The following is a 116,765-nucleotide window of genomic DNA, read 5'->3' on the forward strand; positions in this document are numbered from 1 at the left end:
ATATTTTAATCCATATTTAATACATACTACGTCATCAAATTCTTGGAATGGTATATTTAATATTTTGGTTCGGAAAACTCATTAAATAGCACAATTTGGCATCTAAAATTCCAAATTTTTCCGGGTGAGGGCCCCCGGACCCCCCACTCTAGGACAGAGGTACGTGTGATACATCTTCCCCCCCCCCCCCCCCCCCCCCCACTCATGAAAACGTTCCAACGTCCCTGCACCCGACTGTAGGGAGTATTTGGGCTGAGGGCAACACAACGTGTTTGAGCTTATATAGTTATGCACCGGTCCACGGGCCATATTCGCAGGAAAATGGTGTTCTTTCAAGTATGTATTATTTTTATTACTTGTGTAAATCAATATTGTTAAACAGTGGTATGAGTATTGTTTTAGCTATGTAACTAAAATAACTTTTGCTGTTATAATGCTCTTCAGTCTTTAGTTTGACATTGTTGATTATTTGTCACCGAATTATTATTTGATTAACTCAATCAACACATAATATTATAATTATGAGTCCACGAGCGTGTAAATATGTTAAGTCCAACTAAGAATATGCTAGTTAAAAAGTTTAAACAAATCCTGTGCATTGAATATTAATTATTTTTATTATCACTTTGTGACAATATGGTGATAATTTAAAGAATTACAGTGAAGTAGATCCGTGCTGTCTAGTTTCCGCATCGCGGAGCGGCGGACATGTTGTCATTGTTCAGTATTTTGACGGCAGAACATTATCAATGCCTATGAATGCATTGCAGTATGTCTACGAAGCCTATTGGCAGAATCTCCACCATATAATGTAAAAGTTTTTGTTCAACTTTCATAGTTCTCCTATATAGGGACATAAAGAGGTGATACCGGGTTAGAAACACCATAAAACATTGCACTTATCATTCCATCTCACTAGCACAAATATACCTATGGGTAGTTGGGTCTCTTAAAGCTGCTATGAGAGAGAGTATTGTTTGTGATAATTTAATAGTGCATGGAATTTACTAACAGTGGTACTTATGTTGTATGAAAGATGTAAAAAAAGAGCTATTTTTAAAGTAAATTTCCTAGCTTGAGCCTATTTTTTAATATCATATTCACACAACCTCCACATGCTGGTGCTCTGAATCTGTAATGCTTTGATCTATGATCCTATGGTCTCTTTTCTATGATACAGGATCTAAAAGCAAAGTAATTTTATGCATAATTCCCTATTGTTTATAAACTTGCTGGCACCAACCCTTCGCTTCATTGTTCTGCAAGTGCACAGTGGGCAAGAAAAATACTTCACCCTATTCGTCCTCCCTTACCAACCATTATGACTGTCAATGACACCGTCTTTATCTCTATTTCGTCACATAAAGAAATCCAAAAATATGTACAGACTGGATTTGGATAAGCAAGATTGTGCTACTTTCATACCATCTTATATGAAGGTACAAATTTATTTTCCAATATTTAATGACAAAATGCTGACTTTGTCTTATATGCAATGTTATTTTCCATGCCAGAATATATGATAATAATACCTAACATTATTTGCAGACTCATGTCATATTTCAAAACATTTTGTAATAATTTTATACCATTATTGAAAAAAAGCAGATAACTAATGGGAAAAATATGACTCATACTAATTTTTTATCTTCCTAAAGCATTTTTGTAGCTATTGTAAATTCATATTTCTTTATTTACTAAACATTGAATACTGTATTCCAAAACATTGCTGTTCTGAGGTGATGTATAGTTTCTCTGGTGTACATTTTTTCCAGTACATCTTGTCCACATTAGAGCGTCCACGTTTATTACTATGTATCTGTGTACCAGCACCTGCATACTGTGCCTATACAGAGTGTTTTCAGACCTACAGTGAAACCTCATTAATAAAAACCTTGTTAACACAAAACTCTCATTAATAAAGTGTTTTCACAGTCCTTAGAAATTATGTATGTGTTATATTAATTGATATGTAATGTGTTCCGTACCAAAGTATGGTTATTATGTAATACCACATTGTTTTTGTTCCTAAGTTAAATTATTACATGTATTGAAGCATGGTTAATACAAATATCTCGGAATAATGTAAAGAACAATGTGGAGTTTCAAATAAAGACATGCCATTCATTGCTTTGGTTTATTTGTTGGAGAAATAAGCTTAGAAAGTACATATTCTTCTGAAATGATGGTATGTCTTTTTGTGGGCAGTTTCTATACCTTTTCTTTATTCTTCTGTCTTAAATCATTTATTTAAAAAGTAGTACAGTACAAAATATTTTTTGACACATATAAACATGTGTAGCCACCCTAAAATTTTATTTTACAATCCCCAATCTCGTGCTGTATAAAATTGTGCAAGGTTCTTTGGAGTATGTTCTATTTTCTTAGGTGTGTTATGCATGTATGTACTATGTAAAAATATATTTAACTATATTTAAATTTAACTTAAAAATTATATAAAAAATGTCATTAAAATTTGTAATAACTGGGTCAATACAAACCTTGTTATAGAAAAGTGACAAGTTTATGGTCCCTTCAAATATGTACTATTGAGGTTCGATTGTATAGCCATAGTGCCACTGTAAAGGCCCACACATGAATAGGATTGAGTGAAATACCTGACAAGATATACAAACAATATAGAAAACTGGCTTTTTGTTATGTTCACTCAGCTTTGTCAATACTGTCAAAATATGTGTCATTAATTTCTACATCATTCCCATAAATAACATGAGAGGTTGACATTTACAAGTTCACACATTTCCCACAGTGAGAAGCATTTGGTTTCTGCAAAGCAAACCAAAATTACTGTTACATGTAGATGTATAAGCATCTTCCAGAAAAGTCATAAATGAAGAAAAAGCAATATAAATTGACAACACATCACACATTTATAAGAATTTTTTAATACTGATATAAATACATAGTTTTTAAAGAAAACAATAATTTAAAAAGAACAAAAAAAAATGAGGCATTAACAGGTAGTTTCTCAGGAAATATTTTTTTACGATAAAACATGTCATAATTCGACGTTGGAAAAATTCACAGTTTCATTTCATTTGAGACAGGCAAAAATTAAAACATTACCTTTGTCTTGCTTCTGTAAGGACTTCAAGCCAATGAGAAACCTTCAACAAAAGAAGTTCCAAATCAGAAGCAACCCATTTATAAATCTCTCAAGTGAGGAGCAGGGGGCATTTACTCAGTATTAAACACAGTGGCGGCCAACCTAGAGGTCAAAGAACGTAAAACTTTCCGGTCCCTAATTAGGAATTGTGCAGTGCAGTGGTGACCAACACATGCTCCAGCGGACTACTTTAGGCCCGCCACGCTACCAGAATGTCACTACCCAACAGCTACACACAGAAACATCAACGTTTCAGTTCGTAAATTGTACTTTTCAATGCTATGGATAACAACCGTGAGCGCCAGCAGTGTTGATAAGGTCTAAGGGCTCAGGACACAGCCAACTGTCTGGTTAGCTGAGTGAGGCAGGGGGCTAAGGCTCTAACACCTTCCCAATCAAGTGGGGGGTAGTAAATCCATGATAGTTTAGTCTCAATTTTACTTGCTCTCGAAGTTTTCAAACTGTTCTGTAAGCCGACTCCTGATCTACCCTTAAGGGCGCATATCTGGAAGGAGTGGTGGAAGTGCCCGCCTTGAGTCGGAAACAATTGTCAGTTTATTGCTTGTAATGATTTTCTAACACTAGCTAATTAAAATGGAATAACGTTATGAAATAAAGAAAAGAGGTGGCGTACTTGTCGCTGACACTAAGGAGACTAGCTAGGTTACCGTGACTGGCCGTCACCACCTAGAGGTGGCAGCGCGATCGTCCCGGGGTCGGAGGTGCGGACGCGAAGAGCGACGACAGGGCGGCCACGACGGTGGCGTCGTGCTCGCTCAGCCGCTCGGCCGGCTCCCGGAACTCGGCCCTGCGCGACAGCTGCGACCAGAACTGGTCCGTGGCGAGTCCCAGGGGCGTGCAGAGGAGCTGGCCCCAGTCCGGGGCCCACGTGCCGGCCAGCAGCTGTGGGCACGAGACCCCGGCTCGCACATCCCTGCCCTCTCTGGCTCTCCTCTACATATTTTAATTCAGATTTTGAAAAAAAATAACTTTCATTTATTTATTTATTTACCGATTTGTTACATGCCTACCGACGGCATAAGGCCATGGGTGGTAGGCACGATAAACATAAAAAATTACATAGACAAAACAACCACATGAAACAAAACGAATAGGACAATACTATAATAACACATACACAAGAAAACAAAGCAGGCAACTAACAGATAAACAAAAATAAGTTTCATAAATATGTAACAACAATAAAGATAATCATGTACATACCTGTTTATAAAAAAAAATTACAAATGGTAGCATCACTAACCTTTAACATATTAAATTTAAATTAAGATAAGAAAAATTGTTTTATACATATTTAAATTATTTTTTCATGAACTGGGATGTACATCTCGCAGACAGCGAGGTCATTCGAGAATGTTAACACTCAAAAATAAATTCAGATATGTTCGAGAAGGAGCTGACCGTGGTCTGGTGAGATTTAGGTGAAACTGTGGGAAACAAAAAATCAGGACGGCTGGACTGGCATTCACACCTCAGTCCTTCGAAATGAGAGTCCAGTGCCTTGCCACTGCACAATCTCTTTCAGTTCCACACTCTAATGTACATTCGGTAAAGATGGCAACATACCAAGTTGACTAGTTCCTCGACTTAACATCTTAACAATTGAAAATGGTTGTTTGTCGAATTGGTTTATTGTTTATATAAGGGTATTCACACAAATATGTAATTAAATTTCCCTGACATGTCTTAAAACAAAAATTTCAAATTTCCATGGCTAAAATTTTTATATATAATTGTCCTATTTTGCAATTTTCGGAAAAAATTTTAAAAAAATTCAGTCTCCACCATCCCCACAGCAGACCCAGTTTTCTCTCCAATTTCTGTATTTTCAACAGAATCTTGGACATGCCATTTTATAGTGTGAATGGCTATGCGCTAAAACACCATATGGAAATAAAATTCTTTCACAGTATGGGTCATGGCAGACTAAATCATGACATTTTCCCCTTCCAATTATTATCCCTAGGAAATTTCCATAACTTTTCCAGGATTTCAAGTAAATTCTTTGACTTTCCAGAATGGGAACACCCCAACATTAGAATAACATTAAGTATAATGGCAACATTTTTCATTTCTTAAAATACAAAAGTTTTGCTTTTTCCATAAATGTCTATTAGTCAAAAAACTATCCATGCAAGACTCCTGAAAATTGTCGGATAAGCATCGACCCCCTCTTATGTAGTCATAGAATCTCGTAACAGAGCACACATTAGTGCTGTTATAACTTACAAATAATATTTGTGAATGTTTCTCACGATAAATAACAATTACATACGATACATGCCATTTGGAAAAACCGTGCACAATCAGTAGAAAGAGGAAGCAAAAACTTGTAAAGGCAATTATTTCTTCAATAACTATTATGAATAATTGTAGACCTCCAATGAAGTTAAGTGTACAAAAACAAGGGAATTACAAACAAATTTTTTGTCTCATGTTATTTTAAAAATTGTTATCATATTTTGAATAATGTGGTAACATCTGTAATTTATTTACTGATTTTTTTTCTTCTATAAATAAAATGTTACCATAGTTAAAAAAAAATGGAGAGACTAGCTTTATGCTTGCAAACATTAACAAAAAATGATTTAAAATAAACAACAAAAAACTACCTACATACAATAATAACTACCATTATATTTCTTAAAGTGGAATTTCACTGACGTACAAATTTATAAATAAACTAAGTACCATAAATAATTTTGGATATAAGAGCGTTAAAGATACAAAACAAATATATAAAAAACATAATGTGAGGTAAACATGGTGACATGGCCCCATAGCAAATATTTTAAATAATGTATGTCATGATATTGGCCTGCCATGAGAATACTATACATAGGTACCAGTTTTGGTGCCTGAACTTGAACTGGCCTTAAGATGATTGATAATGTACATGTTGGGTTGTCTATTATCTAAACCATTTTTCTCAAAAACTATATGAGCTAGAAAAATAAACACAATGACATTCATAAGAGGCCCAATTACCCATGGGTATATTTGTGCTAGTGAGACTTCCATCCCGCTAAGCTCTCACGCTGAACGTGAGCTCGAATGGAAGACCCGACAGCACTGTGTGTAACGCCGCACCTGGTCGAAGCGCTGGCCGCCCACGTGGAAGGCCGTGTGCAGGAGAGGGCAGGAGGCGGGGCGGCAGGTGGCGGCGGGGATGGCCGGGGGGTGAGGGGCGGGGGCCTCCCCCTCCCCCAGCACCCTGAGCTGGCCCAGCACCCAGCGGCTGCTGTGCTGCAGGAACTGCCACAGCACCTGCGCACACAATGCACGCCCGATGTTAATGCCACGAGTTTGTGTTTATAAATGCTAGTCCAACACACAAGTCTTTGTTATAGTTATTACGCATAAGGCAGTAATTTCAGGCATAAAATATTTAAGTGCAATGTTATTCAAATGCATTGAAACTCAAAAATTAAAAATGCTATGTGATTTTAAAACCTCAACAAAGCATCAGATGCATCTCCTGGCGGCGGAAGTTAGAACTTTTGAGTGACATCATTCATCATGGCCGACACCTGCATTCGACACTAGCGATGCCTAGAAGCTAACATCGTAAGAATCAATATGGCAGCAATGGCGTTATACAAGATGGCTGTCCACAGCAGATGATCTCTACAGATGAAACTTGGATGATGAGGAGAGTGGAGGGGAAGTGATGGAAGGAGAGAGGGGAGGGGGAGAGGAGAGGTCTGAAGGGCCAGAAGGGTATACCATAAATTTTACTTTTAACAAATATTTATTGAAAATTTGGTCCTTTGATAAGAATTTACATTTTATGTGAATTTTAATGACCATCTCTTTAGCATTTATAGCAATTTCTATATTCATGTACCCCTAATAATTAGGGACATTTCTGTAAAACAGGCACATAAGCCCTTCTGTGTAAGTAAATCATTTTAAATAGTCTGCCATGTTCTGCCTAAAAACAAAAAGGTTTTGTGTTATTTTTATGAAAAACCCAATGAGATGCATTATTTTATTCAACTTTATATAGTTGTTAACATTATCTTATGTATCGTTAATGTTCATCACTGACTTAATGATCACATAATACTGTAGGCTCTATAATTTAACATTCCTCTTTGCTAACCTGTTCCTCCTAGCGTTGCTGCCGAGTCTGTGGCAAAGATAATATTGTGACTACATCTTGGTGTTGGGTAAGCCATTTTCCTGCACATCTTCAGTGAGTTAATTATCTTAAATGTAAGATTCTGTGTGTTAGTTGATTTGTATAATCCTGTGTGTGAATGGTTATGTGTTTGACCATTATCTTCCCATATACATGACCATTATCTTTCCAAATGTATGCCCATTATCTTCCCTTATATCATTCTGTGTTTGAATGACTAATGTCATAATGTAGATGAATGGTCTTGCCTTTATTGTTGGTATCAATGAAATTCATATTTCATTGCTAAATATATCTTCACACGACCAACTGTATGTGGCTTTGTCACGACCAAGAGTTGCAAGTCAAGTGGAAGTGTATATTGAATCAATCAACAGCAAGGAGGATTATTGAATCACCAGAGACAATTAATGCACAATTTAGTTTTTCAAGAGGTACTTCATTAAAAACAATTTTTTTTAAATATTTTTTATCATTGTATATTTTAAAGTGCAGTATATTAAAATAAATTGAATTTCTAATAAATATTTCATGCATATTAAATTAAAGTGTTTGTTATATTCATCATTTTTCAATGGGTGCCTTAGGCACCTTACAGGTACCTAACTATAAATACACAGGGAATTAAAAATTAAATTCTAATTTAATGAAATGTTATTTTTGAAGTTACACTTCTTTGGGCATGTTATGGAAAAATGATGAGAGTGAATTTTTATGATGCATGCGCAGCATGCAAAAAAATTGACAGATGAAAGCAGGCTACATACAAATTATACATAAGTGAGGTTATGTTATACTTCTTTAGGCACGTTATGAAGAAAAGGCAGTGAATTTATATGATGCATGCACAGCAAGCAAAGACTAATTGATAATATAAAAAAAGGCTACATACAAATAAAAAAAAATCTGTGCTATCATATACCTTGACATCGTCCAGTCCGATATGCCACCGCCCAAACACCACCCACCCTCCATTCAGACCTCCCGCCTACCCGTGCGTACGTGTGCGTGCGTGTGTGCTCGCCCGGCAAGAGGGCGCTGTCGAGCCAGTGCGCCGCACCCCTAAAACATAATTAAATGTAATTGTGTAATTTGTTTTAATGTTTCCCGAGTGCAACGTGACGGCAGATTGGCCGGGAGGGTTTTTATGTACTTTTAATTAAAATAGTGTATTGAAATATAATAGCTTTTCCGGACATTCCCGACGGAAGCCGAAGCCAGACAATATTTAAATGTAATTCTTAATAATTGTAATATGTATTATCCTTTTTTATTATTCAGAAAATGTCACATAATTTTTCAATCATCCTTTTCATGTTACTTTAGTTTCCCGTGGCACGTATTCAGAAATATCTTCAACGGCAATTGTTTCGGCGGGAGGACGCCAAGTTAGTCTAGCCGAGCCATGAGCTCACCCCAGTCTTCCGCCATCAACGACTGAGAGCAGACGCTTCAGCACTCCGGGGAACCTCACCGCTTGTTTTCACCGAAAAGTAATTCTGTTCCATGTTAATTCTTTTCCAAATCGTTTTCATTTAGTACTCGGAGCTCCTCTCGGCCGGGGTACTGTTTAATTAATTATCTTGCGACCAATATCAGTCTTTTTCCTAATGTAATACGTAATTCGAGATGTGACCACGTGGTGGGTCACTACACTAAACCGATTCGTGCTGCGGGCGTTTTATGCAGTTTAATCGTGTACGTGTGTGAGTGGAGTTGGCCGAATAAATCAGGTGTGTAAATCTAACCGTATTATTTCATCCTTTTAAATATGTGTGACCACGTGGAGTGTGACGACATGTGGGACGCCTGAGATCCCACTGCGTAGGGGATAGCGTGCCCGACGCTGAGAGCGGGCAGGAATTAGCTAGGTTGTTTTCAGGGGGGAATTAAAATCACGCCTCACATGGGCGACGTCACGACCCTGATAAAGAGTCTCACATAGGTCCGTGCACATGGCACGGTGGCGCCCATAAAACCCGAGCACGCATCAAAAACTCAGTTATTAAACATCAGAGACTACGGCCCCCGTAACAACCTGGTACCTATTTTAGTGAATGATATTGAATACTGGTCCATATAATTAAAAAAAAAAATTTATTGTAAATATTGGTGATATAAATTGTGTGTATAAATTATTTCAAGTCTATTTATATAAGTGAGGTTATGTTCCCACAAAAATTACTTATTTGCATTACTTACCTACAAATTATAAATTATTACATTATTATTTAAATACAGTGTGTTTATTGATTATTATCCTAAACATATATTTTTGCTTATCACTGACTCTGTAACACCAAAGAGATATGTATACCTTGGAGACCAGCGTATCATGAAGCACAAGTACTATTAGCCTACTCCACAGAAATGTGTATAAAATAGAAAATGGAAGTATAACAGTACAGTAACATTTGAAATACAGCTACCTAAGTGGAACATAACTTCTTATAAGATTAAAATGTTTGTTATTTTTATCATTTTCAATTACACCTTAGGCACCTTACAACCAACTATGATTATAATTACCAAAAAAAGTCTTATATCTCAGAAAGTTTAGTTTTACGTGGCGGGCAAACCAATTCACATTTGTATATTTTAGATGTCAAATACTTGGTAACAACATTTTACAACGTATTAAAGTACTCGAGGATAGCTGTTTAAATTAATCCGCCCATTTCAAAATCTTTCAAAATGCGTGAGTAACCAGGTAGCCTTTAAACTTGCAAAATACATAATTAAAAGGTGGAATCCTTTTATAACGTAGCAAATGTTAGCACCAGCACCACCAAAAAATATCAGATCAAAGTTTGGCGCCAAGAAATGTTTCAAATCCAGTCCCTGGTTCAGTTAATGAATACCTACACAAACAGTGTTTTCTGGAGTAGAACCTGTAAGCAATGCTGGACTACCTTCAGTGACGACTTGCCGTACGCAGTGAACAGCAACTTGCTGACGAGAACTTCCTCCATGTACGGGGCAGCCTCCATCACCGAGTAATCATCTCCCAGGTGTTGCTCGCTAGAAGGTGAATAAACACACAGCGTCACTTTGCTTCTGCCTCAGTGATGCCTATTCTGCGACACTGCTCAAGTAGAAACTCGACAGACTACAAAACACCACACTGTATCAATGTGCAGTTGTTCATTTTCACAACGGACAGATAAATTTTATTTTATGCCCAAGGACAGATTTAGCTAGTGATGTCGACCAGGGCTTTGCCCCTTTAAGCCTGGTCAGACTCCGCTCCCTTTGCGGTCCCATTGCATCCCTAACCACTCCTTCCTGGCATTTGCACCGCTGAACGTATGTGTGCGTGTGCTGTGTGACATGTGTTTGAACGGCGCACCACAGACTCCCGTAAGAGGGTGCCGTAACTTTAGTACTCCGTCCCCTTATATAATTATAAATTAAAATGTAAACCTTTATTTTTTATACTAAGCATTGTGCGGCATGGCAAATCGGCCGGGAGGGTTTTGTTTAATAAATCTTACATTTAATTTTACACAAAACAAAGTTGGCATTGGACATTCCCGAGATGGACCCGAGTTCGGCCGAAGCTAGACTTTGTTTAAATATTAATTTATAAATTACTACATGTTGTAATTATTCTAGCCGTGAGAAAGCACACAATAATTGTACTAGTGTGTTGTGTGTCTAGTTTTTAATAACCTTTGGCATGTAATCATAAAAAACGTAACGGTAGTTTGGTTCGGTGTGAGAGACGCCATGTAGCCCGGAGCACCCTGGAGACCTCACTGCTTGAATAAGTAGTTTTCTGTTCATGTTCTTAAGTCTTTAAATCTTTTTATGTTTCTCCTTGGGGCTACTCTCAGTAGGCCAGCTGTTTAAATAATTATTCTTATTACTCTACGTGAGTATTTAATCACCCTTACGAAATCTTGTGTGGACACGTGTGTGGGTGGACCACAACACAACATAAATGGAACTGATTTTTGCCTCTGACTTTTTAAATGTTTAAAGGACGATTTATAAGAGAGTGTGTAACTTCTTAATATTATAAGAGAGTGTGTAACTTCTTAATAGATATAGACATGTAATTTAAATGGCGTTCCTTTCTTCTTGTGCCCACGTGCATGGTGGCTTGTGGGACGCCCTGAGAGCCCACCGCGTGCCCAACGCCAAGAGCGGGCCAGGTCTTGGCAGTTAGTGTGCAAAATTTAGAGGGTCCGAATCTCGCTCTAACATGGGTGATGTCACGCCTCGAAAGTAGTCTCCGACAGGTCCGTGTGCCCTTCATACTGTGGCGCCCATACAGTAGTTTTCGTATCAAAGTAAATCAAGCCCTCTAGCTCTAGCCCTGACCTCACTAGGATGCCAGGAATCAGAATTAAGATAACTTCCAAGATACTTTCAAATGTTGGGGGTCAATGGGGATGAAATGCAGGGTGGTAAAAACAAGAATACCAACCAGCTGACCTAAATGTATGTACGCTATATTTTCCCTTGCGAAAAGTTCGGGTTCGAACCAGTCGTGACGGCCTCGGCAGAACGCGAGTATTCTGACCAGTTATCACCACGCCATCCTTCTTAATACTATAATCACACTGTGACTATACTTTAGTACTTAAGGCACAGAAAAGTTGCCTAAGAACCTTACATATTTTAAAAAAGGTTAAAGTTTAAAGAAGAAGAATGTTGTACTTAAACCCAACAAACATAACGTTACTACATCAAAAAATATTTTTTATACATGTATAGGCAATAATTCACACAGTACAAAAAGTCCAATGTTTAATTACTCTAAAAAAAAATGTGAAAGAGACTTTCAGTACTCCCTATTATGTGTAGACATCCAACCTCGGTAATGAGCAAATTCATGTGTTCTCATGTTGCAAATAACATATGATTCTTTAAAATAATGCCAAGAGTGATAAATATAAGAAAATTATTCATCTGAAGAGAAAACTGTAAAAATTTTTTTCCCTTTTTTAAAAAACCTAATTATAATTCTGTTTAACACGATGATACTATTAATTTCTCAAGTCTAGCGAACAACAGGAGTACCAAATGCATCACATATAAATGCCTCAATGATGTACATGTGACCGGAATTATCACTGCCTGCAATTTTTAAAGTTATACTACTTCTTTAGGTGCATTGACGGTAAAACTTCAGTATGCACCAGAATGAAATTAAATAAGTGTGCATTACATAACAGACATTTGACAGATTAAAAGTTCTATGCACATGCATGCAGAAACTGCTATAGCTACAAGTCAAAATCGTCCAAGATGGCGGACCTACATATGGCAACATGCACACATGCATGTTTCACAAACATCAGAGAATGTAATAAGCATATTGGTGTGCCAAAGTAAACTTTATGGTAGTGAAATAATCTTGGAATAAATTATGTAAACTTGAATAGTCATAACAAAATATAACTGCGACTTATAAATAACTATAATTTATTAGCTATGAAAATTGTGTTGGGACGAACATGACGTCAAAGTATTTAACATATTTTTGGCTCTCTAAAGTATTCTAACATGGATCTATCTTTGGTATTTTTCAAACTAAAAGTTGTAGTCCAATAGATACATTACAACAGAATAATATGAAAAATTTTAAAACACATTTAATAGTACTATTTGTTTTTGTTTAAATGACAGAAATAAGTATGTAGATACTTCCCACAAACAAACCTTATCCTTAATAAGCTGATTCAACATTTCAGATTACAAAGAAAAAATTCTTAAAGCCCGGATTTGGACTTGATTTTTGACAAGGAATTTTAATAAAATAATGCCCATATAAAAAAAAAATCACTAAATAGTTAATACTATAAAGTTTTCGTACACGTGTGAAGTTATACTTCTATGGCATTACTAATATATGAAACTGAAACATTTTAAACACATATCATAACACTAAGTATATGTTTATATATTTGTTTTTGCTTAAAGACTGAAAACAGTCTGAAAATACTTACTACAAACACATCTTAACCTTATTGAGTTGATTCAACATTGTTATTGTATAATATTATTATAATATAAAGTAATTAAATAAGTAAAAAAAAAAAAATATATCACCAGTGACAAGATTTTAACCACGTACGTACTTTGAGCTTACAAACCACACACTATACCACTGAGCTACCAAGCCTGACGAAGAGTTTACATGGAGATTATGTATTATAATATTATGTAATGCCAGTTTGGTTAGGTATTTTAAAACTTGGAAATACTTCTAACTATGACTATTTTAATTTACCAAATATATTCCAGGGTGGTTTCACGATCATAAAGCTTCACTTGGTCACCAAAACATTTGGTATGCCTCTTATGTTTATGAAAGTGACTTTATACAGGTTTATGTTGCTACACATGGGTATGCCATCTTCGAGTCACATTTCCAGTCATAAACTTCCGTTCCATTTTCACAAAATTACTCCTACCAAATGCCGTATACCGAGAGCTAAGATGTTAACACAAAAAAAAAAAATACTATTCATTGAAATCCATTCCTAAGTGCCTATCCCCAATCCCCTTCGCTTATTTGATAAATAAGTACAAGTGGAACTTGACAAAAGAATAAGCAGATCCAGCATATATAAAGAGGCCAATGGATGGCTGTCGGTGACAGTAATTATTTTAGTGCAGAGAGTGCAGAAGTAGTTCACCCAAGTGTGTAGAGTTTATAAAAATTCACATTAAAATATATAAAATAATTTTACGAAACTCATCTCTAAAAGACATTCTACATTCATTAATATGTCAGCAAAATTGAAAAGTACTTTAGAATATATATTTGAAGTTTTGCATAAAAAAATAAAAAATAAAAAAAAAACAGGTGTCTAGATTGATTTACAAGAGTTAAAAAATACATAAATAACTTTCAACATATTCTAAAATAATTGTGACCACTTGTACTTGATATAAGTGACAATTTAATGGAATTCCAGTTCTTTTCACCAACCTTTTATAGGGATCATTCCCGCTCAAAGGCTGTCAAGTTAAAAATGTCTCTGGATTTACATAGAAGAAAGTTAAGAATATTAAATAGGTATTGTGCGTCTGGACGGGAAGAGACCTGTCGGCAGCGGCCTCCAGGAAGTGGCGCAGGTGGGGCGCGTGACGGGAGCCCGGCCCCAGGTGGCACAGGGACTCGGCGAGGGCCGCGAGGTCTGGGCCGCCCGCCGCCAGCCGGGAGTACAGGGCTGCCAGCAGCAGCTGCAGCAGCACGGAGCCGCCCGCAGGGCTCACATCCGCCGGCAGCCAGTCCTCCAGGAGCGCTGCTGCCCGCGGCACCGAGGGGGGCAGGCAGTCCGCCAGCTGGGCCAGGCCCTGCACGCACTCGGCCGTGCTGTCATCCACCTGGCCGCCCGCCTGGGGCACCCCGCCCGTCACTGAAGCCCTCCTCACATTAGAGGTGGGTTGCAGAGTATCATTCTGCTACTTTGTAACTGATACACACCTGTATCAAGTACTGCAAACGAGTACACTATTCAAGTATCAAGTACTTTAGTATCAGTTAAGAATTCACCTGGAACACCACGGCCAATGTGCGCAGAACCCGATCGCAGACGACGGTCACTTGGGCGGAGCTTGTGAAAGGGGAGGGAGCGGCACGACGAATAAGGGACAAAGAAGGGAAAGAATATAGGGGAGGGGGAAGCCTAAGATGTACATCAAGTTCTGTCCCTGCCCGAAGACGCCCGAATATTCACCTTCGGCCAATCTCGGGTTTATTTTTATATATATATATATATTTCTCTGTTTATTTTAATGTAGCTATACTAACCTAACTAACCGTCCATAGTGTTCTAAAGTGTTTTAATGTAGCTAACCTAACCGACCACTTTTAATATTTGATTTCATTTTTCCTGCGCAAAAATAAAACAAATCCCGAGGCTGGCCAAAGGTGAACATTCGGGCGTGTTCGGGCAGGGACAGAGCTTGATGTACATCTTAGGCTTCTTATAAAAGTACGCTCAGTGCCCAGTGCGTGCTCCTTGCAAAGATTGAAGACTCCGATTACGAAAGGTGTGGAAAGAGAACACCGATACCTTTTTTCCGACTACGAAGAATGTAGAATGAGAAAACTAATACCTTTTATCGACTACGAAGAATGTAGAATGAGAAAACTGTTACCTTTTTACGAAGAACGTGGAAAGAGAAAATTGATACCTTTTTACGCTGGTGATGACGGGACGGAGGATGTGTAACCTGTAACGAGAATGCTGATACGTGATACCTTGTCGCTTCCTGGGACAGCTACTGCTCTAGCTGATACAGAAGTATCAGCTACTTGTAACCAGTACATTACTGTATCAGTAACTGGATGGAACTGATACCGAAAACTGCTGTAACAACCCACCTCTACCTCACATACCTTCTTTTATCGCACGCGCATAATCGTCACCCCTATATTTTATGGCGTCAAAATTTGGATAAAAAAACCTCTCGCACAATCGTTGCATGATGTTTTTGATCCCGCTATTAGATTCCAAGCGCTTTGTGTGGGTATTTTTTCCGTATAAAACAATGCATTTTACAGTATAATTCTAATATTTATTCAGACATTACCACTTACTTATTTACCAATATGAAGACTCACTAAAAAAAACTACTTTGAAAACATCTCGTTTCAGCATTTTATGTAAACGCTGTATTAACACCGGCCTTAAGTTTTAACAACGTATTTTATATGAATACTGTGTTTGCATTAACTCACATGCTGAAATTGGTTTTAAATAGCTGTTATTACTAGTATACGTAGGTACATTTGAGTGTCAGTGGTAAAATGTGATAAGAGTGTCTTCCAGTGAAAGGACTTCCAATTTTGCAGCTACAGGCTTAGGTTTTATTTATTGTTTTTATCATCATGATAATTACATTACCTATTTAAAAAATCTATCACAATTCTTAAAAAAATCTTAGAGTTACAGAGAAGAATTAATGTTTTTACCTATCTAATAAGCACATTGCGTACAAACTCATGATTCATGGTAGTGTCTCAACAACCACTACATGGATTATGATTGGTGATTGCCACCACTCAGGAGTTAGTTCTCATTCTGATAACCTTCAAATGGTTTCATAGTAGTAATCGTGATAGGTCATTTGATTACTGTATCAGGGTGAGACCGGGTCAAAAACGAATGCAGATCCACATTTTACATCATTCAAGGCTGAAGCCCGCACCCAACAGGATACAGCTTAAAAGCTCACAAACCTCTCATTTTCATTCATATTTTAACTTGCTTTCCTAACTGTTTCATGTTTGTTCTTTCCTTGAAAAAGTTTTCCTAGTGCTTCTCTGAAATACATTGTCTACCAATGACTAATGAGATAAGTTTTTCTGTCACAAACATAGACTTTATAAGATTCTCATGTCTCAGCTTTATGTTTTAAATCTGGAAGAGGTACTGCTGAGAAAATAATAAATAAATAAATTCTAAAAGCACCCAGGGCCAAGCCTGAACTCAGTCCGCGGCCTCAGGGCTAGAAGTCTGGTCCGCTGCCCAGGGACCACCGGGGACCTGAATATTACCTGACTGGGAAGGTTTACCCTTCAGGACTTTCTGGTGCTTCAAGTTTTTGCAAAACTATTGATGAGATATCCCACAGGATCTTAGCCTCTATATATTTTTAATAACTGACATTCTTGTAAACATTAAGACACCCCAAATTACCAAGGCTAGCTCACAGGTATTGAAGGAGCGTCAACAGCAGCATGACTTGGTGTATTGGCTCCCCACCATTTCAATATCCGAGGGTCTGTCTTCAACTTTGTACATGTGAGAAACAAGCACAAATTTCCAAATGCCAGACCGTTTCCTTAACCCCCTTCCACCCTTCCTTTACCATAAATTATTTCCTTTTCACCCTGCATTCTACCAATGATGAATGATTCCAAACTACACTCACTTTTCAAGCCACTGAAACACAAGTTTTTTGCGAGATTTTTCCTGAATAAAGGCTGCCTTCTCTTGGTTCCTAAGCATCTGAAGGTGATAAATTGTGATCGTGATGACTATTTATATTTGGTTAAGTTTAACTTCTTGTTGATGCAGACACTAAGGTCATTAGAGAAGGAAACCAAAAACACAAATCAGCATTATTGGGCAAGGCAGTGCTTTCTGCATAGAATGTATCTGAGTATTTGCTTCAAAAGATTTCCTTCAGCAAACCATAGAAACACAAACCCAGGATTTAACCCCGGTTCCTTGGAAATGCAAGTCCAGTGTCCTACCACTATGCCCAATGGTTTTTTGAATGATTGCTCTTACCAGAGAAGACTAACTGACGTGTGAGGTTACCTGCACAATGTCCAGCAAGGACAGTACGATGGGCGTCATGAGGGACTCCAAGGGCTTCAGCAACGCCTCCAGCCAGGGAGGTCGACACTGGTTCCACACCTGCACACAGGGCATATGCTCATATGCTCACTTGTTTCTGGTGGCAGCACGCACACCTGGCACCGCGTATGTATGGGGAGTCTGTGGGCACGTGTATGTTTCGGTGGTGCAAATGCCAGGAAGGAGTGGTTAGGGATACCATGGGACTGCAAAGGGAGCGGAGTATGACCAGGCTTAAAGGGGCAAGCACCGGTCGACGTCTATATAAATATGTGTGTGTGAGAAGACGTATATACATATATATTGGGCGATAGAGTTATAAATGTGTACCAACTTAAAATAAATTACAAAAAAAATTTACTAAGGCACTGCAACGCATGCTGGGCATTGGCTATAAATAAATAAAACTTTGTAAGTACCCTTACAGTATACCGAATAGGAAGACCTTCATGCTTAGCCAGCAACTGCCTGAAACTGGGTGTTTCTTACCACAAAGGGTAAATAATGGATGTATGTACACCAAACTGTGTATGGCCTACTCTAAACGTTTGCACCCAACTAGTTGCCTGCTTTCCACAGAGCATTTGAACGCCACTACGCTATGATCGTGGGCCTCTCAGTCAATGGAGCAGACTCCTAGAAGCCCACCAAATTAAAATTATTGTACTACTGTTCCCGTCTGTAATGTTGCTGGGTTTTGTTTCCTGACATATGTTACTTAAACCAAATTACTTCTTTCGGCATTCTCTGCCAACCATTAAATTTATGCCCCACAGTTTGCAAACACTCTATTATATATAATGCTATATTCTTTCAGATAGAAAATTAAATGTTCATGACATTTCACAGGACTTAAATTAAGATTAACTATCATAAGGTTGTGCTTAGCCACACTGGAATTTAAACCAATTTAAAAACCATCTTCAAATTTATTTAAAACAGTTTTTATTTATGGACTTCTTCAGTCAATGTAACCTTATATTCATTGTCGTCATATTCTAAATTTACTTACATAAAAGTTTGTATTGAAAGTTTCTTAACCTCCAGTGCCATAATAGAGGTATTGTTATAACCAAGGTTTCCATATGCAAAACAATCTTACATTTGAGGTTGGCTTATGTTCAAGGTAATTGTATGTTTGAGGTCAACTTTAAATTTTGTTCACCTTACATTCAAAACAAATTCAAAACTAAAATCACGAGTAACAAGAATAGAACTACCATAAGAATTTAGATTTAGTAATCACTGGCTGCAAACTGACAAATAAAATATGTATGTTCTTTGTACTTTTATGGTTGTACACTATTATACCACAATTAAATTAATAATTATCTTAACTTGCAAGTGAATTAGGCTAACAGAATATATATACTACGTACTCTTTAAAGAACAAAATATTTAAAATACCAAATGCCAAGCACAATCACATGATACTCTAGTGCAACAGAGTTGCGTCCCTAATCACTGGGTGAAAATAATTAACATACACATGTCATTTTTGGTACAAGCTGAGAAAAGGAAACAGATAATTATAGCATAACACTAATAGTATAAAAATTAGAACATCTGAATTCAAAGTCATTCTATATGACAGTGAATAAGATTCTTAAGATTAGAGAATTAAATTGAAATTGTTACTGTGCAGTTTCTTCCAGACACAAATCTGTTTGACATCTAGCCACAACAATACTCTGAAATCACCTTTGTTCAAATATCAAATATCCTTTCAGCTCAGTGATTTTCAGTTAGTTGAGTTTCACGAAATGAGTACTAGATGGGAATGAAGAGACCTGGCGGTGGTCGAGGCAGCTGCCCCACGCCCCGGGCCCGTCGCCCAGCACCGGCAGGAGCACGCTGGCCAGGTCGGCCGGCCCCCCGGCCCCCGCGACCACGTGCACCAGGGACGCCACCACGAGGCCGGGCGCCAGCGCCTGCGTCGAGGGCGGCCCCAGCACGCAAGCCCCCCCTCCGGGGCACAGGAACCCCCCGCACTGCCCCAGCTCGCCGCCGCGCCCCCTGCCGTCTGCGACACCAGCACGAGCACGTGCACACTGATCCTGTTATAGGAGGTGTGGACGGCATGGCTCTACTTCCAGCGAGCAGCGAACCTCCCTCCGTCGTACCTCCACTACTGTGAATCTGTGACGTGTACCAAGCTTGTAGATATCCTGCGCCCACTGTACTTTGAAAGTTATTACAGATTATGTAATAAGGAATTAATTAATAAGCAATAAGGACAAAATTATATGGTGAACTGCGATAAAACCATATAATACCAAAATTCAAGTTAATACACCACAAGGCACTGAAAAGCAATTAAAATCATGAAACTGATCATCAATTACAATAAAAAACCTAACACTAATGACAAATATGAACTCTTTTAAATATTTATTTTAATGAAAGTAATTGATTTGACATGAAAATTAAAAAAAAAAAAAACACTTCAATCAAAAAAATTCTAAATAGTTTACTTCTTTTTCAATTTTGCAACTGCTGTTAGCTAATCATTTTACATTATGACGTTAGTTCATTTTTCAAACACAAAAATACCTAAAAGATTTATTTTATTTGTTCTTAATAGTTAAGACATCTTATCAAAAATCATTATACTATAAAAGGACATCATGTATCAATCAAAATGACATTGTTTTGGAGAAATTAGTATGGAAAATTTAAGCATCTTATTTGTTCAGTAATATGCTATATTTTTTAATAAACATACTTAAAAAATAAAACCAAAATATAAAAATCTCCTATTTAAAAATGAATTCTGGTTGAAAATAAAACCCTAAAAACTTGTCTCCATTAATAAACCAATGGTCACAGGTAAATTTTTACTGAAAAACTTCTGACAAATCACTAAACATTGATTGTGTTTTAATTTGCTTACATATTATTTAAACTATTCATATAACATATTCCCTAAAATATAATAATTTAATTAATATTGGATTTAATGTAGTGTTGTAGGCCAAAATAACTAAATATATTTTGTTGAATAATTTGTTTTGTTGGGGTGCATTAGTTTAGGTGACAAAGGATTATGTAACATAAATAATACTTTAGTCAAAGAGTCTGTTTATAATGTTCATAGAAAAAACACTTTTATTTAATAGTATTGTGAATTACTAAAAAGAAAATTTTAACTATAGCAGACTTAATGGGTTAGGAAGATTGAATAAAATAACAAAAATCAGATATATTTGAGAAGTTCTTGTAAACGTGGGGCCACTATACTTGAGGGGTCAGATGACTTGCCTTCCACCAGGGCAATCTGGTTGGATTCCCAGTAGGGTCAACCCGGATTGTTTGCAAGCGGGAAACAAGGCAGAAATTTCTGTGGCCAGTGGGTATTCTCTGGATACTCCCGTTTAACATTCCGTTAATGCTCCATTCAAAACACATCACCCCACATCAGCTTCTATGACCTCTATGTTGACCAGACATTAACCCCATTCATTCAATTATTCATTTATTCATTGATAATATTTAAGATTATTCACTACTGAGAATCAAAATTGAAAATATAATTTTGTAATGTAAATTTTTTTGACATAATTTTAGTTTTCAGCAACAAATTTGCTAAACTTTCATTCAAATTGATAACATGAGATAAAATTACAATACAAACACTTAGATCCACACCAGAACACATACTGGTAAATGCACATTTACAGATAAACAGACAGGAAAGAGTGTAACACATTCTAACTTCATAAAATAGGCCAAAAATAGAAAGTATTATACGTTAAAACCCAGTTAAGAAAATCCCACCTAAGAAAATGTTCCGCATAATTATTTAAAAAAAATTCAGACCATCACCTATAAATATAAATAGCTAATAAATACAATTGTACCACTTGATCAGTTTTCCATGTTAATAAGTCTAAATTTTTAAGAACCTGGAGAGAAGCTAAGAACTCACCAGTGTTCTGTTGCTCAACTGGCAGCACTGATTTACTGGCAGGAGCTGTGTCACTTGCCACATGTGGTGCGTAATACTTCATCACAAGGTTGGCAACTTTGCAGTGACGCATCATGAGGACCTAGCCACAAACAAGTGCTGTGTATAACTGCATTTCGAAGAAAAAAGTTGGGTCAAGTTTCAAACCTTCTAGACAACGAGAATCACACTCATACACTCTCTCACTCCCACGCTCCCTCAGTAATAGGGAGGGGTGACAATCAACTCATACACTCTCTCACTCCCACGCTCCCTCAGTAATAGGGAGGGATGACAATCAACTCATACACTCTCTCACTCCCACGCTCCCTCAGTAATAGGGAGGTATGACAATCAACTCATACACTCTCTCACTCCCACGCTCCCTCAGTAATAGGGAAGTATGACAATCAACTCATACACTCTCTCACTCCCACGCTCCCTCAGTAATAGGGAGGTATGACAATCAACTCATACACTCTCTCACTTCCACGCTCCCTCAGTAATAGGGAGGGGTGACAATCAACTCATACACTCTCTCACTCCCACGCTCCCTCAGTAATAGGGAGGGGTGACAATCAACTCATACACTCTCTCACTCCCACGCTCCCTCAGTAATAGGGAGGGGTGACAATCAACTCATACACTCTCTCACTCCCACGCTCCCTCAGTAATAGGGAGGGGTGACAATCAACTCATACACTCTCTCACTCCCACGCTCCCTCAGTAATAGGGAGGGATGACAATCAACTCATACACTCTCTCACTCCCACGCTCCCTCAGTAATAGGGAGGGGTGACAATCAACTCATACACTCTCTCACTCCTACGCTCCCTCAGTAATAGGGAGGTATGACAATCAACTCATACACTCTCTCATTCCCACGCTCCCTCAGTAATAGGGAGGGATGACAATCAACTCATACACTCTCTCACTCCCACGCTCCCTCAGTAATAGGGAGGGATGACAATCAACTCATACACTCTCTCACTACCACGCTCCCTCAGTAATAGGGAGGTATGACAATCAACGCATTCACCATCTCACTTCCACGCTTCCTCAGTAATAGGGAGGGATGACAATCAACTCATACACCATCTCACTCCCACGCTCCCTCAGTAATAGGGAGGGATGACAATCAACTCATACACTCTCTCACTCCCACGCTCCCTCAGTAATAGGGAGGGATGACAATCAACTCATACACTCTCTCACTCCCACGCTCCCTCAGTAATAGGGAGGGATGACAATCAACTCATACACTCTCTCACTCCCATGCTCCCTCAGTAATAGGGAGGGGTGACAATCAACTCATACACTCTCTCACTCCCACGCTCCCTCAGTAATAGGGAGGGATGACAATCAACTCATACACACTCACACTCCCACGCTCCCTCTGTAATAGGGAGGGATGACAATCAACTCATACACTCTCACACTCCCACGCTCCCTCTGTAATAGGGAGGGATGACAATCAACTCATACGCTCTCACACTCCCACGCTCCCTCTGTAATAGGGAGGGATGACAATCAACTCATACGCTCTCACACTCCCACGCTCCCTCTGTAATAGGGAGGGATGACAATCAACTCATACGCTCTATCACTCCCAAGCTCCCTCAGTAATAGGGAGGGGTGACAATCAACTCATACACTCTCTCACTCCCACGCTCCCTCAGTAATAGGGAGGGGTGACAATCAACTCATACACTATCTCACTCCCACGCTCCCTCAGTAATAGGGAGGTATGATAATCAACTCATACACTCTCTCACTCCCACGCTCCCTCAGTAATAGGGAGGGGTGACAATCAACTCATACACTCTCTCACTCCCACGCTCCCTCAGTAATAGGGAGGTATGACAATCAACCCATACATTCTCTCACTCCCACGCTCCCTCAATAATAGGGAGGTATGACAATCAACCCATACACTCTCTCACTCCCACGCTCCCTCAGTAATAGGGAGGTATGACAATCAACTCATTAACTCTCTCACTCCCACGCTCCCTCAGTAATAGGGAGGGGTGACAATCAACTCATACACTCTCTCACTCCCACGCTCGCTCAGTAATAGGGAGGGGTGACAATCAACTCATACACTCTCTCACTCCCCGCTCGCTCAGTAATAGGAAGGTATGACAATCAACTCATACACTCTCTCACTCCCACGCTCCCTCAGTAATAGGGAGGTATGACAATCAACTCATACACTCTCTCACTCCCACGCTCCCTCAGTAATATGGAGGTATGACAATCAACTCATACACTCTCTAACTCCCACGCTCCCTCAGTAATAGGGAGGGGTGACAATCAACTCATACACTCTCTCACTCCCACGCTCCCTCAGTAATAGGGAGGGGCGACAATCAACTCATACACTATCTCACTCCCACGCTCCCTCAGTAATAGGGAGGTATGATAATCAACTCATACACTCTCTCACTCCCACGCTCCCTCAGTAATAGGGAGGGATGACAAACAACTCATACACTCTCTCACTCCCACGCTCCCTCAGTAATAGGGAGGGATGACAATCAACTCATACACTCTCTCACTCCCACGCTCCCTCAGTAATAGGGAGGGATGACAATCAACTCATACACTCTCTCACTCCCACGCTCCCTCAGTAATAGGGAAGTATGACAATCAACTCATACACTCTCTCACTCCCACGCTCCCTCAGTAATAGGGAGGGGTGACAATCAACTCATACACTCTCTCACTCCCACGCTCCCTCAGTAATAGGGAGGGGTGACAATCAACTCATACACTCTCTCACTCCCACGCTCCCTCAGTAATAGGGAGGGGTGACAATCAACTCATACACTCTCTCACTCCCACGCTCCCTCAGTAATAGGGAGGTATGACAATCAACTCATACACTCGCTCATTCCCACGCTCCCTCAGTAATAGGGAGGGATGACAATCAACTCATACACTCTCTCACTCCCACGCTCCCTCAGTAATAGGGAGGGATGACAATCAACTCATACACTCTCTCACTACCACGCTCCCTCAGTAATAGGGAGGTATGACAATCAACGCATACACCATCTCACTTCCACGCTTCCTCAGTAATAGGGAGGGATGACAATCAACTCATACACCATCTCACTCCCACGCTCCCTCAGTAATAGGGAGGGATGACAATCAACTCATACACTCTCTTACTCCCACGCTCCCTCAGTAATAGGGAGGGATGACAATCAACTCATACACTCTCTCACTCCCACGCTCCCTCAGTAATAGGGAGGGATGACAATCAACTCATACACTCTCTCACTCCCACGCTCCCTCAGTAATAGGGAGGGGTGACAATCAACTCATACACTCTCTCACTCCCACGCTCCCTCAGTAATAGGGAGGGATGACAATCAACTCATACACTCTCACACTCCCTCTGTAATAGGGAGGGATGACAATCAACTCATACACTCTCACACTCCCACGCTCCCTCTGTAATAGGGAGGGATGACAATCAACTCATACGCTCTCACACTCCCACGCTCCCTCTGTAATAGGGAGGGATGACAATCAACTCATACGCTCTCACACTCCCACGCTCCCTCTGTAATAGGGAGGGATGACAATCAACTCATACGCTCTCTCACTCCCAAGCTCCCTCAGTAATAGGGAGGGATGACAATCAACTCATACACTCTCTCACTCCCACGCTCCCTCAGTAATAGGGAGGGATGACAATCAACTCATACACTCTCTCACTCCCACGCTCCCTCAGTAGTAGGGAGGGATGACAATCAACTCATACACTCTCTCACTCCCACTCTCCCTCAGTAGTAGGGAGGGATGTCAATCAACTCATACAATCTCTCACTCCCACGCTCCCTCAGTAATAGGGAGGGATGATAATCAACTCATACACTCTCTCACTCCAACGCTCCATCAGTAATAGGGAGGTATGACAATCAACTCATACACTCTCTCACTCCCACGCTCCCTCAGTAATAGGGAGGGATGACAATCAACTCATACAATCTCTCACTCCCACGCTCCCTCAGTAATAGGGAGGGATGACAATCAACTCATACACTATCTCACTCCCACGCTCACTCAGTAATAGGGAGGGGTGACAATCAACTCATACACTCTCTCACTCCCACGCTCCCTCAGTAATAGGGAGGGATGACAATCAACTCATACACTCTCTCACTCCCACGCTCCCTCAGTAATAGGGAGGGATGACAATCAACTCATACACTCTCTCACTCCCACGCTCCCTCAGTAATAGGGAGGGATGACAATCAACTCATACACTCTCTCACTCCCACGCTCCCTCAGTAATAGGGAGGGATGACAATCAACTCATACACTCTCTCACTCCAACGCTCCCTCAGTAATAGGGAGGGATGACAATCAACTCATACACTCTCTCACTCCCACGCTCCCTCAGTAATAGGGAGGGATGACAATCAACTCATACACTCTCTCACTCCCACGCTCCATCAGTAATAGGGAGGGATGACAATCAACTCATACACTCTCTCACTCCCACGCTCCCTCAGTAATAGGGAGGGATGACAATCAACTCATACACTCTCTCACTCCCACGCTCCCTCAGTAATAGGGAGGGATGACAATCAACTCATACACTCTCTCACTCCCACGCTCCCTCAGTAATAGGGAGGGATGACAATCAACTCATACACTCTCTCACTCCCACGCTCCCTCAGTAATAGGGAGGGATGACAATCAACTCATACACTCTCTCACTCCCACGCTCCCTCAGTAATAGGGAGGGATGACAATCAACTCATACACTCTCTCACTCCCACGCTCCCTCAGTAATAGGGAGGGATGACAATCAACTCATACACTCTCTCACTCCCACGCTCCCTCAGTAATAGGGAGGGATGACAATCAACTCATACACTCTCTCACTCCCACGCTCCCTCAGTAATAGGGAGGGATGACAATCAACTCATACACTCTCTCACTCCCACGCTCCCTCAGTAATAGGGAGGGATGACAATCAACTCATACACTCTCTCACTCCCACGCTCCCTCAGTAATAGGGAGGGATGACAATCAACTCATACACTCTCTCACTCCCACGCTCCCTCAGTAATAGGGAGGGATGACAATCAACTCATACACTCTGTCACTCCTACGCTCCCTCAGTAATAGGGAGGGATGACAATCAACTCATACACTCTCTCACTCCCACGCTCCCTCAGTAATAGGGAGGGATGACAATCAACTCATACACACTCTCTCACTCCCACGCTTTCTCAGTAATAGGGACGGATGACAATGAACTCATACACTCTCTCACTCCCACGCTCCCTCAGTAATAGGGAGGGGTGACAATCAACTGACAGCAAAGATGGGAAGGTTTTCTCTTCTTCAGAAAAAAACATAACAATTCCTGTCTGTGAAAACCAGTTCCCCTTTTATCATTTCAAACAAGCATTTCTAGTAGCACATGTCAAATGAGTAAGCAGTTGCTCACTCATGTCTCGTGGCACAGGGCTCACCACAAATCCGGGTCAGGCAGCCACAGCTATTTGTTGCACACAGAGCACAGCTTGTAAGTTTGAAAACCTCTCGAAGTACAGATCTCTGGGTCTCGTCTGGCTGATCCGTTTTTAAGTGTTTATTGTGTCTCACCAACGGTAGGGTTTCTAATTAATATGACCTAACATTTAACAGGGTGAGAAATCTCTTTCCAATGCAACCATGACACCTTGACCCCTGCCAGTCCGCTATAAATGTCGCTCAGAGCTGGAAGCAGCCTTTGCACCTCATAGACTTCAACCTTGTTGCACCCACCATTCTTGTAAGTATTTTTTTAATGCTTTTCTTTTCCGTCAAGGCCTGCTCCGAGTGGTACACTGTTTTACAGAATGATTTTTATTCCACTGTGTGTATAATGAAATTAACGATGAATTATTTTTAGGCCAGGCCACAAGGTGCCCTGACCTCACATAAACCGATTCTCTGCTGTTGGCATTTTTAGCAACTTTTTTATCGTGTGTGTTTTTGGACAATTTACAAGCGGAAAAATTATGTTAATAAATCTGCTCATAACAAATCTCCGTATCTTTTACTCAACTACGTGTGTACACATCATAAGACTGAGGTGTCTGGGATGTCTTAAAAGTCCATCAGCGAATAACTGCTATCATTTGTAAGTAGAGTACTTGAGCTGATAGTGATAGTTTTCATGGTCAGATACTGGGGGAGGAACTGAGCTTAGCAACCACATGGATCATGTCATGGTCCTGTAGTACCGTATTTCAAATGGGTCCACATGCCCAGCCACGTGGGGTGTCCAAGTTTCAACTAACGCACATCTCCCCTGTCATCAAAAGTTTGAAATATAAAACCTGTCCAGAGGTGATTTCCACGTGATTTAAATGGACAGACTCCAACTACTTAAATATATTCAATGTGTGACTATTAACTGAAGAGAGGCATAAAAAAATGCAATTAAGTAAAAGGCTGCCGAAAATTGAAGTTTTGTGACTTCCAACAACATTAAAAATTACTTCAGGATTTTTTCGTGACTTTTGTGACCAATTATCCAGGTTCCTTACTTTTTGGTGATTTCCGTGACCAATCTTCCAGGTTTCTTACTTTTTTGTGACCATTACTCTAGGTTCCTAATATTTTCCTGACTTTTGGGACCTGTAAACACCCTGTTGAATGAAAATAAGTTAAGTTATACGCTGTAAAAAAAAATTCAATAACATGGATAATATTTGGTTTAAAGATGAAAAAAAAACAGCTTAGATTCATCTCATTACCATCTCAAAATACATACTCAATAAGCAGCAACACACTTCAAGCTGATCATAAAGTGTGAAGGGAGATAATATGTTGTCCTTGTATATATGTGTCGTGCCCACCGCTAAAGCCCTTGGCTGTTGGTGGGCATGTTACAATATTAATAAATAATAAAAAAATAATAAAATAAAAGAGAGAGGATTAAGTGCGGGAATGCACACTGTGCCACGGATACAAACACAACTAGCACTGTGTTAAGGGTATGTGTGTGGGAGCACCTTGAGCAGCACAGGCCAGCACGCCTGGGGCTGCGCGGCGAGCACAGACAGCTCGAGGGCCACGGCCGCCCCGTCGCGCAGCTCGGCGCGCGGGTCCGGGAAGAGGTCGGGCGAGGTGAGCGTGAACCAGGGCGCCACCGCAGTCGGGTCGCGCGCGCAGAACGCTGCCACCCCCGTCAGTCCCCGGCGCAGGAACTGTCACACGTCACAGTCCGGCTACAGGCCCGGCCGACCGGGCTTACCTTAGCTCAACGCTGAAATAAAACAATGTTAGTTTCCATGAGCAGCCATGTGCAACATGACTGCAAAACTGTCTTTGATTCTTCAGGGAATACAACCCTCACCATCCCCATCACCACGTGGTTAAACGTGCCTGATGAGGTACCCCAGAGTTCTTGGCTACCAAGCAGAGATATTTAAGTTTGTTGCCCTAAGTTAGTTTCTAGGCCCACGCCAAATCATTGCTGTAGCTGAGTTCACGCTTAAACCCGTGAACCAGGAATGAAAGAGAATCCAAACTCCCAATGATACATGAGTTTTGGTGGTCTCTCGTGGTACCAGTAATTGCGACTGGGCTATCAGCTGCAATGCGGTTTCTGGGGACAGCTGGAGTGACCACCTAGAAGGGTGGGAGAGAGATTTCATACTGCACGCCGGTGAATGGGAATATTGATGTCTCTGGGCCATCGACAATATTAAGAAATACAGTAGAACCCCGATTTAACGAAGTGCTATGGTTACCGAAAATGTTTACTCTAAATCGATGTTTCGTTAAATCCGATTTTCCGATTTTCAACGACCCCCGCACTCATAATCGCGTCCCTACCGTTTCCATATCGTAGACAGGGTCGACGCTGATATCTTGTGCTGCCGTGCTATCTCAGACTTCGTCAACTTTACATCTTCAACGTCTTTTAATCTCGCTCGTACGGCCCCCGGTTCGTACGTACACCTCGGTCGTACATACAGATTTTCAGAAACCATGAAAAATGAGGCATAAAATAAAAGTTTAAAAATATGTAAAGTGTAAGAAATACGTTAAAGTGTATTAAAATACAGTCGCAACCTGCAGCGTTTATAACAAATACGAGCTACATACACATTGCGTCACAGTAAAAAATAAAAAATAAAAAAATTGGCCGCAAATTGATGCAAAATTTCCGTCAATAGTGCGCCGTACGCGGAGAAAGGTCATTGTACTCGGTCAGCTGCTGTTACGGCGCGGCGTAGCCGCCGGCTGGCTCTCTTTGTTCGCTGAGCTGCGCAGCACTTATAAAAAACGTATTCCAAAAACTAAACACCGCGCACAACGCTCTTACTGAGAATAATAAAGCTGTAGCAAACCGTATGTATTCGGTACCGAGTAACAGGTGCGCCATCTAGTAACGAGTAACGAAACGTTACACACGGCTGCATCTCGTTACTCGCATTTTTCGTATGTTTTACGCATGCGCGCGCATATTCGATGAATTTGCGTTACAAAGAACGATGTTTGTTTATTAAGTAAATTATAATTTGGAAATTCGTCGTCAAAGTTTTTTACTGTTTATTAAAGGTATTGTGTGTGTAGACAAAGTTTGAGATTGGAACAGAAACAACGTAAGAAAGTATTGTTTACAAATTAGAAATATGTTTTTATTATCGCGTATTTTCACGGTTTTTTTTGTTCTTATCTTAAAAGAGATAGTATAAAAATGCCGCTCTAATGAGATTTAATTGTTTCTTGGTTAACAAAAACTGTTAATTATCAAATATTGTTAATTGTTTATATTCTATTTATTATTATTTACGCGACGTCATACTGTACGCGTACGCAATACGACTCGATTCGTTGCTGCAACATAACATAGCATGTTATGCGGTATCAGAAGTAACGAGTAATGTAACGTGATACGATAGTAACGAGTACTAATTGTTATAGTAACGAATACATACGGGGACGCTTTTTTTCGTTACTTTTACACCTCTAGAGAATAATGATAATGGCGTATTGGTGTGACGTGGTCACAAGTTGAAAAAACCTGGAGGATGGGAAAGGGAATATTTGGAAACGTGTGATTATTGCCTAGCACTGTTACTATGCGGGCGTGAGTGGAAGATAACGTGGTGAGTCAAGCCAGGCATAGAAGAGGGGGAGGGGGATGCAGACAAAGAAACCCTTCATAACGTCATGTGTCGCGGACAGTCTATCTATCCAGGCGCGCGCAATGGCACGCACCTACGCAATTCAGTTACAGCGCCCACAGTTTTTAAGCAATTTGAACAACTTTTTTAATTTTTTCGTATTTGTACAGATGATGCAAAGGCACATATTAATATATAGTACCTCCATTCTATTACTAACACCACAAAGTGTAATTTTTAATAAGATTCCATTACTATTTACTTTCATTTTTTGGAAATCTATATTATTATTTTAATAAATTGGTGTTTTTTTGATGGTTCCTGAAAACCTTTACGTTAAATCGCTGTTTTCGTTAAATCCGTGTTCGCAAAATCGGGGTTCTACTGTATGTTTTTTGTTTCATATTTTTGACGTGACAATGTCTAATAAATCGATGAACGCTAGCTGCACGCATGAAAAAGTGTCCAGTTAGTAGTTACGCACATTGTCCCGTTTCACTGTGTCCCGTTATGCTCATTTTATATTGCTCTTCGCTAACCTGAACCTCCTAGCATTGCGACTGAGTCCGTGGCGTAATTCTGTTTTCATGCATTTCAATGTAATATTTTCATTGCTCTTTGCTAATCCGTTCCTCCTAGCATTGCTGCAGAGTCCGTGGCGCAAATATATTATTTTTGACTGCATCTTGGTGTTGGGTAAGCCATTTTCCTTCACATCATCCTTGAAACACTCCCATTCGTTTCCTACTTTTCCTATCATCGTCCTATCCTTAACAGAATAACACAGATTGGAAGAAGTTAAATACAAACATGTATAAAATTTTTAGTTAAAATAATCTCTTCGTTAAAGTAATAAACATATTTGAATTAATGAGTGCAAATAAAAGTAAGTTTATCAATTAAATTTTAGATTTCATTTCACTCATTCTTTGTATCCATACAAAATAGTGATAATTCAATAAAAATTATTTTCTTTTATTCATAAAAAAATGCAATCATTTCATCAATTTTTTGTTATGATGTCACGTTAAACTATCGTCCGTAAACAGACTTTACAGACAACCAATTTTTTGAATAATTCGTGTTTTTTTTGTGAATATAGACAAGGTATAAAACTGGAAACAATAACTCCACGAAAGTGACACTACGACGGGCGAGCGGGAACCGACCTTGTAGAGCACGGGCAGGGGGCAAGCACGGGCCAGCAGGCAGCACAGCAGCTGGTGACACTTGGCGTGCACGTCGCGCAGCACCTTGCTGCGCAGCCGGCGCCCCACCAGCTCCTCCGAGTCCCCGCACACGGCCGGCAACAGCTGGCGCACGCACAGCAGCACGTTGCTCACGTCCGTGCCCAGCAGCAGGCCGCGCGCGCGGCTGGGGGTCGCCTGCCACACGCACAGCCGCCCGCCGTCACGCTTCACACGTCCACACATCCGGATTCCCAGCTCTTCCTTGGGACCTGTCTTTCCTTGTTAGTCCAGTCTTGAATTTCATAAAAAATCTCTCTCTCTCTCTCTCTCTCTCTACACACACACACACACATATATATAAATATATATATATATATATATGTGTGTGTGTGTGTGTGTGTGTATGTGTATGTGTGTGTGTGTATGTGTGTGTATGTATATGTATGTATATATAAATGTATTCAGGGGTTAAAACTGTAAACTGCGACACTTATGCCACTTTAGTCGGCTCTTGTTTATGGCTTTCTGAACCTTTTGGCCGGAAGAGGGTTGTCAGCAGGAGAGGCAGATGAGACAGGATAACACTATGGAATGGGCTGCTAGCCAAGGCTCCCTTCTCCCTCGCCTCTCACCCTTCCTTGCGACCACCATATACAGCACAGCATACTTGGTTCTCTGACCAATGGCTTATGAACTACAGTCATAAAACTCTTTTCCTCATAATTGCTGCCCCTTTTTTCTTCTTCTTCTGCTGCTTGCTGTTTCAAAAAAAGGCCGTGCAAATCAATCTACTAACAGGAAGTGGCACTAGAAAAGCCGTCAGCAAATATGGTATGAAATTATAAATTTAAATAATTTTAATTTTTGAGTGTTTGAATTGTGATTTTTACCCATTAAACTATTTTTTCTTAAACTGATAATCAAAACGTTTAGGGTCACATTATATTCAGAGTCGCAGTATTTTAAGGTAAATACGATAATATTGTCAATGAACTCAGTAGACTACCGATTATCCGTGTGCAAATTATCCGGTTTGTTGGTTAACCGTAGCATATTTCACTTTTTGACTTTTTAATTTTTATTTCCGTGTGCGCACAATGGAAACGACACTTGTGGAACATTGAATACAATGCAATTACTGTAATTAGAAATGCAACAAATTACTAATGTGAAGAAATATGAAACAATATTTTACTCTTTCCTCAATAGCTATTTTCTTCCTTTACGCCATCCCACACATCAGGCGTGTCAGGAGTAACTCTGGAGAGAGAAGCCAGAAGCTTTCAGGGCTAGTTTACCTCGCCTTCCTATATACGCCCGTAGCAAAGGCACTCCAGCTTTCACAATTGCCGGCCATTCAGTCGCATAGTATTGATGAAATTCAAACGTATTTCGCACTATCAAAACTTATGGCGTAAATCATAAGTTGAACAATAGTGTGCAAATCACAGCTCCAACTTTACAACCTCTCCACTTAAGACTCTTCTTTTTGTCTTTTTGACGTTATACAACCACCTCTCTCTGGCAGCGGCAAAAGCAACTAGTGTCGCGAGACACTTGATGAACATCTTTATTTTTACAAGTGAAGTTCAGAACTTATTTGAAAATAACATTTTGGTAAAAACGTAAACCAGTTTATGTAAATGTCTTATTGAAAAAAAAAACAACATTTAATGTAAAAAAAGGTAGATAATAATTTAATGCTCTTACCAACCTTTGCAAAAATTCTCCAGGGTGTAATTTAAAGTTTTAAAGGCTGTAAAATTGAACTTAAACTCAAACCTAAAAGAACATTTAAAACAAATTACCACGCAAACAATAAAAATTAAATACAATAATAAGATAGCATAAGAAATAACAACAGTGTATGAACTGTCGAGAGGGCGAGTACGTAGCAGCAGCTCGCACCTGGGTGTAGCGCACCGTGAGGATGGTGAGGGACTCGTTCAGCATGCCGGCCAGCACCCTCTGTGCCATCTTGGGAGGGACGGTGTTCCACAGGTCCTCTCTCGTGCCTGCCACCACGCACATGCACTTCATGAACTTCAGACACCGCACTCCTGTGACTCACCACAAACATCTTGGTGCTGCAGAAAATAAAGTTTTTTGAGACACCTATTTAATGCATAACCACATTAAATACACATTTAAATGATACTTTTTTTTAAGTAAACTCTCAATAACCTGTAGAATGTTTAAACTAATTTGGCCAGGTAACGATTTATCTTCGCTTATCGCAAAAAAAAACCTAAAAGGTTACATGGCTACAACATTTCTTTATCACAGCCACTTAGGGTCCTAATAGATACATGTGATCACTTGTTTGTTTTGTCCAACCAACATATGGATAGCAGAATAGGAATCGTATTTCAGCTTCTACTGTTACAAGCTATCTCTGTACTTTTTTTCCCTTCATAAAGCAGCAGTCAACCATTACGATATAAAAATCTCTAGCGGAAGTGAAGTGAATAAGGTATAAGAAGAAAAGCCTTCACAGAACTTAAAACTGCTAATCTATACGTAAATGTAACTTAAATACATTACTGATGAACAAACTCTTGATAAAGCAATGGATATGCAGATATAAATATCCAACCAGTTAATTATTAGCAGAACCATATGCATTGTGCGCCCACATTTTAAACTACAGCAACCAGCCCATCAGTTAAACTACCCCAGATAAAAGATAGTGTAAAGTTCCTAGCAAATAAGGAATTTTGGAGAGACAAGTTACTAATTATATGTAGTATCCTACGTAATATGTCTGGTACCACTAAATGAGGTATGGAATTCCTGCTTAAAATTTAAGTCCACTTTCAGGTCACCTATCACCACAAGTGGAAGTTAAATAACTGAATGAAACAATCTGGGCCTGACATGGAGATCGTTAGAGATGATGAAAAGTTATAGAATAAGAATAAAGCTGGGGGAAAAAAAGAACTTTGAGGAAAGCCGCCTGATCAGGACAATGTCTACCATGTTTCCCAGGGTTGGAATCAGAGCTGTGTCGCATGGGTGGGAGCGGTGCGCCGGGAGTCACCTTGCATGTAGAGCCACCACATCTGCACCACGAAGGAGCCCCGCTCGCCCTCGAAGAAGGGGTGGGGGTCCTCCCAGTGCAGGCAGTCTGCGTCCTGCAGGATGTAGAGGGACAGCAGGCGGCAGTGGAGGTCCAGCAGTCTCTCGGCCAGAGCCTCCGCCATCTCGTGGAACTGCTTGTAGCCTCCGTGCAGAGTCAGTCTGCGCCCACGTTGCCCCAGCACGTGTTTGCATGCATCAACCACACCATTTTGTTGATGATAAAAAAATAGTACAACTTAAATAAGCACTAGCATTATGATTGACAGGATTCTAAACTAATATTGAAGAGAAGTAATCAATGGCTACACTCCTGTGACATCTTAAAATGTTCAGAAAAGTTTTAAGTTTTAGCTTTAGCTTCTTAGTACACTTCAATATGGGCACCATTTTAGCTTTGGCAACAACTATATGGTATTAATTTCCTGCCACATTCTCAAAGCTGCATGCTCGGCAAAAGTGAAATTTAAAAAAAGAAAATTATTTCGCCGAAAAATTAACATCAGAGAAATAATTGGAACACGTAGGGCAATCCTGCACAAAAATATCAATCATTTGGTGAAGTGAAAATATGGGTTTTAAAATTTTTTAAATGTTCACACAAATGTTTGAAGCTTGGCACCTCCAAAATTCAGATCCTGCATGAAATTAAAATGAACGACATACAAAAAGTAGTGGAATTTGTTGTTTTTCTGATATTATGTATTTAGCCACCAATTCAAGGATTTCTCAACCAGAGGTGTTACTTGTGGGTCCAATCACTACCACTTATGTTGCACTGCGGCGACCAATTTCAGTTCGGAATACCACAACACAAACTGAGCATTCTGTTAAATGGTCCACATCCCTCCCAGCAGCACCTCACACTGAAGAGGAGTAAACAGGATAGTCACATAGAGGTGGGTTGCAGAGTATCAACCTGCTACTTTGTAACCAATAAATGCCTGTATCAAGTACTGCAAACGAGTACACTATTCAAATATCAAGTACTTTAGTATCAGTTTAGAATTTGCCTGGAACAACACCACGGCCAATGTGCGCAGAACCCGATCGCAGATGACGGTCACTTGGGCGGAGCTTGTGAAAGGGGAGGGAGCGGCATGACGAATAAGGAATAAAAAAGGGAAAGAATGTAGGGGTGGAAGTGCAGGGGAAGGCGTTGAAGGAGGGGAAACCTAAGATGTACATCAAGTTCTGTCCCTGCCCGAACACGCCCGAATATTCACCTTCGGCCAACCTCTGGTTTATTTATATATATTATATTTATATTTCTCTGTTTATTTTAATGTAGCTATACTAACCTAACTAACCGTCCATAGTGTTTTAAAGTGTTTTAATGTAGCTAACCTAACTGACCACTTTTAGTATTTGAATTCATTTTTCCTGCGCAAAAATAAAACAAATTCCGAGGTTGGCCGAAGGTGAATATTCGGGCGTGTTTGGGCAGGGACAGAGCTTGATGTACATATTAGGCTTCTCATTAAATTACGCTCAGTGCGCAGTGCGTGCTCCTTGCAAATATTGAATACTCCGATTACGAAAGGCGTGGAAAGAGAACACCGATACCTTTTTTCGACTACGAAGAATGTAGAATGAAAAAACTGATACCGTTTTACGACTACGAAGAATGTAGAATGAGAAAACTGATACCTTTTTACGCTGATGATGACGGCAGGGAGGATGTGTAACCTGTAATGAGAATGCTGATACCTTGTTGCTTCCTGGGACCATGGGACCGCTACTGCTGTAGCTGATACAGAAGTATCAAGTACTTGTAACCAGTACATTACTGTATAAGTAACTGGTTGGAACAGATACTGAAAATTGCTGTAACAACACACCTCTAAGTCACACAGTCCCACTTGCACTCCCCGTACATGCATTGTTTTAAGGCTCATAGTCACACAAAGAGAGAAAACATTTACTCTTTTTTGTGGGAACATGTTTAAAACATTGTGTTCCTTAAAGAAATTGAAACTTTTAACTGTGGACATGATTTAGAAGACATAGGAGACCAAATATGTACCATCTAGACATCACCAGGGCTAAATTGGCACACACATCAAATTGTACTTAGCAAAATCTAAAACTTAAAACTTTTCTGAACATTTTATATATATCCATTGAATACTTATCTTATTGTACAAGTATATAATATTTTAGTGGGGAATATAGAAAAAACAAGGGCTGTTCCGATACCAAATAACTGTATTGGATACTGGCTGATATTCACTCTCGGATGATACAAAGATATCAGCACAGGTGTCAGAGATATTAGAAAAAATTATGTTCACAACTTTGTTTTTTTTTTTATTTTTTATTTTTTTAAATATTTGCTATGTTTATATGTCATAGTTATAATAACATTTCTAACTATAAGTAAATAGAAATACCTAGTAAATACTACAAAATTTTCAATAAACTTGCTTTGAATTTAGATTTATAAAATCATTACATTTTCCATTATGATTCAAAAAAATTATGTTTCAATTATTTATTTATAAGTGTGGCCAGTAATTGTAAACGTTGATTGTATTATCAGGAATCGGTGGTCGTTTCAGGGTATCAGTAGTGGTAGCAGGGTATCGGGGATTGGTACATATCAGTAAAGGAGGTATCCGAACAGGCCTAAAAAAATATTGTTTTAAATTAAATGTGAAAAAACTAAAAACTCAACTGAGTTTAGGATATACCAGATCATATAGGATATTTTGTAGCAAATGAGTGTAAACACATCTGACTCCTAAGAGCACAAATGTTGGACTGTGCTGCCAATTAGAATTTTTGGCACAATTCTAAATTTGAATTTTCGAAAAACAATGTCACCAGTAATTTTTTACTGCAACAACTTAAACTTTTTCCACCTCCTGTACACTCCCGTTTAATCTTTGTCAGACCAGTCTCCCCATCCTTTCCAGGCATTAAATCTAATTTTGCCAACCATCTAATGACCCAGCAAGTGCGCTCGTCACCAATTAGTAACAGGACACACCCAGGGCCGGTGCAAGGTAAATTGGCGCCCTAGGCGAAAAACTTTATTCCCCCCCCGGCCGGACACCTGAAAAAAAAAATTTCCTTGCCTCAAAATACATCAGGTAAGCCTAAGATTTTGTCAACAATCAAATGTGTAAGCAGGCTTTTTTTACTTTTTTACTTATTACAAATCATAAACAGGTCACAGTGGACTTTAAATAATGACATATCAATATAAACATTCCAAACTGTTACAAAAATTCATTTTCATCTAGTTTCAATAATCGTTAAACATATTATATGAGCTGTTATGTGTCGTGCTGCGCCACCCCCAGCTACTTGGCACCCTGGGCGGTTGCCTAGTTCACCTATATGGACGCGCCGGCCCTAATAACATCTGTATTGAAACTGCATGCGTGGGGCGTGCGAGCAGTCGGGGCTCACGGCTTGTCGCCGGCGGTCCTCTTGAGCTGCTCGTTGTAGCACCAGAGGCAGTTCTTGACGAGCGCCGCGGCGCCCAGCGTGCCCGTCAGCACGGTGAGGTCGGCGTGGTCCAGCGCCTCCTGGCTCAGCGCGTGCAGGTGCTGCAGCAGCTTGCCCGCCGAGTCCGTCACCACCGACACAAACTCGTCTGGCGCAGAGTCCATGGCCACGCCTCCGCAGCCCTTGTCCGTGTCCTGAAGGACAGCACCCGCATCAGCCCACTGCTACACCACAGCTTTCAAAATAATAAAGTCAATTTCTTGAACAGAAACCAACAGATGTAAAAATTTACCTTGAAATAAGAAGATGCTACAGCTCACCTGAGGGTGTTCAGGTTATAAATATAATTTACAAAGCCATATTAGCTTAGATAGGTGAGAAACTAGACTGTGTGCATAAATCACTAATGACTTCATTGGGAAGATAATCAGTTGATTAAATATTTACATGACAGAAAAATGTCAGCTACGAGTAAACATGGATCAGCCAAGCACGGCTCTAAAAGCAAAACGGGGAGGGTTCGACTTTTTTTTTTTTTTGGAGGGATCTGGTACGTTCATTCTTACGTTACGCTTTCCTTTCATCGAAAAATTGTATGGAAACAGGTTCAGTATTTGAGCTGATGAATTTTTTTTTTAACATTCCAAGGCTAATACCTAATTTACTCATTGTAATTTTAAACCACGGCATCCTTCCTTTGAACAACAGCCCCTGAAAGTGTTCCTGGAGTCGCCCACACATCTGGCCAGTGGAGAACGTGGCAGATGTTCCACCTCGGGACCCGAGGGTACCTGCTCGCCGCCGTCGCCGCCCGCGCCCGTCTCCAGCAGCCCCGACGCCTGCCTGAAGGCCGCCACGTACTCCTGCTCCCACCACAGCACCAGCTTGACGGCCGCGAAGGAGGCGTAGCGGGGGAAGTCCAGCAGGCCGCCCACCACGCCGGGACACAGGTTCTCCTGCAGCACCGTCTGGTGGGCGCGGTAGTAGTCCAGGTCGCGCTGCAGCAGGATCCTCACCCGGTCCATCATGTTGCCCTCCTCCATGATCTCCATCCTCGCGAGCGGCTACCTTCGCTTGCCGCCTGCCGGAGACTTCAATACCTGAACAACATTTACCAGGGACACACTGCATGTTTAGAGTGGTGTGAAGCTGAAGACCAGTACACTGTAGCTTGAGTTTTACCAAATATTTAACAGTAGTAACTTTGCATGAACTAAATTTTGTCACTTTTTGTGACATAGGTACTGTCCGAAAACGTTTCCAGAAATTATTCATTACAGTACACGACATTTCAGATAGGTATCAGAAACATTGTAAAATGTTCTGCAGTGTAAGAGAATGTGTCTGGAATATTTGTGCTATGTTGTTCAAGCCTTTCTAAACTAATTTAATATTTTTATTTTCTCAGTGATCAGAAGTCAGACAAACTAAACATTTGCTACCACTTTAAATGGAAGTTTTTATTTATACCATGTTAAGCCACAAAATGTGATACAGAATTTATAATAAGTGTTACAGCAACATGTTTAAAAATGTTTGGAACTCCAAATGCTGATCCCCATGAACTTTAGCACGACGACTCAGCTCCTTGCAAGTTGGTGTCTCTGCTGAGCTGTTCACAAGCAGTCAAGCAGCCTGCCTCTGTTACACCACTTTATCACTCTTTAAACACAAAATACCTAATGAAAAACTTAACAACTTTGGTTTCTTCACAAAAAGTGATAGCTTTTAAAAGCTAATACATTTGGAATTCCCAACGTTACAAGAAATTAAACATGTGAATAAGTAGGCCTATAATTAATATTTCAATAAAAATGCATCTCCCAGCCATGTTTTGGATCTCAGATAACAAAGACTACTGGTTAAAGAGTCATAGTTCACTTTTTGATTTCCCTGTTATCACCTTTTTGGCTAAATAGGTATCTTTCATGTTTTTAGAATACAATATAAATATGTTAAAGTTTTTAAAGGAATTAAAAACATTGGGTTAATAACTAGGAATGCTTATTATAAAGGACTGATTCTTGTGCATGCTTATAGACTAATTGCAGAAGCATTTAGACATATGAAGCACTAAGCAGGAATTGGAACATAATGTTTTATACAGATCATGTTAAGTATGAGGATAGCAACAAAATACATAAAAATTTAATATAAAACATAAACAAGTCATGTATTTTACTGTTCATCATATTTCTAAATTTCCCTTCCCTTGTCAGGTTTAACACAATATAATTTAATTTAATCAGTCAAATCATATACTTCACACAGGGGCGTAGCCAGGATTTTATTTTGGGGGGGGGGATTAAACATTTGGCTATTCACCCACCCCCCTTGTGAAGCGGGGGGGGGGGGGGGGGGGGGTCCGGGGGTCCTCCCCCGGAAAAATTTGGATTTTTACGTGCAAAATGGTGCTATTTTAGCAGTTTTCATAATATAACATTGAATATTGTTCTGCTGTAAAATAACACAAATTACAAATTACAAACTCAACTCAGGTAAAAAAAACCTTCCACACATTTCGGGGGGGGATTGATCCCTATGATCCCCCCCCCCCTCCCTTAGCCCCTGACTTCACAGCAATATGTATCCATCCAATGGATAATGCCATAACACTAGGCCTGTGCAAATATCCAGTTGTTTTTAGTTTGAATTGAATACAAACACAAATATCAAATTATTCTTGAATACAAATATTAAAATCAAATAGTACACAAATACATATTGAAATAAAAAGTAAATATGTAGTGTAATGGCTTCTGGGAAATTAGATAAATAATAACAAAGTAAAAAGTTGGTTAGGTGAAGTTAGCTACAGGCAACATTTTGTTGAAATATTCAAATTTTGCAAGGAAAATATAAATAATTATTTTTCATGGTTATCATATGATCTTAAAATATAAAAAAAATATTTTTTTTTTTTAAATAAACATGCTAAGCTAATATATAAGCAATTGCAGTATATTTAAAGAAACTTCAAGAGGGTGGATTTAAAAAGAATGTACAGTGAGCAGTTTTAATCTATATTTAAATATGATGTAGGTATAAAAAAATTTAAAACTTGTTTGTTTGAATTTTTCTCTTTGAGAAAATAAATCATTATTTATATTATTAACATACTATATGGATTATAATTTTTTGCTTGTTTTAACTAAAGTGTAGGAAAACTGTAGCTGTCCAGTGTGTGTGCTTGGTCAAAGAGGTGAAGTTTTATTTCCCTCTCAGTGTGACCTTTGTTTTGTTTTTTTGCCTCCTGGGAGAATTGCCTGAGCTGTCACTGCGTAGGAGTGTGAAGTGTGAAGCATGAGAGTGTGTGTGTGTGAGAGAGATAGTGAGAATGAGAGAGTGGGTGTGAGAGTGTGTGTGAGAGCGTGCACGCCTGGAGGCCTGTATCCGGTCGTCGTCCAATGTGTATTATCCACCAGAAAAATGTTGTCGTAGGTTGTTAGGCTTTAGGAGTCTTGCTGTGAGTATGCGACCAGATGTTTTCCACAAGATCTAGACAAGTTTTTTCTCTTCGCCGCACCGTTCTGAAATAAACTAATCACAGAGCTGGCATGCCATGTTTCCACCCTCTGATCTGAAAACACCCGTGCAGTGTTTTGATTTTTACAGACATTTATTTATTCTTATCAGTATGCTGTCAGATCTATTTTAAACCACCTGCCAGATTCTTTTCTCTGTTCAATAGTCAATACTTTAGCTGATAATGTGGGCGTTACTAATGGTTCCGAATTACTGTGTTAAATCCAGCTTTACTATATTAGTCTTCTCAAAATTTACATGGCTAGATGTAGCAAAAATACTCCACATAAATAACCCTAAAACACTATGTAAAACCTGTGGAAATTTTGTCCCCGCCCAACGAGAAAATCTTCTGTAATCCCAAAATTATTCTACTTTTGAGATCCCTCATAGCCGTATTATTAAAAGACTGAATATTTGTTTTTTTTGGAAGTGTTAGTATTCAAAATCGAATCAGATATGAATAATAAACTAATTGTTTTGATATTCGAAAATTCTAATATTTGCACAGGCCTACATAACACATACCCAGTGACACATGGCTGAAAAAGCGGTGCTGTTGAATTGCATTTTTACCATGCATGTATACAATCCCTTTGGTTGTGGCGTGCTATAGGCAGTTCGTTTGTTAATTTTTTAGTTTTATGCTTTTCCAGGCACATACGTACTAGTCATTGGAGAGTGGTTTAGTTTAGTTTATTGCATGCATTATATCTTTTTATAGTGTGCGATTTTGCACAAAGATATTGGACAAGTTATATTATGTAGGAAAAAAAAATTAAATACTCCTAATACAAATACAGTAGAGCATCCTGTATCCGTAATTCTACTTACCGGAATTTCTACTATCCGGATGTTTTCCGAGAGTTAAAATGTTTTTACAAAATTTAAAAAAATATATATATTTTTAAATGAATTATAATATATATTAATATATATTATTCCCGCGGAAGTAAATACCAATTGTTTGTCAGTCAGGGTGCACTTGATTTTATAAACACTCAGCGAGTTATGATGGAAGCCAAGGCTTCCGGTCTCGCGACTGCAGTGCACGGGCGTCGAGCGCATATCAGGAATTGGCGGCAGTGGCCCCGCCTACACGTGAGCGCGCCGTGATAACGCGTTGTAGGGGAGGGGGAGTGGTGTATTGTGTGCGTTCAATGTCAGTCTTGCTTGTGGTGCGCGATCGCTAGTATGTACGTTCCTGCAGACACATGATGTTTTCAAAACATAAACTTCCTGGTGATGAGGAAAAGAGTAGTAAACGAAGGAAAAAAGTTCTTACCATTAAAGAAAAGGTTGAGATTCTCAAGAAACTAGATGCTGGGACTTCTGTTAAAAATCTCAGCCAATCGTATGATGTCGGCATTTCGATGATTTACGACATAAAGAAACAAAAGAATGAACTGTGTAAATTTTATTCGGACAGTGATACGAAGAGAGAAATTGAAAACAGAAAAACAATGCAGGGTAGTAAATGTAGCGACCTTAATAATGCTCTTTATCAATGGTTTCGTTTGCGGCGAAGTGAAGGTGTTAGTATTTCTGGACAGATGCTGATAAGAACAGGCAAAAATGTTTCATGCCGAACTGAATCTAACATACGATTGTGACTATTCGTTAGGGTGGCTTCATAAATTCAAAAAACGCCATGGAATTTCTTTTTTCAAAGTTAGCGGTGAAAAGCTTTCTGCAGATACAGCGGCGGCGGAAAAGTTTGTTGTTGAGTTCGCAGAATATGTGTTGGACAACAATTTAACAGCAGACCAAGTTTACAATGCGGACGAGACTGCTTTGTACTGGCGTTGTATGCCTCGAAGCACGCTGTGCACTGCAGATAATCCTCACAGCGGGATGAAAGATTCTAAAGACAGATTGACCGTGCTTGGTTGTTCAAATGCTGCCGGTACCCACAAGCTGAAGCTACTCGTAATTGGCAAAAGCTTGCGCCCAAGGGCGCTAAAAGGTGTTAAAGTGTTACCCGTTGAATACCGAGCTACAAAAACCGCGTGGATAACATCTGCAATAACCACAGAATGGTTTGACAGTTTTGTGCGCCAGAGCCGGCAACACTGTAACAAGATAGGCTTAGACCCGCACTGCAAGATTGTCCTTGTGCTAGACAACTGCTCCGCGCATCCTGCAGCTGAAACACTATAAAAAAAAATAGGGATAATGTTTCTGTCATGTATCTGCCCCCTAACTGCACTGCACTAATCCAACCGCAAGATCAGGGAATATTACGCTCCCTAAAATGTCGTTATCGCACGGAGTTCATGAAGAACTTTTTATCTGATCTGAATGGCAGCAAAACGATCTCAGAAATTAAAAAGGAATACACCATAAAGGATGTCATATGGTCACTAGCTCGTGCATGGGAAGGTATGCCTGCGTCAACATTTCACAAGGCATGGTTTAAATTGTGGCCGACTTTGGTTTATCGTGACGAGGTTCATGACAAGGGAAATGAAGCCGACTTCAAAGGTTTTTTAACAAAAAAACGTGAACGAACTGCTGGAGTATGCCAAGAACATAACAAATCCAGAACTAGAAGACTGACAATTACAAGAACAAAACATTGTGGAATGGTTTTGTGTTGATGATAACGTTCCCGTTGTGCATCACTTTTCAGATAAGGAGATATTAGACTCTGTTAAGTTTAACAAAGACGACGGAAACAATGAAAGCAGTAGCGATGAAGATGAACCACAGGAGAAAATCTCGCAAGATGAGTGCCTTCACCACATTGAACGATTAATAGCTGGCCTAGAGCAACGAAGTTATATCAACGACCAGCAAATTATGCATTTGTATATGCTTCATAAACAGCTGACTGAAGAGAAGCACAAACGTGTGCGGCAACAACACATTAGTGACATGTTCAAAAAAGCTCCTGTTTCCACACCTGCTTCAACTACGAGTGAGAACATTGACGATCCAACACCTGGCACTAGTGGCACAAACATAAACAGTTACGTTCAGAGTGACAGTGACAGTGATTAACTTTAACTTCTCCTGTCTTTCACAATGTGTGACGATTTAGGTAATTTGTTGTTTAGCTTTTTAAATTTAAATTAATGCGACTGTTAAACAATGTTTCTTACACACAGACAAGTGGGGCCGTATACAGTGATTATTTCAATGCAGTTTATCTAAGTTCTAGGACATTATTTTTTATTCGTGGGACATGTGTAGCCTACAGTGAGTCATGGTGTTTTTTTATTTGTAATGTACCGTACCTAACTGTACCATGTGTTATTATTTTATATTTTATTTATGCAACATGTGGATACACCAAATCACTGTACAAACTGTATGTAAATTACGTAATTGTAACACAATTCATTGAATGTCAAACGTCTCGCCTACGTCTGCTTGCTTCGCGCGGACATCATGGTACAGTCACGTAGCTGTAGCGTGCTTCTAGGCAAGGTCTGATAAGCGTGCCCGTGGCAAGGTCACACCACCGGATGTAGCTGTCATCACCCTACCCCCACCCCCCTTGCAGTCCTCATCTACAGCTACAGGATGTTCACAAACTTCGGGAGCATTTTTTTTTCAATTAGGGGGCCTTATAGTGAATTTCTACTTTCCGGAATTTTCTACTATCCGGAATAGTCTAAGTCCCGACCATTCCGGATACAGGATGCTCTACTGTACATACTTCTTCTAAACTTACATTTTTTGCAATCACTACTGATCCTGCAGCGAGTTGAACCGGACAGTTATCTCTAAGTATTATGTAAAAATCAATTAGGAGAATAAGGAAAGAAAAAATGCATGGAACAAAATGTACAACATGTGACTTTTTTATTGATTATAACACAAATATTTACTGATAGAAAAGAAAGAATGATCAATTAAACAGTATTTCATTTGTTCTTTAAAAACTGTTTAATTGCGAAGCATGTTTCTTGAAAATGTAGAGGCAGCTGCAGAAGTTCAACCAAAAAATTCTCCAACTTTTCCCCGATATTTTCCAGAGTTAAAATTTTAGCTTACAGTGCCACAAATTGAATTGAGTTATTACTTACAATGTGAGTTAATGCTCTGAAAGAAATAATTCAGTCTGTACAAATAAAACAAGAGTATTTAAGTGCTTGGATTTAGGAAAAACGCTGCTTCATATAATAATAGCTAAAAAAAAAAAACCTCATGTTTGAAAGTGAAAGTTTTGAGAGCAGTTAATGAGGGGAGAGGCAGTTGCACTGTTTTCCAAATACTGTGAAGGCAGAGCCAGTGGGATCTGCGGCCCACGAGTTTTGAACATGCTATAAGATGATGTTCAAAATGATTTCCTCAAAACATTATTAACTTTAGAACGTCCATTTTACAGTTACTGCTGTATCCACAGTGAAAGGCCTTTGAATTCCAAGGAGACCCGGAACCATTACCTCCACCCCCCGGGGTCTACGCTCAAGTACTGTGTTAGGTGCAAATGTATTTGTACATGTGCAACTAAGCTATTACATGCAAAAATGGTACTTAAACCAGGGTTGGCTGGTTTAAACCACAACGGTTTGAACCATGGTCCATGTTTTAAACAGAACATCTTAATAATTTTTTTAATGGAAGATCTGATTCCACTCTAATTGCAACAAAAGTTAGCTCATTAATGTTTCTAGTGATTTACAGGAACAAAAAAAAAGATATACTAATTAAGATCTTATCATTTAAATTATTTGAATGAATTGTAAATTATACCCAACTAAATACTCCTGTAAAATTAAATTAATTAGTGAATTTTAGACAGTGCGTAAAAAATTGAGGATACAAATAAATTTATTATTAAAAAAAATCCTATTCTGTGGGAAATCCCTGAATGTGCTGAAAAATCCCTATTCTGTAGAAATCACCCATTCTATGGAATGTACTCTTCCTGTGGGGAAATACCCTTAATGTGGTTAAGCCCCAGTCAGATGTGCAGATTTTCTGGACTTCAGTTCTTTGATGTTATTTTCTGGTTCAACATTAGTGGAAAAAAGCAAGATGCTGTATGGCTGTCATCTGAACATGCTGAGAACCAAAATAACTAACATAATAATAAAAGTTTGTTTTAAAAAAAAAAAACAATTTTTTTTACAAAAACCTGTTTTTTTTCCAACCCTAACTTAAAGATATATAGGTAGGTGCTGACTGCTCCTACTGACGAGCCATGCTGGTCCAGTGTTTGTTCACAAATTATGAATTCAAATATCGTAAACATTTGTAAAATTTTCGGACTAATTAAACAAAGAGTTGAAAACATAACCAAACATTATTCCATCTTATAAAAAGTCAAAACAGACTACTTCAATTTATGTGGTACGTAAATATTTATTAGGTTTACCAGATAATTTTTATCTGCGTAAGTTTTAACCCATGGTATTAACATAGATAGCTTGTAAATATTTTTCATTGTACTGGTGTACTAATACAAATCTAATTGACACACATCACCAAAAATGATGGGTCACATTCTACCTGCCGGCCCCAAGATAAAAACACAACGCAGTACAACAATGGAAGCAACGTCCTGTGTGTCACAAAATAACCTTTGCAATAGTTTAACCACAATTTTGACCTACTGTTTAGAACAAAACTAAATCACAATTGCTGAAATAAACATTAGAATGCACAATAGTATACTGCATGTAAATGCCAAATGTTTTTTCAAAACAATAAACCATGTCAAAAAAAAAACCATCAATAGATGCCATTTGAAGTAAACATTCACACTGAAACAAACCACTGCTCTCATTTTTCTTTCTTTTTTTCTTCTTCTTCTTCTTCTTCTTTCACCCCATCTACTGTACATATAAAATTCTTAACATTTGAAATACATCCAGTTTTATTTAACACTCCGTGTTTGAAAAATTTTTACAAATTCACAAAAATCATGATGTGAAACATACACATTTCATTGTATTTTGCTTCTTTAGCACTTTTGGTATATCTGAGATTATTAAATAATAACCTAATTGTTCATGCTTTTAAGACATAAATTCTTGAAAAATTCAGAGACAAGAAATTCATTTCGAAGCTATCACGAGAAATTTCCCATCTTGAATAGTTCTCAATATAGTTGATGCTCGTACATGTCTAGCATAGATGTATTTGTTATTAATTATGGCAAAGTAATATTTCAGAATATTCTGTGTAGTTGTTAAGTATTTCGTAGTACGTACTCATTTTTTTTTTACTGATTTACGTGATATGTCTATGACCTATGAAGAGGAAACGATCGGGATTTCCTATGCAATCAAGGCTCTGTATGGGAACAACTTGTTTGCTTTGTGTTGATTGACACGGACAGTGACCTCATTTCACCGTGTAATTCAGACTTGATTAAACACAAGACTGATTAGAGCTATGATCAGTATTAAACCAGGTTTCAGGCAAAAATTATCTTGGAAAATATCTTTGGAAAATGTGTACCTTGCAAAAACAATGTATACTGGAGTGAAACCTCACATGCAGGTGCAACATGTGGACAAACTAGTGCAAGAAATAAACATGTTCTTATTTATGATTACATCTTTAATAAGCGTACTCAAGACAATCAATCATTTGAGGTAATATTTACAAATAAATACTTTGGCGGGATATCGCCGCAGTCTTCAACGCTCACGGGACACGTTCTGGCTGAAAGCACATCGTTTGAAGTCCACTTCACGCTTCACGATCCCGCCAACTTCGTGGCTCAGCAGGTCGTGCAGCGAGACCCCGTCGTGGCGGTACACCCACTGCCCGTCCTCGTAGTCGTATCGCTTGGGCCCGCTCACGGGCGACGACAGCCAGATCTGCTGGTTGGGCGTCTGCCTGTTGATCACGTACGTCCCGTACAGCTCTCCCAGGCTCACCGTCAGCACGCCGTCCTGAGCAGACAGAGAACTGTGCGTGTTGCAAGTACGTACTAACACAACAGCACTTCACACTATAGTCTGCCTGTTGATCACGTACGGCTCTCCTAGGCTCACCGTCAGCACGCCGTCCTGAGCAGACTGAGAACTGTGCGTGTTGCAAGTACGTACTAACACAACAGCACTTCACACTATAGTCTGCCTGTTGACCACGTACATCCCGTACGGCACTCCCAGGCTCACCGTCAGCACCCCGTCCTGAGCAGACAGAGAACTGTGCGTGTTGCAAGTACGTACTAACACAACAGCACTTCACACTATAGTCTGCCCGTTGATCACGTACGGCTCTCCCAGGCTCACCGTCAGCACCCCGTCCTGAGCAGACAGAGAACTGTGCGTGTTGCAAGTACGTACTAACACAACAGCACTTCACACTATAGTCTGCCTGTTGATCACGTACGGCTCTCCTAGGCTCACCGTCAGCACGCCGTCCTGAGCAGACTGAGAACTGTGCGTGTTGCAAGTACGTACTAACACAACAGCACTTCACACTATAGTCTGCCTGTTGACCACGTACATCCCGTACGGCACTCCCAGGCTCACCGTCAGCACCCCGTCCTGAGCAGACAGAGAACTGTGCGTGTTGCAAGTACGTACTAACACAACAGCACTTCACACTATAGTCTGCCCGTTGATCACGTACGGCTCTCCCAGGCTCACCGTCAGCACCCCGTCCTGAGCAGACAGAGAACTGTGCGTGTTGCAAGTACGTACTAACACAACAGCACTTCACACTATAGTCTGCCTGTTGATCACGTACGGCTCTCCTAGGCTCACCGTCAGCACGCCGTCCTGAGCAGACTGAGAACTGTGCGTGTTGCAAGTACGTACTAACACAACAGCACTTCACACTATAGTCTGCCTGTTGACCACGTACATCCCGTACGGCACTCCCAGGCTCACCGTCAGCACCCCGTCCTGAGCAGACAGAGAACTGTGCGTGTTGCAAGTACGTACTAACACAACAGCACTTCACACTATAGTCTGCCCGTTGATCACGTACGGCTCTCCCAGGCTCACCGTCAGCACCCCGTCCTGAGCAGACAGAGAACTGTGCGTGTTGCAAGTACGTACTAACACAACAGCACTTCACACTATAGTCTGCCCGTTGATCACGTACGGCACTCCCAGGCTCACCGTCAGCACGCCGTCCTGAGCAGACAGAGAACTGTGCGTGTTGCAAGTACGTACTAACACAACAGCACTTCACACTATAGTCTGCCTGTTGATCACGTACGGCTCACCTAGGCTCACCGTCAGCACGCCGTCCTGAGCAGACTGAGAACTGTGCGTGTTGCAAGTACGTACTAACACAACAGCACTTCACACTATAGTCTGCCTGTTGACCACGTACATCCCGTACGGCACTCCCAGGCTCACCGTCAGCACCCCGTCCTGAGCAGACAGAGAACTGTGCGTGTTGCAAGTACGTACTAACACAACAGCACTTCACACTATAGTCTGCCCGTTGATCACGTACGGCTCTCCCAGGCTCACCGTCAGCACCCCGTCCTGAGCAGACAGAGAACTGTGCGTGTTGCAAGTACGTACTAACACAACAGCACTTCACACTATAGTCTGCCTGTTGATCACGTACGGCTCTCCTAGGCTCACCGTCAGCACGCCGTCCTGAGCAGACTGAGAACTGTGCGTGTTGCAAGTACGTACTAACACAACAGCACTTCACACTATAGTCTGCCTGTTGACCACGTACATCCCGTACGGCACTCCCAGGCTCACCGTCAGCACCCCGTCCTGAGCAGACAGAGAACTGTGCGTGTTGCAAGTACGTACTAACACAACAGCACTTCACACTATAGTCTGCCCGTTGATCACGTACGGCTCTCCCAGGCTCACCGTCAGCACCCCGTCCTGAGCAGACAGAGAACTGTGCGTGTTGCAAGTACGTACTAACACAACAGCACTTCACACTATAGTCTGCCTGTTGATCACGTACGGCTCTCCTAGGCTCACCGTCAGCACGCCGTCCTGAGCAGACTGAGAACTGTGCGTGTTGCAAGTACGTACTAACACAACAGCACTTCACACTATAGTCTGCCTGTTGACCACGTACATCCCGTACGGCACTCCCAGGCTCACCGTCAGCACCCCGTCCTGAGCAGACAGAGAACTGTGCGTGTTGCAAGTACGTACTAACACAACAGCACTTCACACTATAGTCTGCCCGTTGATCACGTACGGCACTCCCAGGCTCACCGTCAGCACGCCGTCCTGAGCAGACAGAGAACTGTGCGTGTTGCAAGTACGTACTAACACAACAGCACTTCACACTATAGTCTGCCTGTTGATCACGTACGGCTCTCCTAGGCTCACCGTCAGCACGCCGTCCTGAGCAGACTGAGAACTGTGCGTGTTGCAAGTACGTACTAACACAACAGCACTTCACACTATAGTCTGCCTGTTGACCACGTACATCCCGTACGGCACTCCCAGGCTCACCGTCAGCACCCCGTCCTGAGCAGACAGAGAACTGTGCGTGTTGCAAGTACGTACTAACACAACAGCACTTCACATTATAGTCTGCCCGTTGATCACGTACGGCTCTCCCAGGCTCACCGTCAGCACCCCGTCCTGAGCAGACAGAGAACTGTGCGTGTTGCAAGTACGTACTAACACAACAGCACTTCACACTATAGTCTGCCTGTTGATCACGTACGGCTCTCTCAGGCTCACCGTCAGCACCCCGTCCTGAGCAGACAGAAAACTGTGCGTGTTGCAAGTACGTACTAACACAACAGCACTTCACACTATAGTCTGCCTGTTGACCACGTACGTCCCGTACGGCTCTCCCAGGCTCACCGTCAGCACCCCGTCCTGAGCAGACAGAGAACTGTGCGTGTTGCAAGTACGTACTAACACAACAGCACTTCACACTATAGTCTGCCTGTTGATCACGTACGTCCCGTACGGCTCTCCCAGGCTCACCGTCAGCACGCCGTCCTGAGCAGACAGAGAACTGTGCGTGTTGCAAGTACGTACTAACACAACAGCACTTCACACTATAGTCTGCCTGTTGATCACGTACGTCTAGTACAAACACAACAGCAACTATAGTTGCTAGATGAAAATAGAAGTACTAACTAATCCATACGCTTGTAAGGTTTTTTTGAGAAAAAAACATAAAATATATGAGTAGGTGTTTCAGAAAATCCATTTAAGTTTGATGCAGTTTCAAATGCACATGAAATGATTTGTAATCAACAAATTACAGGTTCAATATAGGAGCCTCACATTTTTTTTTGAATTTAATGTATGTCACACGTTGCTATTAGTAAACCTTTTTTTTCACAACCACTCAGTAACAATTTACTAGTATTTAAATGACAATTGCTACTAATTCCTAATTGACAAGAAATATACAAATAATTTTTATTCTTAAATATGTTTATAAAATATTATATTCTGTAACATTAAAACTAAGAAAGTTACATGTTTCAGACATTCAAAACAAATGGAACCTCATTTAAAAGGAACTAAATTTAAAGGGTTTTCATCTTTTAGGTACATATTTTAAAATCTCTATCAAGATGTTTTACATTTAGTTACAGTTATGTAAAAAATACTTTCATTTACGTTTTCAAAAACTGTGGATATTTTCAGGTATGTTCACTAATAACAATTCAAATGACTTATAATCCAAACAAAAAAAAAATGTGTGCGAGTCTTCCAATACTCGCCAGCAATGAGTAAACATCTAACCTCAGTAACGAACAAATTCATATGTTCTCTTTTTGCAAATATAATACCAAACTTAGACACAAATTTAATATTGAATTTTTAAAAAAAAAATGTAGAGCAAGAAAAATATACAAAAATGACTCATTTTAGGGAAAAACAGTGTGATTTTTTTCACCTTTCCAAAACCTAATTATAATTATGTTTAGCAAGATGGTACCATTGGTTTCTTAGGGCTAGTCAAACAACAGGAGTTCCGAACATGTCTCATGTAAATGCTTCAATGCCGAACCTGTGACTTTTTCCCTTAGACCTGAATTATTATCACCTGCGTATTTGAGGTTATACTTCTTTAGGCACAATGGGGGTGAAATTTAAGTATGCAATAGAAACACAGTTTTTAAAACAATTACTGCAGTCTGGTACATTAAATGGTTGGTATTAATTATAAAGCCAAATCTACAATAGTCAGGTTATCTAGCTTGGGGACTTTCACTGCTTAAAAATTTTAGATCTATGTCAGCTCTAAAAAAATGTTATCTTTTGTCTGTCGTTGACTAAACCCATTAACTTTCCCCACAGTACTGCATGTCTTTGTATTCTTCTCCTTTTTCCAGTAAACAATTTTACTGGTATAACTCTCACTGTGAAGTACACTTAGCAAACCCAATTACTGGCAGTCCTCGCTCAACCCTGCCAGCGTTGGGAAATGTATTTTTTACAATTCTGTGTCCCTGGGAAAAGGCACTTTTTGTGTATTTCTGTATATGCCACTGACTTGTCAAAATAATAACCCAGGCAAATAACAACCAGCTCAAAACAAGCAAAGGAGGAGAAAACAATTTTTCGGGATTCTACCTCTTTCATAGTGCCATAAAATAATAATAAACAATAACAAAAGTAAAAATCTTCATTAATAAAAAAAATCTTCAAATAGTTTATGAGGATTAGTTACAAAATTTATAACTATAGCTCTATTTCATTTTTTTTTTCCACTTTGGAAGCAGCTACTCTCCCTTTACCTTCCCTGAATATACACTTGAATAAAGAGATAGATTCCCTTTTTTTTTACATTTTAGTACCCTATTCTAGAAAAACCTATTTTATTTTAGTAATATCTCAATAAGTTATAATTTTGTGACCCAATTATCCTAAACATACTTGAGAGCAAATAAACATAAAGACATGTGTGCTAAGATGGTCGCATGCAACAGGCATGGTCGCTAGTCACATCCCCCCCCCCCCCCCCTTATTTGTGACATTCTTGGCCTGTGTAATTAATATCTCAGCAACTTTCATAACACAGACATGCATTTTGACTTTGAAATTGACAAAGCATTAGTAACTTTTTGTAGTATTGACAGTATAGTGTACTCTTGTCGGCAGAGCAAACAGATGACATCACACACCTCTCTGAGCAGAGGTCTGAGATATTGAGCGCATAGTGTAAGTCTTGTTAGATTTCAAAAGAAACTTGTAAATTCAGGTGATTGCAGTGCAATGCAAAACTAGTAGGCAAATATTACTATGCAATAAAGAATTTTAAGTGCGGTGCTTGTTTAACTGCTTCAGTTGTATTTGGCAAGTGTGGATACATAAACCACTGAGAGCATAAACTTCTATTTATAATATTTAAAATCTGGTTCTAAGGCTCATTTAAATAAATTATCATATTCTTTAAACAATGATATCTGCAGAGTAAGAAAAATGTCTGCCTACCTTAATGAAATAAACTGCATCACTATAAGTATTAAGAATTAAGACTTTTGGACAACAAAATAATTTAAGTTCACTTACCGTAGTAAAATAATGACACTCTATGAAAAATAATAACATTTCTAAATAATTGCTTAATCAATTGCCTAAAACAATGAATAATGGACTTGAAAAAAATTCTATTGTGGGATTTATTCTTTGAAGTAATTAATAAATGGTGATTTCTTTTTGTTTTAAAAAAATTTAATTTTAAAATAAAATAAATTATTTTGATCCTTATTAATACCAAGGATTGCAATGGCATGTTGGCTTAGTGCTAGCACCACAAACTCTAATTTTTAAATTAAAATAAAGCAGTAAATCATTGAGTTATAAGCTGCAGGAGTCAAGTATTAAAAATTTCCTCTTAAAGATTTTTTTTTGTTTATTTTGCCTAGCTATTATAGTTCATTTGTTATTCCAAACCTGTGCTTGCCACACCTGGGTTGAACCGGGATTTTTCACAAGTAGGAAACATGGTGGACGTTGCCACTAGCTGTGAGCTTTCTCAGGGTGCTCCAGTTTCTTCCACCCATTGATGCTGTCGATGATGATTCATTATTATCTCATTCCCCCTCATCCTCGCTAAAGACTTCAATGTCGATATGATGTTAGGCATATCCATTCATTCTCTGATCCTACCTGAGCACACACACAGTGTGCAGAGCTTCAGAACAAATCTCATGATTTGAAAACTGCTCAAGACATCCATGTCTGTTGACGAAAAGCATTTAAGAACACTCATGAGGGCGGACCAGTAGTTCTGTTTCCGTATTTTGTTTTTAAACTTTATTTTTATAAGAGTGAAACTACTAAAATAATTGTTTTCAGAATTATTTTTTGGCATGAAACAGCCAGTACAAATTCTTAAAAGCACCACACATTTATCTTAATTTCTCAGCCATATAATTTTAAGGTTACCACTCAAACTGCATAGTTATCCTATGCACGAAAGAAGATTGCGCAGTTTAGAGCCCTTGTACTTAGAGACGGCAGCGTTCTAGAAGTACCTGCAAGTGTCACACTATTCATCCCACCTAACCAACAGAAATATCCCGGACTAGAAGGACCCCTTCGTAAAATATCCAAAGAAACATGCACAGATTGTTTTGTATGTAATATAGTGAATAGTTGTCTAGAGCAGCGGTTCCCAATTTTTTTCGGCTAGGGAACACTATGATCAACTTTTCTTTTAGTGGAACCCCAACTCCTTCAAAGAAAATTATTTGACAACAATTGTGCCTGCTTTATATGACATTCGTCCTGACTCACGGAACCCCTGTGACCCTGCCACGGAACCCCAGGGTTCCGCGGTACACCTTTTGGGAACCGCTGGTCTAGAGGAGTATTTTAATAGACGCAAGTTACAAAGACATGGCTGCCACTCCGGGCACCCAACTTACACTGAAAGAAATGTCAGCGGCTGTCAGGTGGGGGCTGTCCTCAACCAACTCTTCAAAGTACTCGCACAGGGACTCCAGAGTTTCGTTGCAAACTTCCTCGAAATCCGATGGCTCCAGGGGTCTGAGAACACACAAGTCAGGGGTTATCGTCAATGAGGAAAAATATAAGTGGTTCTTATTATGGAATTTTTTTTATCATTCCTGCACATCTCTTGTCTGAAAACTAACATAACATATGTAAACATCCAAGACTTTGTACTGTGTTTGTTACCCGAAAATCAATGACAGAAACAGTCTATTACTGAAGTGATAAATGCTACAATCTGATGGAAAAGAACATTACCGCTAACCAGCTGATTTATTATTCAGTAAAAATAAATTGCACACACTGTCCTAGGTAAACTAAAAAATCCTAAATAAATGTCAGATTTCATGCTACAAGGTGAAGGACAATAGATTAAAAGAGTACAGTCGGCTTCTGACATCTTTGATACCAACTTGGTGCTCATAATACATTATCATGAGTCACGCCTAGTGATGGGACATGGAAATTTTCCCACCAGGTGGGAAAATATTTTTTGGGAAAATATAGGGAATTTGCCCAAATTATATTTTCCCACCCAAAAACTGGGTATTTATTTTTCTTTTGTTTTAATATATAATTATTATATGTTATATTATATATTTATTATTTACCATTTGGTTGCAGTAATTATTACTTAAGAACAATAGTTTGAGTTGGCAGTTTTGAACTAATAACTTCAAAAATTTTCAATGAGACTGTTGGTTAGCATGCTAGAAATGTAAATAAACCATAACCTCAAAACTGTGTGCTATTGTGGTGACTTTTGTTACTTTGTGGTGATAGTGTTTATGAGTTGAAATAAAAGTGTTAAAAATGGGAAGAAATAAAAGTAGTGTTTGGAAAGTGTACAACGAAAGAGGTGATAAAACTATAGACTGCAAGTATTGTGGAAAACATTATAAATTTGCAAATGTCACAAAAATGTCTGAGCATATTGTCAAATGCTATAAATGCCCAATGGACTTAAAAAAACAGTATTTTAAGAGTTGGGAAGATAACATCTCCAGTTATAAATGTCACAAACAGTTTAGAGACTGCTTCTGTGCCTTCATCCATGCAATCAAACTCAGATGTAGGCCTAATTACTGCAACATTGCCATCAACATCACATCTACACCTACCTGCCGTCAGTAGTGATAGTACAATACCTATTTGGAATGCTAAAGCTAAACAAAAACAACAGGCAATGGGAATGTTTTTGGACCGCATGACTAATGAAGAGAATGCACACTTGAATACGATGCTTGCAATAGCTATATATGTTAGTGGGGTAGCCCTTTCATTAGTTGAACATCCCTTGTGGATGGATTTTTTCAAAACAGTGAAACCAGCATATAAACTTCCCACACGAAAGTCTCTGGCTACTACACATTTAGATGAACAGTATGTTGAAATGCAGACACTACTATCTGCAGAATTACAAAATGCGAAAAATTTCAATCTGAAATGTGATGGGTGAAGCAACATTCATAATGAAGGCATCATAAATTTTGTTTTGACTAAACCAGAACCAGTATTTGTTCATTTTATCTGCACAAAAGAAAACAGACACACAAGTGAATATCTTGAAAAAGAAATTTCTTCTGTTATCGAAAAGTATGGGCCCAAAAAATTCCTTGTAATAGGAGACAATGCAGCAAGTATGCAAAAAGCTTTCACATTAGTGCAACAAAAGTTTGATCACATAATTCCTTTAGGATGTTTGGCCCATACCCTGCTTTTGTTATGTAATGATATTCTGAAATGTAAGTCTGCCGGAACATTTATGGCAACTGTTGTTGACATAGTCAAAACAATAAAAAATACACAGGTTTTAAATGCTTTATTGGAAGGAATTGTAATGTAAGTTTGAAGTTGCCGTGTAAAACTCACTGGGGGAGTTACCTTCAATGCCTTGAAAGTCTTCTCGACTATAAAGTTAGTCTTCAGATCTTATCAGTTCATGGAGAAGCAACAGCAACTCTTACAAAGGAAATGAAAACACGACTTCTCGATGAAGATGTATTTTGGGTCAGGGTCGAAAAAATGAGCAATATTAGAAAACCAATATTTTCATGGATTACTATACTAGAATCCAATGACTATAACATTCACAAGGTTTACAAAGCATTCAGTGAAATTGAAAACAAGCTAGCTGACTTACTTCCACAATCCCCTTTATCAGCTTCAGAAGAGTCAAGTATTTTAGTGAAGTTAAAATCGAGGAAGGCTAACAGTATACGAACCATACATTATGCTGCTACCCTTTTGGATCCATCAACTCAAGGTCACTTTCTGACAAAAGAAGAGCAAGTAGATGGAATGGAATTCATCCACTCTCTTTGCATTAACATGAAAGCTGACATGGTGAATGTTATGAAAGACTTAGCAGGGTTGCCACTGGTCCCTAAAAGTCCCTAAAAGTCCCTATTTTTCCGTAGGTCCCTTAAAAGTCCCTATTTTTCCGTAGGTCCCTTAAAAGTCCCTATTTTTCCGTAGGTCCCTTAAAAGTCCCTATTTTTTGATAGGTCCCTAAAGTCCCTTTTTTTTAAATTTTGAAATGGATTCATTGGAAAATTAGCATATTTATTTAATTTTTTATGAATGTGTCATGAACAGTGGCCATAAACACGCTTCCACACATCCATAAAGTTTTGCATCTGTCGAGCTACATTTTCCTGCATCTTACTACATGTAAGTTTTACAGTATTGATATTGTTTTATTATTATTTCAATGTTTTTATTAAAAAATATTGTGTGAACAAATTAAAATTTTATGGGTGAGATAACATTCTTAAGCCCCAATGAAGATTAACTGAGGGGCACACATGCTCCAACTTGGTATAACACAAGTTGTTTGTAGCATTTTATTTCAGGTACCTTCTATATAGCTTATAATCTAGTTGCAGAACATATAATGACAAAGTCGTCATTACTTAAACCAATACTGAAATGTTTTCAGTGTCTTCAGCCTAACAAGAGTGTGTTAGACCAGAGTTCACTTGATATTGTTACCATCAGCAAAACTCTTCCATTGAACATAAATACAAACCTGCTTTTTGATGAGTGGAAGTTATTGCAGTCAGAACCAGATCAAGACATAATTGACAAGTGTGAAGTAAGAATTGACAAATACTGGTATCATTTCATGACATTAAAAAATGCTTTAGGGTCTCCAAAGTATCCAACAGTTTCAACTGTAGTCGAGCTGCATTGGCAGTATCACATGGAAATTCAGATGTAGAGAGAGGGTTTTCAACTTCAGTGAGAATTTTAACAGAAGACAGGTCTTTGTTGTCAAAACGCACTCTCAATGCTGTGTTAATTGTAAAGTCAGCCTTAAAAATATATGACAACAAGCCACATTTGGTACCTGTGACAAGAGAGCTCCTGAATCTTGCAAGGTGTGCTCAACAGAAATGTTGTGCTTATTTAGAGGAGCAGAAAGCAAAAAAAGGATTGGAAGCAAAAAAACTGGAAGAACAGAGGAAAAAGGTTGAAGAAAAGCAGCATACTATAATGTTGGAGAAAAAAAAGATGTCTATTTTCCAAGCTGAAGAGAAGTTGAAAGATTTGAGAAATAAAAAAGAGAAAAAAATGAAAACTGCTGAAAGGTTATTTTCAGAAGCTAATAAAAGACTTAAAGAGGCACTTAAGTCAAATGATATTGCTGCTTTAAAAGAAGAAGCAAGTCTTGCACAGGCAATGATTGAAGGGGTTATGAAAGTCGAGAATAAAAGTTATGGTGGAAAGGGATATGAGCAAAATATATAATGTTTTTTCCCCTAAATTAATTTATAATCAAAAACAGCATTTATTTGCATTACTTGTTAGTATTTTTTGACAAAATGTTTCTTAAATATTTTCTAACACTGAAGATTGCAAGACTTTAAAAGAAAAATAAGAAATTGACATTTCTTACCGCAAAACTTCAAGGTAAATTCAACTATAAAGTATAATATTACGGAATGACATACACACATTGTATTTTTGCTCATTGGGGAGAAGGGTGACCATTCTTTTAACGACGGTATTGAACACATTATCTATTGTGGTTTTGGTTGTAGCAGAACAGGGACTCAAGTTTTATATACTGGATTACTTGGTATACTGAGTTAATACTGTGTTATTTGTTGTACTCGACCATAAAATTGTATGAAAAATTCTAGAAATATTAAGGTTTCTGCAAAATTTCAGTCCCTAAAAAGACCCTAAAAGGTCCCTTTTCTTATTCTGTCAGTCCCTAAAACACCCTATTTTTGGAGGTCCAGCTGGATGGCAACCCTGACTTAGCTAATTATCGGTCCAAGGAGGACTTGTGGGGTAAGAAATTCATATGGATAAGTGTGGAAACAATGAATCCTGTAACATGGTGGCGGGGATTATGTGGAACCACAGCGTTATCAGAAGTGGCTGTTCGAATTTTAACAGCTCCAGTAACATCTGCAGCCACCGAGAGATCCTTCAGTACATTCTCATGGATTCATAGCAAAAAAAGGAATCGCCTCACAACTTCTAGGGCAGGTAAAATTACCTACTTGTCCCACAACTGGAAGCTAATGCAAAAGCAGAACTCATCCCAGGGACAGCAAGATAACCAGAGGAAATATTCCAAAGATGTAAGCTTATCTGAAGTCCCAGCATGCTCTTCCTCTATGCAAGTAGTACATGCAGAGAATCGAAGGTACTGTCAGTTTTATTTATTTATTTTGTGACATGCCCATTAGACTGACTTTTTTTTTTTTTTTTTTTTTGCTTCAAGCGAAAGTTAAGCAGTAGCAGTTCAAATGATGTAGACGAAACTGACTCCGAAGCATGTGAAGAAGTTACCTATGTTGAGTCAGATAACGAAACTTCTGAAGATGAATAAATTGCTTTGAACTATTATAGTGCACCATAATTTGACATTTCTGCAAGTTGCAAAGAAATTACTACCTATATTATAATTGTTCATCTCTGTAGTAGGTAGTTTTAGTAATTAGATATAGATATTGGTCGAGATCGTAAATTCCAGAGTATTCCTTTGCCTTTAGTCATTTAATACTGTATTAAGGCCTATCAAGTGAAAATTAATTAAATATGCATAGTATTATGTGAAACACTTTTTTTTTTTTCCCAAAATGGGAATTTTTCCAATATTTAATTTCCCGGTAACAATCCCATCACTAGTCATCACGCCTTGTGGAGAGGGAGAAAGGGAGGAGAGGAGAGTGCTCCTGAACCATTGCCTAGCGAGCACAATGTTACAATAACGGCCAACACCAACACTTGAATAATGCAATTTACGTATTTTCAGCTTAAAAAACAAAAGCGAAACTACCACCACTAATTTTACTATACAATTAATGACTTTACTGCACCTCAGTGAAAATCTGCTACGATAAACTAGCAATTCCAAACACACACAAAAAAATATATTAAAAGATTCTTAGGATCTCCTATAATGGTGTTCATTGCATATTTGTTTGGTGCAAAAGCAAAACAAATCAAATTATGAAAAATAACTTTTGTTTTGCACGTAATTATGTATTTTACTATGCTAGAATATTATGTTAGACTCCTTTATATATTTAATGCACTCCCACAGTGCCAACCTAACTATATGTTTTGGAGAACTTAAATTGTACACCAAAATCTAATTTCACTTACATTCCCTCCACAGCTTCAGACAAGTTCAGTATTCTTGGGCATAATTATGTGTTACACTGAGTTGGTTCTCAACCAAAGTTTTTGAAGTTTAACATCCTAAAAATTATTGTTGGTGCACTATACACAAATTTCTGAGAAATATGTTACAGTAATTAAATAACATATTAAAAATAATGTGATAAAAAATAAATTGAAATACATCTTAAATTTATTCACTCGTGTTTATGACAAACACGAGTCAGTCAAATAACACATAATAATGCGTTGACAAAAAGACTGGTTTTGATCGTAACGAAATGGTGTGATACAGCAACTATATTTATTTTTACATCTGGATGCATATCTCTCTGGAATACCACAGGGCGCACCCGGAAATCCTCTAGTACGCACACTTTGAGAACCACTTACTGAGTGTTACTATATTCAGAGTTCTAATTCACGAGTGTGAAGGTGCAGGTCTTGGGCCAGTTGCAGCCAACCACAGCCTGCCAAGGCATTTAGGTCCTTATACACTGTCTCACACACATAGGCCCTCAGCATGCTAAAGTAAATCTAAATTACCTACTTAGTTAATGTGAATGTACCCTTGATAAAATAACATTCTTATTCAAAAAATGAAATCTCAATAGCATGTGAGGAGGTACCAATACATAGTCAGTTTCACCTCACTTCAGTACATTTTGACAGGCATTGCAGCCAATATAGTGTATGTAAACATCTAACTCCTTCTATTTAACAATTATAATTGTTATTATATATAATAATTATTGTTAGATTGGCTGAGAATACTGCAAAATAGTGCCTAAAAAGTAAATTCATAACTTTTTGTTTTCAAAAATTAAGTTATTTATTATAAAATTTATGCTTTAAAATGATTGTAATAATTATTTGGGTAGTTATTTTTGGATTATTTATACCTGAGGGTCTACATGCCCATTTGAGAATTTTCAGCATGTGACTGATACATAACGAATGCACAACTGTAGACTTCACTATGTGCACTGTGCACAACACTTTAAAAAGATTTTGTACTGATCTACATAATACTAAATTATAATAATCCCCAAGTATATTTAGTTTATTTTATAATACTTTCGTGGTCATAATAGTTTTCACTTAGGCATCGCATACTACCTAATCCGCAAAGGTGCTATCTTGTGGTGTGTTAAGAGTTTAACCAGGTATTTACAGTTCGCCAATACCAACGTGCATGCATCAGCAAAAAAAATTTTTGGTTTCATTGACAACAACAACTATGTCGGAAGAATACTGTGTTCGTATTTCCTACTGAATTGTCAAAATTAAGGAAAACAGACTTAACATTTAAAAAATATCAGGGTATTAACCAATACTTTTTACATTATTGAAAGCATTTTTTAAACTTAAATTGAAATAATAATGTTTGATTAAAATTATATTATTCAAACTTTTTTTGGGTACTTTCTGTGAAAAGTCATCACGATAATTCCAGTAATTTAAAAGAAATTTACTGTTTAAACAATTTGACTGGCAAAAAAAAATCAGAATTGGAATTTTAAATTATTAATTTTTACAGGAAAAAAGGTTTCCTTTTAGGTACTACCAGTATGCTAAAAGTAATGTGCCTAACCTAAAAAAAATTAAAAATGGTAAACTACATGAAATATTATAATGCTCTTTCACAGAATAGTTACTGATACGAATACAAAGTAAGTATATACTTTTCAGATTTTTATAACTATTTTTCTTTAACAAAAGCCCATTTATCTGGTATTACCAATACTAGTGTTGTTTAGTTTATAGTATCATTGCAACCTACTATTTCCTTTTACTATCCTTCTAAACTCTGAAACTTCTTTCGCTTGTACCACCTTCCCTCGAGCTCGGTCCACTCCTTCATAGACATCACCAAGAAAGCGTGCCAGTTAATCCTTCTCTTCCTCCTGTTTCTTAGACATCCACCCTCCCTCACGTTTGCACAGCTCCACCAACCTTTATGCCCAACTGTAACCTTGCGGAGAGCCCCTTCAAGACTTCCCTCCCTTACCCTTGCACAGCTCCCCCAGTCTTTATGCTCACCCTCAACCCTGCGGTTTCCTCCCCCACCCATTGCAGCCACACGCTCCGGCGGTTTAACATCGGCCTGAATACGCCTCAATACCACGTACCACCAATGTTTATTATGGGTCAAAAAAATTGGTTGTCTGTAAAGTCGGTTTACGGACGATAGTTTAACGTGACGTCATAACAAACCATTGATGAAATGATTGATCCAGAAGAAAAGGAAATATCATATTCGGCCTGAGACTGAGCAGTAATAGGTTTTTGCAACCAAACCATATAGGCATTAAAAATATTATATTCTTTGAGGAAGAATTTTTTTTTTAAATTTTTCTATCTTTTGTATGATAAAATCTACCTCTGCATACTTTTATGAATAAAATTGAATCATTTTTATTGAATAATCACTATTTTGTATGGATACAAAGGAGTGAAATGAAATGTACAATTTAATTAATAAATTTACTTTTATTTGCATTCATTATTCAAATATATTTATTACTTTTGAAATGTTACGTGCGCCGTATTTATTTTTACAAGTACAAAAAAAAAATTTCGCACCTGCCGGGATTTGAACCAACAACCTTACAATTATAAGATAGCGCCGCTGATCGCTCAGCCACGAGGCCATATTCGATAATTAATAGTTTCAGATGTTATATATACAATTATAAAAATTTTGTTCACGGTAGGGGAATAATATTATTTCGTTTTTATAACTCGATTTTATAACAAATACGCATCCCAAATACACCAAACTTATTTATAATGTGTTACAATATTTTTTAAAACATTGTGCAAAAGATCCCGGTTGTAATTTGAATTATTATGTGTAACTGTAAAACACCATTGTTGGTTCAAAACGTATTTGAATTTTCAACATTACTTTTAAATAACCGTACCGATTGTGCTGAAAATCGGTGGACGATCGTTAAATTACATAATATTAATAATTCAAACAACGAAAATATGATTGAAAAGTCAAATCGATGGTCGTTTCAATCGAGTGGAAGAGAGATGCCACGCATGCTTAGGCCCTACAATGAGCATGAAGAGAGATGCCACGCATGCGTACAATGAGCAAATAGGACACATCCGTAGTGGGACATCCGTAGTGGGACACTTTTTCGTGCGTGCAGCCGGCGTTCATTGATTTATTAGACATTGTCACGTCAAAATAGATAGTAGCTCTTTGAAATCTACCTAAAAGTATGACATCATGGAAGCTGGCAAATATATAGTGAGTGGAAGTAACATAAAGTTTGTTACATTGGTATCAATAAAATTGTGACACTCCAGAGGTCATTTCCTCCTACTCTGAGGCCCCTGTGTCTCTACCTGTTTGGATCTTCGACGTTGGCAGGTGGTAGAAGTTGTCTCCGGCGCTGGCTCTGTGAGGTTGGCAGAGTGGAGGGGGAAGGGCGACAGGGCTACATATTGCTTGTCAGCTCGGCCGGGGGAGATGTAGAGACTTACTACTGATATCTGATAAAAGTATTTGTTTTAATTTGTGTCTGACGTGTTGGAGCCAGCCAGTTTATTCAGATGTAAATGTAATTTCATTGTTTGTAGCAGCTGCGGCTTGGCATGCTGTAAGAATTGCCTGTAACTTTAATTTATAAAGTCTGCTAAAACTACACACACTAATTTTTATAACACGAGTGTGTGGAGTAATATATTTTGTGAGCTATATCTAGATTTTGTCTTTTGCTGCTCTTGGGTTCTTACTGTGACCAGTGGGGTTACAAACCTGCGCAAAACTGTTAGGCATTCCTGTAGATTTGTGAGGCATAAGCATTTGGTATCATGCTGTTGTGTCTGGTGTTAGTGAGGAAACACCTCTATGCTTCCAGTGGGACAGCGAGATGCTTTACTTGTCTTTTGGCGTGTGATTTCTCAGCTTTTTGTGTCATGTTCCATGTGTTCTAATGTCTTTCTTGTTTTGGCAAACAGCATACGGGTGTACGTGGATGTACCATGTTGTTTGTGTGTGTCCTAATTTGACTCATTTATGCAACGGGCTGTAACCACGTGGATTCAGAAGCTGTGAAAGAGGGCGTTGGCAATGTTCTTGACAGAGGCTGGAGGCGAGGTCTAGGATAACGACTCGATGGATGACCAGCGTGAATGGATTCATGCTCAGGTGCGTAAGGGTGACGTCGCAGGTGTTCACAGTGTCAGCTGTCATTAAGAAAATAAAACAGGTGCCCTTAGAGTTGTCATCACAGCTTTTCCTGTGCACAGTAGGTAGTTCCTCTTAATCTGTAGTTCAGCTGTTACGTCAACTTAGATGCCTGCTTAGTCTGGGCATTATCGATCATCAGACTATGTTTTCAATGGCTCTAGTAAAATCACCCGAGGTGTAACAGGAAATTATGTTCACGCTTCAGTTTAAAATTGGGTGTTCGTGACAAACATTGAGGTCAATTGTGCATGACCTCAAAAGGCAGGATGTAGTTGAGCCATCCACAAGTGCGTACTTGAGCCCTGCAATTTTGCTCACCAAAAAAACTCCAGAACAGTACCATCTGTGTGTCAATTATTACGAGCTGAATCATAATATTTATGTAGATAAAAATCCCATTCCAACAAGGGAATCTATTTTTTAGCATTTAGATTAGGCATAGGATGAAAAGCATAGTGAATCTGTCTCAGAAAGAAATGTGGGTCATCTTTGCAGGATATGTTGGTACTAATAAGCTATGTTGATCCTGCAAGTTTTAGATCACTATCTAATTTTGTTTTTGAATAAAAAAAAAAAATAAACAATTTTCTCATAAACGGCTCAACCAATAAGAATGAAATTTGGAAACATTTTTGAGATATATAAAGGCTATAATCAGAAGAAATAACAGCTCATAATTTTCAAATTAACCATTTAAGACAGGCAATTTTTTCTGAAATTATATTTTTTCTTAATGATAACTCTTTGTACCATATCGAAACTAATTTTTTGTCTTTTTTGATGGTATAATAACCTTGAAATCCATACTTTATCGAAAAGGTACGCAATATTGAAAGAAAATAAATAAAAACTAATTTTTTTAAATATATATAAATATCTATTTACACCCACCCCTCAAATAACGCTGTTCAATTAGCATGATTTTGAAGTAACGAGCCAACTTTGGACACATTATACAGGTATAATAAAAACTATACTTGGAACAATAACATCTTCATATTAACCATTTAAAGCAAATTTTTTCAGAGATTATAATATTTTTTTCATGATAACGTTTTTGAACAATTTCGAAACTATTTTTTTTAAATGTCTTTTTCAATGTAGAATAACCTCTCAAATCCATAACTTGATCTAAATAAAAGAAAAAACTTTTTTTAATATAAAAATCTATTTCAATGTTTATACATTTAAAACAACAGAAACGAAGCATACTTGACTAGTTTGTAAGTGCAAATAACATAAAATATTAAAAACAACATGAAAACAATTTTTTTTAAATATTAAAACATTCAAGAATTAAGTATAATCTACACTGAAATGTTTATAATTTTACTTCAGTATATTCTTGCATTTAAAATATCAATATAAATATTATTCATCAATATATTGACTCGGAACCAAATTTTATTTTTTACACAATAAAACTACTTTTATGTTTTCTTGACTATAATCTTCGTCGCAATCTTTGTTAAGAACGGTTGTAATATTGTCTTTATTAAATAAAGTGTTGAGTATTGCATCTGGTCTAGGGCAGGGGTCGGCAACCTTTTGAGTCGGAAGAGCCAAAAATTAAAATTTACAAAATTTCAATGTTTTTAAAGAGCCACAAAATTTTTTCTTGCCAACAATAAATAGTACCTACTTGCATAAATAAAGTTTTTTGATAAAAAAAACTAATATTTATTCATAAGAAAAATTTATTCATATATAAGCCTATCTGTTGGGTGGGCCCGTAAGTACTCGGGCGGATGGATAGCTTTAAATGGATAATTTAACTGCTTGATGACATTTTGTTTAGTAAAATATAACAAGCGTGGAAAAAAACCAGACTTACTACTGGTTTGTAATAAAAAAAGTATTTTCTGTATAAATGACCTGGTGATGCAGTATTTCTGGTACGGAACTAAAGAGCCGCAGTTTCACATCCAAAGAGCCGCATGTGGCTCGCGAGCCGCAGGTTGCCGACCCCTGGTCTAGGGATTTTCGACAAATATCATCAGTGCGCTAAGTAGAAAATTATTGCAGCGACATGTGAACAACAACCGATAATCCTAAGTCCATGTTTACATTCACAGCAATATCTTGATATTCCACTCCTCCCAATTGTATTTAGTTTATATTCAATAAAACATCTGTAAACCTTTCTACCGATATGACGAGATTGTACTTGAGCCTTTAATATATTGGTTTTATCTCTAACAAACTTAATAGTTATAATTTTTTTTTCATTTATCATTTAGAATAAATATGTCGCTTGTTTATATTCATCAGAACCAGTTAATAAAAGTCATCGATGCTTTGCTGGACACAGGGTGGAATGTTACCCCAAAAATGTCTTTTGAGCACAATCGTGTACCAAGATTTTGGGTTTTATTACAGGCCAAGGCATGCTTCGAATCGATTCAGACAAAACTAGGCCGGTCATGAGTTTTTTGACTTATAAAATTCTTAAAGGAGTAAGACTTTTAAAGGGATAACTGACCTTTATGCCAAATTAATTCCTCAAGTGGAAAGATTTAGCTTTTGTCCACTGCTTAAAATAAGATATCTACTTTTTGTGTGTTAAACAGAAGCTTGAGTCATTTCCTGACCTGCGGCTGCCAAATTTTGAATGGCAACTTATTTTGATTGCTGATTCAAGTTTGGTAACCCTGTAGGCGTTCTTATGACAAGAGTATGGCGACACCCTTCTATTTGTTACGTATGCCAGCTGTTTGTTAACAGTAGTGCAAAAAAAATACACATGGGCAGTTCCATGAAAAGGTCAACCATGGTAGCAAATATTAAAATTAACATAACCTAGAAATGTTTTATATCATTGGAAAGCTAACATATTTCTCTACCAGAAACTAGGCCTTAGATTAGTCTTTAACTTTGTGATGTAATTAATAATGATGAACAAACCTAATAAAAATTATTCTCTTAGTAGTTTCAATTGTACGCAAATTGCTTTCTTGGCTGATCTTGATGACATACTAATACTATATTAGATTGGTTTCTAAGCCATTCAATTTGTGTGGCCTAATGCTACACGTAGAAACTATAATTAAGAAGACTAAATCATATAACTGTTCTATAAACCTCCCTCAAAGCAGGTGTTTTTTTAGTTTTACGTCCGACACCAAAATGTGTATTCAGTTTTATACAGCCCACAAGGCTAGTGATATAATTCTAACAACCCACATACAAAGTAGGTTTGTACTGATCTTTACTTTCTATACATAACAAAAGATTGCTATGAATTAACTTTTTATATAACTGGGGGGTCGGACGTAAAAAGTAATTTTACGTCCGACACTTTACGTCCGACACCAAATTTAATAATATTTACATTTAATACCAAATTATATTTTCAGTGATTTTATGAAGTAATTAACCGCCTATATTATAAATATCTTTATTTATATTTATAGAACATAATTTTTGTTTTGTAAGTTGTCACACCTGCACTTGTGCATTTTGGTTATTCACATGTCACCCATGCTGGCCTTCACAGTCCTTTCTATTGTTGAAACTGCAGTATTTTTGTAGTGAAATACATTCTTCAACAGATAAAGAAAGCTACACCAACAGCAGTGTAAGTAATTTATGTTCATTATTGTAGGCAGTTATTTGTTTACTATGATGTATACTGTAAACACATCTGTTTACAATACTCCCATATTATATAGAGTAACTCCTAACCTAAAAATTAATGTTTATAATACTTTCATGGGAAAAGTTAATAAGCCAAAGTTTAATGGAACTTATTTGAGGAATAAATGTTATGTCTGAAATTAACAGTTACAGTCTTTTTGCTTCCTAAGGGCCTACGCCCTTTTATAATATATCTGAAGCACTCTCTTCATTACTTATCTTTCTATAGTTTATTTAATTTTTCTTTTCTTTTTAGGTCATGGCAAAGATCAGCAACAAAGAAAAGATGGCACGTCGCAGAGCAAGAATTAAGGGTGGTGATCCAGTAAAAAGAGCAGAATTATTAGAGAAAGATCGATTAAGGAAAGCTAAATATAGAAAACAACAGAAGGAAAGTATGTCTGAGCCAGAACTGAAGAAGTTACGTGCAAAGGAAAGTGAAAGAGTGAAATGTTGGTATCATAACAAAAAAGGTGAGCCAGCAACAATTGAAAAAAACAGTGACATACCTTTGTGTTCAACTCCATTTAAAACAAAACAGTCTTTAGGAAAGGCTATGAAAAAAATTCAGCATAATTTGCCACAGTCTCCACGAAAAAGGCAACATGTTGTGCAATGTCTAGCTAACCAATGTGGCTTTAAAGTAACTCCTCCAATAGGAAGAACCAGACAAAATGAAGTTTCAGAAAAGTTAAGAAAATGGGTTCATATATTTTATCAGAATGATGATGTCAGTTGGCAAGCACCAGGAAAGAAAGACAGAGTAATATACAAAGATGTAGACAAGGATGGAAATAAAGTGAAACGTGAAGTCCAGGCTCGTTATCTCTTGGTGTCACTAGGTGAGGCGTATAAGGTATTTGTAGAGAAACACCCACAGGTTACAATTTGTCGAGCAAAATTTTGTGCACTTCGTCCTAAACACTGTAAACTTTTTTCTCAAATTCCACATTTTGTGTGTGTATGTTCCTATCATGAGAATGTCAGATTGTTGCTACTGGCACTGAAAGACTTTACAGACTTGCCAACAGATTTTGATTCCTTCATTACTACTCTAGTGTGTGATGCTTCATCCAAAGATTGTATGACCAACCGTTGTGAATCTTGTACTAACAGTATAAGTCAACATACACCTAAAGATGAAGATCTGAGAAAGCCACTTAAATATTCTCAGTGGCAAAACAATGACGGACATTCAGAGAAGATGGAGATACTGAGTAGTGTGCAAGAAACATTTGAAGATTTGAAAAGCAAGTTGAAAGACTTTTTAGTTCATACCTATATCAAACGCATTCAAGCAAAGACATTTGAAACCATTAAATCAAATGTTAATGGCAGTGAAATTGTGATTCAAGTTGATTTTGCAGAAAATGCATCTCTGGTGAACCAAAATGAAATACAATCAGCTCACTGGAGCCATGGACAATCAACTTTATTTACAATTTATGCATGGATTAATAAAAACCTAACTGAAGGGTGTGTAATAGTATCTGATGATCTTGAACACACCAAATTACAAGTTTTTTGTTACATTAATCATATTCTTACGTATTTGAAAACTTCCTACCCAGATATTAGTACAGTAAATATATTCTCAGATGGTGCTTCGTCACAGTTCAAAAATCGTTTTATTTTTTCAGTACTTGCCAAACTGTAAGAAATTCACACCATAAAACTTAAATGGCATTTCTTTGTGACTTCGCATGGAAAAGGTGTTGTTGACGGTATTGGGGGAACAATTAAAAGAAGTGTCTGGAACCATGTCAAGGCAAGTAGAAGCATTGTAAACACACCAGAAAAGTTTGCAAGAATTGCAGCAGAGCGAAATCCCAACATCACTGTGTGTTACATCACAGCAGAAGAGAACAGAAGCAAGAACAACACAGTAGCTGAGATATGGGCCAAATCATTGCCAGTTGCAAACACACACAGTGTTCACTGCGTTACTCCTGTTGGAAACAAGTACATTTTAGTTGGTGGTACCAGTGACAGTAATGAAGTATTTAGGAAAGTGAAAATAAGCAGAGATGAGGGCAGTAACAGTGAAGGAGACATCATGAGTAATAGCACTAAATGTAACCACGTGAATCTAGACGACTGGGTTATAGTTAAGTATGATGGCAAACTGTTTCCAGGGCTGGTGAAAAAATTAAGGCCAGATTATGTTGATGTATCTGTTATGCATCTCTCAGACACTGGTAGTTACTACAAGTGGCCTTCACAAGAAGACTGCATTTCATATTTATTTAGTGATGTGGTAAAAAAAATTGATGCCCCTATTGTGACTGGGAGTAGAGGCCAGTTTCAGTTCACTAGCAAAATATGTGAAAATTAAGATTCAACCAATTTCAATTCATGTTCATTTCGTGATTGCCAACATTTTCTGCTCCTAGTTTGTTATCCATATAGAGTAGGCCTAATGTTAGCATTTTTGTTAGTGGTAATACAGTGAAAGAAATGTATCTCAAGGAAAGTGAGAATAAGAAGAGAAAAAGACTGTGACAGTGACACTTAAGAAGAAACATCAGTTATAGTGATAAATGTAACCACCGAAGCCATATACTGGATAATAAGTTAAGTTCCTTTAGTATTTTTAGTTAAGCTTTGTGAACCAAGTATTTTTTTGTCATACATTTTACGTCCGACCCCATCATTTTACGTCCGACACCAAAGTTTAAAAATGTATACATTTATGATAACTAAACAGTATGATTCATCTAATATATGCACATTCTTTGTTATTATTCAGGCAAGCTGAAAAAAATTATAACATAATTTAATAATTTCATTTTTCACAGACATTAGTTACTTTAGCCCCTGATGTGCCAAATGTTTTGTTTTCTGTTTTACGTCCGACACCAAAAATAAAAAACAAATTGTTGCCTTGCATGTTAGCAAATTCGAACCATTCCATGTCAGGATGTACCCTATAATCTCTCTTTTTTTACTCAAGCATTAATATTAATGATACATGGAAAAGAATAGTAATACGAAGAAGATTACTCAACAAATTTGTTTCCAAATTTTACGTCCGACACCGTGGAACTGCCCACATATGAAAATACACAAGATATGAAAAGGAATGCCTTGCTTGAGCTCGGGCAGTGGAAAAATTTTTTGGATTACTTAGTAAGAGTGCCAACCTTTTGTCGTCCACACCAATAACAACAATTTTGCTGGTCGCTCAAATCCAAGAATAAGTTAGGACATCTGAGTGGGTGGTTGCTTAGATTAGCCAGGTTTCGTTTTACAGTTAAGCATATAGAGGGAAGAATAATTCTGTTGCAGACTGCTTGTCAAGTATGTTAGATGTAGAGGAGTTTGTCCGGCCTGTAGACCAAATGGGTGATGATCAAAACAGTATGAAGGGTGATAACGATTCACCGAATCCGAAATCACATCACGCAGAGGATGTAGTGTATCAGAAAATCTTGAAAGATATTCAAGAAACTAGATTTGAATATTTGTTGAAAAAAGGGTTGATTAATAAGACAGAAAGAAAAGGAATGTTTCAAATATTTGTCCCTGAGTCTTTGCTCCATGGTGTTAACTTACGTTTCATAACTCTTTCTTTGGTGGCCATTTAGGGCAAGACAAGACTTTGTGAGTTTTTACGGTGGCTAATATTAAGGAGGATGTAGTGAAGTGGGTTAAGTGTTGTGAGGCCTGTCAAAGAACGAAGCCTTGGAATAACCCGCCAGTAGGTCTTTCCGAAGGATGCTTAACATGGGAAAAAAAATCTATGTAGACGTGGTTGAGCTACTGCCCCGTTCTACGACAGGCTACAACAAGTACTTATTTTGGTCATAGGAAACTGATTCTCTAAATTTAAAATTTTCCATCCTATGACATCCATGAGGTTGGTAGAAATTTGTAAAATTGTAAAATTAATTTTTGTACTTGGCTCCCCTGTGATAATGTGACCTATTTTGTGTCTGGGACATAAAAGATTTTGGTTTGAAGAGGGGATAAAGTTGGTGCAGACCTCCCCTTAGCATCCACAGGATAACCTAGTGGAAAGAAGAAACCACAAATTGAAAGATGCGTTGCAAACCTTGCAGTCAGGGACACACCGAGATTAGGACGAGAAGTTAACCCCGTTGGCCCTGTGTTTCAAAAACAATGTGTACTCGTTCACTAAGGCTCGTGCCACTCAGGTATTCTTGGGAAGACCTCTACTCCACCCACTCCTGAATGTGTTAATGCTGCACCACTTCAATACAGCTGGTGTTAAAGAAACTATCCTGAAGTGTGGGAGGAGACCCATAAAATCTTACTGAAATTTCAACAAAAACTAGCAGACAAGTATAAACCTTCCTCTATTTTTTCTGAAGAGTATGTTTCACAATTCCTACTGGATTTTGAGAAACTACCATTCATACGTTAAATCAGGTAGCCTGTACAGTGACGCAGCTTACGCCATTTTGTACTATGATTGTGCAGCCAACCCAGCAGCTCTCCAAATTTAAGTACGAGTGTATTTTTGGTTTGGATTTTGTGATCAACTGAAAGGTAAATAAGAAGTATAAAATATAGCATGCGTTTCATGTATGGCCAGGTTACCCGAGTCCCAAAAACCATCCCTATCACTGGTTTATGCTTAAGTTTGGATGCACATATGGACTTGCGTAACCGGGCGACTCGCGGCCTGTACATAAAACACACATTATAGTTTTTATTTTTTATTTACCTTCCACTGTTTGCATTACTAAAACCAAATACAAAATAGTCTAAACATATACTTATATATGGAAAACTACAAGATCAAGTGGTGACACTAAAGCAAAATGGCGACTGCCGCATCATTGCACAGGTTACTTAATGTAACCTATTAACTGTAATTTTTTCTCATAAACCTGTAAGAATATTAAAATGCTCTCTTCAGAGAAAATACAGGAAGATCTTTAGAGTTGCAGGACACCATAGTTGGAATTTTATTATTTTTATCATGGAAAAGCCTTTAAACTATAAATATATCCCAATGACCAGCACCACTTCTGCACTTACTCCCCAGCCCCAGATCCTTCCATGAAGATAACCCTCAGATATTAATAACCATTCAACTCCTGTACCTCCTACCTATTCCAAGAAAAATTTCCCCTTGCTACAACTCACTTTAAATACTTTACAATTATACTCTTGTTGATATTTATCCCCACTCTATTTTGTTTATTTAATTTACCATATCACAGTATATTTTCTAAAAAATTACTTATCAGTAATTTTGACGGGCTTGTCAAATATCTTTATCCAAACTATAAGACAAAAAAATAATAATTTATCGCAAATGCAAACCCACCTTGTGCAATATTTGTTTGTCGAGTATTTCACAAAATTAGCAAACCTAAAAACGCGTATCCTGACTTCACTGTGATAAAAACACTTGTTAATACAAACTTTAAAAACATTTAGCGTTCTTTTTCTATTTATTTGTCCTACGACGCTACCAAAAACCCTTTTCCCACAAAACCTTAGCAACATTTTAGGTTGTTAGGTCGATAGAGTGCATCAACACTACCAACACTAAAATAACCTCCAAATGAAAATGTAAACAACTGCGTCAATTTTTATAACATACGCTTCACAATAGCGCGGCGCGGCGCGATCTGGCGACGCGATGAAGCGATAGCTCGCGATCTAACGCGAAGTCGCTGGCTGTACACTTCACAATGGCGCGACGCGGCGCGATAAGAATAGTCTAGCGACAGCAATGCTACCTTCCTGCAACTTGCAACTGGCAACTGGCTCGTTCCGGGGCCGGCTGCCGCACCGCTCAGGCTCGTTCCGGGGCCGGCGGCACGAACATATATCATCTGAACATTCTGAACCTTCCATTTGTCGAACATGGCCTCATGGCTGAGCGCTTAGCGGCGCTATCGTCTAATCGTAAGATTGATGGTTCGAAACCCGGCAGGTGCTAATTTATTTTGTACTTGTAAAAATAAATACGAGCACGTATAATTTCAAAAGTAATAAATATATTTGAATAATGAATGCAAATAAAAGTAAATTTATTAATTAAATTGTAATTTTCAGGTAAGGCCATGATAACTAATGGTCAATTAGGTTAGGTTAGCTACATTATAAATACTTTAAAACTTTGTGGACGGTTGATTTGGTTAGGATAGCTACATTAAAGATACTGTGAAATCATGTAAACTGTTTCCTAGCGCTGGATAGCTACATATTAAAAAGTTATTTGCTAAGCAACCATAAAATGATTTTACAGTATTTTTAATGTAGCTATACTTACCTAATATAACCAACCATCCACTAAACAGTTTATGTGGCATTTTTATACTGGAGAGAAAAAACGCGCGCTTAAAAATAAAAAAACATCCAGGGGGTTGGCGCTCCCGATCGGCTAACTTCGGAAAGGATCGGCATTTGCGGCCAGTTGCAGGAAGGTAGCATTGCTGCCGCTAGACTCTTGTGGCGCGATACGACTGGCGAAAAAAAAAAGTTGAAACAGCCTGCTATCTGCCGGCGACATCTGATAACATATAAGTAAATATAAACAAACTTTGTGGATGTATTTTAAAATTTTCTCTTTTTTGTCTGGCATTGCCACAGAATAAACAATAGGTAACAGAAGCGACAAAGTGGGTTTACCGGCGTACTCGCTCATCGTTTGTTTACTTTTCGGTCGCCATCTTTTCGGGGCGCGTTTAGCCAATTCTGGGATAGCAGTTTAGTCGGATTTGAATTAAGTACTGTATTAGTTAGTGATTGCGAGTGAATTATGGCATTGTAAATGATTTAATTATGTATGCTTCACATTTGCGTACATTGATTAAGATTATGCAAGGATTTTTTTTTGTTTTGTTTTGTATTGACGTCTAATATCTTTGTACAAACGTGTACACAAGCAGATCTGACAAAATGACATAATGATATGTTGTCCTCCCATTAAGAGCTAAAATTTACAGACAAGAAAGTTTCTTCAGTTAGTGTCAATAAGAAATTGGTTAAGTAAACATAAATGTTAAATTAATTTGTGTTATGAGATTCTACTTATTTAACAAGCCAAAAAAAGTAGGTAGCGATTTAGGCCTACATTAGAAATACTTAGATATGATGTGCATTTACAAATTTTATTATAAGTATGTAAATACATATTTTATACGTGTTAAATACATAACGTAGGGGCCAATTAAAAGCAACGACTTAAAGAAATTCACTCTCAACAATATTACATTAGGCCTACAGGAAAATAAATCACACGTATTTTAAGTGTGGCATTTGTAATATAAATGGCATATTAAGTTATAGACAAAAATCACTCTACATTTTGATTGCTGTAGTCTTAAGTGCATTGTGGCAAAAAATAAATAAATAAAGGCATCGAGACACGTTGCATGGCAGTAAGCACAGTGTTGAGGGTTGCTGTGTACTTTTTTTAATTGTGCGACTTGGTGCCTTCTTGCACCACACGTTGGACCTTGGGACAGTGCTGCGATCTGTGGACTAAACGGACAGTTACGCATCATCATGGCGTCGGTTCGAATGTTGATGTATGTGCTCGAACATTTTTGGTCCTCTGGGCCCGGATTATAACGCAAATCAAGATTAACGGATGGTGAAAGTGTTATAATAACATCTAGGGAACGATTTTCAAAATATTTTGCATGGGAAACGGTATAAGGACCTATCGGTGACACGCGGTTGTAATGCCGACGGCTTATAATTAATGACGGACATTGCGAAGGTAGAAATTGATCATTATTAGAAGAGTGAAATTATGCGGCAGTGCATCTATGTTTACGGTTATTAAGGGCACACAAGAGTCCTTACGCGGGGATTAGTGAAGTTAACGCACACAAAAATAACTATAAAATTTATAAGTCAAAAACAAGGGAAACGCTTACCTACTAGATAAGCACAATGGCGGCACAAACACCGGAATTGCAACACGTAATTTTCAACTTTTTATTGGGCAAAGCCGATGAAGCCCGTGATTTGTATGAAGCGTCGGAGGAGGATGCATCCAAATTGGAGGATTTTAAAATTGTATTTGAGGAAGTTATAGAAAAAATGAGTGAATTACTAGCAAATTTCTTTGCTATGTGCACTAACCCCCCCAGTGATAAGGTCGATATGAGCGAAGTCAAGCAACAGTTCGCGGTTTATGAAGTAGTGTTCCGGGAATTGCGGAAATTATACAATAAACTGACGTCAAGCCAAAGTGAGGTTAAGGCACCAGGTGACACAGTGCCTAACACGGGATCGCAAGCCACGTTAAGTCCCCACGTGTCAATGTTGCCTGCATTACCGCTACCGGTGATCGGCGGTAACCGTGCTGAGTGGAAGCGATTTGTGGAACTATTTAACTCGGTAGTTGGCCAATGTTTGCACTTGACTAAAGTGCAAAAAACTCACTATCTGTTAGGATGCCTTAAGGGCGAGGCGCGGGACTTAGTTTGCAACATACCAGTCACGGAAGGTAATTATGATGTAACATAGGGCCTTTTGGAAAGGAAATTCTTGAGTGTTCGGATCACAGCGACCATCCATGTGCAAAAAATATTGCATTTGGCTCAAGTAGACAGTCGCAGTGAGAATGCCCTTAGCAAGTTTGTAGCCTGTGTCGAAGAGAATGTAAATGCCCTGAAGGCATTGGAATTCCCTGTCGAAAAGTGGGACTTCCTCTTATTGAACATTTTGCTAGAGAAGCTTGATTCACCTTTGAAACAGGGGTTTGAAATGTCAAATGAAGAGGACATTCCCTCCTACCGCAATCTCTTGAAGTTTCTGGACAAGAGGGCAAAGGCAGCAGAGCAAGTCCATCTGTCTTCAGTTAGGTGCACCAGACCAGTCTTCTCACAAAACACTTCAAGCAACCGGGTTCTTAACATAAATAAGTGGCGACCGATGAATGTGTCAGACTCAAACATACCTGGTTTTAGAAAGACTACACTTGTTTCAACTCAAGACAACCTGAAGTGTAGTGTGTGCGACGGATTTCATGGATTGCACACCTGCCAGGAATTTCGTTCAAGGTCGGTTGAGGATAGACGGAACTTAGTGCAGGCGCAGAGGCTCTGTTATAACTGTCTGCGGGGACAACACGTGGCAGCACAGTGTAAGTCTAAGTTTCGCTGCCAACTCTGCCAGGGCAGTCACCATACACTCCTCCACATTGTCACGGGATAGGGGCCTAGGAACTACGCAGCGAGCTCAGATGACTATGGACGGGGTGAGGAAGAAAGTCCAGCAATTACCATGTGTGCATCAGAAGAAATGAGGCCGGTCAATCCACCCACCACAGTGCTGTTAATGACGGCATTGATACGCATCAAGGACGGTGCAGGTCAATACCAAGTGGTACGTGCGTTACTAGATAGTGCTTCGCAGTCTTCCTTCATCACAGAGGCGTGTGTACAACGGCTGGGACTAAGGCGACATCGTACAACTGTGAGTATTGCTGGGGTTGGCAACACTTTGATCCCGGAAGCCAAGGGATCAGTTATTTGCGAGATTAGATCACACCAATCACCAAAACTTCACATCACCAGCAAGGCATTAATTCTTAAAAGAATAACCAAGGACCTACCATCAACCAAGATTGCCACTGGGAGCTTAGTGCATCTAGATGGCCTGCCGCTGGCAGATCCCCAGTTCTCTGTGCCCAGTGCCATAGACATGCTGCTCTCTGCGGAGGTAGTGGCAGAAGTAATGACAGGTACTAAGATTCATGGACCGCCTCATGCCTTCCAAACCCTATTCGGATGGATACTGGCAGGCAATGCACCATGTGCACAGTTCACTCAGCCGGCATCAGCATCATTACTGGTACGCACTGACATGTCCCTAGACCTCGCTCTTCAACGGTTCTGGGAGGTTGAAAATCTCCCTAGTAAGACCACATCCAGGGAAGATCAGATCTGTGAACAGCACTTCCAGGAGACTCACAGGCGTGACAACCAAGGCAGGTACGTGTTGAGGCTTCCGTTTTCTCATCAGCGGACATGTTGGGTGATTCATTCACAACTGCCCTCAAGCGATTGCAGGGGTTAGAGCGTAAACTATGTCGATCACCACAGTTGCTTCAGCAATACCAGCAATTCATCGAGGAGTACGAAAGCCTGGGTCATATGTCAAAGATTGGGACATTGACACAGGATGCCGACAGCAAGGTGTTTGTATCGGTAAGGGCGGATGCGCGTAACCAACCACTGTACATTATACCACATCATGCTGTGGTCAAAGAAGATAGTTTAACGACTAAGGTACGCGTAGTATTTGATGCATCGTCGGAGACGACCAATGGACCCTCCTTGAACAAGTTGCTGTTGTCTGGTCCTAAATTGCACAAGGAGGTTGCTGACATTGTGCTGAACTTCCGAACATCAGCAATTGCGATAACAGCTAATGTATGCAAGATGTATCGTCAAATTGTAATTGATCCTGAGGATAAGAAGTTCCAGTGTATTTTGTGGCGAAATTCGGTTAGTGACCCAATACATATATTTAAGCTGAACACAGTAACGTATGGACTATCATCTTCACCCTTCCAAGTGCTCCAAACCATGCAGCAGTTGGCAACAGACGAAGGCGCTAACTATCCTTTAGCTGCTCACACTCTGTTACATGATGTGTTTGTTGATGATATTGTGACCGGAGCCGATACTGTAGGTGATGCACAGGAATTGAAGACTCAGCTAGTGGCGCTACTCGGAGCAGGTGGCTTCCAACTTCACAAATGGTGCTCCAATAATGGAAATGTAGTAGGCACCCATGACACTGCCCAGGTTGATATGAAATTTGACAGTACGGAGTCGGTGAAGGTGTTAGTAATACATTGGACTCCATCAAAGGATGAGTTTTGCTACAAGGTAAAGGTACCCACTGTACCGAATACCAAACGTGGTATTCTGTCCTTCATAGCTCGATTGTATGACCCATGTGGCTGGTTGGCCCCCGTGATTACAGCCAGTAAAATTCTGCTGCAAGTGTTGTGGACTAAGGGTCTTGGTTGGGATGACTAAGTTGACGAAGACGTCTTGTCTGAATGGGAGAGCATTACAGCAGCGTTACCATTGTTGTCTCGGGTACGAATACCCCGATTTATTCCATTGCAAGAATTGGATGTTCAGTTTCACGGGTTCTGTGACGCGAGTGAGAAGGCCTATGCTGCAGTCATGTATGTTAGGTGTGTGACAAGGAGCGGCGAAGTTACTGTGCGCCTGCTAATGGCAAAGTCAAGGGTCGCTCCCCTAAAGACATTGTCCATTCCAAAACTTGAGCTCTGTGCTGCACACTTGTTGAGTAAGCTATGCTTACATGTTTTGGCACTTTTCCAGCCCAAGGTCAAGACTCCAGTGTTGCATGCTTGGACAGACTCAACTGTTGTCCTAGCTTGGTAAGAATGTCTCCACACACGCTGCAGACATTTGTGGCAAATAGAGTGGCCGAAATTCAGATTGCGGTGCCACCAAGTGCCTGGAAGCATGTTCCCTCGGAATGCAACCCAGCTGATGCAGCTTCTCGTGGATGCTTGCCAGTTCAACTGCTGGACCAGTCTTGCTGGTTCGGCGGTCCTGGATGGCTGTTGCAAAAGGAAGAACATTGGCCATCACAGGCGATGAAACACCACGGGAGCATTCCCGAACTGAAACCACCCTCAGTTGCAATATTAGTTGCTCAGCATGAAGAGAAGAGGTCAGAGGTCCCTCTAGGTCTTACCCAGAATGCATCTTCATTGAGTAAACTTCAGGCTGTGACAGCATGGGTCCTGCGTGCGAAAGCAGGATTCCAGAAACAACAGTACTTACAGGACACCATTTTAACCTTCAAGGAAAGGGAGGCTGCTTTAACTTACCTGATTAAAATTACCCAATTATATTTATTTAAGGATGCCATCACTGCCATCAAGAAAGGGGAAACATGTAGCAAGAATATTCAGGCATTGGCACCCTTCATTGACTTACAGGGAGTCGTCAGGGTGGGCGGCAGGTTACAACATGCCTCTATTCCTGAGAGGACGAAGCATCCTATTCTGTTACCGGCGCAAAGCAAACTTTCAGAGTTAATTGTGATTCACTTTCATGTTGGCCACCTCCATGCGGGCCCACAGACGACTTTGTGTCTGAAACGGCGCCAATACTGGATAGTCTCTGGAAGAAGTATAGTTCGCAAGATGCTTCACAAGTGTATGAATTGTTTCAAGGTGAGAGCTACGGCATTGAAACCACTCATGGGCGCACTACCAGTCGCAAGACTTACTCAAGTCAGAGCGTTTCGCTCTGTAGGAGTTGATTTTGCAGGACCATTTCTCACTACCCCAGTTAGAACACGAAGAAGAGTGACATATAAGACCTACATGTGTTTGTTTGTCTGTATGGCCACTAAGGCGGTACATCTTGAAATGGTGACTGATCTTTCTGCAGACGCATTCTTAGCAGCCTTGAAACGGTTTGTCTCACTCCGAGGAACTCCCACGGAAATCTACTCTGACAATGGTACTAACTTTGTGGGTGTCCATAACCACTTGAAGGATCTATACAAGACTCTGTGGTCAGACGAGCCTCGACAGCACATCCTGTGTGAAGCAGCTCAACGAGGTATCAAATGGCACTTCAACCCCCCCGCAAGCCCTCACTTTGGGGGCCTCTGGGAGGCGGCTGTTAAAATAGCAAAACAACACATGAAGCGAGTAGTGGGGAACCTGCTTCTTACCCTAGAGGAATTTGTCACTCTGCTAGCACAAATATCAGCGGTGATGAACTCTCGGCCACTGTGTGCGCTGTCAACAGACCCTGAAGAGTATGATGTACTCACTCCAGGTCATTTTCTGGTTGGCGAGCCAATGACTGCTGTGCCAGACCACGATTTGATGAATCTTTCCCTAAATAAGTTGGACAGATGGCAACTTGTTACCCGCTTGCAACAGACAATGTGGAAACGGTGGAGTGTGGAGTACCTCTACACACTTCAACAACGTGCTAAATGGACCACCCCAACACCTAACATACAACTAGACCAGCTGGTTTTGGTCCAGGAAACCAATCTTCCTCCACTTAGATGGAAGACTGCGAGAGTCACAGCTCTCCATCCAGGCCAAGATGGGATAGTGCGTGTTGTCACACTGAAGACTCCTCAAGGGACATTTGTGAGACCAGTGGCTAAAGTTTTCCCATTGCCCATGAACTAACCATACTAGTTCTTGGCTAGTTCTGCCGTCGTCCGCGGTCTCGTGTTCGAGTCCGGGCGCGAGTTCTAGCGGGGTGGCTGGTCTGACTAACGTTTTATGTTCCGGGAGGGCGCCAGGCTAGCTCGGTGTATAACCAATGAGGGTTCGTGGTTCGTTGCCCCAGCGTGGTCCGCTAGAACCGTCGGCGGTCTTGCCTGGGAATTTACGTTAAAGAAGAATGCGTGGGATTGCCGTAGTAGCGACGTGCCTTTATTCAAGGGATTGACGTCACACCATACAATTACTGAGTACAGACATGCCCCTGAGGGCTACTTGTCCGTTGCGGGGTGCAGGCCGGTACATGTTCAATGTTTCGGGGCACTGGTTTCTCGGGTAACAGTATGCAGGCCAAGTACACTTGATGCAAGAGAGGCGCGCACAGATGACGTGGCGCAAAGTTACGTTGACAAAGTACACTTAATGAAAGTTAGGCGCGCACAGATGACGTGGCGCAAAGTTACGTTGACAAAGTACACTTAATGAAAATTAGGCACGCACAGATGACGTGGCGCAAAGTTACGTTAACAAGTACACTTAATGAAAATTAGGCGCGCACAAATGACGTGGCGCAAAGTTACATTAACAAGTACACTTAATGAAAATTAGGCGCGCACAAATGACGTGGCACACAGAGGTTGTGGGCGACTGGAGTCGGCCAGTCCCGTAAGCGATTGTTTCTACGCTGGTGCCGTGCCCACTGGGGTGGTACACGCACCGCCACTAAACTTAGCGAAGTTTTCCTTGCGGGTTTGTGGTCAGCGCGAAGGCGCGTGGCCTTAAGAAAAGTTCTGTGGTTTGCGGGAGACGGCCCGTGCCGTATGCTGAAGAGCGACCCTGCGCACCAGGTGTGGTGCGGGACGTCTTTACGTTTACGCGGTCGGATTAGGTCCTGAACCGTAAAAAACGGACCGGGCACGCACGGAGAGGTGAATAGAAAAAGGTTTGGTTTATGCTAAATGACTATATTTACCGGACGTTACTTGCGATGAAGACAATGGTTGTGGTCTCTCCGTAGGACGTAGGTCCGTCCCGGTCCGCGAGTCGAGTAGAACTGCGGAACTGGCATGGCGTCCGGTGGCGCGTCGGCCCCTGCCGCGCCAAGCTTGACCTCATTACGTTAAAAACTAAATGACTGCGTCTGGAAGAGACTTAAAGGTCGCAAAATTCGTAATTAATTGTTTGAGGGGGAATGGGTGTGGTTCGTCTCTAGTCCACTCGGATTTAGTGTGCTTTATAATAATAATGTCTGGTTTGGCCGTTCGGCTCGGTGGCTCGCTCGACTCGGGTGGGCCACGGCCAGGGGTGCGTTCCGTTAGCGAGAGAGTATACTGGCGGGTGCAGGTCGGGCTTAGGGATGGTCGTCGGTCGGACGACGTCAAACGCCCCCCCCTCGAGAAGCCCGACCTTGCGCCGCTTATGGTCCCGCCACGTGGTAGCACCCCTAGCTCCGGCAGCCCTGTCCAGTTGCGGTTCGCGGCTCTGCAGCTGATAGGCCCCGCGTTCTGGAGTAGGTGTGCGCGCCCGTGGGTCGGCAGCTGGTAGGGTCGGCGCTCTGGACCTGCTGTGCACGCCACCCCGGCTGCCGCGGTGGTGGACCGGCCGGGGGCGGCATCGTGGCGCCTGTGGGGGCGGCGGCTGATAGGGCCAGCGTCCTGGTCCCAGGTTGTCCCACGTCGATTGTCCGGGTGCTGGCCTGTTGACGTAGTCCCTCGGCACCTGGTACGGCGTGGATGGGTACAGCCTCCTCTCCCGTTCCGGTGTGCCGGGCTGGTTTGGAGTAGAGGCCTCCTCGTTCTCGTCGTCCAGTTCCGTCACCATGGGGTGGTGTCGGCGTGGTCTTCTGCGGTTGTGCCCTAAGCACCTCCCCGGACTCGTTCTCGGGGGGTGACAGTGGTTCCGAGTGTGACTGCGGTGTCTCGCAGCGAGCGGCGGTGCGGTGGTGGCCAGGGTGCCGGCCGGCAGGGGCGGCGGCGACCAAGGTCAGGCGATTCTCGGCAGGCGGGCAGTAAGCGCGGGCTGCGCTCGGCACGGCCCGGCTCAGCCTTGCCGACATGCGGGCGTTTCGCGGCCCGTCGTGCCAGACGGATGACAGGTGTCATCGGCCGAGTGACGGTCACGTGCGGTGGTGGGGCGGTCGGGCGTCCAGGTGCCGTGGCGTCGACCTGCATTGCGTCAGGCAGATGCAGGGAGCTCAGGCGACCCGGTAGCCGCGGTGATGTCACGGTGTTGTGGCGCGGCGCCTGTGGCGACTTGAGCGCGCGTCGTCTCGGCGGCTGCTGTGGCAGGCTGACCGAGGGGTGGCGTCGTGGCGCCTGTGGCGGCTTGAGCGCGCGTCGCCTCGGCGGCTGCTGTGGCAGGCTGACCGAGGGGCGGCGTCGTGGCGCCTCTGGCGGCTTGAGCGCGCGTCGCCTCGGCTGCTGCTGTGGCAGGCTGACCGAGGGTCGGCGTCGTGGCGCCTCTGGCGGCTTGAGCGCGCGTCGCCTCGGCTGCTGCTGTGGCAGGCTGACCGAGGGGCGGCGTCGTGGCGCCTCTGGCGGCTTGAGCGCACGTCGCCTCGGCTGCTGCTGTGGCAGGCTGACCGAGGGGCGGCGTCGTGGCGCCTGTGGCGGCTTGAGCGCGCGTCGCCTCGGCAGCTGCTGTGGCAGGCTGTCCGAGGGGCGGCGTCGTGGCGCCTCTGGAGCACAGAGTGCGCGTCGCTTCGGCAGCTGCTGTGGCAGACTGTCCGAGGAGCGGCGTCGTGGCGCCTCTGGAGCACAGAGTGCGCGTCGCCTCGGCGGCTGCTGTGGCAGGCCGGCCGAGGGGTGGTGTCGTGGCGACTGAGCCTCGAAGCCAGGCGGGCACCGCGGGGCGAATCCAGGCGGGCACCGCGGGGCGAATCCAGGCGGCGGGGCCTCGCACAGGCGTCTCGGCGTCGTGGCCCTGGGCGTTGCCTTGTCCAGCGTCCCTTTTGAGGCCGCGTACTCATGTGGCAGTGAGGACGGCTGCATGACGTTGAAGCTAGGCGGTGGCGACGGTGTGGCGCGACGTGTCGTTGTCGAGCCTGGTGGCGTCCCGGATGAGGCAGGTGTCGGAGACGATGCGGGTTGCGTCGGAATGGTCCTTCGCGGCACGGTGACGGTGGTCAGGTGCGGTGGCGAGGTCATCCCGGCGTCGTGAGATGTCTCCGACACGAGGCGGGTTCGGGACGTCGTGACAGACTGCGGTGGGACGGTCGGCGTCATGCGTCGTTCGGTCGGCTTCGGCGGGTCAAGCGTCGTCACCGTCATGTTGAGTGGCGTCTGGTCTGCGAGGGGTGTTGAGGCTGGTGGCTTTGGGCCCGGGGGTGGAGGGAGCAGGATTGGCGGCGAGAGGTTGACGAGCGTCGGCGTCGGGACGGAAGGCGTCCTTGGTGAGGCGTAGTGCGTCGGCGTGAGTGGCGTCAGGTTGAAGGTCGTCGGCATCGGGACGGTTGTACGTGACGGTGCGGATGTCGTCGGGGCGTGTGTTTGTGATATGTCATGCGTCTGCGTGAGTGGCGTCTCGATGTCGTGAATCGTCGTGGTGTATCGTAGGGGAGGAATTATTGGCGTTGCTTCCAGATACTGCACTTGGGTGGCTCGTTCTGCGGTACATCGCGCGCACGTGAACGTGAAGGACTCGCGCCTCAAAGTCCCTTCACGCTCGTTGGTGCAGTCACGATGCCATAGGCTGGCACACTCGTCGCAGTGGTAGCCCCTGCTACTTCCTCCGGGACACGACAGGTTTCCACACATCGTCATCCCGAATGTGCGATACTCTTGACAATAGCCACACTCGTACCCCGCGGCGATCCTGCCGTTTAAGTACCATCTCGGGTAGAGGTGGTAACACCCGCTGCATTCATGTGCATACATCTCTTGTTATCGTGCGTGTTCAGCTGTGTCGATTCGTGTTTTTCACTCGTGGCTCTGTGCGCGCTGTGCAAGTCTGCGCGCGGGGTCGCGCTCGCCGGCTGGGCAGGTGCCCGGACAGTCGCACAAAGCGGACGGGTGGAGGATTGAAAGGGGAGGGGAGCTGTCCGGATGGCAGCGCGAAGCTGAGAGTTGATAGCGGGTGGATGGGTGGGGGTCGAGCGCCCGGATGGCCGCACAAAGCGGAGAGTGAAAACGAGGGTGGTTAAGTGGGAGGGGGGGAAGAGTACTCTGACCGCCGCGCGGAAGTGAAAGCGGGCCGGTGCGGGAGTGATGGGGGGTTGGGGGTGGTGCTGGGCTGTGATGTTGTCCGCCTGCGTCGCACGCTCTGCTGGAATGTCAGCGCTGGGGGTGGGGGTTGATGGATCCTTTGTCCGCCGCTCTTGGTGCGTCCAAAATGGCCGTTTTCTTGCCGTTTGCTCAATTTTCCCGTTTTTTGCTTAAAATTTTGCCACACGCAGGGGCGCCATTTGCCGTCAGCCGCGGTCTCGTGTTCGAGTCCGGGCGCGAGTTCTAGCGGGGTGGCTGGTCTGACTAACGTTTTATGTTCCGGGAGGGCGCCAGGCTAGCTCGGTGTCTAACCAATGAGGGTTCGTGGTTCGTTGCCCCAGCGTGGTCCGCTAGAACCGTCGGCGGTCTTGCCTGGGAATTTACGTTAAAGAAGAATGCGTGGGATTGCCGTAGTAGCGACGTGCCTTTATTCAAGGGATTGACGTCACACCATACAATTACTGAGTACAGACATGCCCCTGAGGGCTACTTGTCCGTTGCGGGGTGCAGGCCGGTACATGTTCAATGTTTCGGGGCACTGGTTTCTCGGGTAACAGTATGCAGGCCAAGTACACTTGATGCAAGAGAGGCGCGCACAGATGACGTGGCGCAAAGTTACGTTGACAAAGTACACTTAATGAAAGTTAGGCGCGCACAGATGACGTGGCGCAAAGTTACGTTGACAAAGTACACTTAATGAAAATTAGGCGTGCACAGATGACGTGGCGCAAAGTTACGTTAACAAGTACACTTAATGAAAATTAGGCGCGCACAAATGACGTGGCGCAAAGTTACGTTAACAAGTACACTTAATGAAAATAAGGCGCGCACAAATGACGTGGCACACAGAGGTTGTGGGCGACTGGAGTCGGCCAGTCCCGTAAGCGATTGTTTCTACGCTGGTGCCGTGCCCACTGGGGTGGTACACGCACCGCCACTTAACTTGGCGAAGTTTTCCTTGCGGGTTTGTGGTCAGCGCGAAGGCGCGTGGCCTTAAGAAAAGTTCTGTGGTTTGCGGGAGACGGCCCGTGCCGTATGCTGAAGAGCGACCCTGCGCACCAGGTGTGGTGCGGGACGTCTTTACGTTTACGCGGTCGGATTAGGTCCTGAACCGTAAAAAACGGACCGGGCACGCACGGAGAGGTGAATAGAAAAAGGTTTGGTTTATGCTAAATGACTATATTTACCGGACGTTACTTGCGATGAAGACAATGGTTGTGGTCTCTCCGTAGGACGTAGGTCCGTCCCGGTCCGCGAGTCGAGTAGAACTGCGGAACTGGCATGGCGTCCGGTGGCGCGTCGGCCCCTGCCGCGCCAAGCTTGACCTCATTACGTTAAAAACTAAATGACTGCGTCTGGAAGAGACTTAAAGGTCGCAAAATTCGTAATTAATTGTTTGAGGGGGAATGGGTGTGGTTCGTCTCTAGTCCACTCGGATTTAGTGTGCTTTATTATAATAATGTCTGGTTTGGCCGTTCGGCTCGGTGGCTCGCTCGACTCGGGTGGGCCACGGCCAGGGGTGCGTTCCGTTAGCGGGAGAGTATACTGGCGGGTGCAGGTCGGGCTTAGGGATGGTCGTCGGTCGGACGACGTCAGTTCACATTCTTGTTAGGGATGCCGTAGAGTGGAGTAGTTTTTTTTTGTTTATATGTTTACCTGGTGATTATGAAAATACTTATTTTCGGTGGGCGGAATGTTGAGGGTTGCTGTGTACTTTTTTTAATTGTGCGACTTGGTGCCTTCTTGCACCACACGTTGGACCTTGGGACAGTGCTGCGATCTGTGGACTAAACGGACAGTTACGCATCATCATGGCGTCGGTTCGAATGTTGATGTATGTGCTCGAACACACAGAGTTACACAAATATCATGCATTCTTTCCAGCAAACGAGATGACGGACAATAAGACGCCTACTGGCTTTCAATCATTATTTAATAACATGTCGACGAGTTACACCAAAAATTATGCATTCTTTCTGAAATAAATTTGTTCGGCATTTACTGCACAATTCCCTGAATCACGGAACACAAGGCTAGAATGCGCACGAACTAGCTTATTTATTCCAATACAAAATAATAATGTTGATTGGAATCACATATGAATACTCTAAATACTATGAATTCAAACATATTTGTGAAATTACGACGAATTATTGTATTTACTACCACACAAACTGTTCATTAAATCATACGCCCCTTACTTTCAATGGGAAAACATTGTTTATTTACATTCGTGTACGCCCCGAGAGCATCAGATTGCTGGTACGCACTAACCAAGGATAAAACCACATTTTGTCGCTTCTGTTACCAATTGTTTATTCTGTGGCATTGCATATGCAAGTGTACTGTAACTAAGGGCGCGGTTACACGGGAGTCTGAACTACTTCAGGTGAACATGTTCAACTGTTGAGTGCGGTTACACACAGTCTGAACATGTTTCGTTCGAGGCCATTTCTCATTTAACTTAAACAGGTTGGCAAAGTAGTTCAGATCGACATATCTTCTACATTAGCCTCTGATTGGCTGGTTAGAATATAAACAGTCTTTTGCAGAAATTCTAGATGGAAAGTGTTTCTGGCACAAGTTCGAGTAATATTTTACCGAATGCAACAAAAAAACCAACAGATAATTACACATATTTTTTAATTTATCGTGACCTTAATTTTCTTAAAACTGAGATAGGTACTCTCGCTCAGAAAATAATAAAAAATAAGTTTAAAAATTTTACTGTGCATGTTTGAATTCCCGATTTGTAAAAAAATATTGAGCAATATGTAAACACATTTCATTTCTGCTGATAATGCTGTATAAACAAGTGAGAAAATCCCGCGTTTTCTGGATGCAATTAAAAAATAGAGATCAACAACACAGTCATTCGTTGACAGTAGACAATCGGTTTTAGAGCTAAACACACTTTTCAGCAACTACCGTGTAACCGCACACTTTCGCGTTTGTAAACGTGTTTACTTAAACATGTTCACCTGAAGTAGTTCAGGGTCCCGTGTAACCGCGCCCTAAGCATCGGTGAAAAGAGACATGAATAGAAATCACTATGCAGTAAATGTTCACAGGCGGAGAGTAATTTGATGCGTTGCTGCATATGTTACAAAAAAATTCTCACCGCCTACCATTGAGCCCAGCAGAAAGACTGTCGATGACACCTTTGAATATATATATATATATATATATATATATATATATATATATACACACACACACACACACACATTATATATATTCAATGATGACACTAAAGTATAACTTGCTAACTTGCGTGTCTAGTGCAGATATTGTGATTTTGTAAGTACAGACACTTCTTGTAATTGTTTTGAATTTGGCTGATTTTTTTTTTTTTAAGGTACCTTGCATCAGGAAATTATTTTACATCAATATCACTTTCCAGATACCTATTGTCTTCTATTTCAATCGTTTGTTTACTAACAACTGATATTCTTATAATTCTCCGAATTATTGCTTGCGATTGGCTGTTTACTCTTATGTCATCAGCGATGTCGCCCGGCGCGGCAAGGCAGTCTTGTCGCTTGTGCTCACGTCGCGAGCTATCGCTCGCCGCGAGCGATGTTAACTCTGATTGGTTGGTATCGAATGATGTCACATCGCTACGCGTCGCATCGCGCCGCGCCGCGCTATTGTGAAGAGGCCTATTATGCGTTACCATATAACCAACAAATACAGTAGGAATCCATGATGGGTCAGAGTGAAAAGTCTAAACTAAAACATTTACCCAAAAAAGAAATATAAAATATTTTACAATCTTTTTTTTAAATGGGGGGGGGGGAGGGAAAAAGATCATTATGTTATTAGCAACGAGCATTACTCCTGTTGTAACCAGTACAACTGTTTACAGTTATATATTATTATTTTTATTATGATTGTAATATTACTTGTATATTCCATGAGGGAATATTATGTATTTAATTGTTTTGATTGTAAAGAGGACAACCAAGGCATAACAAATATGACACATCTTATTACCATAGACGACACACTTTCAACTTCAGGGTCTTCTAAGAATTATTCCTTGGAAACTTTGTTCATTTGGTCTTAGTTCGATTCTTTTACACTCCAACATCCACGTTTTTATTTCACTATGCAGCTTATTCTGTTTACTGATATCGATAGCTCCTTGGTTGCTAGGGACGGTCAGTAAATAGATATTAGGAGGAAGAAGAGAGACGCCATCGCCATCTTGCGGAAAGAAGACGTTTCTCGGGCTGGGGCAAACCAAAGCCTTGGTTGCCGCCCGAGAAATAGAAGATTTCGCGTCATCCGCGATCGTGTCCTGCTTAGCATTCTCCTTTCTACGAGTTGAGAGAATTGTATGTGGATTAAATAAATCCTAGATAGGGAGTATCGGCGACTTCGAGTGCCAACTTCCGCGTCGGTCCCGTTTTCGTCTCGTAGTGGTTCCAGACATCTGAGGGCAGCGCCAGCTGAGATTCGACCACGAAGATTGGTGAGACCAATCCAGAATTAGACCAGACTTTCCAGGACGAGAGGGATGTCGAGTCTTCAGCTGATACCCGGCGACCTCAGCACCCCTGTAGTTCGCTAATTACAGCATTACAGCATCCAGAGTTCCAGTGTAGCAGCAGACCACCTGGAGGTCCTGTGAAGAGAGCCTCAAGCCTCCGACAACGTACAGCTAGACCCGGCAGTATATTTTACGTGTTCTAGTGACGTCTTTTGCATCTAATTTCCGACACCTAGATTTGACACCTTGGTTGTTTCTCAATTAATCTCATTTTAAACGTAACTTTACCAATATTTAAAAACCATTAAAATCTTTTTTTTTCAATTATTATTATTTCATTTATATGCAAATTTCCACTATTCACGTAACACCATTAAATTTACTTTTTATGATTACTCTCCATACAGTAACCCAGGGCAGTGACGTGCTAGCTGGACTATCAGTCTGGGCAGACCATCCAGCAGTAGCGGTCCTGGTATTTACTGCAACGAGAGTAGGCGCCAAGAACCCCGTGAGAACACATCAATACAATAGCAAGTAGGTTGATTTCAGTGGCGCCACAACTAGGGGCCAACAGTTAACTTTCAGTGGCGAGCCAACTTAGGGGCATCGACGAGGGTCTACGCTCACTGGACCGTCTACCAAAATGCAATTAAGTAGATTTGCTGTAGAGTATAATAACAGTACGTCGGAACCACAACAAGATGGCCGACGAAGGTATGTATTTCCTGAGGCACAAAAAGACCAGCTCCGACAAGGAGGAAACGTCAGTCGAGTGCCAGAAAGAAATGCTAGGCTGTGTTGACAACGAAAACAAAGAGGATACACCCATACTAAGCGTTGAGGCAGGTCAAGAAATTAGCTTTGCTCCCGAACCCGCGCGCATAGAGGAAAGTAACACTTCCGAACCCGTTGTGCAGGCAGCTAAAGAAAACGCGAATAATATTTCCATGGAGGATTTGATGCGAGCCCTGAACGAGGTTACCAAACAAAACCAGGAGCAGGTAAAAATATTATCTGACGAGATGGCTAGACAGAGGTCCGAAGCGGCGGAACAGGCAAAAATATTATCTGACGAGATGGCTAGACAGAGGTCCGAAGCGGCGGAACAAAACAGGTTACAACATCTTGAATTGATAGATAAAGTAGAAGCTAAAATTGGTGACGTAACCAGACAACTAGCGACACGCAGGAGGAAGTTCATAACATTCGTGAAACAGTAATGAACAGATTTGAGGAAATTGACGCGCAAGTAACCGAATTACAGCAACACGTAATTAACACAGAAACTACGTGCATAGAGGTCGCAAAACGTACTGCAGAGGAACAGTTCAACCATTACGTTCAGCTTAGCGAAACACAGTTCGCGAACGTAAATACCGCGCTACAACGACATGAAGCGAGTAGTGCAGACGACATTCGAAACGTGAATAGAAAATTGATCCAGCTCGAGAACTGCGTGCAGCATTTGTCATTGTCTGGAGCGGCAGCGCATACACCGATAAACGTTGACACAATGAGCGCGTCTGCGGCGGAAACGATGACGTCAGCGCAGCGAGACCCGTCCGCGTCGTCACACCAGGCTACGCCTACTTACCGTTCACAGGACGTGATTACCAACATTGCAACCGGACAACAAGTAATATTAGTGGATACAGCAGCCTTAAACCACCCTGCTAGGCATTGGTCAGAGGAAATGCCTGTATTTTCCTCAAAATCCACGGAAAATCCACGTAAATTTATAAAATTATTCGAAGAATACGCGGAGAGATTCAATCTTTCGGACACAGAAAAATTGCGATGTTTGAACAACTGTTTGAAAAGTACCGCATATTATTGGTGGGAAGTTAACCAAACTTCCATATCATCATTTGGACAGTTTAAAGCAGCTTTCCTACAACAACACTGGAGCTTGAAAATTCAGGGGAATTTACGCGCTCAGTTACACGGAGAAAAGTATGATCCTAAGAAAAACAAGACACTCGAGGCTCATTTAAGCGACATGTTCGAGCGTACCCGCTATCTAGACGTTGTCATGAGCGACGATGAATTCGTGGCAATGATTTTAGGCCAACTTCCGATGCGCTACCAATTACATCTGACAGGTAGAAGCTTTGACGGTATAGCAGATTTCCGGGAACAGCTACTCGCATATGACAGGCTCGACCGTCAGAATAGAAGTAGCCAGCGAGAGGAATCTGAAAAATCACCGGTGAACAGACAACCACCGCTGTATCAGCCTTGGAATCAGCGGCGTAATGAAAATTACCCGGACAATAACCAACGTAAACAGCCGCACGTGAACAGTCTAATTTGGGGCAAGAATAAGCCGGCCCATAGACGAAACACTTGGTATTCAGGCCGTGACAACAACGATGTTTACCATAGAGGTTCGAAGTCACGCGAGTTTGAACGCTCAAAACACAACCGCTCGTGGCGTAACAGCGAGGAACGCGGAGAATACAGACGCGGAGGAATTATTTATGATTCAACGCCTAGGCGAGAAGGTAGGGGCGAACAGTCTAGAACCCCGCCTACCTCACCGAGACGGCCACCCAGGTCGCCGCGCTATAAGGACGACAGACATTCGCCCAAATATTCGAGTAAGAACTACGACAACTCGAAACATTATTACGAAAATCGGGGAGAAGCGAAGTCATCCGGTAGTCCGCGGAACCGACAGCCACACAAACCAAACTCCCCTAGCAAGTTATCGGTTAACCAACTGAGAAGTGAAGCCGCCGGTAATGAAGCTATTCAATACTCACAGAATACATTCCAGAATCAACCTTCATCTTCATCACAGTACGCAGGGTATTTTGCGAGACAAGAACCCGTCAACCCTATCACCTACTATGCAAATCCACAAGGCATAGAACCGATACTGGCTAAGTCTACGTCCAGTACCGTGACTTTCAGCGCCGGTAATCGACATAATTAATACCCCATGAAATTATTACTGCGGAACGATCAGAGGCGTTACCGATTACCATATTACCCGACCACGATAAGAACACGAAAGAACCGGAAACGATAAGCGAAGATATGAGGGAACAAATAGAGAAATTTGTTACAGCTCGTCTACATCTAGCTGCAGAACGTCGAAGTAAGCTACAGAAGCCGAAACGAATAACGAAGTTAAATATAGGAGACCTAGTGCTTAAACGAACTAATCCTGTTAGTGACATGTGGAAACAGGTGACGAAGAAGTTGTTTTTATTATACGAAGGACCATTTCAAGTTTGTGAACGTATAAATGAGAACTGTTACACTCTCAAGGAAACTGACAGTGACAAGGTTATCGGAAGATTTAATCTAACACAGCTAAGGCTTTATAAGCAACCTAAGTCTTAGATACACTGATCTATAACGTATATTTAAGAGATGATGTTTGGTCAAGTCATCAGTGACATTCGGCGTGAAGTAGATTTATTGTTTGGCTTTAATTAATGTTTATCCCAACAGTAAGGGAACAATATGTTGCATCGCTAAAACAAGCACGCATGCTTGAGGCTAATTTAGTGTCCACTGTGTCGGAGTACCAGTGAGGACATTTCTGTGCGTAGAGCACTTATCGACGATTTTTTTTTGTCCACTGAGCATGTAGGCCAGTGCGGACATTTGTCGCGGATATGCGATTTTCGTCGTCGATGTTTGTCACACCTATAGGTGGTGTGAATTTTTATTAGCCAGTGCGTAAGATTTGAGCCATGCCACATAATTATTTTATCTTTGAAATTATTGAAGAATTTGATATCTACTGTATGTCTACGTCATGGAAGATTTGAAGATCATGAAGATAACTCGTTAAGATCCAGTAGCGTTCGTCGAGAGGCGTCATCTAAGAGAGAAGAGCCAGCTGTTAGTCAGGCGAAACACGTCACTGTCACATACACTATTATTAATACCTGAGATTCTTTTGAGATATAGTTCACGTTACCGTTCTTCCTTCAACCAACTTACATATCTGAACACAGCTCTGTCACTATTGCACTGACACGTACACTACTTCGTTTCATTTCTCCTAGCTTCGACATTCATATTATTTTCTATTTAGGAATTGTTCCTACTCTACACGCTAAGCTAAACAAAGAGATAGTATTTCATTACTCTTGTTATAAATATATGAATCTGATGAGATTTCATTTAATTGAATTTGTCATTTGGCACATGCTTATTACCAAAGAAAAAACTTGCCTTATGAGCTAATTTTGAGAATCATTACACTCAACCATTAGTATTGAGCTTGTAATAAAGACATTTCAATACTATTATAAACAATTTTGCCTAAGCAGAGAACAACCATTTATTTAAAATATTTTTGTCAGACAAACTAAAGAAAGTGAACACTAGTGAGTGCATTTTCGTCGACAACGAGAAAGTGTTCGAGAACACGAGTGTGCATACGTGATAACTACGTAATGTTTTATTTGTGATTCATAACTTCGTGCATTATCTGAACTGAAAACATTGTCAGATATTTTGTCAACGATCTACGAATTTGTCAATAACATTTCTACGTACTTGTGTCTATTGTACATGTTTATTCTCAGCTACAATATTTTGGTAATCTTTATCTACCAAAAGAAAACAAAAACACTAAGTCACTTTATTCAGGACTAGATACTGATGATATGTGATATTGTGTATATATAATATGAGAATTTGATTTGTTTTAAATAATTAATTGATGTTGATTGAAAAGATAACAACATGTTACCTATTAGTCTAAAACAAGGGATATGTTTAATTTTATTATCTTGAATATTATGTTAATAATTATTACTTTTATGATATGATGAATGTAACGTCATGAAACTTATCTCACACAGACTCTGATAGACATTCAACGAACAGAAGTGAGAAATTTATGAATTGTTATTCAAGAAAAACATAGTCATGTTAACTCAATGTATATTTAGAAAGTTTATTTTGATTTTTCTGGAAGAAAAGATCACAACAAACATTGAAGCGGCTCTGTAACCAGTACAACTGTTTACAGTTATATATTATTATTTTTATTATGATTGTAATATTACTTGTATATTCCATGAGGGAATATTATGTATTTAATTGTTTTGATTGTAAAGAGGACAACCAAGGCATAACAAATATGACACATCTTATTACCATAGACGACACACTTTCAACTTCAGGGTCTTCTAAGAATTATTCCTTGGAAACTTTGTTCATTTGGTCTTAGTTCGATTCTTTTACACTCCAACATCCACGTTTTTATTTCACTATGCAGCTTATTCTGTTTACTGATATCGATAGCTCCTTGGTTGCTAGGGACGGTCAGTAAATATATATTAGGAGGAAGAAGAGAGACGCCATCGCCATCTTGCGGAAAGAAGACGTTTCTCGGGCTGGGGCAAACCAAAGCCTTGGTTGCCGCCCGAGAAATAGAAGATTTCGCGTCATCCGCGATCGTGTCCTGCTTAGCATTCTCCTCTCTACGAGTTGAGAGAATTGTATCTGGATTAAATAAATCCTAGATAGGGAGTATCGGCGACTTCGAGTGCCAACTTCCGCGTCGGTCCCGTTTTCGTCTCGTAGTGGTTCCAGACATCTGAGGGCAGCGCCAGCTGAGATTCGACCACGAAGATTGGTGAGACCAATCCAGAATTAGACCAGACTTTCCAGGACGAGAGGGATGTCGAGTCTTCAGCTGATACCCGGCGACCTCAGCACCCCTGTAGTTCGCTAATTACAGCATTACAGCATCCAGAGTTCCAGTGTAGCAGCAGACCACCTGGAGGTCCTGTGAAGAGAGCCTCAAGCCTCCGACAACGTACAGCTAGACCCGGCAGTATATTTTACGTGTTCTAGTGACGTCTTTTGCATCTAATTTCCGACACCTAGATTTGACACCTTGGTTGTTTCTCAATTAATCTCATTTTAAACGTAACTTTACCAATATTTAAGAACCATTAAAATCTTTTTTTTTTAATTATTATTATTTCATTTATATGCAAATTTCCACTATTCACGTAACACCATTAAATTTACTTTTTATAATTACTCTCCATACAGTAACCCAGGGCAGTGACGTGCTAGCTGGACTATCAGTCTGGGCAGACCATCCAGCAGTAGTGGTCCTGGTATTTACTGCAACGAGAGTAGGCGCCAAGAACCCCGTGAGAACACATCAATACAATAGCAAGTAGGTAGATTTCAGTGGCGCCACAACTAGGGGCCAACAGTTAACTTTCACTGTTATTAGTGAAAAAAATTTTTTTATGTGTAAACATTTAAGCCTACTCTTTATTCTATGATTTAAGCTCTCGGTATACGGCACTTCTTCTTCTTCTTTGAATTATGTGGCCTACAGCTCTACGCCAAACGGCCAATGGTTCAATTTGTTTCAGTGCAAACATAAATTTCAATTCGTAGGTAATCAAATATCAGCATGTAAATGTCACATCCATGCCTTTCCCGGGACTCGAACCCAAGACCCCTCGCAGCGTAAGCCTGTGTGCATCCGACTACACTACGGAGGTCGTCTACAGCACTTGATAGGAGTAATTCAAATATGAGTAATTTTGTCAAAAAGAAAATGTAAGTCAAAGAACGAAAATTATACACAAAGATGGCAAACCCATGTGTACTCATATAAACCCATTAAGTTACTTTAGTATACATTAGGATACATGCCAAATATATTGGTATGCCAAATGGAACTTTATGATAGTGAAACTACACTGGAAGACATATATTAAAATAAAATAGTCATAGTGAAAAGTAATAAATTGTAAAATTACTAAGAAAACTAGAATTACTACACTGAATGTAATACATAGGTATTCTACTTGCAATTATTAAAAGGCTTCGCAGTACAAGAGTAGATTATTTTTTTTAATTTGGTTTAAACCTCGTCACTGAAAAAAAAATTCTTTGGGAATGAGTTTTTCAATGCGCTTGCTATCTTTTGCTTAATAAAAAATATTTCATGAAACGTTCACCCACAAAGTTTCAGCGAAATCAGTGCAGCTGTTTATTTTTTAAGTTTCATTTTGGAATAGGTTTTTTGCACTTTTTGGCCGACATATGAAACCTTTAGTTAAAGAATAAAGAAATATAAATTTAATTCTAGGGTTATTGGGGAGCTCGGGCCTTATGTGTGTATTATAATTTTTGACGTAACGTTTATAAATCGATGAACGCCAGCTGCACGCAAGTAAATGTGTCCCATTACGCACATTGTCCCATTACACTGTGTCCCATTACGCTCATTGTACGCTTGCGCCGCATCTATCTCTCTTCCACTCGATTGAAACAACCATCGATTTGACTTTTTTGAAGCACATTAAACTTGAAACACTCCCATTCGTTTCCTACTTTTCCTATCATCGTCCTATCCTTAACAGAATAACACAGATTAGAAGAAGTTAAATAGCAAACATGTATAAAAGTTATAGTTAAAATAATCTCTTCGTGAAAGTATTAAACATATTTGAATTTATGAGTGCAAATAAAAGTAGTTTTATCAATTAACAATTGTAGATTTCATTTCACTCCTTCTTTGTATCCATACAAAATAGTGATAATTCAATAAAAATTATTCAATTTTATTCATAAAGGTATGCAATAATTTCATCAATGTTTTGTTATGACTTTGTCACGTAAACTATCGTCCATAAACCCACTTTATAGACAACGGTTTTTTTTCTCTGCATATTGTATTCGGGTTTGTTGTGTATTTGAAGGGCATGGGGGAAAAAATGGTAACCCACATATTGGACATTTTTGAGCTATATGCAGGAACATAATGGTACACTCATACTGTACAGCCAGATACTAGAGATTTAGCCTTATGACCACAGATGGCAGCACAATGCAGTATTGATTCTATCGTAAGCCACATTGTTGGGCAATACATAATGGTAAGCCACAAAGTAAAATGGACGCCACAGCTGGTTGCAGTAGGAGTAGCACCAATGTTTCAAGGATGTTACAGGAAGTTTTTAATGAAGATAGTGATGGTGAAGTGTTTGACGACGACGAAAATGATCCAGATTACAGTTTACCTACAAAGGAACAGCGTATCTGCTTAAATGTTTCAAGTGGAAGTGAGGTTAGTGTGGTTTTATGTTCATTACTTTCCTTTAAGGGTTACCATTTTCTTCTTGCTAAAATAAATTGCACAATTCATCTGTAGTTTTAATATAGTTTATCATTCTTAAGAAATGACTTATGACCAACTTTACATTAATTATATATTCAAAAATATTTCTAGGCTATAACATAATTTAAACATGTCCATAAAATTATTTTATGTCCAGATTTAGGATTACCATTTTATTTCTTCTTAGAGTTATATGGTTACCATGTTAATCCAGCAACAAGGAGCATCACATTGGTTGAGGTTACTGTATGTGTTGTCTGTGATTGTAAAGCTCTACATTAAAACCTGTTGTTTTACAGTGTGAAAATAGTACTCAGGCCAATCCTGAAACGGTGAAAAATGAAATAAAGAAGATGTCAAGAAAAAGAAAGAAAACTATGAATAAACAACAGAAGAATAAATTGGCTAGGAATAGTGGACTACAATATGAATCAAAGAATGGTGTGATTACACATGAAAAAACTGTCGGTGACCCGTGCAAGTGCCGTAAAATGTGTTTTGAAAATCTTGGGGAGGAACATATTGTTGCCATACATAAATCATTTTGGGAAATGGGATGCTTTAGTCTTCAAAATTCTTATTTGTTTAGTTCAATGCATGTAGAACATGTTAAAAGAAGGTACACGGGTAACAAAAGCAGTAGGCGTAATAATACTATTACCTACAGTGTTAAGAAGAATGGTCTGAACATTAACATCTGTAAGATTGCATTTTTAAATGTACATGGACTCCAGAACAACAGAGGCCGATTAGAAAATTTGCAGGCAAAAATGTGAGCAGGGACTTCTACTGCTCCACAAGATGCACGTGAAAGCACAAGAACAGGCCTCATGCCTATTCACAGGAAGATGTTCAACTTGTGAAAAATCACATTGAATGTATCCCTAAATACAGAAGTCACTATAGCCGAAAGGACAATGGGGATAAATTATATGTGTCTATGGAGTACTCTATTCAGAGCTGCTATGATCATTACAGGAATGAATACTGCACGGAAATTAAGATTAAACCAGTCTCTTTTGACAAGTACCACCGTATTTTTATTGAAGAGTACAATATTTCATTTAAATTACTGAAATCGGATACATGCCTAACATGCGACTCATATGAAGTAGAATGTAATGCTGCTAAAATAAACAAGGATGCAGACAAGCTGAAGAACATACGGATAGCAAAAGAACTGCATCTAAGGAAAGCACAAGCAGGCCAACAAAATATTAAATTGCTGACTGCAAAGGCTTCATCAGACAAGAACATTCATGTACTCACCTTTGATCTACAGCAAGCATTGCCAACACCTAAACTTTCATCAGGACACATGTTTTACAAAAGAAAGCTGTGGACCTATAACTTTAGTATTCATCCTTGTGATTCGTCTCCTGGCCATTTCTTTGTTTGGGATGGAACTGTAGCTTCTAGGGGGTCTGATGAAATCTGCAGCTGTTTGAACAATAAGTATCTAGAGGAACACAATATTCGGGGCGATACATTAATTGCTATATCGGATAACTGCTCTGGCCAGAACAAAAACTGGAATGTATGTATGGATGTATGTATGTAATTGCTCAAGGCCGTTTTTGTACCGTTGAACATTACTTTCCTCTCTCAGGACACTCAATGTTGCCAAGTGATCGTGATTTCAGTGTCGTGGAAAAGTAAGTACGTCGACATGTGCAGTATGTGTACACGCCTCAAGACTGGGTAGAGATCTTAAAAAAGTGTGGTCGAAAGAAACCATTTTGTGTTCATGAAATGCATTCAGATGATTTCCTGCAGTTTGGTGACATCAAAAAATTGTTTTGTCAGAGGAATGTGACAGAGGAAGGATACAAAGTGCTTCTCCGAGAAGTTGTGCACTTCACCCTAACAGCAGAGGAACCTGAAATCTTGAAAATATCACGGACATTTACTGGCGAAGACTGGGATAGGGTCAAATTGAACAAGAGGGGTCGCCCTACTCCCTTACACAGCATTACCATAGTAAAGAAGTACTCGAGGCCTCTTCCAATAGACCCGCTGAAGAAGAAGGATCTCATGTCTGCGCTTAAGTGGATACCCCCAGTGCACCACGATTTCTACAAAGCTGTGTATTCAAAGAATATGCACACAGTCAAGGATGACTATTTGGACGTATCTGAAGATGAAATGTGACTGGTGTAAATATAATTTCTTTCTTTGAAGCATAATTGCATTTTAAGTATGACATGCTTAATGTACTGATTCAATGCATGAGAGACACGACATACCTAACCATTGTTCATTATAGTTCACAAAATAACGAAACTTTAAATTTCAATTTTTTAATAAATTTCAAGCCATATATTTTTTAATATAATTGTATTGTACGGCTATTAATTTCCTGGATATAAGTATCTTCAGTGAAGTTTAAACAGTACGTATGTTGTATAGTAACACTCAAGAATGTTTTAACTACATAATATGAAAACAATGGTAACCCACTGACGCCACTCCCGCTGCCTGTTTTTGCTTTTTAATTAAATATTAACGTTGTAAAATATCTCAGGGGTTTTAACGGGGGTTCGGCCTCGTGGCTGCAGGCAGGAGCGCGTCTCGGTTCGGAAATTACCTGGGCTGTTCAGACCACCCAGGACGCCTTGTAAATGAATGGTAAACGAGTTACAGGACACTGCACTTTATTCAGTATCGATACACTCATTCGTACCGATACTGGCCGCGTCCGTTGTCGGACCGCTATGACACGCGTATCTCTATACGTGATGGTTCGCGCGACCAAGATGGATTGCAAAGTTATATCGACAAACTGAAACAGTGGCTTCTCGTCCCTATGAAAGGTTTGGCAGATAAACACGAAACTGGTGTTGCCACAACTTAGACTGGCATGTAAATACGTAGAAAAGATCCTATGTTCAGGATAGTTTGCAGTCTAGCCTGCTACGAAATATTAACGTCTCTGAAATTGCGTGGGCACGCCAGCTGGAGACGAACACGTAAAAGTTCCTTGCAAATGAAAGTTAGTCACTTAAAATACACGTTACACTTTGCACTATAAAAATGGAGAAAGTTAAAAGACGAAAGTTAGTCAGTGTTATTCTCAACACTTATTACGGAGGATCTACGACGATAACGATTAATTGGCTAATCAGCCGAAAATTGCGTACCACTACTACACGGTCCTTAAACTTGACATGGAATTACGTATGAAAATAAAGTTCCCCGATGGGAAGAATTTAATAAATTAAGAGACGCACGAAATATCGTGCGACTGGGATGGGGTCGGCGCCGAGCTGATTAAAAGATTTACAAAACTTACACTATTGCTGAAATGTTGAAGAGATGCTAAAGTTGATGACCCGACGTTCGCGGAGCGCCCGATCCCTTCGAGCTCCAGACGGTAACTGAGCGCGAGACCGCCCTGCGGCCTCGCGCCTAACCATGTGAAACGCGGGAAAACCGACCCGGCCAGTTTTGGACTTAAAGACAAGTTACAAAATATATGCTTATAAAACAATTATACATAATTTCCCTTACATGAATTCTCTTTTAAATTGTTATTAATTTAGTTTTTTTAATTTGACAAATAATTATATATAATTAGTTAGGCGCATTGCCACACCCGGCCGGGCGCTGGCAAGGTGGGAACCTGGGCGTGGCATACCTAGTGAATTAATTTATAATTGAATAAATGGTGGTTCTGGCATGACCCGTCTGGGGGGTGTGAATCGTGAGCCTTGGGGACTTTTGTTTGTATAAGATTGCGAGCCTATTAACTGGCCGAAAAATGGGTGTGGGACTTCCCTTGCCAGGGTCGGAGACGGCCCTGTCCTCCCTCGGGATTCCGCCGCCATGATCTGACCCAGGAAGTAGTCCCCTAAGTGTGTTGGTACCTGTGAAACACGGTGTGAGACTCTGATAGGAAGTAACATTGGTGTTGCCTGTTCCTGTCGCCCTCCCTGGTGGGCGCTAGTCACCCCCTGGACACTTGCATTTCCCTGTTTCTGGATGTTTCTGGTGACGTAATCCTGCAGATGGACCGGAGGGCGTCGTGCCCGCCTGGAAGGGACGGCGTTTTCACTAACATTAATATCTAAAAGTGACTGGCTCTCCCCCTCATCCCTGATCCTGTTAACAGCTGTGCGCCCTTTCCCAGAGCTTGTCGAGCCTCCAACTGTCGGTTGCGGTTGTGAGCAGCACGTGCGGGTCATTAACCGCCGCCGCCTCTGCAGATACCGCCTCTGCACTATCTCTCCCTACCCCTCTGACGTAGGCTCCTCAATGGACATGGTAAACGCGGACTTGCTCAAGCTGACGTCCAGCGGCCACCAGGGCTCGTCGACTTCGTCCTCCACATCGTTCGTGTCCCCATCGTCCGGTTGCCAGACAAGGGGAGTCGTCTCCTCCTCCTCCAGAGAGGTCGGGTCTAGGTTGGTATTGTCTGCTGCAAGAGGAAGGAGGTTGGGAGGGGGGCAGTTGGGGACCGGAGAGTCCATGATGTTTGTGGACTCGGCTGGAGTCCTTGGTGTGGAACTTCCCGCAAGAGGAAGGAGGTTGGGTGGAGGGCAGTTGGGGACCGGAGAGTCCATGATGCTTGTGGACCCGGCTGGAGTCCTTGGTGCGGAACTTCCCGCAAGAGGAAGGAGGTTGGGTGGAGGGCAGTTGGGGACCGGAGAGTCCATGATGTTTGTGGACTCGGCTGGAGTCCCTGGTGCGGAACTTCCCGCATCTGACACTTGTGTAGGTGCAGTGGAGGTTGCGTGGCCGTCGTGGTGTCTGTGTGGGCTAGCCACGTCTGATTCGGGCGAGCCCGGAATCGGGCTCGGAGGTGTGTCTGGTGGCCTATCATTCGGGGGTCCCACCCCTGTTGGGGCCGGGTCGTTTACTGCGAGACGCAGGTCGTCTCGGTGCACTTTCGCCGGTCGCCCGCTGGGGGTGCGCACGGTGTATGTTGACGGCCCAGTTCGCCACAGAATTTGGCGGGGTTCTGACCACTTGGGGGCCAGCCCCGCGCAGAAGTTATTCTTTCCGGAAGACATATGGTGTTGCCGCACGTACACCCACTGACCGGGTTCAAGCTGAGCCGGAGGGCGGGTGGACTGCGGTGTCTTTTGAGCCAGGAACTGTGTCTGTTTTACGCATGCCTGCTCCCTCATGGCTGCGATCTCCTCCCCCCATAGATCCTCGGTAGCCGCCGCGGCCACCCGACACTCTCCAGGGAGGGCCAGGTTCTGCCCCAGGAGTAGTTCGGCTGGAGAGTGGCCCGTGACCACATTGGTACGTCGGCGCAGACAATACAGCAATTTTGGCAGGTGTATGTCCCACTTTTAATGGTCCTCCCCGAGGCGGAGGCGGAGCTGAACCTTTATCTCCTGGTTCCTCCGCTCGGTGGGATTCGCCTGAGGGTGGTATGTAGGAGTGGTATGGTGAAAAATCCTCCACCGGTGGCATCCGGCTCGCCAGCGCCCCCCGGTGAACTGGCACCCATTGTCTGTCAGAAGTACCTTCGGGAAGCCAAATCGTGGGTAAACCTCCGTTTCTAGGAGGGACAAGATGGTGCCCGACCTGACGTTGGAGACTGGGAAGGCTTCTACCCAGCGGGTGAAAAGATCGGTAATGACGACTAAAAATCTTTTCCCGCGTGACGTGCGGGGGTATGGTCCCATGATGTCTAAGGCTAGTGTGTGAAAGGGTTCAGTTGGTCTGGGGGGCTGCTGCTGCTCTACCCCGTCGGCTCGCCGCGACTTGCGCTGTTGACACAGCTGGCACCTCCGCACGTAGTCGCGGACGTCCCCGGCAACACCGGACCAGTGGAATTCCCGGCTTAGCGCCCCTCACGTTTGCTCCGCGCCCGGGTGGCCGGCCAGGTCGTGATCGTGGTAGAAGTTGATGACAGCTGAACGGGCCGCTGCGGGTATGTACGTTCTCCAGGCCTCCATGTTCCCTGGTACCCGTGTCAGCAGCGTCCCGTCCACACATCTGTGGTACGGCTGCACCTGTTCCCCGCACCTGGCCACCCACCCCCTTGTTGACTCGTCGTCGTGCTGTGCCTCCAGCACGACACGATGTAGGGCCGTGAGCGTGTCTGGGAGAGACGTGTCTGGATCTGTGTTGGAAGCGGTGGCGTACAGAACTGCGGGTTCGCCTGTCCCCGGGGTGTGCACGGGGTGTCCTACAGGCGGTAGCAGCTCCTCCCAGCTGCCCTCGTCGTGATACTTGGTGTTAGGATCGGGATGTCGTGATAGCTCGTCCGCCAATTGGTTTTCGCGCCCTGGAACGTGTTCGACGTGGAAGTCAAAGTTTTGGAGTGTCAGGGCCCACCGCGTGAACTTCGACTTCCGGCCCTGTGCCGAGTCGAGCCACTTGAGACACTGGCTATAAGTACGCAGGGTAAATGGCCTACCCTCCAGGTAGTGTCGGTAGCGCCCTACTGCCCACACGATCGCGAGGCACTCCTGCTCATTGACGTGATAGCGGCGCGCCGCTGGGCTGAACTAGGCGCTCGCGTATTCCACTACGCGCCGTTCCCCCTCCGGACCTACTTGGTACAGCACCGCCCCCATCCCCTCCTGACTAGCGTCCGTTTGCAGGAACACGTGCTCCTCAGGGCGGAGGCGGGCGAGGGTTTGGCACTCCCGGAACAAGCGCTTCACGTCAGCCAGCGCGCAGTCCGCCTCGTCTGTCCACCTGAACCTGTTCTTGGGGGAGAGAAGGGCTGTCATCGGCGCCGTGACAGTGGCGAAGTGGGGGATGAAGCCCCTCAGCCAATTGAGTAGGCCTATGAGTTGCTGCAATTGTTTGCAGGTACGTGGTGCGGTCTTGGACTCAATTAGGTCGTGTTGCGCTGGCAGGGGTCGGCATCCGTCCGCGCTCACAATGTGGCCCAGGTACTCTAGTTCCGTAGTGCCGATGTGACATTTGTGGGGCGCGCAGGTCAGCCCATGTCTGGCCAGCCGTTCGAGGACCATGGCAAGGTGCTGCGCATGCTCCTCCCACGTCCGCGACCAGACAATCACGACGTCCAGGTAGGCCGCGGCAAACTTGCCCACGAACCCATCCAGGATGCGGACCATCATGGTCTGGAAGGTCGCGGGGGCGTCCATCAGCCCGAACGGCATGGCGCAGAACTGAAATATGCGGCCATCGGGAGCGGTGAATGCTGTTTTGGGTCTGTCCTCCGGGCATACTGGGACTTGCCAATATCCCGACTTGAGGTCTAGTGAGGTGAAAACGTGGGCGTCCCCCAGCCCTGCCAGAGCATCCGTTATGTTAATGAGAGGTTGGGTTGCTGGTATGGTGATGGAATTGATGGGTTTGAAGTTAACACAAAACCTGAGCGAGCCATCCTTCTTTTTCGCCATCACCACTAGACAGTTGTAGGGCGACTCGCTCGGCTCAATTACCCCGTCACGTAGCATTTCTGCTATTTGTACCTGAATGGCCTCACGTTCTTTGGGTCCGAAACTGAAAGGTTTTACAAATTTAGGTTCATGAGGACGTGTAGGAATCGTGTGCTGCGTCACCGTGGTGCGGCGTAACATGTCCGCGGCCGCGAACACCTGGGGGTGCTGTGCTAGGACATTGTTGAACCTGTCCACGTGTTCCGCAGGTACCTAATTGCGCAACTCCCCCACGGTGGTGGCTGGCGCGGTCACGAGTGGCCTGTCCCCGCCGATGCTGTACACCGTCCTGCGACTCGCACGTCCCACGTGCACCTTACCGGCCCTTACGTAGATGGACGCGTCCTCCTGGACGAGCCACGGGAGCCCCAGGATGAGGTCGTCCCTCAACTCCCGTAGCACCAGGGCAGTGGTCTGACTGCTTATATCTCTTATGGTGATCATTACCTGAGCGCGCCCAGACATGAGCGCGCGGGTCCCACGAGTAGCCTATTCCCCCGGCTCTGCTCTGCCTCAGGTACCAGGTGGGCGGCGATGTAGGAGTGGCTCGCCGCAGTGTCCACCAGGGCGTCGACAGGTCGCCCGTTGACCAGGACCGGCACACGGATCAGGCCCCTCGCGTTGTTACCTGCTCGTCCCAGCCGGTTTAATGTTGCCGTCCGCGCTGCTGGGTGCGCCGACGAGTCAGCGTGGTGCGGCGGCGACCCGGGGCGGGATGGCGACACGTGGTGTGTGGCACCACCTCCTGACGTGACAGGTGGCGGTGGTGCGTGGTCGCGCCCCGCAGGTGGTGCCGGAGTCGCCGAGTGCGCTGACGAGTCAGCGTGGCGCGGCGGCGACCCAGGGCGGGGCGGCGACACGTGGTGCGTGGCACCACCGCCTGACGTGACAGGTGGCGGTGGTGCGTGGTCGCGCCCCGCAGGTGGTGCCGGAGTCGCCGAGAGCGCTGACGAGTCAGCGTGGCGCGGCGGCGACCCGGGGCGGGGCGGCGACACGTGGTGCGTGGCACCAACGCCTGACGTGACAGGTGGCGGTGGTGCGTGGTCGCGCCCCGCAGGTGGTGCCGAAGTCGCCGAGTGCGCTGACGAGTCAGCGTGGTGCGGCGGCGACCCGGGGTGGGGCGGCGACACGTGGTGCGTGGCACCACCGCCTGACGTGACAGGTGGCGGTGGTGCGTGGTCGCGCCCCGCAGGTGGTGCCGGAGTCGCTGAGTGCACTGACGAGTCAGCGTGGCGCGGCGGCGACCCGGGGCGGGGCGGCGACACGTGGTGCGTGGCACCACTGCCTGACGTGACAGGTGGCGGTGGTGCGTGGTCGCGCCCCGCAGGTGGTGCCGAAGTCGCCGAGTACGCTGACGATTCAGCAAGGCGCGGCGGCGACCCGGGGCGGGGCGGTGACACGTGGTGCGTGGCACGGCCGCCTGACGTGACAGGTGGCGGTGGTGCTCGGTGTCCTACGTGCCGGTTCTGTGGAATCACACGTTCAGGCAGGCATGCTGTTGCTGTCAGGGGAGTGCGTCCCCGCACCTCGCCCACCAGTGTAGCGCTCCAAAGTGCCGGACCTCTATAAGGCACCACCACCCGCCTGTCTTCTGGTGCTATGTGCTGTTGTCGCGCCGTCCCCTGTTGCCGAGCTCTTGTGGTGAGCGGCTGCGGTAGCGGCTGCACATCCAGCTCAATTTCCTTGGCCAGTTGCACGAAGTCCTCCACGTCACGTCCGGTGGCGCCCGTCAGATGTGGGCGTAGCTCCTACCTCATCAATTCGACCACCAGTCCAAGAGCTTCGATCAGGTTTCCAGTGGTAAGACGGCGATGAAGTCGAACTTTGGCTCGTATGAATGACTTGACGTCCTCATCGTCACCTTGCGGGGTACACCAGAGGGAGCGCTGGCACTGCGCTCGTGCCCGCGCGTCGTCGAACCGGTTTTCCAGCCGAGAGGTGAAGTCGTCCAATGCCATTTCGCCTTCCCTGACCATGTCCCACCAGTCACGGGCGGCTCCTCTAAGCTGGTCACTCACTCGCTCCGTCCACTCGTTGAGTGGAACGCCGTGACGGGCCAAAAGGTCGCGGCAGTGACGGCCGAATGTTCGTGGGTCTTAGTTTTCCTGCCCGGTGAACTCGGGGAGCCTAATTCCGGCACCTGCGCGGGCTGGGTCGGCCATGACCGCTACGTGCGACTGCGCGGCCCCGCACTCGCCCCCTCGTACGTTCGGTTTCTGCGGCTCCTGTTTTGCGGGCTGGTCACTCTCGTCCCCGGGACGTCCCGCGGCGTCTGTCTCCGCGGTGTGCTTTACCGCCCGTAAGCACATCTCCCATGGGTCGTCCCCGTTCATGTTGACGTGTGACCTGTCACGCGTTCGCGGCAGACTCTCCGGACGACGGATCAGGACGTCGATGATAGGGCGCGAGCAGGTAGGGAGGACCGCCTCCCCTCATCACCGAGTCAGTGTCCCTTGCTCGCACGCCTCCTGTCCCGCGGAAGCCCGGTGGTGCGTGTGTGGCTGTGCACGGCTGTGCCTCTGTCTCTCGGTGACGTCACTCTGCGCCGAGCAGCTGTCCCACGGTTGCGGCGCGCCGTTCCCACGGTTCCGAGTCGTAACCGATCGCGGTGAGACGCCGTGTAACCGATCCCGGCCGTATCCCGCGGTGCCGGCGTTATCGCGTCGCGGAGAAACCGATCTTCTTGTCTCCCGTTACTATCTCGCCGCGCCGTCTCCCGTCGCTAGCTCGCGGCGCCGTATCCCGTGTCCTTTCAAGCCGGCTTCCGCTGCCGCCTTGGCGTGAGAATGTCGTGTCGGAGTAATGAAAATAAAATTAAAATTTTTAAAATACAAATGTTCCTTATTGAATAGTCCCGAAATGATAAAATGTCACAAAAACTGAATGCCACTTGCCGGCCTTAAACTCACTCGTGCTGAATTAATTTTGATGTACTTTATAAAGTTTGAAAAACGTTCAAAAGTTCGTTTTTCGAAAGCCACACTAGTTGCGCGCCAAATGACGCAACTCCCGCTGCCTGTTTTTGCTTTTTAATTAAATATTAACGTTGTAAAATATCTCAGGGGTTTTAACGGGGGTTCGGCCTCGTGGCTGCAGGCAGGAGCGCGTCTCGGTTCGGAAATTACCTGGGCTGTTCAGACCACCCAGGACGCCTTGTAAATGAATGGTAAACGAGTTACAGGACACTGCACTTTATTCAGTATCGATACACTCATTCGTACCGATACTGGCCGCGTCCGTTGTCGGACCGCTATGACACGCGTATCTCTATACGTGATGGTTCGCGCGACCAAGATGGATTGCAAAGTTATATCGACAAACTGAAACAGTGGCTTCTCGTCCCTATGAAAGGTTTGGCAGATAAACACGAAACTGGTGTTGCCACAACTTAGACTGGCATGTAAATACGTAGAAAAGATCCTATGTTCAGGATATTTTGCAGTCTAGCCTGCTACGAAATATTAACGTCTCTGAAATTGCGTGGGCACGCCAGCTGGAGACGAACATGTAAAAGTCCCTTGCAAATGAAAGTTAGTCACTTAAAATACACGTTACACTTTGCACTATAAAAATGGAGAAAGTTAAAAGACGAAAGTTAGTCAGTGTTATTCTCAACACTTATTACGGAGGATCTACGACGATAACGATTAATTGGCTAATCAGCCGAAAATTGCGTACCACTACTACGCGGTCCTTAAACTGGACATGGAATTACGTATGAAAATAAAGTTCCCCGATGGGAAGAATTTAATAAATTAAGTGTCGCACGAAATATCGTGCGACTGGGTTGGGGTCGGCGCCGAGCTGATTAAAATATTTACAAAACTTACACTATTGCTGAAATGTTGAAGAGATGCTAAAGTTGATGACCCGACGTTCGCGGAGCGCCCGACCCCTTCGAGCTCCAGACGGTAACTGAGCTAACGGTAACTAACCACGTGAAACGCGGGAAAACCGACCCGGCCAGTTTTGCACTTAAAGACAAGTTACAAAATATATGCTTATAAAACAATTAGACATAATTTCCCTTACATGAATCCTCTTTTAAATTGTTATTAATTTAGTTGTTTAAATTTGACAAATATTTATATATAATTAGTTAGGCGCATTGCCACACCCGGCCGGGCGCTGACGTCGCTTTGGTGTTCGTCGCGGTGCACTTTCACACACTCGGCGGACATCACGCTCGGGCGTGTTCGATGCACTTAGGGGCAAGTGTTGTTGTGGCATAACGACCTTTGCGGACCAGAGGGAGCACCGGCGGTTGGCGTCACCACATATTCATTGTACATTAACTCAATAAAATAGTTTTTTTTAATGGGGGACCCCCCCAGGGGGTCCGCCCCGCCAAAACATGCACTCATTTATTAATATGAGAGAGATACAAACATAAATCACATGGAGGAGATAATTTGAACAAATAAGAAAGATATTTACAATACATTATTTAACATGGCACTGGGCCCCTCCCAACAAAAGAGTTCTTGGGGGCTGGTGATTGGTGGGTGGTGAAAATGTTAGTTACAGGTGATGGTGAAGATGGTGTTGAAGTGGTGGTGTGGCCAGGCCCTTTTGGCTCGGGTCTGGCCTGTTCAGACGGCTTCGGTATGATGAATCGGCGGGGTGGTCATGGTAGAGGTGGTGGAGTACCGTGATTATTTGTCCCGCAGCGCTGATCTGTAGAGTTGCTGGTCCCCTAGGTTATCCGCCGGCCCCGCCCACTGGGTTGTGGTCTTCTTCATCGGCGGCGTCTTCCTCTGTGAGGTGGTCAGTAGTGAATAGGGGTAAAAACTAATTTGGTTTATATTATTATGTATAAGAATTTATGTCATTTTCAGTACAATATTATATTCATAAATTATAAATTAATAACAATCATGATATTGACTTAATTTATGTGTCACATTTTTTCAAAACTTTACATCTTGATAACTCAGGTGTGAAACATTGAGGGTTACCATTTTTTCTCCCCATGCCCTTCATTTGAGTCGTATGTACTGTTTAATTAATTATAAAAAATATAGACTATTTTGATAGAATTCCTTGTCAAAAAAACAAGGTCTAAAGCATGGTTTAGTAAGTTTTAGGCTGGTCATCCACTGGACCTATCAAGGGTCCAAAAAAAACATACATCCGGCTGTGTTCGGCTGAATAAACGGACGACCAGCAGAGGAGACGAACGAGCAACCACTGGAGCCGAAGTTCGGCCATCAGTTACCAGTTAATTATATATCCTTGTGCTACTGGCTAATTAAAAATATATTACTATATAAATAAATGTGGATTATTATTGAACTGTAAATACTATGAGAGGATATGGGGGTAAAAACACGAAAATATTAGGTCACTGGGTGAGTTTCACCATTTACACAACAAACTCCAGGATGATAGAGTCAAGTTTTTTGATTACTATAAGATGATTTCAGAGATATTTCAATATATGTTTAGTGCTATTTCTCCATCAATCTCAAATTTCAGAAAAATTATATTACATGTGGAATGCTTAGCAGTGACTTCAAGGTAAAGGTGTGTTGTTATGGGTTGTTACAGCAATTTTCGGTATCTGTTTCAACCAGTTACTAATACAGTAACGTACCGGTTACACGTAGCTGATACTTCCGTATCAGCTACAGCAGTAGCTGTCTCATGTAGCTACAAGATATCAGCATTCTCGTTACAGGTTTAACATCCTCCGTGCCATCATGCCATCATCACCAGCGTAAAAAATTATCAGTTTTCTCTTTCCACGTTCTTCGTAAAAGGTATCAGTTTTCTCATTCTACATTCTTCGTAGTCGTAAAACGGTATCGGTGTTCTCTTTCCACGCCTTTCGTAATCGGAGTCTTCAATCTTTGCAAGAAGCACGCACTGCGCACTGAGCGTACTACCTCGGGATTTGTTTAATTTTTGCGCAGGAAAATTAATTCAAATATTAGAAGTGGTCGGTTAGGTTAGCTACATTAAAACACTTTAGAACACTATGGACGGTTAGTTAGGTTAGTATAGCTAAATTAAAATAAACAGAGAAATATAAATATATATAAATAAACCCGAGGTTGGCCGAAGGTGAATATTCGGGTGTGTTCGGGTAGGGAGAGGCCATGGTGTTCTTCCAGGTGAATTCTAAACTGATACTAAAGTACTTGATACTTGAATAGTGTACTCGTTTGCAGTACGTGTTACAGGCGTGTATCAGTTACTAAGTAGCATATTGATACTCTGCAACCCACCTCTACTTCAAGGTAAGTGGTACTTAAATAAAAATTATCATTGGGTTTAAACATATTTGATTTTATTATCGCTGTTATACATAAACTACATGATTTGACGTCCCTCGCCCTGCGGTCCCTAAGTCCCTGTTGCAAAGGGTCCTGAAGTTCACCCTGATTTGCCCGCGTAGCTCCAGTCGGAGAGATGGTGAAGTTCAGGCCAACGTGGCCGGGACCGGGAAACGTGGGGCCAGGAGGGAAACTTGTAGAGGTTAGAGGATAAGAAGAGGATCGAAAGGAGAAGACGTTGCTGTCCGTTTTCACGAACTACTTTATTCCGTCGAAGCCCTATCGCAGCCTGGCTGACACGTTGCAGGACGAACGTTCTCCCTCGCCGCAACCCGGACTCCCGGAAATACACTGGTAGCAACTTATACATGATGGATATTACTACGGAGTCAGTCCCGTGACGAACTTGCTGGTTGCGAGATTTCAGCAGTGCAAAACGCGCGTTTCGAGCGGAGCGAATTACAAAATAATGAAGACGCGATCTTGTTGACGAGATTTATCACTGGAAAGCCTGTCACATCCTGGACGACCACGCCGGGTGACGGACTTTTCATCCACGCTGCGACCCGGACTCAGTAACGTGCTACTTCTCGCGGAGCGGAGCGAAGCAGGTCTGCCCCGTGAGGCAGCCAGATAGCAACTGACACCTCCGCCGCCCTCCCGCGCGCACCGCTACGCGCGGGCTGCGGAGGAGGGGAAGGGGAAGCGGGCCGGCGTGGGAGAAACGCGACTCGCGCGGATGGCCAGGTTACGGTTCCACATGTTAACATAGGCACTTAAAAATATATACAAAAATATTTAAATGCAAATTATTAATGAATTACGAAACATTTTAAATTACTTTACAAAAGACGTAAACACAAGTTAAGAACTATGACAACATTACAAAGTATTAACCAAAACGTAGACGCTCGTAAATATTTACAACAGGAAATACACTGACACAATAATTATAAGATTGAAGAAATTATTAACAAAACACGTATTGGTTTATGGAGGTTCCAGGGCGCACGCGGGTGCGTCCCTGATCGTAAACACTACACTGCACTGGTAATGCAAGAGAGGGCGCTGACGAGGCATAATGGCCTGGAGGAGCCCGGGAGACACTTGGGTCGACGTCAAATGCCCCCCCTCCGACGAGGCGAATTCGCGTGCAGTCGTGCAAATCCGGTGTCTGACAGTGCCGCACACATAGCACCGCGCCGTGTCGCCTGGTCGCTCGGGACAGCCTACCATCGCGCACGTCACGCGCTCCCTTATCACGGCCCGCTCTGTGTCATGGTTATATATTTCCTTTTTTACAGTCTTTTCCTTAGGGGTACACGAGCACCATAGTGTAGTGCCCTCCCCTCGCAAGCTGCCCTCTCCATATGGCTTATGACACACCTGGCATTCCGCGTCCTGCGCGGCTGACCGGGACGTCAGGTGGCAGGGAACAGACCGGCAGGGCCCGCCTCCCCCCCTCCACAGTCGGAGGTCCCGTTTCCGCACGCTCTTCGCCCCGCGGAATTTGACCCGGCGGCGCGGTGATCTTGAATGGTCCGACTCGGATGTTCTCGTCGTCGCTCGGCTGGACTCGGCTCCCGCTCGACCCGAAGGGTGCAATTCGCCTGCGCTCATCCGGCGCGATTCCTTGAAGGGGAAAAGGGGGAAGAGCGAACTCACTCGCGCGGCCGAATGAAACCCGATACCTGTGTGACGCGCTCTTATCGCTTGATGGCGCCATCTCACACCATTTTGTCACGTCGGCTTCCGCTCCCGCGCCGCTCTTGTCCCCGCTCGACTCCCTGCAGCATCCTTGCAGCTCCCGAAAGTTTTGAAAATCCGCACTTTTCATGTCCGTTTCTATGTAATAGCTCATGGTCAGCCACACTAGTTGGGCGCCATTTTGTCGACGTTAGGGCTGTTCCCGTGGTTCGGAGTTGCTGCCCAGCTGCTCCGTTAGAGAGGGTACGTGCCACGTGGCAACGGAACTACCCTAACTCGGGTGAAATAAAAGAGTTTATGACGTTAAGTTGTGTTTACTGCACACGTCACACACTGTACATGGGCTGTCACGGGTCCCATCTGTGACAGTCCATCAGGGCGAGGCCCGGCTCCACACACTTTGAGCTCGACACGACACTACCGGTGACCTGGCGGTGACACGACAGTGACGCGACTGACAGTGGTGTGAATGACGGTGACGTGACTGGCAGTGATGCGAATGACGATGCCATGAAAGACTGTGATGTAACTGCCGACGCGAACGACGGTGACGTGACTGACAGTGACGCGAATGACGATGACACGAAAGACTGTGACGTAACTGCCGATGCGGACGACGGTGACGTGACTGACAACGCGAATGACGGTGACGTGACAAGACTGAGTGTCCGTTCGATTCTCACTCACAACTTCGCGACCGCACTCTCTCATCCCACTCAGGCGACTGACTCGACCCACGCTCCGCGACGTCTAAGCGGCCTCCCCCCTTGCCGCGCGCACATGAATCCCCCCTCTTCCCTTCGTGTGCGTGGAGCCCACATGGTCACAGGCAGGGAGACGCAACTCAGTCGCCTTGGAAACACATCTACAGGTACACAACACAAACAGATATTTACACTCTCACATAATTACATAAATAAAACCTTATGAAAGGCACATTACTGTTATGGTGGTGTCTCTGCAGGGCGTTCCCCTCTCGGCCAAGGCCATTTGTTACACTTTTGCGCACGGGCGCCGGCGCACACGCAAGCCTGAAGCAAAAAGGGCAATAATGGCCTCAGCGAGCCGGAGGAGCACTTGGGACGACGTCAAAACAATAGTAATCTTTACACAAATCAACACAAATCTGGCCTGATTTAGAGTTTGTCCAAACGGTCTTCCCCGGCAAAAGAAAAGTTTGAACTTCTTCAGCTAAGGAAAAAAATTGTACCAGGTTGCGAAAATGCAGAAGAGTGCGTTGAAAAGTGAACGGCCATTGACGACTGTGACCACAGATGAAGATATCGTACCAGCTGTGCAGGGAATGTCATTTGATCTCGATGCAGACGACAGTGAGGAGGAAGGGAATGCGCTAACTGATGTTGTTTCTCACACTTCCGCAGCCAGTTCCCTTGATCAGACTTTGCACTACGTCGAGCAACATGCCAATGTAACCCCAACAGATGTTATGTTTGTGCGGCGTTGGCGAAACATTGCATCTTCAAGCCGATTTAGTGCATTGCGTCAAAGGAAGATTACTGACTTTGCCTCTTAGATAATGGTTTGCTTTTTTTACGTTTTGTTTTGTGTCAATCCTGTACAGAACATGAATTCTACATATAGTATGTAAGTAAATTCAAAAATATTCAATACGTACATACGTATTGAAGTACTATGTACGTAATCATATTTTTTTTCTTTTCAGTTAATGAAATAGATAAATTATAAGTTTCTTATGCAGACTACATATTAATAAATGTACATTACTTGAAAAAAACTTAGTTCTTAAATGTTATAAAATTTTTTTTTGTCCTAGACCTGTTCGGATTAGGCGGATTTTCGGATTAGCAGGACTCTACTGTATTTTAAACATGCAGTACACTCCCGATTATCCGCGAAATTAAGTGGCAGGGCCACCGCAGATAGTGAAAATTGCAGATAATCCGCAAAGAGCTGAAAATGGGAAACAAAAAAGGAATCATTAATTTCAACTTAAAAATCTAAAAATGTATGTACAGTAAACGTTACAATTAACAGTATTTTTTTTTTAATAATGCTAAAATTTTTGTATTTTACTGAATAATTACGCATGCCAGCCTACTGTGTGAGTTCCG

The 116,765-nt window shown here is 41.9% G+C and overlaps 2 protein-coding genes across 7 annotated transcripts; one reads left to right on the forward strand and one right to left on the reverse strand.

Annotated features, from left to right (window-relative positions):
- Window positions 1–2,974: 2,974 nt before the first annotated feature.
- Window positions 2,975–94,100, reverse strand: LOC134533250 (uncharacterized). 6 transcript variants are annotated; one of them, XM_063370675.1, is made up of 15 exons: window positions 93,955–94,100; window positions 55,727–55,847; window positions 39,237–39,545; window positions 38,407–38,639; window positions 34,952–35,151; window positions 33,820–33,926; window positions 31,891–32,106; window positions 28,598–28,792; window positions 21,552–21,672; window positions 19,414–19,646; window positions 17,585–17,683; window positions 14,353–14,648; window positions 10,205–10,313; window positions 6,239–6,415; window positions 2,975–4,030 (listed from the first exon to the last, which is right to left on the reverse strand). In XM_063370675.1, the coding sequence occupies exons 3-15, from the start codon at window positions 39,495–39,497 to the stop codon at window positions 3,815–3,817; spliced, it is 2,463 nt and encodes an 820-aa protein (XP_063226745.1). In that variant the 5' UTR covers window positions 39,498–39,545; window positions 55,727–55,847; window positions 93,955–94,100; the 3' UTR covers window positions 2,975–3,814. The 6 variants fall into 6 exon arrangements, 5 of the variants coding, with proteins under 5 accessions (XP_063226745.1, XP_063226748.1, XP_063226747.1 ...); XM_063370678.1 differs by lacking the exon at window positions 93,955–94,100 and adding an exon at window positions 74,879–75,015 and having other exon boundaries at window positions 33,835–33,926; XM_063370677.1 differs by lacking the exon at window positions 93,955–94,100 and adding an exon at window positions 74,879–75,015 and having other exon boundaries at window positions 14,353–14,636.
- Window positions 69,087–84,131, forward strand: LOC134533451 (uncharacterized). The gene is made up of 3 exons (XM_063370974.1): window positions 69,087–69,241; window positions 69,557–70,517; window positions 84,028–84,131. The coding sequence occupies exons 2-3, from the start codon at window positions 69,560–69,562 to the stop codon at window positions 84,129–84,131; spliced, it is 1,062 nt and encodes a 353-aa protein (XP_063227044.1). The 5' UTR covers window positions 69,087–69,241; window positions 69,557–69,559.
- Window positions 94,101–116,765: the final 22,665 nt, after the last annotated feature.

This window comes from Bacillus rossius, chromosome 6, assembly GCF_032445375.1.
Source record: "Bacillus rossius redtenbacheri isolate Brsri chromosome 6, Brsri_v3, whole genome shotgun sequence".
Taxonomy (NCBI): Eukaryota; Metazoa; Arthropoda; class Insecta; order Phasmatodea; family Bacillidae; genus Bacillus; species Bacillus rossius.

Bases quoted from the DNA above. Each gene is read 5' to 3' on its own strand.
- LOC134533451 (XM_063370974.1), top strand. From the start codon at position 69,560: ATGGCAAAGATCAGCAACAAAGAAAAGATGGCACGTCGCAGAGCAAGA. The intron at 70,518-84,027 runs GTAGTGTGCAAG...GTGGGTCGGCAG, and splicing joins AGAGAAGATGGAGATACTGA to CTGGTAGGGTCGGCGCTCTG.
- LOC134533250 (XM_063370675.1), bottom strand. From the start codon at position 39,497: ATGGAGATCATGGAGGAGGGCAACATGATGGACCGGGTGAGGATCCTG. The intron at 38,640-39,236 runs GTACCCTCGGGT...GCTGTCCTTCAG, and splicing joins GCGGCGACGGCGGCGAGCAG to GACACGGACAAGGGCTGCGG. The intron at 35,152-38,406 runs GTGAGCCCCGAC...ACGTGGGCGCAG, and splicing joins AGGACCGCCGGCGACAAGCC to ACTGACTCTGCACGGAGGCT.